Source organism: Diadema antillarum, unplaced genomic scaffold (genome assembly GCF_040938485.1).
Source record: "Diadema antillarum isolate AM-2024a unplaced genomic scaffold, OU_Dant_1.0 scf00000099, whole genome shotgun sequence".
NCBI classification, from domain to species: domain Eukaryota; kingdom Metazoa; phylum Echinodermata; class Echinoidea; order Diadematoida; family Diadematidae; genus Diadema; species Diadema antillarum.
Window position 1 is genome coordinate 2,044,584 of NW_027270988.1, and position 144,179 is coordinate 2,188,762.

The 144,179-nt window shown below is 38.3% G+C and overlaps 1 protein-coding gene across 1 annotated transcript; it reads right to left on the reverse strand.

Moving 5' to 3' along the window:
- Positions 1–15,085: 15,085 nt before the first annotated feature.
- LOC139718778 (cholesterol oxidase-like) lies at positions 15,086–77,746 on the reverse strand. Its single transcript, XM_071630242.1, has 11 exons — positions 77,620–77,746; positions 64,890–65,091; positions 62,158–62,200; positions 61,594–61,694; positions 58,335–58,551; positions 24,233–24,479; positions 20,317–20,450; positions 19,463–19,629; positions 18,663–18,837; positions 16,151–16,584; positions 15,086–15,656 (listed from the first exon to the last, which is right to left on the reverse strand). Exons 1-11 carry the CDS (start codon positions 77,744–77,746, stop codon positions 15,086–15,088), a joined length of 2,418 nt encoding a protein of 805 aa, XP_071486343.1.
- Positions 77,747–144,179: the final 66,433 nt, after the last annotated feature.

Below are 144,179 nucleotides of genomic sequence, written 5' to 3' on the forward strand. Positions count from 1 at the left end.
CAGAGGGGTAAGCGGCCAGTGAGAATGTGACGGTGTGTATAAAGTGTTAGCGCTGGTGGGACCTATTATGTCATGAAAAGGGGCAATAAAAATATTCATCCCACGCTATGCATACTGCCCAAGAATATTTCAAGTAGTAAGCATTCATCAACTGTCGCCTATGTCAGGATATAAACGATGTTGTTAGCTGATTGGCACTCGTTCAGCTTGTGCTGAAGATGGGCCTCGAAATGAGAAGCAGCTAACATAATGATCAAAGCAATAAAATACGAGTCAAACTGAACTGCCTTCAAGGACGAATATAATATTTATTACAACCGATAACAACAGAGTAAGTTTTGGATTGACACACCTATATGCAAATACGAGTTCCCCCCTTATTGTACACAGGGATCACTGCGGTTATACGTTATACAATCAATGTTGAAGAATGAATTAATACATAGACCACCTATTGCTTCGTACTATCTATTAGTTTTATGAATTTGTACATTTCGTGATGTTAAAGAATACTACGTTATAACGTTACTTAGCGAACAGTTCTTATGAAAATAAGGTCATGCAAAAGGTGGATTGTAGTAGTAATGTAATACAACAATTCGACAAAAGATCACTCAATACTAAAATAATAAATATCAGAGTCAATCGCTCTTAAATAACTTACGCAACTAAGTACAAGATACTGTGAAAATCAGAAGAACGTTGTAAGTGACTGGTAGGTTGTATCCACCGAATGGTAATTATTTTAGCTTACGTTTGAAAGGGAAAATGGATAAGAGAGAAGTATCATCTTGAAGGAAGTTCCAGTAATGTTTTATGTGCCAAGATGGCACAAGTACGGGGAAGGTGGCGTCACCTAGACCACGGGTGGATACAATGACAACGACTTAACATGCTCATCTAAACATGTAAAAACATATGGTAGTTCATTGGTGGATAGTTATACATTAAAATTCTAAGACTACAATATGATAAATTCTCGAGAATTTTTTTAGAATTCTGTTCCGATTGAAGAAAAATAAAGTTACAATGAGATAAATATCTAGCATGATTAATTATTCTTAAAACATGGTTTTGTATACGAAAAAGAGAATCCAGAGATAAATTGAATGCCTTTCCTTACGCCAGAATTCCATTAAAAAAAATGTGGAGTTATAAAGGTGAAGCATACACTCTGCAAAACATATCAAGGAACAAACTGTTTAAGTTGATTTAGAATTCCGGTATTTTTTTTTTCGGGGGGGGGGGGTTGAGGTTGTTTAAGCTTGCTTAAAAAATGATGTAGATCTGTTTAAAGATAATTCTCCGTCAATATAAGGCCCTAAAATGTCATGTTATCAAGCTGCATTAAACTTACTCGTAATCATTAATTTTAAGATCGTCTTGAAGAACATTCAAGCTCAAATTTCAAGTTTAGATTAAATTCAAATTTAAAGAATAAATGAATACGTTATTTCAGTTTTGTCTACATTCAAAAATCTTTGCATAAATCCGAGAGTGAACAGAGTGAACAGATATAAAGTCATTATTCATCCTTTCAATTTACAATTAATATCTTCGCATGAAAAATAAAAGTTTGTGTCATGAGCAAGACAAATGAATATTAAAATCTGCGATAATTTCTGAGAGCCCTATGGAACCACACACTAAATCGATTTAAGCTGTGAATCGTGGCCTTTGATGTTAACAAATTGCTTTCCGTCTGTTACGCTGTTCTTATCATTTTCCACAGATTCCAATGGTTAGATCTCTAGAATTGCCAAAGTGACTATACACTTTATTTTGCCTATTAATCCATTCCAAACATTAGTGTTTATAAATCCAAGTCTAATTTCAGTTATTAGCCGGCGTGTCTGCAATACTTTATGGAATGCAAGAGGCCCTTCCTGAAGTATAAAAATGGCCCAAGAGTGCTTTTTTTTTCTTCTCCTTATCTAAAATCATGCTCCTTTTTCATTGTAGATGGCACGTCTTGCCAGGCTTGCACAGTCCATAACAGCTCTGGCAAACAACTACGTGGCAAAGCTTAGGACTAGTCGGATACACAGAAACATCACACTAAGGTTAAACAAAAAAATCATATGCGCTCACTGGTCTTCTCCATACACCTATATGCATATAAATTGTTTACCTTCATTAATGATCTAGAAGGGATATAGGCATCTGCTGTAAAGATCTCACTACCAATGAAGACGTGCAGTACCAAGTCGAATAAGTCATCGAAATTTTCTTTCGTGTCTGCTGAACGGATGATACGAAACTCTTCATAGGATGTAAATGCCATATTACATGAAGATAGGTTATTGCAAATAATCATATATTTCAAGGACCTCACTGACTATACTTAGAGTGTATTTTATCTAACAATAAAGAGTGATTAAAATACAAAAGTACTGTCTAAACCAGATAATTATACAAGTCTAGGGAACACATAATAGCTCTGAATATCATGGCATTGTGATATTTTTTTATGTTTGCCTTGGCTTTTCCCACAGGTCAGTTTAAAAACGTTTGTTACACGTTTTCACACAATTTAATGCATTTCCAACCAATTTGTCAAAACTCTCTTCAGCGTGTGTGACCGGCAAGCATGATTTACTTTGCTGTTTTCTATGGCCTTACGTAATCTGATATTATGTAACTACACCTCAAACATGTGATATGCATAATACAAGTTATATTCAATTATATACCCAAAAGCGGATTACAATAGAGACTTGGTACTCAGGTGTAGGTCAGCCAGGAATCTCCATGCTGCAACGCGGCGCCCCTAACGCAGACAGTGTAGAGGAATTCCCAGCTTTGTCTAATGGAGTACTGTGCAGGATAAATATCCCTTGTCACTGCCATGAAAGCAAATTCTCCAGTTCGTGGGCCCGATTCGGCGTCTTGAGATGAGATAGACAATAATTAATAGTAGGAGTAGTAATAGTAGTAGTAGTAGTAATAATAATAATAATAATGATAATAACAAGTATTATTGTTATTATAATAATCATTATTATCGTTATTGTCATCATCATTATTATTATATGATGATAATGATCATAATACTGATAATGATGATAGTGGCAACTTGTATAGCGCACAGGTGCACCTTTCTGTGCTCGTGGTGCTTTAAAAAATAAAAAGATAGATTCATCATGTTCACACATGAAAACAGAGAAGAAAATGGTAAACAACCAACAAACACATACCAGATAAAGAAGTCAATTGTTCCGCACATTAAGGATTGCAGCAAAAGTCCTTAACATGAGAGGAACAGACGTTTTAAGTTTTTAATTGAATTTATCTGTAGATGACAGTTGCCTTTTAATAACTAGGTAGGTAACTCATACCACAATTTTGATGCTATAACGGAGAAAGCACGATCAACTAATTTATGTTTTATACTGGGTGCTTGGAGGAACAATGCATCTGATGATGACCGTAGACTTCGTGTTGGACAGTATTAGGGAATGAGTCACATTAATGGTTATATGGAGGGAAATAATGAATGAAAAAGAAATATTTGTAAAAGCTCAAAGCAATTTTGCATTACGTGGCTTGCGTGAACGTACAAAAAAAATATCATTACTTATCAAATGTAAATAATAAGCGTATCATCATAACACTTATAGATCTTAAAAGAATTATTTGATTTCAACATACGGTAAAAGATGATTTTGAATGCAGTGATATTCGTGCTTTCGTGCTGTCGTGACGACTGAGTGTCGTGTTCTAAAATATGCAGACTTTTCCACTTTATTCTCTACTACTTTTCATTTCTTCTGTCCTCTTTCTTCTTGTACTTCCTTGTCCTGTAAGTTACTGTTTTCTCTTCCTTGTATATATCGCGTCTTTTGTGAATGTATTCATCTGCTTTTTCGTTTGTTTTTTAATCGAGTGTGGGCAGTGCATTCGTATGTATGCATATATCCACTATTGTGAGTTTTTTTCACTTTTTTTGTAATACGTTTGGGTACACACGGCTCAAGGAATAGTGCCTTGGATATGTTTGAAATTGCATTTCTATGCACTTCAAAATTATTACTTCTTATAACGACGATACATATTCATATATCATTATTTCAGTGACCCATGAATTACAAGCCTTACTTTTTACTGGCCTACTTTTTTCCTTGCGTAATGCATTGTACTTCCTCGTTATCCTCCAAAACATGCACAGATATTCTTATAATTATTTTACTTTTATCATATATTACTATACACTTTGCGATTCACTTTGCGTTTGCGTCACATATTTCTTTTCGTATCCCTTTGATTGAAATTGATAAAACAACATGATTATCTTAACACATGTTTATTATATTTTGTTTTACTCGCATTGAAAAGAAAATTGAAACTGAACTGACTTGAAAATTTCTACTGATATAAAGTCATAGATATTGGTACCGGTAGAAATGTCAAGGGTAAACATGTCATAGATATTGACACTACGCGAATACTGCTAAAAAGGTATCAGATGGAATACAGATTAACTATAAAAAAGAAAGACAGGTTGAAAATGAGCCCAAGTGAAATAATAGGGTGTAAAACAGTGAACTATGCTCCAATATGAATCCTGCATTGCTATGCGCAAAGGTAACAGAGCATATCACATAACGGCATTCGTTCCTAAATTGTTTATACATACTTCGTCTTTCTACATTTTTTTGCTTAATCTCTCAAGGAAAAGTTTGTTACTTGCATCATTATCGTTTTGATCATATCAATGCAATGACAATACAAACACTGTTAAGGCACTTAGAATACGAGAAAGGAAATGGAAAGAAGATAATCTGGAGAGAAATCTTCAAAACTATGGCCGGATGACTAAAAGAAACAAAGCAAAACAAAGTGAAACAAAGCGGAAAGGTAACAGTGTTGACAACATTGACGTCCCCTTGCATTGTTTGTGTGTGTGTGTGTGTCTGTCTCTGTGTGTGTGTGTGTGTGTGAGTGTGTGTGTATGTGCGCGCGCGTGGATGTGCTTGTGTAAAGTCAAGTACGCGGAAAATGGAACAGAGGAAAAAAGATAGATGGAAGGATAAAGTTAACATCAACGGTGGAAGATATTGCAGTGTACAAACCAATTCCCCATAGATCAGCGAGGGAGACGCTGTAGCCAGAGGGTGGATAAAGGCACCTCCACTCTCCAGTCGTGCCTTGATCTTGTGGATCCCAATCCTGTACGTCTGATCGGATGGCCAGCAACACGAGCAATCCACCCAGTACCATGCAGACACCCCGCACTCCTCCACGACAACATCCATTATCATTGATGTGTATGCAATGGCAATCGGGAGTGGGATGTAGGCATCCAGTGCGTAGCAGTTGTCAATTGCCTCTTGGAGAGCGGTGTTACTGCAAATGACCACTGGCGACGAGCAAACGAAAAAAAAAGGATTATCAAAATAACAAACGTTTTTATTTTTCAACCCGTATGGTAACAATGTACTTTTGATGCGTCCATTACTTCAAGCGGTAGGCTTGAATAAAAGTCAAGCAAAAAATAAATAAATAAATAAACGAAAAAAAAAAACCCGAAAAAATCTTTGTCATCCCTTCGCCTAAAAGAAATATAAATCAATGGTTATAATCATGAATATTTATGGGCTCCTGTTTCAATTTCAGTAAGTTTTCAGTAAGCTTTTGCTTCTCCACTTGTACATAACAAAAAATACGTTAAACAATTTCCTGAAAATATAAACAAGATTTCACATTACAAATACTATATATGTATATATATATGTATATATATATATATATATATATATATATATATATATTATTCAAGTGGAATAGCACATGAATTTCATTACAGATCTTTAGGAGTACAGATGGGGGACCATTATCAATAGGCAAATCGCTTGATTTGGACAACGACCTCTGAACATTATCATAATATGCTTAGGTTTCGAGTTTACAGCACATTTTGGAGTTCTTAAAGTGTTTCCTTTGTTGTTTAAAACGAAAAAAGAAAACGAGCAATAACTCGGTACCAATATCGGGTTCGGGAGATGGCGTCAAGCGTAAAGTGGAGAGAACATCCAGGGTGTCAGTGGAAACTGTGGAGAGAAAGGTAACAAAAACTTTTTTATTCGACTATTCATATTCATATTTCTAAACTATCAATAGACAGAGCTTATGGGCCACAGTATTTATCGAACCAATTACGAATGATGAAAGAGATCGAAAAAAAAATCTGAGGGTGCATAACGTTTTGATCCAGCTATTAATATCAAGTGTTGGATTGGTGGGGACATTAAATCCTTACGCATTGCCGACTGCAGACGTCTACTCGGTTGTCGTCAAAGAAGCTAGACAGACACGAGTCATACAGTAAAAGAGCCAGACAGCAAGGGAAAAGGGAAGAAAAATAGGTTCGTGGGCTGGAAACTTGGAAAGTAGTTCCTTTAGCTCGGCACAAGTTAAAAAGGTTAACGATTTCGACACTATAATAATGCGCGCCTTACAATCAAGCCCTGTGCTGTATATAATGTCGAGTCCGTCTCCTTTCTTTTGTCTAGTGTATAGCTCAGATGCCTGAAATTGCATATAGTGGATTGTGCCATAGAATATGACAAACTTGGAAAGATAAAAAAAGCATGTTTAAACCAGGATGGAGAAGACGAACATTTGTAGAAGAGAGTGGCAAAAGTTGCAGAAAGCAGTTATTGATAACTATAAGGAGATTTTCGCATAAAAAATGTGCCTCGACTGCACCTAGATACATAATCTTTTCAAAGATTGATGGTCACAAAATATAACCAGACTTTCAGGATTTCAAAAAGAACAATTTCTGTTATTTGTATGTGCTTTTATTTGAATAATGTTATCTTAAAAGTCATGCGGAATTTTCTTGCTGTAAATAGATGTTAGCAATAAACATGGTGTACATAGCAATGGGATATGATTAATTTTCTAATGAAGCTGAAAGAAAAATGGCATAGAAGATAACACGTCGAAGTAGGTGTAATTGTGATACCTGTCTTAGGACGAGGTACACATTTGTAATGTCTACCAATTCCTCGAAGAATGAATGGAGGTTCGACCTCGGAGGCAACGAACTCCATTCCGTCTGGTGCGATGATTTTGCCACAGGGGTCACTCGCGAAGCACGACTGGTGAACTAGTGATGTCACAACAGGGAGTGCTGTGTGGGAAGCGGAAAGAGGAAACGTCGCTATACTCGACAGAGTTCTTCGTGATGGATTGATGAAAAAATAAAGCCAGAAGTGTCAATTATCAAAGGAAACAGGGGAAAACAAACTATTTATGACTGCACTTGAAATCTTACCTTCCTCTATCTGTCTATTATCATCTTGTATAGATAGTAGGCAGTCTCACTCTCATTATGTCTATCCGTTATAACATCTGAGTTATTATTCGTTTATGCTAACAGTATAGCCTCTCTTCCGAAAGGAGGATTGGTGTTGTCGTCACGAGTCCCAACACTTGAGACAAAGAGGATGCAGAGAACAAAGGACAGGTATCATGCAAGGAGTCCTGTTCAGATTGTCTAAACTGTAATGTTGAGGAAACAGAAAGAACTCTCAATAATCCCCTAGAACACGCGCAAAAAAAGAGCCCATAGACTTAACAACCCAGCCCATTTAGCCTTAGCTAAACATTCCCCCCAACACAAGGCACAACACTGGATGGAATTATGCCAAATACTGTAGTAGCCTTATTTTAAAAGGAGTTTTTGGTCAAGAAAGGTGAAAGAGTCCAGTTGGATGAAAAAGAAAATCAACCCACGCTCAACAGGAATTCATGCAGGCTCATTGTCTCCAATTTTCGGTTCATTGGTAGGAGGACAAGCAAAAAGCACAGAGAAGTGATGTAAATTACTTGGCTTGAAAAAGTCCACTGAGTGCATAAAAGCTTGCCCACCAAAACAACTAAAGGTTGGTAGAAGCCGTAACCTCCTGCTATTTCATCATCCATCAACCGAGGACAGTTCTCGGTATCACCAATAAGCGAATTTATTCCCCTTTATTCTCTTCTTTGAAGGATATCAAGATTGTGTACATTCATGACAGACGATATGAAACACACACTCAATGATTGTTACCTGGCAGGAAAAGTACACAGACAACGATCCATGTCAGGTTTCTCGAGTTTGTCTTTCGATGATGTTTTATCTGCAGGAGAGGATACAGTGTAACTGCTGATTGTGAGAAAATTTTGTACAGTGAATATTGTCAGTTGGCAATCCTGAAGAGAATATCCCTGGTTATCAGATACGGGGCACAAAAAGGAAGAAACTCTAACAAGGGTAAGTTATTACAAGTACATTGTGCTCAAAAAATCTTCACAAGTGACGACGTTGCAACCTTTATCACATTAAAAAAAAGAAAAAAAAGTATATATATATATATATATATATATATATATATATCCAGCGATCTCTGCCCGCAAAATTTGATCATGGCTGCAATCCCATAAAGAAGTTTGCAATCCCATGAAGAAGTTAGATTAAACAAAATGAAGTCATCACCTCTCACAGTAATAATAAAGTATTTGACATTCTTTTATTTCAGCAAAATTACTCTTTTCCAGTTAATGATGGGTACTTGTACAGGGATAAAAGAAGCTTGTCTTGTCGATAATTTTAAGCTTAGATTTTTTGTAAACATAATACGAGATGTCTAACCTATAAGGCAATGTGGTTTCTCGTAATCTCATAAGGGTATACTAGACGATTTATATAACTTGATGAAATAGATCGGTAGTGCCATCTTGTCTTGGTTGTTCGACAAATACATTTTACTGTTTCCAATAAAATGAAATGGATGATATGTTATTCTCACAGTGAAAATCAGATGAGTTTCTCTCTTTGTTTGCTTAATAGACCTCGAAATGTAAAATTCGTAACAACTAGAACCCTCATACTTTTTTATACAAAATCTCACCTTTTCAACATAATCAAACGACGAAAAAATCGCTTTCATGATATTGCACATCCTTGTACAACTTGATGTATGTGATTTACAACATAAAAAGATGAAAAATAAATGTTTACAAACTTGAAACTTGCACATGCTTTAAGATTAGATGTAAATCCTTTTCTTAATTTCTCGTTTCCACATAAAACACAACATTGGTTCATTTGTTTAGTGTTAAGCTTTGACCAAGTTGCTGTTAATGGGTATTTGTCTTTTTTTTTTTTGTCTTGCTTTGTTTTGTTTGGTTTTGTGTCTTGCAAATTGCGTAAAGCGGCTCCAAACTCTGTTCTCTGTCAAACATTGCTTATATTCGTCAAGAGAGACATTATGAAGATCAGATCAGCATATGACTACGATGATAACCATAGATACTTACGGTCAAATTATTCTTCTGCAATCCCAATCCTAGTGTAGTCTGACACCCCATCTTAATTCCTTTGCTTCCCGTTGGAAAGATCGAGGCGCTAGCGGAAATATCTGAATGGTAACTGAAAGTAAAACTCGGCACTCAAAATGTGAAAAAAATCCAGAGAATATTTGGCAGGGGGCACTTGATTATGCTTGCTGAAAGAATGTGTTTCTACCTCTATCATCTTTAGGAAAATGACATTAGACAGCACTCTCAGCATTGAAAAAGGGCAAAAAGATTTCAAGATGATTGTCAATCTTTTGTCTAGATAAGGTGAACATGCTTCTCATTAATCTAATAAGCTCATCTCATAGTGCAATAATTTCGTATCATTTTCAATGTAATACGTCAAGCGTGACTCGGAAGTGACTGTGCATGTGTCATTGATCATAGGTATGTAAATCCATTTCAAATGTTAGTTGATTATCGTGTGGAAACTTAATGAAGATGTGTTATCAAGGAAAATACTGGCATGGACACAATAATTGATTAGCCACAAGCATCGAATGCTATATCGTCACGACCATTCAAAACAAGAGGCTAGGGTGCTTAGATCGGAATTGTGTTGTTTCTTAGTTTTGTACGCACTGTTTTTTTTTTCTGTTCATGCGTCAGTGTACAGCAAAGACGGTTCCATGACATTTGCTCCCGCGACAGTTATTGTTCCCATGAAATATCTGAATGCTAAGCCAAAAATATAAATTCTATCTACAAACTAACCGTATTCCTAATTTTCAGATCAAATTAAACCTAAAATCCTATGACAACCCCAACTCTAACCATAAGACCTTTGAGAAAATAAAACCGAACCGATAACATGATATTGTCGCAGGAGTTAATGTCGTGTCACCAGCAAAGGCATAACTTTTTGTTCATTTCCCTGGCTTCACTCATCAGTAAGCTATCAGATCTGTCAGTGCAAGACTAGCTTTTTCGTTCTCTATTTATTAGTTTCTACTTAAGGGAAGTAGATGAATTATCAAGTAAAAGGCTGACATGGACACACTAATTAATTAGCCACAATCATCGAAGGCCATCACCATGACATATTGATACAAAAGGATTGTGTTCGTACATCACGAAGCAATCGTGACGATGCGTTAAGTGCAAACAAAATTTTTCCAAATTAGAAATCAATCACTTCACAATGTGAATGTCTTCTCATGATTTGCTGAAACGAGGCTTGATTTCTTTGCCTACTATCAACAAGTTGGGGGTTTTGTATATTATATATATATGTATATGAGTATGTGAATATAAGAACGACCCAAGTCCAATTTTTGGCCAAATTCAGTTTGACATGGGAAATTGTAGCTTATGCATGGACTCATCTTGTGTATAAATGATAAATCCTAATTACCCCCGGAAGTGCCTGAAATGAATAAGTTAAATCGTATATGAATGTAAAAATGAAGGACTTTTGGTCATTCTTACATTCATATAATAGCGCCCTCTCTCATCCTTCTCTCATCTCTATAGCAGAATATCATGTGTATGAATCAAAGAACGACCCAAGTCCATATGAATCAAAGAACGACCCAAGTCCACCACACAAAATGGCCTCTCCACAATTAGTGTAAATGTTAATTGTTATGATAATATATGTTCTCATTTGTATATACAATGTTGCCTTCCCATCACAGTTAAATAGAATATCATTGGACAAATAAAAAAGATATGAAGGTTTTTTTAGTTTACTCGAAATGGTCTTCCATGGACTTGGGTCGTTCTTATATTCATATACTCATATATATATATATATATATATATATATATATATATATATATGTGTGTGTGTGTGTGTGTACGTTCTGCTTCAGAAACGGATTTTTAATCTAACATCACATCGCATCCTGGTCGCTGATGAAGAATGCGATGACTAACCTGTTTGGTGTCTTGTTTCTAAAACATGCGCTTTCCTCGCCAGGATAAAGCGTTTTAATGCCATTTTAGGTTTTAATCTCATTCACTTCTGTTCGTTATTGATCAGTGACTACCAGGAAAGGATGGTTGACTATCAGGTAAAGTCTGATTGACTATCAGGAAAAGTCTGATTGACTACGGGAAAGACCGTTGACTATCAGGAAAGTCTGATACAGTATTCCATCACGGACAAGGCACAACTACTGGCTGGGATGTCTCTATGGGGGCCGGAGGTGTGAGTTTGCGTCAGTGAAAGACAAGATGAGGTGGGTCTCTGAACCGTTTATCTTCGTGATAGTAAATCGGAGCATGACGTTTGCAATGTAAGTCCATTGAAAAGCTATCAGGGATTCATATTTGTCATGTTTTTAACACACTGATTTCATCCTTTCATCTTTGGCTCTTCGTGGAGGGAACCAGTCCATGGATGCGTCGTTGCTACGCCAAACGCGCACATACACACTGCGCGGTTACCATGCACTGTGGCAGCAACTACCATACTAGACGCATTCCATCACAAGCAGGTTAGTTTTGAAATCCGTCCGACCAGGAGCAGACGTATACCCTTGTGTGTACGTTCTGCTTCAGAAACGGATTTTTAATCTAACATCACATCGCATCCTGGTCGCTGATGAAGAATGCGATGACTAACCTGTTTGGTGTCTTGTTTCTAAAACATGCGCTTTCCTCGCCAGGATAAAGCGTTTTAATGCCATTTTAGGTTTTAATCTCATATATATGATCTCAGAATTACATTTTTGGGGGGTAATCTATGAATGCGGCGATATTTCAATGAGTTAGTATATGTTTTTTGAAGAAGTCATTTCTTTTTGCTATGTTCCCTTGCTTTTAATAAATCATTGGTAAGATATTAGTAGTGTCAGTCCAACACAAGTTGATGAAGTTTGTTTATTCGTTTTATTAGTTTCTATATATGTGAAATGAATTATCAAGGAAAATAATGACATGGCAATAGTGAATCAACCACTAACACAAAAATCTTTCATCATGGGCCCATCAAAAGAAAAGTATTGCGTCCTTAGATCATGATGCTATCATGACGATGAGTTAAAGCCAAACACAACTTACTTCAGTTACAATTCATCGTAACAATGTACTGCTCTTTGCCTTTTCAATCTCAATAAAATGCCTTTCCCACAAAAATCAAGTCTTCTGACGATTTTTTTAATTTCATTTTTGTACAAAAGTATCTTTTATTACATTCCCTCATCTTATGCGTATTGCAGCAGTCAGTAATGTACGTTAAACTTTAATGAATTGCGCGAAGAACAATGTTCGAATTCTGTTTGATATTTTTTTTCATTTTACTCAACTTTTATCATTGATGAATGTTGATGAATTCACTTGATCTTAAGGTACGAAGACTGCTTAATAAGTAACGCGTCTTCGGTGGCATTGTCAATATGGGAACCGACCTTAAAACTTTCCTTGGAAATGAAAACTTTTAATATTAAACAAATAAGTGGTATTCCTTTAATAACCCTCAAATACACCGATAAGTATCATCATTGGTCTATCTCTAAAAGCTTGCAGGAAGAAACGTCTGAACATATGACAGTGTGTGTTCGAAGTACGAACATGTATTGCAGCTCTTAACACATGACAGAACAGTTCTAAAGAGCTATTTCTTCATGAGTCAAACACGAAACCAATTTTGAAAAGGTTTTACACATTAATGAATGGGAGAAGATTTTTCCTTTTTTTTATGAGTACAGGGAGGGACATGACCATAATAATTACGAGTGGTATGATTAATATTTATATTTATATATGCTATGTATTTAGCTTCGATTCTGTTCAACGTAGCCTTTATATTCATTGATAACTCTCCAAATATTAGTCAGAAGGTGAACATGCATATATTACTGGAAATCCATCAAAAATTGTTTATATTATTATCTGTTTTATTATTATTATGTTATTACGTTGCAGAATTTACCACAAAAAACACAATTACTAAACGATTTATTTCATTTCATTTCATTCATTTCTATTTCCAATGCACAATTTCAAACAATTCAAGTACACAAAGAATTTCAAGAATTCACATCAGTTCGTGAATTGTTATGTGAAAAGGCCACAAACTGCAACAAAGATGTATATCATTAATTAAAGTTTTATCATAGTAGGCAGTTGGAAATGGAGGGGACTGCTTCAAAACACAGGTTGTATAATTATTGCAATCTCCTCAGACAAAAAAAAATAAAAGAAAACAACACAAATGTAACCGACTACTAAAAAGCGCGCTCTGAAAGTGCCGCATTCGGGGAAACGCAAAATTGATCTTTTTCTTCTTCATGAAAGGCTTAGGGCCAATCAGGAAGATCCAAAATATTGTCTGAATAGAAAAAAAAAATACATGTACAGTATATGTAGGCCTTATATATTATACAAATTAATGTCAACTGGCATCAATATAATCATGTGCCTTACCTAGTACCAAACTTATTTTATATTTTGCGGCAGTGTCATTTATCAAAATAAAGCTTAGAGCTATTCATTGATTCTTAAGCTCTTGTCTGTCTGTCTGTCTGTCTGTCTGTCCATTTTCCATCTGAGAAGATGACATGATAGCCCATATTCAGCTACGCTACGATGGCGCTGGTCTTCCATGGGGTCCAGTTGGATGTATGATCCAAATTTGAACAATTCTGCTACAAGCTGGATATCGGGACGCATATTCTTCGCCTGATATGTGTATGGCATGTTTTTTTTAACAGAGTAAGTCCAGCGATGCATATCTAAATGTTTAGTCCCACATGTTGATACCGCACGTCGACTTCACCACTTGATTGTAGTTTGCAACGAGCATTGTTATGACTTCAAGAGGATTGAAAATATTCAACTGTGATCTAATTTAAAAGTCCATGTGATATGCACTCTTAATGAGTATTTCACATACCACCTTGACAAGTACTTTGCCTTAATGTGCTTTTTTGACGCCATCTTATTTTGGACTGAACACTATAGAACACAGACGAAGTTTTATTTTCTTAATTCAAAAAGATTTTCTGTTGATGCATTATGTCGAGTGTTTTTGTTAGAATAATGCACATTACATATTATATTCCACATACTCAGAATCTTGCTATAGGATTGGTCAAGAGCTGATCACGTGATAAAGCGTAGTTTTGCCCATCACATCACCTGAGAAGAAAAGTTCGTTACACTCTATGATGATAGTCATTTTGTTTCGCTGATCTCTCACACAGTCCTAACGCGTGATATAACTTACAATTTTGAGTACGCGCGAAATGAAAGTGCGTTGCACTGTGGTCTATTTTGACCTGGGTCAAGTGATAGACCACAGTGCAACGCACTTTTATTTCGGTGCCACGCGCGGGGCGCGGAGCAAATTTGTTGTTTTGTCATCTACGCGCATACGTCATAAAGTAAACTACGTAGTCTGAGCCCTGAGGATACCTAAAGACAGCTAAAACGGTTTCAGATGTGGAATAAAATGGAAATATCTAGGACCCTAGATGTGGAATATAAAGCAAATAATCAACTTTAAGTTTCAGGGAATGAGACAAACTATCACTTCCTCGGCGATCTGAATGTGTCAGCTATCTTTCCTCAGCTGCGCTTCGGAAAGATAGCTACATCCAGATCGCCTCGGAAGTGATAGTTTGTCCCATCACTTTCACCAACGTTGATCATTTGCTTACTATTTACTCTCAAAATTTTATGCCAAGTAAAGAGAGAAAGAGATAGAGAGGGAGAGAAAGAGAAAAAAAAGAAAGAAAGAGTGACAACTATAGCAAACAGGGGGGAAATTCATGTAGGGATTTGTCTCTTGCTATGGAGATGTCGTCCAGTTGTTTTCTTGAGCAAGCAACCTCATGGTTCTCTCAGCGAGGATGCCAATTGTCATCGACGGATTAACGCCAATGCACCGCGGCATCACGGCTCCGTCTACGACAAAGAGGCCCGTATGATTTTCCGCAGTATCCCCGACGAATACCTGTCCCATATGGTTGACGACCCCGCTGTCCCCACTCTCGCCCATACCGCAGCCGCCGAGTGGGTGGACAGTGATGCTTCCTTGGACGTGTCGGAAGTAGGGGATGACACCGCGCCAGAAAGGATTCGGGATCAGCTCTGCCTTCATACCCCTGCACTCTTCCTTCGCTCCGTCCATCACGATCTGGAAATAATCCTCTTTCCCGACGTCGGGGTAGTCGACGATCACCCTACCACTCTTCTCGTCGAGGACGAGACGACCACGGGAATTATCTTGACTCATGGAGAGGAAGGCGAGGGAATTGTGAAAGGCCCGTCCTGTCACGATCCGCCACAGCTTACGCCAGTAGTCCTCCTGGGGCGTGGTGTCAATGCCGGCAGTGAAGTGTCCCACAATCAATAGAAGCCTGAGGACAAAACAAGGAAGAAAGTGTTTCTGACTTTTTCGGCTGAAATCCACTTATTTTGCGGTGAACGACACATCAAAAGGCGTTTTACACTGAACGTGCAAGTCCATGTCAGTGAGGCCAATGACCAGCATAATTATCGATAACACGTGACATGACTTGTATACGCAATGTCTTCCAATTACGATTTTCAAATAACTTCACTTTTCATTATAGAATTCAGCTGGGGAAAAAAAGCAAAAAAAAAAAAAATGGCATCAATGACGTTTCAAAATCAGTCTCAGCAGGTCTCTCGACATTCTGATGACACTTTGCAGTGACAATTTGACGATATCAATTTATATTGCAGATATAAAACAAATTTTCCAAAAAAAAATAACTCAAACAAAATGTATGAAGTACGAGATTGAATAAGCCTTTTTTTTCCTTTAACCAGTCGACTTTTCAAAAGGCATTGTTTGTTTGTTTGTTTGTTTGTTTGTTTGTTTGTTTACCTGTACATTAGTTTAACGCAAGATGGCGGCGTCCCATCTTCCAGAACGTAACCTCGCCCGAGATCGATCTCCTTTCTCCGCATGTCAATTACTCCAGCGATGCAGGGGCCAGGCCCTGGATTCTTGGGTTCAGCGGCGTGTACAGGATCGACATCCTTCGGCCGCTTTCCGACACTGTTTGTGTATCGCTCGCCGTTGTAGGCAAAATTGATTGTGTCGCCGTTTGTTGAGAAGCGCTGCCCGAGTTTGGAGGAAACGCTCAGTCCCGCTGCCGCCGAGTTTAGAAGGATATTGGTTGATCCGAGAGCACCCGCACCAAGGAGGACCACACCAGCTCGGATGGTATTCGTGGTCTCTTTACTAAGGTAGTTCGCAGTGATGTGAATTACCCACTCGTCCGTATCTTTGTCTCGTATCACCGAATGCACCAGCATCTGTGGAAATCGAGATGCGCAAATTTTCGATGTGAATATGTGCAAGGTAGAGTTCAAGGACAAGTCCACCTTCATATCAATAAAGTTTGAGAGAATGCAGCAATATTAGTAGAACACATTAGGTAAAGTTTGAAGAAAATTGGACAATCCGTTCAAAAGTTACGAATATTTTAAGCATTTGCGCAGTCACTGCTAAAAGAGAAAACTACTACAGTGTATGATGTCACATGCGTACAACTATATAAAGAATATAAAAAGAGAATTTCACAAAACTTTCTTGCCTTCTGAAAGAGAGAAGTCGAATGTTCTTTTGTTATGCGAGAAAAATGGAACTATGTTGAATTTTCTTTATTCTTTCTTTGTATCGTTGTACTCATGTGACATCACAAGCTATAGCAGTCTTTTCATCCAGCCGTGACTGAGCAGAAACTTCAAAAATTCATAACTTTTTAACGGATTGTTCGATTTTGCTCAAACTCTCACTGATGTGTTCTACTAATATTGCCTCATTCACTCAACCCACATGTCTATGAAGGTGAACTTGTCCTTTAAAGCTTATGGAATTCCGACGATTGGGGTGGGGTGGGGGAGGAGCGTGTCCACCTTGGCTTTGGAGAGACCAACCTAATCCGTGGATCTTTACGGATTAAAGCGATATTATAGTATTGGTAAAGATGAGGATTGGGCTTTTAACTTTTTGCGCGATACCAAGAAACTTCTTATGAAATAGTACAGAACAAACCATTCTAACAGGAACCATTCTAACAGGAACTCAAAGTTGCTTTGATGAAAATCGGCTTTGGAATGGCGGAAACAACCCGAAACAAAGTAAGACAAAGTGATCGTAATAAACGGTGGGTCCCACCTTTTGGAGGGATTGATCTGTTTTGGGTATCTCAGCCATTTTAAAACCAATTTTCATCAAATAAATGTTGAATTCTTCTTGGAATTTCATGCTCTTTTATACGTTATGGGAAGTTTCTCATTGAAAAATATGTTTCTCATCAAAAATGTTAGAAACCTGAAAATTGGTCTCAGCCGAAACCCCTTTAATATTTCTATTTTTCTGTTTTGTTAGCATTTTTGATAGATTATTTATCTGCAAACCTGTTCAAAAGGTAGCATTTATTCATCGAAAAATTTCCGTATATTCCAACAAAAGTGTGCATCAAATCGTTGAATTCCAATTCTAAAAATATGCAAGAGCACTCACTTGTGGGAGGCACCCCTCCCTCTCCTGCCACCGCCCACCCTCTCTCTTCAGTTTACCTCCATAAACCTAGTACACAGTGAAGACCCCCAAGCGGATCAAGAGGTGACAGATAACACGATTTAACCGTTCGTAATGTACCTGGACATTCCTTTGTCTTACGTATTGTATCGTAAGATTTTCAAATACTCCCCCAAAGTGTGCACTAGATCTCTTAATCTGAATTCCAAAAATGCACAAGTTTCATTGTATTGAAAGGGGATATTCCGTTTAACACCCTCCCCTCGCTCGGTCTCTGCGCACTCGCTTAAGTGTGATTCCCCCTCCCATATTATACCTATTCTCCCCCCACCCCCCCCCAAAAAAAAAAAAAAAAAAATTATGCTTAGAATACTAGTATTCAAATACAAATATCTTCTGGCGCTAAATTTTCTCTCGCGAGGGTATGATCTTTTCGGCTTCGGTGTTTCCGCCCCCTCCCCCCATTTCCTACATAAAACCACCGCTACAAGTGCTCACTTACGATGGATCAAGTCGACTTCAGTTTCAGAATGAAAATATACTTGCCACCCAAAAATGCTAGCACATTGGCCTGTAATCTGTACATCTAATGCTGATTTATACAGGAAATATTGATTTTAAAAGATTATTTCCGTAATTTTCGGTTTGATGTCTCTAGTCTGTGCTTTGAGGCGAATTAAAAAATCGATGTGTCACGCAAGAAACTTTAAAACCACAAACAACAACAGCAAAAATAATAAAAGCCTAATCTCGATAGAAAAATCAGTGTCAAATTGAAGCAGGTCAGTGTACACCCAACCTCGTTAAGTGCACATTCAATTCACCTACTTGACTTATTGTTTTATACCTTGGTGTAAAATTCGGCTCCATGGGCTTTGGCGTCCTGAAGGTAGGTTAAGTTTAGCGTGCTCTTGGCGCCTGTGTTGCACCCACTACAGCAATTGCCGCATCCGACACAAGCTGGCTGCGGCACACCCACTTGGTTCTGCGGCATGTCATTGAAGTTCACATACAGCGGCGGTCTATGTGATAAAAAGATGTTTTTGATACTCTTTCATTGCTGGTATTACAACAAAGTGCTAACTGACATGACCAAAATACCATCCCCAATAATCGACAGATAATAATTTATTACATTAAAGTGATGGTACAGTTTTGGTTAAGATGGGGAATTCAAATTTTAACATTTTGCGAGACAATTAGAAACCACTATTCAAATTTGAAAGAGCAGACAATCTAAAGAGGAATTCAAATTTTGTCTGATGAAATTTGGGTTTGTTATGGCTGAGATATCAAAAACAAAGTAAAACAAAGTGACCCTTTTAAAGAGTGGGTCACACCTTTTGCTAAAAATGTCTTTGTTTTGAATATCCCAGCCATTTCAAAACCTATTTTTGTGAAATAAACTTTGTATTACTGTTAGAATTGTTCGCTTTTTTATATTTCATAGGAGGTTTCTCATCATCTCACAAAACCTCAAAAACCTAAAGCCCCAAACTCAACCAAACAATACTATCCTTTTAAAGGTGAACTCTGTATGAATGATTATCTTTGTAAAGACATCCCTCAATCTTAATCAAGAGCTACAACGTAACAAATACTGTCTTGGTTATATTAACTACGGAAGTCGATTACAGGGCCACCTACTTTGAAAACACATCTACGCCGTCTTGAACTGCTTCCCTCATGACGTCTAGCTTGGTCAGGGAGGGGAAGTCGTCCGGATACGACGATGGCCTCATCATCTTAAGGAATCGGGATCGATCTTGACCGTTGATGTTGTCGAGATCGTCCCTGAGCGCTTTCGGCCACACCTGATTGACAAGAAGAGGCAACAAATGTTGTCAAAACTCTACATCCAGTCGATCAACTCTAGACCCAGTCAATCAATGCGGCATAGAGGGAATGATTTTACTCGTAGCAGAATTTACATGCACCAAACAATCAGCGCACGCCGACGTGCAAACTCACGTCACAAAAAGAGAGCACAAATTGAAAGTCTCATGCTCGACCAGAAAAAGAAAGAATTGCTTTTTAATTGCGTCTGATTATTTCGTTGATAGCTTGGTCTCAAAAACTTTATTGAATCTCTATTGAGGTAAATTGTGCTTTATTTAGAAACTTCAATCAAGTATGATATTCCTTAATGGTGATGCAACCCCACGTGAGCAAAAGACAAAAAAACAAAAGTAACCCAGCATGATCTCATAATCATTTTGCAAGAGAAATGAAACCACAGGTGAAACGATGATGTGTTTAATGAAACTGTCTGTATACGAAGAGAGTGATGTAGTAATCTCAAAGAAACACATTGCGTGAAAACCGTCCATAACGGTAGGATAACAAAGACCAACATCAATGGCTCATAACGGATGTTATCAATATTGATACATGTCTCGGTTTTTTTTTTCTTTTTTTTTCCCCTGAGATGCTTTTGAGCCGTTATGCACGTGAGTGTAAATGTTTTTATTTTTTTCTCTTTCCCAGAGTTACGTACTTACCTCATCTTCGAAGACTCTGGGGTCGGCATCGAGAGCAACATTGGCATTAATCAGGGACGTCCCTCCAAGTCCGCTCCCTTGAAGAACAGTGACATCGTGTCCAACGATGAAATCGTATAGACTGGTAAAATTTCCTCATTTCAAGGAAACAGATGGTAATACGCATCACAGTTTACGACTAGCTCCATTATGGTGAATGTGTTTAATTCTTTATGCATTTATATATGTTCATGTACATGTATATATCGTGTATGCATGGATTATGTATGACACAGTTTTATAACATTTTGATATCTCTTAGAATTCCCCGACTCCGAAAGCTTTACGTAGAACGAAAGAAATACCACAAAGAGGGGGCCACCACACAAACATGCTTTTAGAAGGCAGATTTTGAAGTTCAAATGCAATGACGATTAGAGGGTGTTAAGACACCGAAAATCGTTTATTAATATTTTGTCGATTTTGTATGCATGAGCGCAAGAGAGCTTGCATGCATAATGACTTGAAACATACTCTATGAAAATTGCAAGTTGCTCTCCAGATATTGCATAACTCAACGGCAGACAATGTATTGTGATGAACAATAGGAGTTTAGAAGTATAGAAGTTTAGGAGTTTAGAAGTTTAGAAGAAATTACGTTGATCAGAAAATCAAAGTATATAGGAAATATGCCAAACTAAACAAAATGAAAAGGAGCAAAATAACATCGTTTTAAAACAGATTTTATGTCATATCCAACTAAAGCGAGTTCAGTCTAGTCTAGGCGAAGGGGGGGGGGGGGGGGGGTAATGTCATACACGCACGCAGCACCCGTCTTGTGTGGAAAGCCTGAACGCCATCTGCATCTACATAGGCCTCATACGTATCACGATCAATGGTAATATCGCACGAGTCAAAATCAAAATGGGCGGTTTAGCGTTGCTGTACTACAGTTGAATTGAATTCCTTAGAAAACTAGAAATTTCGCCATGGCGACTGGAATGCCTCCGTCATAATGCATGGTTCTCCTAATAGGTCGAGAGTGGCGTGTCTTGACAATGTGTCATGACAGTTTCACATAAATGGCAAAATACTGAAATGACAGGTTTAATTGTCACAAATGTGTTGACTGTTCACTTTTCTTGAACTATTTCTGCTATATTGTCTAAAAGTGCAGGTACGTGTATTTGGGGACTTGAGGATTTTTACTTGATTTTTGAACGTTTTATAAGTTTAGGCATTTAGCAATTTTCAAGTTATGGTGAAAAAGTGTAATTTCGTTATTAAAATAAATAGTTACATTTTAACCTGACCTGCCACCCTTACCCTTTGACGCTATGACCCTATTCCCAAGAGAATCATTGCCAGTAAGAACATTCATAAATGTACTAAATTTCATGATGATACCTTAAGTCACTTTTGGGATACGGAGGAAGAAGTGAAATTTAGCTCTTCCACTTGAGCTTTGACCTTTTGACCTTTGATCTTTAGGCAAGAAACTTCCCAGAGAATCATTATTGGGTAACACATATCTTTTTGTGATTAAAATTCAATAATAGTGCACACTTTGTTTGGAGAATATAAATTAAAAAGTATTAACAAATGAATACCGGTATCCCTAGAAAAGTCAGGGAAAACATCTTTTCGTTGGTATGTAAGTCTATTGTTGAGGATGGGGGGGGGGGAACATATCATTCCCTCCCCCCCCATAATTAATTCCTGAGATGTGTACATTTTTCTCGCTTTTTTCATAGAAAACTGTCCAAATATTTCACCAAAGTCAGACTGCTGAATTTCAATTCTGAAAATGCAAAATCTCCCTCCACCGTTCGGTCCTTTTCCCATGGACTTTCATAGATTTCCAAAATATTTCATCAAAAGTATGCACCAGATCTGTCACTTCATTTTTTTAAATCAAAAGTTCCGTCGGAATATCTCATTTCAATTAACCCTTTCTCCCTCTTGGTTTCTCTCCATAAATTTATTACACGTTCGGGATTCCCGCCTTCAAAAAAAAAAAAATGTTTTAACGAGATATTTCCTTTGAATTCTAAAAGTGTAGAAAGCTCCTTCAGATGCTGGGGCGTCGATCCTGGAGGACAAGGGAAGCAAACGCGTCATTTTGTCCCCGAAATGGGGGAAATTTTCTTACTTTTTATGATAGAAAAATGTCCAAGTTAATATTTCACCCGTTGTGCAACAGATCGTTGAATTTCAAGTATGTAAATGCAAAATTTCCCTCGCTTAGTACTTAGTACACTTGGGAGATTAACACATTTCTAAATACACGTTTGTATAGTATTTCATCAAACCTTTCCCACGCTCGGTTCCAAAGAATTAGGCCAGGCACACTTTGGGGACTGACAACTTTCCGAATATTCCACAAAAATGTGCATCAGATCATTCTACATGTATTTCAATCCTATAAATGCAAAAGCTCCGTCGTAGGTAGCCCCTCCCACACCATCCCCCTCCCCCTGTCAACATTCATGTATCACTTTAAAGGCCTACACAATGATGTCGCAAACGCGGGACAAGAGCTGAGATACCGCGATTTAGTCATTCATTATTATCTGTGGATAGGGCTATTTGTTTTTCTTACTCTTTTGATAGGAAAAAGAAATCCAAAAATGTCACCAAAAGTTTTCATCAGATCGCTGAATTTCAGGTCTACAAATGCAAAATCTCCCTCATGTGGGAGGTTAGGTACCCCCTCAGACACCCTCCCCCTCGGTAGCTCTGCTCTCTCGCACATATATTCCAACTCCAAGTTTTGCCCCCTCCCCCATCCAATCGTGAAAACGTATCGACGCCGCAGAGTAAATGCAAGGACTGGCTACAGATGTCGTGAAAATGTCATACTAGGATAACGAGAAATGCAATAAGCTAGCACAACAAGAACAAAATCTAAATTCTTCAAATGTTTCGTGAATAATTTGAAAAATCAATATCCACGTCTAAAGAAGAAGATATTTGTATATATATATATATATATATATATATATGCTTTTAGTGTCCCAACTTTCAAGAAAAAGTGTACGGCATGTTATATTTGGGATGTGATATTGCCTTGATATCCAGTTCCTTGTTTTTGAAAAACTGCATGTGTTTATTGAGTGTCTGTGAAGGCGGAATTTTGAATAGTCCCCAGAAATCAACAATGAAAAGAAAAGAGAAAGCCAAAACGCACAAATGACGGCACAACAAAATTTTTACAGTCTTTACAAAAAGGCTTGAGTTCACCGGGGAAACAACGCCATACTATAAGAAAAAGGGAACCTTTAGCCATCCATAATATTTTTCTGAATGCAGTGCACTTTTTCTAGGGGGAGGAATATACTTCTCAAATCTGTAATTTTCAAGCACTTTTATAATTATATAGGTCGATATCACACAATAAAATACAAAGCAAACATTTGTTAGCAAACTTCCAACTGGCTGATGATGGCAAGAGTGCTGCCCCTTAGGCTATCAAGCGTATAATTATGTGAATACCATCACACTCATGGTACTGCTTGGATTTCCCTAACCCCAGGCCATACCCCTTCCATATCACAATGCATGTTCAAACACTATCTTGAAATGATACCAATGTCACCAGGACAAACTCTTTCTTCTCTAGGTAGGAATTGGGCAAATAATGATAAACGTAACAGGGCCTGCTCCAGAACAAGAGGCACTTATACACACCCAGTCACACACACACACACACACACACACACACACACACGCACGCACGCACACACACACACCCACACCCACACACCCACACCCACACACTATACACACATATACACTTATGTAAACTGAAAAGAAAAAAAAATATTAAGACACATAGTGCACGCTCTTTCAAGACACACACATATACACACGCACACACACACACACACACACACACACACACACACACACATACAGACATGCAACTGCAATTTACCAATCAACTGTTGATGACCACCGGCCGTAAGCTGAATTTCCCTCAGTGACTTCAGTGTTGTTTCAGGAAAGTCCCCCGGGAGCCACTCCTTCCCCCGTTCCAGGACGCACACAGACTTGCTTGCCCGACTCGCCCGGCAGGCAGCTACAGAGCCGCCGTAGCCAGACCCGACGACCACAACATCGTACCTTGGTTTGAGTTCTCCTCCGGGAGAGGAAAGCTTGAACGAGGAGTAGTCGATCTGAGGCTGCAGAATGAGGGAGAAGGAATAGATGATGATATTCTACTCCACAAGTTATCACATTACGGAATACGTGGGAAGGCCTTGGAGTGGTTCAGGAGTTATTTAGGAAATAGAAGACAATTTGTTACAATTAAAGACAATTTTTCAGTAATAAGAGAAGTGAATTTTGGCGTTCCACAAGGAAGTTTATTAGGGCCACTATTATTTATTATTTATATCAATGATTTTTGCCAGGCATCCGATGTACTATCCTTTATCCATTTTGCTGACGATACCAGTGTATTTTTTGCCCACAATGATGTCAATTTTCTTGTTCAAAAAGTCAATACTGAATTACAAAAAGTGAATAATTGGGTAAGAGCCAATAAATTATCATTGAATACCCAAAAAACGAAATATATGATTTTTAGTAATACTGTTGACATTTTGAGTACAGCTATAGTTTTGAATGATTTTCATTTAGAACAAGTTTCACATTTTAAATTCCTTGGAATTATTGTTGACGACAAACTTTCCTGGAAGTTACATATTGATTATATATCCAACATAATCTCACGTAATATAGGTGTTATAAATAGAATGAAATTGTATATCCCACAAAAATCATTACTTATGTTATATTCGTCACTGATATTGCCATATCTTAATTATGGTGTTTTAGTTTGGGGCAACACTCACCAGAACCTACTGGATAGAGTGTTCCTTCTACAAAAGAAAGCTCTCCGTGTCATCAGTTATCCTTTCATACCCTCCCACTCAAATATATTATTTGCCGCAAATAAGCTGCTAAAAATTAAAGATTTGTATTTATTTAATTTGGGGCAATTTATGTATACGTACAGCAACAACTCACTCCCCTCCATTTTCGATTCTATGTTTCAAAGAAATCAATCATTCCATGACTATCCCACTCGACGTTCCAATGAATTTCACTTACCTCTCTTACGAACGATTCTTGCTAAGAACACACTTATTTATACTGGCCCAACATATTGGAATTTTCTGAATAATGACATAAGAAATTCACCTTCTATATTTTCATTTAAAAGGAGATTAAAGTTGTTTCTATTGCAATGTTATGTTCCTACAGAAGTGAATCAGCCTGTTGGCTCATTTTAATTTTTTCCGAAGAATTATGATAACCAATAATATACTCTCACATATTCTCTCGTCCCTGTTGTCCTGAGACTCTTACTGAGTAGATTCAATTCTACTTGTAGTACCTCCGCATCTATTTCTCTCTATTTCTCCATATTTATGTATCCCTTCCTCGCATCCCAATATTTTTTCGACATAGTTCTGTCGAGGATCGCTGGATCTGTTTTTCCTTTCTGTCCGCTGTATTGTCTTCCTATATGTCAACCTTGTCTCGTTCTGTCTCGCATTGAAGTCCCCTTTCATAAGTTTTGTCGTCTCAGTCTCGTTTAATGTTCATTCGCCTGTGTATGTGTGTCTGTCCGTTACTCTGTCTTCTTATTGGGCTTCCAGACCTTTTTTTTAATCTGACTTTATTCCCGATCTTTTTTCCCGTTTTTGCATCAGTTCATTTTCTATTGACATTCTGTACCTGAGGGGCCCACATTCTACAAGCATTGCCTTTTTAGTGGGTCCCTCCATTTTTCGATATTTTGTGTAATGTTATATCGTCTATATCACTTCAGTCAATTTTCATTACAACATTATTTGTTACTTCAAGGTTCCACAATTATGTTCTCTTTTCAATTTTACTTTGTTTTGATTATGTAACCTTATTCTCTGTTACCAATGAAAGTGAAATGTTTATGTTTTTTTCGAAAAATGAAATAAAATTTGAATTGAAAAAATGATGGAGGTGGAGATGAACATGAGAAAAGAAGGAGAAGACGAAAAGTACAAAGGACAGGGATGATAAAAAAGTGACAGTGTGAGATTCTTGGCGAGGGAGAGAAGCGACCGAGAGGGGGGGGGGGGGGGAAGTTGGAGGGGATACTCCCTCCCACAATAGGGACTTTTTGCAAAAACGGATTATACAAGTGGCGTGATTCCTGTTCAACTGAATTCAATCCGTCTGCATTTCACCCAAATTTCACTTCTCATCAACAAGACCTCCACTAACCAGCAATATCATTGGATATTGAAAACAAAATAACAAGTCAAATCAAATCTGCACATTCATTTTATAGGTATACCTATGTAATCTTGGTACATATACTTATGTAACAATTAAGGTCATAGCATTGCCATGAAACCTCGCAAGTAACTATTACTCACATCATGAAATACCATACAAAATAATGGGGGAAGCAATACAGATACATGTACATTCGTGTATATGATATACCCTTAACATACACATAATTGTATAGAGTTATCGCTATCAAATCTGCGGCAGAATAAGGCTAGAAATGTTGTGAAGCCTGGGCACGTAATACGTGAAACAAACAGGGAATGAATGCGGAGTGAAAGAACAGCTCGCCAGTAAAAGAAAAAAGAAAGATTTCCCACCACATGTACAAAACATTCGAGCAATTTCCGGTAAACTCTGATTTCTGTTGCACTGTGAACCTATTGAAATCCCTTTAAAACCATGCGACTTTAATTTTTCCACAATTTTTGACAGCTTTTCGTCAATCCCAACTCATAAACAAAAGTAATTTTTTTTCGTCTTTTTTGGCACGGGTCAGGTCCACGGAGAGAAGAAAATCAATCAAATCCATGACAACAAAAAAAGTCCGAAAATTGCTCAAACTTCATTGCTTACTTTCTCCGAAACGAAAGAGCGTTTCTCAGACATCAAATCACGTTACCATTCTTCCCCATGTCCTGTACGCACATTCTGTTTGACCTCACAATTTGTAAGTCCCTTCCTCTTTTTCGCAAAATTCTCGTTGAAGCGAGGATTTGCGAAACGAAAAAGTATGATAAACGTGAAACGTACTGCTCACTATATACCGTATACGTGCTGCGGTCTGACTAACATGACGTCTGACCTCTATAAAGCTCATGACCGAGGTGTCTGACTTCATTCCATTTCATAAATTTCTTTTCATTTCATTTCATTTTATTCTATTTTATTTTATTTCATTTCATATTATTTCGTTTCATTTCATTTATTAGGCTTTCTACATCTTTCTACAAAGACATACATCTACACATCGAAATGGCACCAATAATCTTAAAAACAGAAGTATAGAAAAACACACTTGAAATGACTCTATGGTACGCCACATTTATATGTACAGCAAGCAGATGTTTGTGTTGGTATAATGGTCCTCATAAAAGGATTCGGAACACACACTCACAACTAGCGTGTATGCATACATAAAACCAACAATCAACAGAGAGAAACGAAAGAACGAGAAAGAATAAAGAAAAGCGATATACTTCCACTCAAGACAACTATCAGCTCTCCTTGGGGAAAAAAAATCCCTGGATGATTATTGAAAATTGGCGTTGTTCCCATTTAAGTTGCGTCATCTTCGTATGATGAGAATGACCGTAGTTCAGCAATGGCATGAGCCACATTTGCCCATACGTCGTAAGAACTATACGCACAAACTGCGCAAGAATGGTTTCAGCTCCATTGGTCGGAACACATTCCGAGAAAAACTACTACGAATGTTAGACTTTTTCATGTTTTTTCGACATTCAAATCCTTCGCAAATTGCTCTATTGCTCTGTGAATTCAACCCTTTAGCAGAGATTCAAGTACCAATGTGAATACGGTATTATTCTCTACGCTTTGTTTGGAAATTGAGGAATGCGCGTTGGAGGTTTTCTTTTATCTAGAAGACTCCCTCCCTCACCTCCCTAGTCTGGCACCATGTGGCGGATTTTTCCCCCTTTTTTGGCAAAAGACAGTGTTCATTATCGTTGTTTCATTTTTATTTGTCAGTGTGAAACATGGTCTTTGTTTCCTAGCTGGGAGCAGAAAATTTTCTTTCTTGTTCATCATTCATGTTGGCGGGGGGGGGGGGGGGGTCGACAGACGAGGAGAAGAAAGCAAGCTGCTTTTTACACCAGCTACCACATTTTAAATCATTTGGTCCTTTGTCGAGCACTCAGAAACACGACAATCATTATCATTCGAGCTAAACGTCTGTGCAAACAAATCAGGACGTACCAACCCAGTCGTTCTATGATTAATGCAAAGCGAAAGAGCAAAATTTCCCAAAGTACTCAAGCAAAATGGAGGAATTACCACTAAGAGCCTACACATTTAATACAACAAACTTGAAAGAACACTAATTCACTTTAAAATGTAAATGTCGGCTATGCCTTTTAAGGTCAACATTAACATTGATTCAAACAAACGTGGGCATGCGCATATAAACTTTAATGGACATTTAACAACAGGACTCCAGCCATACAATCTCACAGAGCCTTCACCACATTCACACAACAAAGTCATGTTTATGGTCTCACGACTTACACCTAGTCTCTCAACCGGGTCTTCCTGAAGCATACCAGCGTCGAAATGCCCTACATGGCGCTGGCCTTTTCGAAAATTGCTTACGCGTGGCTTGATGGATAAAATTCCAAATGAGCAATCAACCTTGCCTGGCAAGGCCCCACTTATAGCTTGAACGTTGAATTCAACATTCTATTGAAACTGGCATTTCTGGCTGACCAGCTAAGAACGCAAGTCATAAACCATGCATACAAAAGACCATCATTGATTCTTCTTCATTGACTCTTTACGACGGGGCACTGCTAGTATTAATTTTTGCAACTATTAAACAATTTAGACTTTATCCGAAATTTTGAAACAATGCCATCTATACGAATTTATTAATCATAACGATAGGGTATCATTCTATAAAGGGAATTTAATAATTTTTCTGTAGGTATCAAAATCGTTCTGATTATCATTGCGAAAATTTTCGCAGGAACTTCTGTAAAGCGTTTTATGAAAGGGAATGTAGATCTCTGTCTGGTAGTTTTTTACAAGTTTGGCGTTTCCCAAGTTTTACGTAGTTTTTTTTCCTCACATGCTTCACTTTAACGTTTTAAGGCATGGTATAGTATTGATTGAGATAAGGATTCAGTTTTTACCTTTTTGATACTTTGAAACCACTTTATGAAATGTTAAAAAGCATACAATGCAAAAAGGAATTTATAGTTTATGTGATGAAAGTCGGCTTTGAAATGGCTGAGAATTTCAAATACAAAGTAAAACAAAACCATCTGAATAAAAGGTGGGTCCCACCTTTTATTAGGATTGCTTTGTTTGGATATCTCAGCGATTTCATAACGAATTTTCATCATATAAAACTTTTAATTCCTTAGAATTGCATGCTCTTTAACATTTCATAAAAGGTTTCTCATTATCTCAAAGAATTGTCATCAAAAGAAGTTTGAAACTTGAAGCCCCATCTCAAGCAAAGCTGTACCATCCCCTTAATTAGATCCCAAATTTTGGGCGTGTCAAACACTATGTCGCTGGCTTTTCAAGCATGTCCCAGCGATATTCGCAAACCCCTCGTGGACAACCCTACATTGTTATTGACGAATGATTTGCATTCTTTCTATCATAAATACTTGACTTATTCTGCAAAATGTGTTCAAACATATGCTTCTCCTTTTCTACCAGTTCACGGTGAGTATGGATAACCTTTCAAGGAGTAATCATTATTCCCTTTACTTGGTACATGTTTGAGCCCATACTTTCCTACGAGACACCACCGATTCTGTATGACCGTGGTTTGGGGTGCAGATTCTACTCACATTTTTGTGATATGACGACAGTGATATCACCCGAGTCGTCTTCGATGCCAGAAGAGGCCGAAGAGAGAGGCCCAACTGCCGAGCAACCGACATTTTCACGGTGACTTGATGAACTGTTCCTAGATTCTAAAGTGCAACGCAATATCTCACACACCAGCTTCACTTCAATATGTGATACGACGGTAACTACGTACAACAGTCGCATACTATACCACACGCTTGTTTTACCATGTGAAGTGTGGCCAGCGAAAATAAAGAAAACAATAATCCTCAAGAGGGAAGCGGAAATTATGCTAAAATAGCACACACACACACACACATATACGCACACACACACACACACAAAAAATCAAAACACTCTGGACCCTTTTTAGACAGTGATCAGCTCTACCCAGAACTGGATAGGTTGGCGCACGCACACCAAGGGGTTACCGATGAAGGGCGGCCGCCATCTAATGGGACTTCAAAAGCGATTTACACTATACTGAGCGGAGATGAGTTGAAATATTCTTATTATGTCGTATTGTTTGCACAATTATTTCTGAGGCCTTTCTCCTCGTCAAGAATTTGCTTATGATGATGGTCTCCTGTATTTCTGTATATCCAGAGTTGCTTAATTTGTCTTTTGGACCACTGATACACCGGATGCTTTGTTTGCATAAATATACAAAATGTATGTGCATAAAATAATGCCTACTTGTTATGTAATTACATATGACTTCAGAAATGATTGTCTAAACAATGCGACATACTAAGATTATGATATTCAAGTCACCACTCACTGAGTGGCTATAAAGAAAGAGAATGAGAGAGAGAGAGAGAGAGAGAGAGAGAAGAATAAGGAGAAAAAAAAGAAGAAAGAAGTGCAGCAGTGTATTGTGCGAAATGTGAAGCGTTTGCGTGGAAAAGATTTATGAGTATGTAATGTTCATGTTTGTTGAGTACGTTCAGTTCCGAGCCCTTACTTTCACTGTAGAAGTTAAAAAAAAAGATAAAAATAGCAACATGCTCTATTCAGGCACATATTGACTTAACATCATCTTTAAACTGTCTTTTAAATAAATGGACTGTGTGGGTTAGCCTTTGAGGGAGTGACTACATTGACGGACAGGTAGCCTTTTATAGGTTATGGACCATAACATGTTAGAGGAAATCCTAAACACAAATCTGCATCTGTCATGTGACACTCAAACTTGGAAAAGGTGCAATTTGTCATTGTTGTCTTTAAAGTTTATGTGCTCAGCCATGCGTGACATTTTGTCAGCCTACCATTGGAAACAGGAAGAGGCTTTTTTTTTTCTCACAATCAACATTGTGCTCTTCATAACATTACTGCTAATTATTAAATAATGTTCCTCCAAAGCTGGATAACATTGGGTGAAAACGTTGAACGATGTACAATTGGGCAAATCAGGGGTCAAAATTAAAAAACGTGACTCACTGATATAAATATATCTCAGTCAAATGTCATTGATATCAGCTTTCTTGCAAACCCGATTATACTGGGATATCTCCAAGGGTGTTGTTTTTATTCAAGGTTAGATAGAACTGTGACATATTGGTGAACGTCTCTGACTAAAATAAACATTGTTTTAGTGAAAATTCAAATGAAGGGTAGAAAAACATTCAAATGAATATATTTTCATCTTGTTCATGCCTTTGAAGACTGTGTTAATTTGTTCCTAAAATACTGTTTACCTCCTGTGAAGTTTACAAAAGCTAATACACACGGAATTTAAAGTAAAAGTGGAGTTTTTGTCGTTTAAGCAGAGATTTTTATATTCGTATCTTCACTTTCATCTCATTTGAACAAAACATATAGCAGGGGTCTCATTTGTTTAAATGTTAATGTTCAGTAGATACTAATAATGAATTCAGTGCATTTCCTTCGGTCAAATCCCCATAAAAGCCCTTTACAGATGCTGAAAGTAAGCCATGTTTTGATCAGAGACGTTCAGGTTTCACTCATAGACGTTCCTCAGACATAGACAATACAAATGATGTCCTTTGATCCATAATTACGAGGTTTGTGAACAAATAACATTATCATTTTATTAAACACATGTTTATCTTTTGTCAACAATTCAGAATGGTAATTTCAACTTGAATTATTTTTCATAATAATCGATTGTAACTACAAACCTCCAAATTGTAAGAGGAATTTCGATTTCTACACCAAAAATCAACAACAAACCTGTCCTTGTTATATTATTTATATCTTACAACACTTTTGAATGAGAGACAAATAAAAATTACATGAAATACTTGCAATTTCGACTACCTTACCTAAATTATTTGTTTATATCAGAGACATTTGCTTTTCCATCAGGGACGTTTCGGCTGTAAGTTTTCACTAGAATTAAACACCAAACTCCCTATTTTAAAAGATGCTCGTAACTCAACATTCCACATTCATTGAGAAATTATTTACCTAGGCATATATGTCAAGAATTGTTTTTGTTTATGATGACCACTACTTTGTATTTCACCTTCCTGTGTATACGAAGGTGTGCCCACATGCTATCAATATTGTATATGTTTTCTTTCAAATGTAGTCCAAATCTATAACAAAGGTAAGCACGAATTTACTGATACTATTTTAATTTGACCACTATACCTCAAATATGATTATATGTGTATGTCAGGCCAGTTCGGATTTTTATTAGGGACCGTACCTGGGCCACTGTTATGATGACGTCTCAGAAAGCTGTAATTAGCCTATACTCATCCTAGAAGCATCAAATTCCGCTGTCCCTTTTTTTCTGTATACTATGGGAGATATAAATTGTAAACGCCAAACTCAAAAGAATATCAACGGTGTGGTACAGCAAACGTTTGACCAAAAATGAACTGAAAACCTCTTTCAAGAGGTTGACAATAACATTACAATATCACATTTTACCTGTCACATCGGTCATAGGGGATTACCAATCCTTCTTTCTACTCGAAGGCGATACATACGTAGTGTTGTAGAGGAAACTATAAAAGTAAAGGGACATTCTTAATAGACGTTCTCTTGTTTCATCACAGATGTTAGTATTTTTCCTTTTCTCATGTATTTTGCTTACAAACCTCAAAAATATTACCACTAGAATATCTCACCTTACTTCTAAGATAAAAAGAGTCATTACAGGGGAAATTTAGCCCAAATATGAGCTAGCCGCTGATAAGAAAGAATAAAATCTTACGGGCTCAAGAAAAATAAGGAAGTTATGACGTTTTGAAGTTTCGCTATTTTTTCAGGAAACAGCTTTTGAACGGTCATAATGAATATGCAAATGGCAAATTGAGCTTGTCATTCCCTCACAACTTGCAATAAGGTTTGCACATAAACATTTTGAAATTTTCAGTTTTTCATTCAACCATAATTATGCCCGAGGCTTAAATCCGGGTATATCTAACTGATCACTATTCTAAAGGTAATCAACCAGGAATAGCATCATGTTTCAGATTTCAAAGACAGAAAAATTGAATTTTCGTTATTTTTTGTACACGATCAATGGAAAAGTGTGAGGTTATGACATGGTTAGCTCACTCATTTGCGTATTCTTAACAACTGTACGAGAACTTGTTTGCAGAAATTAGCAATACTTCAAAAAGGCAGTTAATTAAGGGTGCAATTAAGCACAATTAAGGGTGCAAGTATGCACAGCAGGTGTGCTGCTATTGTTACAAATTAGGTGCAAATTTGAACATTTATTTCTTAGCGCGTAAGCCTCCGATTTTACAGGCTCAAAAGCAAACGTAGTGATGTGCATTAAAAACAGAGTCCGCATTATAACATTGAATTGTATTTTCCCTCCACTTGGTATTCCATGTCCTCAATCAGTGCATGGTACCGACCGCGTCGCTTGCTACCTGAAACAGGGGTTGGGATAGTCATTATTTTGTAAACAGATGGCACCTCCAAGATGTCCGTCCGATCTTGCCAGTACCACGGCCGTTGTCTGGAACTTGTAGGCTACATGAACATGACTGAGCCTAAAGATCCTGAGCAGGACGAAATTCTAATATTCGGAGCATTTAAAATCCATCCGGTCTTCCCATCTTGCTGTAAGAAAAAAAAAATAAGAGTTAAAATGATATTAAAATAAATCTATCATGCACTGGAAGAACAATGTGCGCACAAATGAACGTCTCTGATCAAAATTATAAAATCAACATTGTTTTTAGATTGCGTAAATTACCTAGAACGATGTATGTATACGAGGGCCATATACTGTGGAATAATGAAAAATCTACTCCTTATTGTAGTAGTTGAAAATATGTAAAACTTTCAGTGTAACGTCTCTGACGTAAACATCTTTGCTTATCAGTACTTAATGGGTTTGATTTTTACAAGATATTGGCATTATATTTGGATTGAGGAACCTATGTGCTACAAACATAGGCACCAATTCGCCATGATGGGTCATTGATATTGGTTTGAGAGCAGATCCTATTTGTTCAGAGAACGTCTCTGACCTAAACCTGTTTTTCTCACATTTCTGCCTCTCTCACAAAAAATACGTAAACTAAAGTGACTACTACATAATAATCATAGACTATTGACCTATTACTAGTCATAAAACATAGTTTCTGTCCGGGCAATGTGTTTACACTTGCTTAATCAACAGAAAATCTTAAATTTGAAACTCTTTTACATATTTTCAACATCTTTCAGGAAGCTTCATTTTTCTTAATATTATAACACGCCCGTGTTATCTTGGTTCTACTTGTTCCTACTGTACTAACTGAGCCCATCCAGACATAAATTTACTTTAATGTTCTCATAATTTGTATAGTGGATGTCTTTATTTCATGAAACAGTAATTTTCAGAGACGTTTTTCATTTTGCTCAGAGACGTTCGGTCTTTGATCTTCGTGCAGATTCTACTGTCTATCCTTTTTCAATTTACCTCTAATCAAAAGATTAAAATACATAATTTCACAAATGATACTCATTGGCAAATCTACGAGATAAGAATTCTAATAAATTGGCATAAACACCAGGAAAGTTTTTGTTATTACTCACATTTTCAAGATTTGTGGGCATATCTGTCGTTGAACTGTGCTGACTCGATTCCAGGATGGCTCGTCAGTGCGTAAAATAAGCACGCAAATAAAGTATCATGCAGTGCGAAAGTGTCAGAAGAGGGAATATCCCTTCAGAGACTTTCAATCAGGGACATTCGTTTTGATCACAGACATTCGCCAATTCGGGTTTTCAACCAGAACTCATTTTTGTGGACAGTATGCTACTAAAGTTGCCAATCATCATAGTCGCTTGGCTCGCACTGACATACTGATAACCACTTTTTATCTCAAGCATAATCCACTTTCATCAATGACACCATTACACAACTGAACATCTCTGATGGTTATTCAGTATAATTTTCTTTTAATGAGCCACCACACGATTATTTCACACAGCTCACTCACAAATTTTGATGGAATGGTAGTATGGATAAGACACTAAATAAATATGGCCTTACATGTTTTCATAGTCATCCTGAATTTTTGGCGTCAAGGAAAAGATAATTCATTCAGAGACGTTCTTTTTCAGACATAAGTGAAGTCAACATTTCCTGATAAGATAAATAATACACACGTTCATGGCAGAAGTACTTGATTAAATAGTTGAAGTGTGTGGGCTTCCTCACAAGGAAAAACAAAGCTGTAGAATTGCATTAGATAGAAAATTAAGACGTGTGATTCTGGGATTTTTTCGCAAATATGCATTTTTGTCAATTTTTTCAGCTTCAAGACATTATTTTTTAAAGAAAATGCAGTAAGAACACTAGAAAGTATATATTTTCTGAAAGGTACAACTCTCCCCTACCAAATGATACCTAAGACCATGAAAAACACCCCCAGGTGACAATTTTACAAGGGTTTGAATATCGAAAAGCCTGAAAATGGCCAATTGTACATCGTTCAACGTTTTCACCCATTGTATTCTTTCGTTTTTTTGCTTGATAGATACTTTATTTTCTGCAAATCAATATATATACATTAAATAATCATGAACATGTGGGAAATATGCAAAGTGAATTTAAAACAGAGTTGTTTGATTTGCACAGACAACGATATAATAGGAAACGAGATATGAAACTCGTCACGCTGACGAGTTAGGTGATACGCTTGGGGTGATCAGGTGTCGGTCATCTGTGATCGACAAAGAAAAGAATGTGATATAGGCACCTTGATGTTATATTGAGCGTACATGCAAAACCGTTTCTCTAACCACTCGGCCACGGGACATCCCCGGAAATCGTAAGGCAAAAAAGAAATGTATGGATATTACAGGGGGAAAAAGTCAATGCCCACTCAACAATCGTGGCCGCGTGAACATGTATTGCATTGCTAGACGGAAATGCGGCCTTGTAACGACTGATGTCGCTATGCCATTTCTGGCAACTTGGGAAAAATACGCGCCGTAGACATAAAGCCTATAATCGGCTGGTTTTGATACCTTGCCTTTAATCACAATTTCCAGTGTGATGACGTCATCAAAGTACAAAACAATGACATGGTCTTGAAAGACAAATGTTCAAAGTACAACACCTCCGTCGTCGTCATTACATACTACGATCGGTTAGACAAAGTGAGCCTGCAAAATTTTGCAGCAGTCGAAGCAATGTGGTCTCCAACACAAAAAAGAGGGATATGGTGTGTGTCTGTGTGTCTGTGTGTCTGTGTGTGTGTATAGGTGCGTTTATATACGAACGTGATTTCTAAATGGACGAATATGTAATACAAAATTGAAGAAAAAAAGTAAAATAGCTAAGTATTTTGTTTCGTGATCTTGTGGGGTTCGAACCCGCAACCTTACGTCTCTGAGACGTCGCCTTTAACCACTCGGCCATACGTCTCGGCGAGAAAATATGAGGAACGTAAACTTATGTATGTGAAAGCTGAATCGGAAATCGTTTTGTCCACATTCCATTCTCATTTTCAGTTTTAAACTGCAAAATTGTCAACCTGATGAGGAGATTTCGAAGAAGAAAATGCATGATTATTGCAGCTTATTGTCTCAGCTACAACATACTTAAGTTTCAGAGGAAATGAAGCAGAATCAGCTGAGATAAAGGTGCTTAAACGTTGTCAAGTCAATGCATGGTTTTAAAAAAGATCCCCTCCCATAGACATAACACGTAAACTTGTCCGATTTTGCGTCTTTACCTTTAATCACAATTTAAAGTATGATGACGTCATTAAATTTCAAAACCATGACATGGACTTAAAAGGCAAATGTTCAAAGTACAACATATCTGAATTTGGGATAATATTGAGCTTAAACAACAGAGATACGAGCAAATGAATGTCAGAAACAGTACCTCAAAAAAATTAATTCCACTTTTTTGATTTCAGATGATGATATGATGACGTCATAATGTAATTATGGAAATATTAATACTTGAAACGTTATTTCCAATTCATATGTTTTTGTAATATGCAATAAAAACATAGGGTAACCAGACGTTTTAAAGAGCTATGGCGAAATAAACAAAGACATGTTTTTCGCTATATTTGCACAAAGACGCGCACACGAAATTTCAACTTTGACGCCAACGCATTCCTTTGTTATAGGTCAAAATTGATCGGAAATCAATGGATATTGTTACTTAATGTATCAGGAATCCAAATCTGTCAAAAAATGTGCATTTTCAGTTTGCTTACGCGCACTACGCGCGAAAATGTGCGGACGGACGCGAACGCGCGAAACGCTTAAAATTGTCTGAAACTTCGAGATTTCCCATTGGTAAGTTGTTTTGAGCCTTTTAAAAGTTTGACGCGCGCGTACGCGCGCGTAATAATGTCTTAGGTAATTAGCATTAAAATGTATGATAGAGCGTGACCTGAACTTAATGTCCGCCGAAAATGATACAGACATGACCTTTAGATATGAAGTTATGATCGATCATGTAACATGGTCCGAAAATCACAAAATGGCGCCTAGATGACGTCATAGATATGTTACTGTCATGAAAACCTTATTGTGGCTAGATTTTGTCATGAGACATGTTCCCTGAAAATGTCATGTTATTCCGTAATGTCATTCTTGAGATATTGATGACACAAAATTGTCCAGAAAGAAAGAAGAATAAAAAGAAACGAGATATGAAACTCGTCACACTGAAGACGAGTTAGGTGATACGCTTGGGGTCATCAGATGTCGGTCATCCTTGATCGACAAAGAAAAGAATGTAATACAGAACCTTGAAGTTCTAATGAGATACTTAGTTGAACTTTTTTGGGCCTACATTATTCAGATCACATTTGTTTTTCTGTCACACAAACTAAGTGGAAATTCTGTGCGTGTGCGACTAAGTCGATTTACGGACTTTTTGAGTACTTACAGTGCATAAACTTAGACCCTGTTTACGGTGCGGGGCTGGGCCGAGCCGCGGCCGAGCTGCAATCAAGGACAACCTCAATTGCGAGGCCGAGCCCCGCAATTTAGTCCGTTTACACTGCCGGGCTCGGCCGCGCTTTTGATTCGAACCTTTCAATATTTTGTCGTAGTGGCGCTCTACCCTTTTAAACAAACGCAATTTGGTATTGTCTGGTTTTCAGATCCTTTGCCAACTGAATTCCGTGGCGACGAAGTCGCCGTTCGGGCAAAGGCCTTTGTCGAAGGAGAAAATCCTTTGCAGGACAAAACCACCTTAAACTATACTAGTTTTCGACGTTGAAGTAGTTAATATCCTGAATAGCGAAATAGTACAGGCGAGGGTTTGGAAGCCAGACTAAAATTGGCCGCGCATTTAGCCCAGTTTGCGCTTACACTGAGAAAAAGGCCGGGCGCGACCGCGGCTCGGCCGCGGCCGAGACCACCTCCAGAGCGTGGCCTAATGCGAGGCCAATTTTGGCCCCGCATTTGGCCTTTTGCGCGTTTACACCGAACGCGGCCGAGCCTCGCACTGTAAACGGGGTCCAAGTGATCCTCGGCACGTACAAATAAAACATGACAATTAAGTGTTTATAACCATCCTGGCTTTAACAGTGGCCTTTTAAAACATGACCTTTGACCATTATTTACATAACCAATATGACTCCCTCTAATCTTGCTATCACAATGATCAGTTCAGAGAGCTCTTACAACTATATACAAGCCTGTGAGATTTACCAGCAGTAAAACCAATGAAGCCTCCGATACAAAACAGGGGATATAGAGCAAGTGAGTCTGTTTACATGAGAATGTGATTTATCCTGGACGAAAGTGATACCTCAATTAAAGAGAAAAGGGCAAAACATCACCTTTAACCATGTAACTATAGGTCTCCTCCAACTAAGAGTACACTTTGAACGTAAGCTTATACGTGAATGATAATTTATGACGATCTCACGTGATCGACACACATTCAAAGGGGACAGTTAGAAGTGGAAGGAGTGCTTAGTCGTGTCATTAATTCCTAATCAATGACACCACTACTTTAGGCATATCATAATTTCTCATCTAAAATCAATGGCCTATAGGACTCATGCACCATTACTTGTATCGTGCATAAACTTTGTTTTTTAAGCTTTGAGTGAAACGTGTCATAACATAATTCTGTAATTCCATCAGCAGTGATCGATATAATAAAGAAGAAAGATATATCACCGTATTGAACGCTTAGAACCTAACGGGGGGGGGGGGTATTATAGCATGATACTCGGTTCTTTACTGCCCAGATGCCAACAACACCCATCACCCACGGCTACGCATAGAGAAACAGCCATGGCGAAAATAAAACTTTGCTTTCTCGTAGGCAGAATGACACAGAACCCCGTCAAACACACTTTTATTGGCAGGGATGGGCATGAAAAAGTGTATTACTAATACTAAACAGCGTATGCATTCCATTCATGTGGCGCGAGATACCTCTATAGCAACATAAAGCCTGTCTTCAACTCCGTTGGTCGAACAATGGCAACCTGAAATTTCAAAGAGATGAGCGAGACGCTATATACACCTGGCCCAGAGTTAATTTATTCAGTTCTCATTCCTACTTTAAGTTGGGTTATGCTATTGTAATCATTCCCATCTGCAGTATAACAAAACCAAAGTGAGGGAAAAGGGGAGAGAAAAACGAGAGGTGGCAAAAGGAAAACTGCATGCACAACTGCAATCCATGTCATTGCGTGTGACAGGTGAAGCAAATGTATTAGTTGTTATAGCAGTGGTTTATGAGCATAAACTGGCAAATAGACAGACAATGTCAAATATAAAAACCATCAATTTAATGTCAGAGAAGATGGTAAACAAGATGCATTGAAACTGTAACTAAATCGCTGCTCTTCTACTCGATCACGGAACGTCTAACTCTATATTCAACAAAAAACAAATGTTAGGGGAAAGAAACAAATTTAGATATAACATTCTTAAATTAAAAACAAGAAAAAAAATGTCCACGTCAGGATTAAAAAAAAAAAACGCCGCACGAACATGCATTATATTCTAGATGGGAATACGGTCTTGATGCAAAGGTCCAATGATTGTCTCATTACTTTAAAAGCAATCTATGGTTCCCTTACCATCACCAGTACCACACCACAATGACGTCTCTAAAATCAATGGTAGCACATTTATCATTGCATCATGCATTAACTCCCTTTGCCTAAACTACCAGTGGAACGTGTCATATTATATTGCGTATTTCGATCAGTAGTGATTGACTTTAAAGAAGAAAGATGATGCAAAAAATTGAACGCTTACCACATTGCTTATAGGGCTATTCCAGTTTGGTACTGATCTGTTCTATTCTCCCAGATGCCAGCAACATAATATCACCTATGGCTAACTAGTGAAACAGCCATGACGAAAATAAACGACAGAGAACCCCGTCATAATCACTACACTTGGAAAGGTGTTGCCCGAAATTCCTCATTATGAAGCAATATCAAGTCACTTCCTTCCCTGCCTGTCTTTAACTCCGTTATTTGGTCAAACAATAACCTGGAATTCCAAAGAGATAAGCGAGACGCCATGCACCTGGACTAGAGTTAATTAATTCAGTTCCCATTCATGTTAGTTATGTAAACGAACACGTTCCTAAATATCCTGCTACAGTATAACAAGAACAAATGAAGAGAAAAGGAAAGAGAAAACGAATCGTGGCAAGCGGGACACTGTAACAAGGGGCAATTTACGGCTTGTGCCGAAAGGGTGGGTTGGGTGGTGGCGCGTCGCGTTAATGGGAACACCACCCTTCGTCCAAAGCCCCCCCCCCCCCCCCCCCCCGGTTTTGCCGAAAGGGTGCGTTGGGAGCGTTGGATCGCGTCGCGTTGACTGGAACCCCACCCTTCGTCCAAACCCCCCCCCCCCGGTTTTGCCGAAAGGGTGCGTTGGTACTTTTTCTCTTTTTCTCATGTAACCCTATAAAGCCCAAGCTATCTTGATGTTATTGTTTGATGTTTCATCGTCACATTCGGCACATGGGTAGAGCAACTCATAGTCTACATGACCGCATACTTGATTTTTTTTTTTCATGGTGACACATAGAGGGCGCTATTCACCAAAATATAAAGAAATACATAGGAAATATGCTAAAAACATGATTTTTCTGTATAATTTCTTTATCCCCACTATGTGTTATCATAGACCAATATTTTTCATATTTGCCACAAATGATTTGCAAGTCAAAGCTCATTATTTTTTATGGTCGAAATTTCTCAAGGTCACTACATGGGGGCGCTATTCATAACAAAATAAAGAAATACATTATGAGACCTGTGATGTATTGTTAGGAATAGGTACATGCATATAGTTATCATATTTCATATACCAATAATATCGGAATTTTAAGTTTGCAGATTGATAATGTGATAAACAAATGATATTAGAGGTATAACTTGGGTGGAGGAATCAAAATGACACAAAATAGAATGGCAATCTTTGGAAAATACTGTTATTTTCAAGTACCTCTATTATATCTACTGTTTTATGGCATTGTCACAGAAAAACAAAGGAAATAATAGGAAGAACATTTCAGGGCCATAATTACTTCACATTTTGCTCCTTCAGCAAATTTCAGCCAAGAAACGCCCATTTTATACATTATAATATGGGTAATTGGAATTGGAACAGAAAAATATGCAAAATCTGACTGACATGGTTGTCAGTTTTATTGTTGCCATGGCAACCAGCAATATCAAATATAGCTTAATCATATGTCAAAATGTTTGGAATAAGATTTTTAGAAAAGTCACCAAATTTGGTTAAAACTGAATTAAGGGCGAAGGAGTGGCGAATGAAAATCGGGTAGGGGGCACAATGTGCCCCCCCCCCCCTTGGGCTTTATAGGGTTAAAAGACGAGTTTTGAATTCATATCTAACCAACTGATATTAAACAACAAATAGCAATTAGACCAAACAGTAATTGGACGAAATGATGACTAGACCAACTGGTATATATTAGACCAACTGATATTAAACAGTCTATTAGACCAACTGGCTGTAGACCAAGTTGTAATAGAGTGTAAACCGATCCGGACGATAGCCTCTTTGAAATGGTTGTTTGAAGGTTAAATATAAATTCAATTCTTTTGATATTACGTAAGAAAAAGTACCAACGCACCCTTTCGGCAAAACCGGGGGGGGGGGGGCTTTGGACGAAGGGTGGGGTTCCAGTCAACGCGACGCGACCCAACGCTCCCAACGCACCCTTTCGGCAAAACCGGGGGGGCTTTGGACGAAGGGTGGTGTTCCCATTAACGCGACGCGCCACCACCCAACCCACCCTTTCGGCACAAGCCGCAATTTACAACATTAAGTGTGACAAAATTATTGAAGCAAACCCAATCTCCAAACTCCAATACAAAGCAAGGGAAATAGAGCAGCCGTGTTCACGGGTTACGTACACTTGATAAAATAATACGATAATGACATCGGAGTAAAGCTGAACTGCCGAAAAAAAAAGAGAGAAAAAAAAAGAAGAAAGAACGGATAAAAGTCCTGCGGGGGTCGAACCTCTCGCCTTCCGGTATGGCGTTATGAAGAACCAGCGCGCTAACAGATTATGCCACATTGCTGTCCTGAAGATCGAGTGCAAAACTTAAATGTAAATACTATTGTGACAGTGTCGACTTGTGATGGCGCTATTCAATTTCTCACAAGTGGCAGCGTGGATTCGATCAATATACAGTTGCAAAGAAAAATTGGGAATCGTTCCGTACAGATTGCATTCTCATTTTCAGTTTTAAATTGCAAAATTGTCAACCTGATGAGGAGATTTGAAAACATAAAATGCATGATTACTAAAGCTTATTGTCTAAACTACAACATATTTATGTTTCAGAGGAAATGGAGCAAAATCAGATGAGGTAAAGGTGCTTAAACGTTGTCAAGTCAATGCATGGTTTAAAAAAAAAATCACCTCCCATAGACATAACACGTAAACTTGTCTGATTTTGAGTCTTTACCTTTAATCACAATTTCTAGTGTGATGACGTCATCATATTTCAAAACCATCACATGGACTTGAAAGGCAAATGTTCAAACTGCAACATATCTGAATTTGGGATAATATTGAGCTTAAACAAGAGAGATACGAGCAAATGAATGTCAGAAACAGTACCTCAAAAAAATCAATTCCACTTTTTTCATCTAAAATGACGATATGATGACGTCATCGCGTTTTCCTGGCAATATTGATACCAGGAATGTTATTTACAATTCATATACTTTTGTAATATGCAATAGAAATATAGGGTCAACGGACGATTTAAAGAGCCATGGCGAAATAAACAAAGACATGTTTTTTCACTATATTTGCAGAAAGACGCGCACGTGGAATTTCAACTTTGACGCCAGTGCATTCCTTTGTTATAGGTCGAAATCGATCGGAAATCAATGGATATTGTTACTCAAAGTATCAGGAATCCAAATCAGTCAAAAAAATTGCATTTTCATGTTGCTTACGGGCTCTGCGCGCGGAATTGCGCGGACGGACGCGCACGCGAGAAAATGTTTGAAACGCTTAAAATTGTCTGAAACTTCGAGATTTCCCATTGGGAAGTCGTTTTGAGCCTTTTAAAATTTTGACGCGCGCTTACGCGCGCGTAATGATGACCTGTGTAACTAGCGTTAAAAAGTAAGATAGAGCGTGACCTGAACTTCATGTCCACCGAAAATGATACAGAAATGACATCTAGTTATGAAGTTATGATCGATCATGTGACAAGGTCCGAAAATCACAAAATGGCGCCTAGATGACGTCATAGATATGTTACTGTCATGAAAACCTTATTGTGGCTAGATTTTGTCATGAGACATGTTGACTGAAAATGTCATGTTATTTCGTTATGTCAGTCTTGAGATATTGACGACACAAAATTGTCCAGAAAGAAAGAAGAATAAAAAAAAATAAAGAGAGATTTTGACAATCACAATAGGTGATACGCTGATAGCGTATCACCTAATTAATGATGTAATATACAGTATGCATGTCTATGCAGCATGGATTACAATAACAATTGTAGTTGAGAAGCGATTATGCAGAGGGCCGCCATTTTAAGCATTGCTTGAAAAGATGGCCGGCCCGAGGAAAAGGAAGGGACGTACTAGATTCGTAACAATACAAATTCTGCTGCGAAGATAGAAGGGGAAAATAAACTCTGACGTGTGATGGTGGTGAGTGTGTGTGCAAGTGCTTGAAAGTACACAAGGGCAGATAGGCTGGAATTTAGAATAATAGAATTGGTTTGCTGGAAGAGGGAACGATATGCGATGTTGCTATCGGGAGACCAACATTAGTCATATAAATTATTTGTTTTTAGTTCTTATTTTAAGTATACTGTAATAAAATGTGCTTCCTTAAGTTTGCTTTGAACTTATATATATCTTTCTTCTTCCCCCTCCTTGGAATATTTTCACAGTAGTGGCATAGATTTAGTTTATCAGGCGTGACACAATATTCAGCTCGTTACCCATGGGTAAATGGTTTACTTTAAGCTTGGCTGAAATGCAAATTCGACATCCATACCCAACTTCGAGGATTACCGAATGTGTCGTTCTGATGGCGGCGTGAGTAAAGATGATCTCGTCCATATGAAGTATTTGGCAGTGATATCAACATAGAATTAAAGATAGACATATAGATTGAAGGCACTGTAAATATTTTATTGAAATCTAGAAATATCAAACAAAAGAAGTAAAGAATACAATAGCAGGTATAGAGTGCATCGTTGGCCTGAAAGAACAAACATTGATGTCTAAGAAAGTGCTGACAATATTCCAAACACAAATTGTATACATTGTCTGAAAAACAAAATAGAAGTTTACACTTTGGGAATATGTATTATAAAGTATGTATTATAAATCAATACAATACTATGTCATAAACTCTAACAGTAACTCTACAGTGAGACCACGTAGTGCAATAGCATTCGATCAATTTCAGTCAAGAACTCCACAAAAATAAAATATCAAACAATTTTAACTCGATCGATAAAGTACTTTCCAATATTTGGATATGAAAAACAAGGAATGTTCCATTTCATATATACTGTCATACGTTTAATGATAGGCTGCTCTTTTCTATCAATAGTCTATGAATCAAAACAATAAATATACTGAAATAATTCCCTAAAAAACAACAACTTTATCATATCTTCGATGGAAAGTAATTCAAATATAGCACTTGGAATATTTAGCCATTATATCATAGTATTATTAGGATTAAAAAACGAAATCTCTTTTTAGTATGAAAAGTCAAAAGTTAAAACGCTAAAGTTTAATCTCAGTACAAGTTTGTTAAGACGGCAGTGTAAGAGTTCGTGTAAGTAAAATTGTAAAGGCAATGATTGTATGAAAAAAGAATAATGTTGATTATGTCTACAATCGAGTGACAAGAAAGACATTGTTACGTAAACATTGTGGTAGCGGGAAAAGTGATTAGATAGTTTGAACCGTAGCTTTAAGTGTGTTTCTAATTTTGCTAAGGCTTCTACGATTGTAAAAGTATATTTGCACATAAAAACAACTATATTTTGCAAGAGTAAAATATATGAATCCGTCATTAGCCAGAATAGTGTCTTCACAAAGAGTTATGAAACATTCAAGGTTTGAATACTTAGGAAGTCTGTCGGTCATATTTACTTTCTCCTGTTAAACCTCTTTTTTTTTTAGCAAACACAGTAAACCTCAACTGTTCTCAAATAAATGTAAGCTTGAAAATATCTATCAGATTGCAGGGGCGTCACCAGCTTTTTTTCACTGGGGGTGCGTTTTGACCCTAATGTAATGAGATTTTTTTTTTTGGACAAACATTTGGAATATAGGAAGATCTCAATCCCTAGACTTTTACTGTTTTTGAGGGAAACCAAGCGGGGAAAGGGCACCGGCGTAGCTAGGATTTCATCTTGGGGGGGGGGGGGGTGTTAGTATGCGAGGGAGCGAGCAAGGGGGGGGGAAGGGTGTGGAAGAGCACTTTTTGCATTTTGATGTTGTAAATGGTGCAATTTGATGCAGGTATTTTACGTGTTTTATCGACTTGAAACAGTCCCACTTGTTTAAGGTATCAGTACATTTTGAAGTAAATTGTTATTGAACAATTTGTCTATAAATGGTATAATTCAAATAAACTTCTAGCAATGATTCGTACACTGATGTCATGAACGCGACCGAGCCCGAACAAGCGGAACGAGCAAGGGGGGGGGGGGGGGGAGGTTGTGGGAGGGGGTTGTCCCCCTATAAATGGATTATGGAATGACGGTGTGAAACGACAAATTACTGGCAGCAATATCGGGAGAATGGCTTAACGATTACACGCGAGCGAGCGGAGCGAGCGAGCTTTAAAATTTGGACATTTTACAGTCCCAAAACTGCTGTTTGTAGCCATATTTTTTTTTGCTTTGGAAATTAAGGGGGGGGGGCGCACCGGGTGCAGCTGCTGGCAATTACTGGCAGCAACATCAGTGGCCCGTTGCATAAAACTTACCATTGAATTTCAATGGTAACTACCGTCAAAATTAGGCGTCACAGCCAATCAGCATCAAGGATTATAAAATTTACCGCAAATTTGAAGACTTACCGCTAGAAAGGAGCGGTAAGTCCAGCGGTAAGGGGTTTATGCAACAGGGCCCAGGTGAATGGCATAATGACTAAATGCGAGTAAGCGAAGAGAGCGAGCTTGAAAATTTTGACATTTTACCGTAAAAAAACTACCATTTGGAGCTATATTTTTTCGCTCTGGAAATAAAGGGGGGAGGGCGCACCGGGCGCAACTGCCGGCAATTACTGGCAGCAACATCAGGAGAAAGGCATAACAATTAAATGCGAGCGAGCTTGAATATTTTGACATTTTACAGGAAAACAAACCTGCCGTTTGTTGCTATATTTTTTCGCTTTGGAATTTAAGGGGGGCGCATCGGGCGCAACTCCTAGCAACTACTGGCAGCAATATCAGGAAAGCATAACGATTACATGAGAGCGAGCGGAGCGAGCGAGCTTGAAATTTTTAAATTTTACAGTCCAAAAGCTGCCGTTCTTAACCATATTTTTTCGCTTTTGAAATCAAGGGAGGGGGACGCACCGGGCGGAACTGCTGGCAATTACTGGCAGCAACATCAGGTGAATTGCATAACGATTAAATGCGAGCGAGCTTGAAAATTTTAAATTTTACAGTCCAAAAACTGCCGTTCTTAGCCGTATTTTTTCGCTTTGGAAATCAAGGGGGGGGGGGGGTGGAGCGCATGCCACCAGGCGCAACTACTGGCAATTACTCGCAGCAACATCAGGTGAATTGCATAACGATTCAATGCGAGCGAGCGAAGAGAGCGAGCTTGAAAATTTTTACATTTTACAGTAGAAAAACTGCTGTTTGTAGCTATATTTTTTCGATTTGGAAATTAAGGGGGGGGGGGCGTACCGGGTGCAACTGCAGACAATTACTGGTAGTAACATCAGGGGAATTGCATAAAGATTAAATGCGAGCGAGCTTGAAAATTTTGATATTTTACAGTCCAAAAACTGCCGTTTGAAGCTATATCTTTTTTGCTTTCGAAATGAAGGGGGCGCACCGGGCGCATTACGAGAATTTAAATACGAGCGAGCGGAGCGAGCGAGCTTGAAAATTGAGACGTTTTACAGTCCAAAAACTGCCGTTTGTAGCTATATTTTTTTTTTGCAGTAAGGGGGGGGGGGCGCACCGGGTGGAACTGCCGGCAATTACCGGCAGCAACTTGAGGAGAATGGCATTACGACTAAATGCCAGCGAGCGGAGGGAGCGAGCTTGAAAATTTTGACATTTTACAGTCCAAAAACTGCCGTTTGTAGCATACTTTTTCGCTTTGGAAATTGAGAGGGGGCGGGGGGGGGGGGACGCCCGGTGCGCCCGGTGTGCCCCTCCACCTGGATACGCCACTGGTAGTCAAGGGTGTCGGTTTATGTTCATGACTGGGGGAGGTATGACCAGCTAGATGGCGTCGAAGTGACCAAGCATGGGAAGGATGTCCAAAATCTATCTAAATAGTACACACTGTGTAGAATACTCTTGTAAGATCGCGGGGCACGCGCGTATTGCATAGGGATTGTACATCGTGCCGCAAGCAGAAATACTACGTCGCATATCGCCTTTATCGGCGAAAATTGTGCCGGGTTTTGCCCTGGTAAATCATGAAAACTGCGTTGGTCAATGGTAAATTTCTTTCATGAAAACAATTGCGTTAATGAATAATCTTGTCTATGATATATGAAATGGTTGAAAATAATTTGCCTGATTTGTTTACAAGTTGGAAAAACTCTTAACAATGCTTAAACTGCCGCAAACGGGATATTTTACTCTAGTAGATATGTATAAAATCAGTGCTGCCAGAACCAGGGGTGCGAATTGTTTTTGCCCATGATTTTTTTTTTTTTTTATCTCCGATGCAAAATTTCAACAAAAAAAAAAGAGTAGATAAAAAATAATTATTATTTAGGGTCCGGCATTGAGGTCGCTCGCAGACTGAAGGGTTTTTTTTTGTTTTGTTTTGTTTTGTTTTGTTTTGTTTTGGTTTTTTTAGGGTCTGAAGGGGAGTGCGTTCGCACCCAACTCACCCCCCCCCCCCCGTGACGCCCATGGATTGTAAGTTACTGTACAAAACTGCAGAATGAACATGTCGACATTGTCGAGTCATGTTGAAAATGTGTTTTTTCAGTCAGAGCCAAAGAACCATACCTATAATCATTATCGTATTATCATAATTATTTCTCTTCTTCTTTTAACAATTTTTAATCTTTGAAAAATGCTGACGTACACCAGTACAAAGACAGTTAATAATCACAGTCTTAAACAAGATGAAAGGAAATTCAAAGTTATCTTTACTTAGGCATTCAACAATAGTGTACAGTCGTCCATGATAAAACATGTGATTTAATCACCCTCATTTTTTTTTTTACATTCGTTGGAACAACCTTTGAATTTCTACACATTTGCAGTTAACATCCGACACTTATGAAATGAAATGTTACCCTCATCCTGGGACTATTTTCAGGTTTATCAGGCGTGACACAATATTCAGCTCGTTACCCATGGGCAAATAATTTAGTAACGTGATATCTACATTTTGTTCTGTTTGCATTCCTCCCATCATCTTCCAAGTGATGTTTTCTTTTTTTCCTTTCTATCCATTAAAGAGCTAAAAGCAAATCTATCAGTTCTAACAAATTGAAAAAAAAAAACACTTTACAAATTTTCTTTCGAAACTCTTCATAGGTTGAAAACACCGTGTTACATGAAGGCAGCTAACTGCAGTTATACACATGTACGAGCTCGCTTCCTTAGAGAAAGTGAACGCTTTTGATATGTTGATTGGAGTTGAACAATACAGTCGAAGACCGGAGAATCAGGTTAGGGAAAAAACTCTTCCATGTAGTTTCTGGTGTTTTTTTTTCATTCTGTTTTGTTTTGCCTGTTTGTCTTTTTTTTTTTTTTTTTTGCTTGTTTGATTTACCTGTTTCGTTTTTCTTGTATTATTTCCTTCACATTTTGTAAAAGCGTTTGTTACTTATGTTTACACATTGAAATAAGCCTACACCATCAAAAGCGTTCAAAATCAGTAATTCTGTCAATAGTCATATTAACCATAGGCCCTACCTTCAAATGTTGTCAAAAGTGAAAACAGTTATTTTGCTTTTTTAGGCTTTTAAGGTAATCTACTCTTATTTTTCCCATACCTTAGTACATGTGCACTCAACCATTTCCTCTGAAGCAGGCAACTCCCACACAGACTTGGTATCTATATAGGTGTAGATCAGCGCCGAATCTCTATATTGCAATGCGCTGCCTTTGACGCACACTGTGTAGGCAAAGGTTGTCGTGAAAGAATACTTGTAAGAAGAAGTCCCCATATATAATGCCAAGTATCTGGTTTCTCCAGATGGGATGCTCATGGGATCTATATTGTTTTGAAAAGAGATTAAACAAATGGAAAAAACTCACAAACTCCGCATTACTAAATGTTATAATACTGTGCAGAGGCCGCCAAACAACAGGGCCGCACTCCCCACATACACAAGTGCACGCAATATTTGTGGCTTTTCTAAGACAGAAAAAAAAAACCAGGATGAAATATGATAAGCGAAAGTGTAGAAAAAAATGTAGGAAAACAAATTTTGAAGCTCTGTCAAAGGGCTTTTGACTAAATAACACGGCTAATAACCTTTTACGATTGAGACTTAGGAAAATAGCTCATGTGCCTGTGCGAACTTCTTCGCGTTTATGATTTTTCTTTGTTACTCCATTGATCGTAGTGAATCATTACCTCAATTATATGATCAAGTGAGTTATCTGTTGTTAATTTTTGTTAATTTTCTGTTGTTAAAAATTTTTGATCAATTCAACGCATTTTTTTTTTTGCAATTAAGCATACATGGACTAGAAACTCAGAAAGCACGTCATGATTTTTCCTGCTAAAAGCACTATAATTAAGAAACACACTCATACACACACACACGTGTGTGTATATATAGCTGGCTCCCATTCAATCGCTGTGTAGGCGCGAGTCCACCTCCCGCCGTATGCGAGACCATTGCGAGCCCCCCGTCCTTCGCACTTGCGTTTGCCCGGTCGCCAACCCCTCGCTGCTAAATTGAATGAAATGATTCCGAACTCGAATGCTCACGTGAGAAATTGAATTGATGATGCTTCCTCGCATTCCAACGAAATTGAATGCTCTCGACGAACATTTAATCTAAATGACTAATAGCTTGTCTTCTTATTGTGAATTTCATTTCATTTCCTTTCATTGCAACTTGAAAGACTCGATCATCAAATTAAATGATTACCTCATAAAAATGATTGCAAAAGCACTTGCGCACACAAACACAGACACAAACACACCCCAGTCAAAACAAAAGCAAGCAAACAAAAGAGAAAAGAAAAAATATATATCCTATTGTGCTTATCGCATGTTTGTGTTTGTGGAACGTCATGATTGCTGTAGATGGGGCAGAAAGAGGAAAAAATGGAGGGGAAATAAGAAAGAAGATACTGGTTAAAGATAGCGCGGTGTACGTACCGGAATCCCATAGGTTGGCGAGGGAAACGCTGTTACCGTCTATAGTCCATGGGCCAGGCCAGATATTGGTACCATCTGAGGTGGCAAAACCTTTTTGGTGTCATTTTGTTTGTCGGGCATAGATATGCTTATCAAGCTATGATAGCATTTTCAAATGAGTAGCTTAGTCATAGTAAATGAATTTTAAACCAATTTGGTCTCGTTGTTATATCCCTATACTTCTGAATCGAAACTAGCCGCTATACAAAGAAGAGCACTGTCTTCTGCATGTTCCATAGAGCTGTAAAATGCAGCTCTATGGTATGTTCACAGGTGTTCTGTTGTAAACGCGGTGCGCTTAGTCTTTATTCAAGGCAGCGAAGGGAATGTCCAAAGGTTATGATGTCCACAGCGCTTAGTCTTTATTCTAGACGGCGAAGGGAATATCCAAAGCGTATGATACAGTGAATATCCTTTTATCTAAAAACAACAACAACAGCAAAAGCAATTCCTCGTTAATTTTACCGTATCTTTCAATTATTTATCATTTTCCGGCAAAAACGCTACGGTGAAAACGCTGATACCACGCCAATGTCGCTTTATTTCCCTCCAACAATATAAGATAATGCAAAAACAATGTACCAGTACACTACGATACATTATAATGAATGATATTGTAAATGAACAGAGTGATTTTTGTTTAAAACTGATGTATTTGTTGATAGGGTAGTATAAAAACAGTATAGATAATCCCTTTTATGAGGAACTTTAGATATGATAAGGGTACATTGGTCTAGATAAAGACTACGTGCACCGCGTGACAGCTGTGGACATCATAACCCTTTGGATATTCCCTTCGCTGCCTTGAATAAAGACTAAGCGCACCGCGTTTACAACAGAACACCTGCGGACATACAGAAGGCAGTGCTCTTCTTTGTATAGCGGTTTAGTTTCGATTCAGAAGTATAGGGATATAAAAACGAGACCATATTGGTTAAAAATTCATTTATTATGACTAAGCTACTCATTTGGAAATGCTATCATAGCTTGATAAGCATATCTATGCCCGACAAACAAACTGACACCAAAAAGGTTGTGCCACCTCAGATGGTACCAACAACCCACTTTTCGGGTCTTGGCCCATGGACTACTAGTGGGTAAAGACACCGCCACTCTCCAACCGTGCCTTGATCTTCCGGAACCCAAGACGTCTGACCGGACGGCCAACAACACGAGCAATCAAACCAAAACCATTCATTTTTTCCGCACTGATCCCTGACGGCTGCTGCGAGCCCTGACGAGTAAGCTTGTGCCATGGGCACAGGCATGTAGGCGCCACGTGCTCGACAGGTGTCACGTACGTCTTGAGAAAAAGATCAGCTGCAAATGACTTCTAGCGTCGAGCAAAATTAAAAAAATATAAATTACATTTATTTCATAATTGGTATTGCAAAATAGGATTATCGAAGAGAGTGTTTATTTTTCACATGACTTCTTTTCCTAAACATCTTTTTTTTTTTTTTCAAAACGACAGACTTCTTTGTAGCTATTTTGTTCATCAGAAGAGATTAATGGAGTAATTATCGTTATCATAAGCATCTGTGTGCAAAAAGTTTCCAGTTTTGAGAGCAGTTTCGAGTTCTTAAAGTGTATGTATTTTGTGCTAGCACACAAGCACCATTCTTTTCCAGAATGTATTTGATAGGAGATGTGAAGAATAAACACTAATGCCATACAACTCTTAAATTACAGTAAAAGTCTTATTCAGTCACACATTGATGGTTACAACAACAATTTTTTCCAGAAAAAAAAATTGCAGTACGTTTGTCTGTGTTTGTGTCACTTCGTTTTATTTTGTTCTTTTTTTAATAAAGAAAGCAAGTATAATGACTCAGTACCTATGCCGGGTCGGACATGTGTTGTCAAATGTACAGTGGAAAGCATATCCGTGGAAACTGTATAGGGAAAAAAAACTGTTCCAATTTTACTGTATTCAAACGTACTGGCACACACACACACAAAAACACTAATGAATTTTGTTATTTTTCATTATGATTTGGTTTAGGGAATTGATATTTTGATTTACAGTAGACAGAAGCTATTTGATTAAACATCACAAAATGTATTAATCAGCCAATGAAAGGACAAAAATACCTTAACCCTAAAAAGACTGGCTTATTTTCATGCCTGGCAAGACTGGAGGAGGGAGCCCCCCCCCCCCCCCCCCCTCCAAGATCTTGGCGTTTAACCGCGTGGACGTTAGGAAAATTGGCACGCACGTGATTCACAAGGTAATCTACAAAACTGAAAAGGGAATTATCCGCAATTATTTCAATTTATTTTTGACAAATCAATCATGCTAGTTTATGTATAGATCCTGAAAATGCTGTACATCTGTAAATAAAGATTAAAATTTGCTTCTTTTTGGTCTATGTACTATTTTTAGGATTCTAATTGAAAATACCTTAAAAATAAGGCTGTTTCTTTTTTTCTTTTCATTTTTACAAAATTTCATACGCACTTCATTGTTAATGATATTTTGTTTTTAATCGGGTTTTTTTTTCGACGTTAGTCATCGGCGACACTATTCCGATCATAAACAAATTGATCTCAATCATTAAAGTAGAAATGATTATACATTTATGAATTTTGGCTAGAAACAGAATTTACATTGGATTTCTACATGAAGTCACGTGTGAACAATTTCGGGACTGACATGCACGTACAAAATTTGCGTAACTACAGAACCGCGTACTCGAGTGTTGCAAATTTGGTCTCAAAAGTTGGGCAAGACTTCAAAAATTAAGCCATGAAACGTCACGGTGCGAGATATTTTCGTTACGAATTTAATGTGAAAAATGTCAAGGGGCCCAAAAAAGCCCCCGCCCTCGCCCTTTCAAGATAAAAAAGGCGATCGTTTTAATCCAACAATTAATGTTAACGTTGGAAACGTGCAGATATCAAATATCTACGTATGAAATTAATAGACTGCACAATATAAGTAGTCCGTGAAATTTACAAATGCCTAAACGCCATAAGTTAATCGGTTATCAAGTAGCTCATTGTTTATTTCAAATTTGTATATAACAGGGAAATTTGATACAGTAATTGAGAAGAATAAAACATGAAAAGATGTTAGCTGCCTCCAACATAGTCGCAATAAGAACGGATCATTTTTCCCAAGTCTCTGATCGATACTTTGTATCTAATTTAGATTGTAAAGATCTTGTTTAAACTTGCAGATTTCATTGTAATGGGGAAGGGAATAACAGAAATGATATTATAATAATGTTTGCGTGTTTGTGCGTGTGTTTAAAAAGGAAAAAATAAGTGTTGACGAGAATACGGTGAGAAAATGGGAAAGCATGCCTTAACGAGGTAAAGAGCTAAGAGAGAGATAGATAGGTAGACAGATAGATATAAAGAGAGAGAGAGAGAGAGAGAGAGAGAAAGAGAAGAGGAAATTCCAGGGGACCACAGGGAAAGAAATCAAGAGTGTATTTACCAACTTCTTAGTACAAATTATGCATAGATCTTACATCACCTTCTTGATTTGTAGTAGACTGCGTCCAGTCTAATTTCGATGACGAATCAGTAGTCAAGGCTGTAATAAGTATAAACACAAATTACGCATTTTATTGTGTGGCACTCTGAGGGCGAAAGGTTTTACCACGTTCCTGTTTTTAAAGCTTTCAAGATAAGGAATGAGTAATTTCAGTTTCCTGAATGGTTGAAATTAAGCAGTGAAATTACATTGCCTTCTTGATTTAAAAAAAAAGAAAATAAAGAAAATAAAGGGGAAAAAACTCCTTTCATTTCAAAGTCGAAAACAAATCAGCAGTCAATGTTGATAGAGAATAATGTACAGATAACGCATTAAATGGTTTGGCTCTATACTTGAAATACTGACATATCAGACCTTCCCATTCGTTTGAAACTTTTCAAGAAATAAGGTGTATATAGTCAGGATGATTCTATACATGAAAATTAGCCACAGATTTCATGGGTTGCAGCATTACCCGTCTGATTAAAAGAAAACTGCGTCCATCCAGAAGTCGAAGGAGAGTCCGTAGTCAAGGCTGAAAACAATAAACACACATTTAATCTTGTAGTTACTTACCAGAAATCATGGCGCAGGCCATGTGCACGATTTTGTGAATCTTTCTTTATAATGATAATTTTAATTAAGGTGATAGAAGTAACAATAGTGATATCAATAACAAAAATGATAATAATAATGTCAACAATGATAATGATATAATTACATCTTGTATTGCCCCCAAAACCTCTCTTCATACTGCTCTAGACGCATAAATACAGAGCAAAATTAAGACAAAATAAAAAAGATTCTGATGATTTCTTTTAAAGAGTCACTTCACATCACCCCCTTATGTCATTACGAAGGCTATTACAGACTTTGGGGCGTGCGTAATAAATTATCTTTACCCCCATGATTAAAGGGACTGTACAGTACTGGTTGAGAGGAAGATAACATTCTTAAGTGAGATAACGAGAAATCTCTTATGAAATATGAAAGAGCATGTAATTTTTAGAAGAATTCAATATTTATTTGATGAGAATTGGTTTTCATATGGCCCAGATATAGAAACAAAATGATAATAATAAAAGGCGACAGGCCACGCTTTTTATAAGGATCTCTTTGTTCGACTTTTTTTTTTTTTGGATATCTCAGTCATTTTGATTAAAATACAAAGTTATAAAGCTTAAAGGTGGCTTCAGCATAAGACTATGCGTCATAACTGCACCAAGGTGGCATAATATAATTACAATGATTTCAAAGTCTATGGGCACAAGCAGACTATCGGCCTATCTAGCAGATTTTCAGGATTTGATTTTGAAATTTGATTTTAAAGAGAAATATCTATGTCGCTGGTCTATCTATTAAACAATTTTTGTTGAGAAATCAGTACTGATTTTCTTAAGGGTAAATAAATGTTTGAAATATCATTGATAAAAAATACATCAATGCACTAGAAAAATCCCGGTCAGAACTGATCCCGAAAAGGGTCCGTTCGGGTCACACTCCGTTCCGGGTCAAAAATGACTTGGAAATTGGTCATGAAGACCCGGAATGGAGTCACCCTGACCCAATTCATGACTCTGAATGGGGTCATATCTGACCCCATTCCTGGTCATATCTGACCCAGAACCGAGTGTGGCCCCAACAGACCCTTTTCCGGGTCAGACTGACCCTGATATTTTAGAGTGTGGACCATTATCTATCTCTAACACATCAATCCATCAATTATGTGCAATCTGTTTATTCATTTCATTTATTTTTCTTTCTAATTGGGACATGTTTAAGTGGTAGAAGTATTGTGCCCTGCAAATGCTGCAGTGATATCATCCTGTGAACATGATGTATTCTTGTGTTTATCAGAGTTCCAATTAAACCATGGCAACGGTATTTTCAAATACACACAAGGATGCAACGTATGCCACAGGGACAATAGAAAACATCTCTTGTTTTTTTTTTTTTTTTTTGTTTTTGTTTTTGTTTTTGTTTTTGTTTTTGTTTGTCAGTTTGCATATCATGATGCAGAGGTCTTTTCATGCATCATGTGATTTCTTGCAGTAGATCCGCTGGGCCCTACAAATGGCGTAGTGGAAAAGAACCCCAAGATCGGAGGACCCGAGTTCAAATCCCGCCCAGTGCTTAAATCCTTGTTCAAAACGTTTTACCCACCATATCCCTCTCGACCCAGGTGTATAAATGGGTGCTTGGCAACACTAGTGTTATAATAATGGCAGGGCCCTCTCAATGGTAGAGCAGTGGCGACACTGAAGAGGCTACCCAGGGTAGATAAGACCTCATTATATTGTTAACTCTAAGTGCAACATTGCAATTCGGTATGAAACTTCCCTCTTGGGGTAGTTTAATCTTTCACAAGCACACACACACACACACACACACACACATACACACACACAAACAGACATGACAGAGAGAGAGAAAAAATCACATGAATAGATGAAATCGACCTAATATACTAATGATGCACAGGATAGAGTGTGTTAGTGAAGGTGCGGCGCGCTCGAGAGTATTGACAATGGTGCGACATGCACGAGGCGCAGCCGAGTGCATGTTTGCAACCGTTGTCAATACTCGAGAGTGAGCCGCACCTTCACTAACGCCACGAAATAATCCTGTGCATCATTTGTTTTATAAAATGGGTCGAAAACTAACAGCATTATTCACGTACCTTTGTGGGTCAATACCAGTCAGCTACATGTAGCACTCGCTCAAAAGTCAAGATGTCCGAAGATGTTCGTCCCAAACATTTACGCACGTCGCACTCGGAAATCCCGCACACTGATAAGTACTGTACGTACGCATAAGAGTATACGTACGCCACGTACTGTTATGCACAAGAAAGGCCGCCGGCTGTTGTGGCAGCCCGCGGCCCGAACTAGAAGTTGTTTACAGGATTGACAGCGCGTATAGTAGCGCGTGACGCACTTGTAACAACTGATTGAGTGCGCACTGCTAGTGTAAAACATTGTGACGTACGTCAGGCCAGGGAGGTGGAAGAGAGACTCTTCTTAGTGCTTACCTGAAGAAAATAATGCACGCACACGTGACTCATTTCAGCGCTTCCAATTGGCTACATTCTTGAACCCATTTTATAATATAGACTATTACCCTACTACCCCACCCCCTCCCTATCAGCCTTCCCAGCATGCCTCACCGGATGGCCCATCTTTCTTGAGGCACTCCGCCAGTTTGCTGTACACCCCAGACAGCATGGGCATGGCATCAGAGAACAGGGCGAGGTTATGTGCATCGGTTCCTCTTGTGAAGAAGGGTGCACGGTGCTCTGGCAGGAGGTACTTCTCTGTCGCAGGGTTGATGTCGACCAAGCGGGCAACTGACATGCAGCCGAGCCATTCTTGTACGTACCTGAAGTTTGAGAAAAAATAATCAACGACTGTCATCTTGACTTGCCCACAATTCTTTTTTTTATTCAAAATACAAATTCAAATTCAACTTTTTTCTATTTCAGATGCTTTCACGAATACATTACATTTGCAAGACAAACGTAGGAAAAATATATATTATGTGTATATATATATCTATATATATATATATATATTGTAACGAAATTCGGTGGAACCGATTCGATTTTACTGTTCGATTAGTATTTTTATGATCGATAGTGTCTATAACATAGAAAGGGGCACAATATCGAAACGTTGGACAAACGTTTCAAGGTGGTAGTGCATCATTATGAGTTTAAACATTTATTATTAGATATATGGTTACTTGTTTGTCATGGGCAAGTTTGGATTATTTTAATACCAACTCCGGTTTAGACCGATGATACATGCCGAATTATAGTAACCATGTACAAGAGATACTGCTAAAATGTATAATTGTTGTACGAATTTAATAACCACGCCAACATTGTAAATAATTTGAAGTACTACTGCGAGTATTTTCCGCGTCGCTCACGGCCGTGCGGGATTGCCTCCTTACTCCGCGATAGGAGGAGAGGCATATAAAGTGGCCGTTGTGTGACATAGTCCGCAACAAGTAGCCCGTGTATGATACATTTCCAATGTGTTGTTATTGTTTGCTTCTACATGTAATAAACTGTACATGTGTTCCTGTAATGCTGACTTCACTGTGTCTTCTTGAGTGTTCTACCACGATACAACAGCTTGGAGAGTAGAGGTACATGTTCCTGAGAAGACCAACTAGCAAGTCATTGGATTTCGGGTATATTGGTAATGTGACTTGTCGCATAGTCCGTGCCCAATCCAAGTTCCAGTCGTCGTCATTGGATTTCGGGTATAATGGTAATGTGACTTGTCGCATAGTCCGTGCCCAATCCAAGTTCCAGTCGTCGCCTGAGGAAGTTGGTAACGGTGCGATACCAGCACTTTACCCCGTGCCATCAACGACACCTGTGCCACCATATGGTTGTGAAAGGTGTTCCACGTTAGCGTGACTGAGTTGGTAGCAAAAGTCGGTAGCAGAGTTGGTAACAAAACTTGGTAGCAGAACTTGGTAGCAAGAGTTGGTAGTAAAAGTTGGTAACAAACTAGACGTACCAATTTAACACCATCTACAACTGACGTTTGGAAGTGACATTATCTAAGTGATGCTGAACTTTGTATGTGTGCCGCTTGTGTTGGTGAGCTGCTTCTGACACAACATATTACATGGTAGACACAGACTGGTAGTTTTAATGATTTAAAGGGATCATTGTAAACTGCAACAAAACGAACCCCGCCTACTCGGCCATCCTGACACGGCTCGCGGAGACATTTGTACAGACAGTCAAATACACTCTCTTAATTCACGACGAGAAGGCGAGTTCGTCACACATGGTGTCAGGAGTGGGATCCCTATTTGTAACTTTTGTATGAATAAATGTAGTTAACTGTGTTTTCACTATGGCACGCGAAACGCCATTGTTGGAGTTGTCACTTTTGCTGGAGAGCAAGATCAGCGAAATCGACGACTTAATTGCTCAGGTGTCAGAGTCGGTGCGCAAACAAACTGAAGTAGCACCAACTTCGGTTTCTAACTTACGCTGCTCACCGATGACACTTGGAGGGCGCCCTAACCAGTCGTCACTGCCACCCTCACCAGTGGTGTCACCTCAGCTGTTTGGAGATGCGAATAGAGAGGTGGAGTTGTCAGCTCCGCCATCGGCAAAGCTACTACCTCAGCAGCATCAAACTCCAATTCAGCAGTCGCATTCATCTCGTACAAGTGACCAGCCTGTTACATTTGGAGGACAACCAGATGTAATGCCACACCAGTTTGGCCCGAACCAGCGACGTCGAACAGAGCTCTGGGACCAGAGACGTCATTATGATGTTCAGACCAACGGAACCAGCAAACCGGCTGTCATACCAGACAGATATGATGGCAAAGGACCTGTGCTGGACTATCTTTGTCATTTCGAAGCTTGCGCTGGAGTTAACCGCTGGACGGAAGTGGAAGCTCTTCAATATTTGGCTGCCAGCTTGAAAGGAGCTGCTGTCAAAGTACTAGCACAGCAGACGGGACGTCAGTTGACGTACCAAGAACTCGCGAACCGCCTGAAGCACCGCTTTGGACCTGTTTCGCATTCAGAAGTATTCCTGGCTGAACTGCGTACCAGGCGACGCAGACCGAAGGAAAGTTTGCAGGAGCTAGGACAGAGCATTCGCGAGCTTACCGCCATGGCATATCCTGAATTCGAGGAAGCGGGCCAAGATAAATTGGCTCGAGGTCACTTTCTCGATGCTATAGTTGACCGGGATATCCGAATCGGCCTTTTCCGGGCTCAGCCTCGTACGCTCGACGAGGCAATCCAAGCTGCTCTCAACACAGAAGCATTCCTGCGGATGGAGAGCGACCGTCGACAGTATAACCGTGTCTTGCTGTCACAGAAGGAAGATAACGTAGTGGCTGTGAAGGAAGAAGGCACTGCTGACAAATCCATGGGGGTGTGTGAAAATAACACCACTCTCATGATCGAAGCAGTCAGCGATCTCATCATGAAGAGGGAGAAGGAACAACCAGCGCCAGTGCCGAGAAACGACTTGGCATCAAAGACTGAGACACTTCCTAAAAGCGAACAGAAGGAGGACAGTCAGCCTTCTGACAACAAGGAGGACACAGCCAAGGAGGGTACGAATCCTCCAGACGACGGGTGCACACCAGCCAGAAAGGCACCCGAACCAGAGACATCTCAACCGTCACTACCTAGTTCCGCAGCTTCACTTCTGTCATCCACGTTCCAGAAAGGACTGTACGTGAATTTGAACGTGAATGGGCAGGAGGTGATGTTTCTGGTAGACAGTGGTGCATCGCAGTCATATGTCTCAGAAGGAATGTACCTGCGAATGAGACCTGAACGAAAGCCACCACTTGAACCAGTGACAAGCATCGTTCGTCAAGCAGATGGATCTCGGTTGAAAACAAAGGGACATGCAACCATGGAACTTCAGCTTGGCTCCTGCTTGTGCTATGTCGACTTGGTAGTAGCTGACATAAGAGCTGAGGGCATCCTTGGTCTGGATCTCTTGATTGGTCTGGACACCACGCTAGATTTCGAGAACATGCAGCTGCATACTCCATGGGTATCTCTCCCATGTATAAACAATGAGAGACAGATATGTGCAGCAACGACAGCACCGACGTTGGTAAAAGGGACAGCGCCAGCCAACCTTACCAGCCTTGCTGAGGACGACACAGAGACCACGCCTCTCGACGAAGGTATAACTCAGAATTGTGTGCCGCCACATCTGGTGGACTTCTGTCAATGCAGTTTGACAGAAACTCCCCCAGAAAGCAATTCATCGGCATACCAGCTTCTGAGAGACGACTCAGAGGTGTTCTCTACAGGCCGAGCAGGGACACGTGTCAGCGTCAGCGCGACAGCACCAGTGGTTGCGGGAAAGCTACCTAGTGGACATCGCCGGTGTGACGACTCTTCCTCACCTGCACGCTATTCTCGGTCACCGGGAAGGCCACCTGATTATCTACCCCGATCGAGGAGCCGCTCACCTTTGAGGCACGCCCGTTCCTCTCGTCATACATCGGCTTCATTCTGGCACACCATGCAAGGGTGAAATGTGACATTCCTCGTGTCGACCTGTCTGCTGCAAGGGAGCAGCCAAGTCAGAAAATCAAACGAAGAGACTGTTGAACTCTTAAAAGATGAGTTTGCGACGAACAATTATTAGTCTGTGACAGTTGGACAGCTTTGAACTAAAGACTGTAGTTGTCTAATAACGTTGTTATAATCTGTACGTAGTTTTGTACAGAACAAGCGTACAGAAATGTTTGCAGTACTGTAGTACATTTTTGTTGTCATTTTTTGCTCTCTATGTGTTTCGGCTCCAGGGACGAAGCCTGCATGGGGAGGGAAGCCATGTAACGAAATTCGGTGGAACCGATTCGATTTTACTGTTCGATTAGTATTTTTATGATCGATAGTGTCTATAACATAGAAAGGGGCACAATATCGAAACGTTGGACAAACGTTTCAAGGTGGTAGTGCATCATTATGAGTTTAAACATTTATTATTAGATATATGGTTACTTGTTTGTCATGGGCAAGTTTGGATTATTTTAATACCAACTCCGGTTTAGACCGATGATACATGCCGAATTATAGTAACCATGTACAAGAGATACTGCTAAAATGTATAATTGTTGTACGAATTTAATAACCACGCCAACATTGTAAATAATTTGAAGTACGACTGCGAGTATTTTCCGCGTCGCTCACGGCCGTGCGGGATTGCCTCCTTACTCCGCGATAGGAGGAGAGGCATATAAAGTGGCCGTTGTGTGACATAGTCCGCAACAAGTAGCCCGTGTATGATACATTTTCAATGTGTTGTTATTGTTTGCTTCTACATGTAATAAACTGTACATGTGTTCCTGTAATGCTGACTTCACTGTGTCTTCTTGAGTGTTCTACCACGATACAACAGCTTGGAGAGTAGAGGTACATGTTCCTGAGAAGACCAACTAGCAAGTCATTTGATTTCGGGTATATTGGTAATGTGACTTGTCGCATAGTCCGTGCCCAATCCAAGTTCCAGTCGTCGTCATTGGATTTCGGGTATAATGGTAATGTGACTTGTCGCATAGTCCGTGCCCAATCCAAGTTCCAGTCGTCGCCTGAGGAAGTTGGTAACGGTGCGATACCAGCACTTTACCCCGTGCCATCAACGACACCTGTGCCACCATATGGTTGTGAAAGGTGTTCCACGTTAGCGTGACTGAGTTGGTAGCAAAAGTCGGTAGCAGAGTTGGTAACAAAACTTGGTAGCAGAACTTGGTAGCAAGAGTTGGTAGTAAAAGTTGGTAACAAACTAGACGTACCAATTTAACACCATCTACAACTGACGTTTGGAAGTGACATTATCTAAGTGATGCTGAACTTTGTATGTGTGCCGCTTGTGTTGGTGAGCTGCTTCTGACACAACATATTACATGGTAGACACAGACTGGTAGTTTTAATGATTTAAAGGGATCATTGTAAACTGCAACAAAACGAACCCCGCCTACTCGGCCATCCTGACACGGCTCGCGGAGACATTTGTACAGACAGTCAAATACACTCTCTTAATTCACGACGAGAAGGCGAGTTCGTCACAATATATATTATGTATATATATATATATATATATATATATATATACATATACATATACAGCATGTGAGGGATCAGAAAAGGTCTATCGAGCTGGAATTCTTTACAATTAATACGATGTATGTCACAAGTTGTCATAAATGTGTACAAACGGGTAGATACAGTAAATCATGTATTGAATGGTTAAATGTGTGTCTGTGTATTTTGGATTACAGTAACCTGTGCCCATTGATTTTTATCGGAGGAGTCATTCATCGGTTCATCGAGGAGCATTCATCTGTGCATCGAACATCATCCTCGGCCAATTTCAGGGGATTACATGGACCTTGTGATTGTACATTTGGTTGTTACACACGTAAGTGATTACATTGTCATTGTATTGATGCATAAGTAATTGTGTAATAATTAAACTGATTTACAAGTCTGTGCACAAAGTATTTAATAAACTGCCTGAACATTAGCTTACTGGGTCTTTTGTGCAAGCATTCTCAGTGTGATTTGGGTCGTAACATATTGCAATAGAGAAATGCAATTACAGAGTACAAGCATAATGGTTGAGAAATATTAAGCAACAACATAGTAAGCATGATAAGTAAGCAAAATAATTTGATATGAATCAAATACTTTTAAAAGAGACTGTGTGCAGAATTATCAGTTTATCTGATAATCCTTTCCGAGTTGCTACTGCGTTGACATCCCGTTGTCGTTCCACATAATTCATTACAAAGAAGAAAAAGTGTCTTGAATAGACATTTAACTTCAAAGTCTAATTTTCTTCAAAAGTAGAACTCCAATGTTTGCTTTTCCATCATTCATTTCTAGTGGCTTAGGATCTACCAATTTGATTGGTTTATCAATTCAAAGCCAAAAATTCGGTCTTTCAGAATTCAACCCAAACTTTAAACAAAAAGAAGTTGAAAGACATCATTCTGATTGCTTTTTGACAGTTTTGTGATGCAGGGTCTAATATATGAAAAACGCCATTTAAAGTATAGATTATTTTCAACGTCACAGACATTAATGATTTCATCAAACTTTGTAGTACTTCACGCTCAGATTGAATTAGAACACATAGTGTTTGCCAGCGATGGCCAGGGTTTATTTTAAAACACAACCAATCAGATATCCATACCGCTCCTTGAGTCCTGCTGCATTGGCAATCTCCTGTGCTGTGCTCTCTTGGTCTTTCAAGTGTACCAAGGCATCAAAGATGCCAGTCTCAACCCCAAGGGACACAGCGAGTGCCACAAAGCCGTGTGTTAGAATGGTGCTGAACCTGTCTGCGAACGCCTCGCTCGTTTCTTCCTTAGCCCTTGACTCAGCCATGATGAGATCTGCTGAAGCAAGAAACAATCAAACGTACAAAGTCAATTGATCAATCAATTAACCCTTTAGCAAATGATAATCTGCAGATAATGTTATTAAGGTTCCCCGGAAGGTACAGCAATATTGCCCTCACCTACACAACTTTCTTTCAATAAGGTTAACCCGTTCAATACGGGAACCTCGTGGCCTGTGTATTAAGTGTATGGGGATTTCAGAATTTAGTATGGAATGGGTTAAAAAAACACTGCCTGTTTATGTTTGTATATTGTAAGTTATTTGAAAGCCTAATAAGACTTCACCAGGAGAGTAGTGTGTCACAGAGGTAATTCTGACATACTTTTGTTGACCCTTGAGCTTTTCCAAATTACGTTATTATGATATATCAAAACAAAAAAATAATCTGCTTTTTTTTTTAACGGAAGGGAAGTTTTGGGCATTCTAGAGAGTAAAAAAACATGCGGTTTCAGTGACTAATGGGTTATAAAGCTAGAAAGATCTGTTCTCACTGCTGTAGCAGACATCAGAGGGGCTGCCAACATTCAATTCAATTCAGTTCAATTCAGTTCAATTCAATTCAATTCAATTCAATTCAATTCAATTCAATTCAATTCAATTCAATTGAAATTAAATTCTATTTCCAATAACACCTGTTTGTTGTTTCACAAATTCAATGATAACAAAACTTACAATATATTACAAAAAATGCATGAAACTTTGATGTTAAAAAAAATGGATGAGTTAACAGCATTTGAGAAATGCAAAGGGGCTTGCAACTGGGGGAGGGGTGGTATGTTAACATGAGAGTGTGAGAAATGTGTGAGATGCATGACAGGCGGCAGGCCCGCATCAGTCCTCCTTGACAACACACTATCAGAGCATCTCTTTTCTCTGATACACTTTTCTTCCTGTACTCCAGATTAATATAGTGTTGCTTTTGTCTCACCATAATTATCATATTGTTATGAAATATGGGGCTGTACATACCTGTCAAGCTTACAGAAACTGCCTGTACATTGTATCAGCAGAAGAAAAAAAAAAACATTATCAGGATCTTATCTGGGTGACATTATAGTGCTCATGCTGATACCATATCGTGAGTTACAAGTTGTTAGATGTTAATGTGCTCTAACAATATGATAAATCTTTACAAACATAAATGGAAATTTATCTTCAAATTTCAAGCATATTATAATTTCAGAGGCACAATACAAGGTTGCATGATCTGACGCACATTTCAGGACATGAAACATTTTTCTTTCAACAAACCATCACTTACGTGGGCCCTAAGCTGTGGAATAAATTCCAAAATAGTCATAAAAACTTCGCATCATTAAGATTTTTTTCTTTTTAGTATAAAAGATACTCTAGTCACTTGTTATGTTTTATAACTCTACAATTAATTCAATCTATAGAACTTGTATTCTTGTAATTTTCCCAACACAGGACTGACTGTATCATGGAATACATCAGTCCTGAACAGCCCAAGGGGGGGGGGGGGGAGGCATATTGTGCCTCCATATAACTTTGTTATTGTTTGATGTTTTATCGTGATATTTGGCACATGGGTAGAGCATTTCACACTCTACATGAATGCACATTTGACTTTTCTCAAGGTCACCAATAGAGGGAGCTTTTACTAAAATTTAAAGAAATGCACAGGAAATATGCTAAAAACACTATTTTTCTGTATTATCTCTTTATCTCAAGTGTACGTTTAATTATGGATCAATCATTTTCATATTTGTCACAAATGAAGTGCAAGTTGAAGCTCATTATTTGTTATGATTAGAATTTCTCAAGGTCACCGCATGGGGGTGGTATTCAAAACAACATTAAGAAATACATTATGAGACCTGTAATGTATTGTTTGGGATACTAGTAGTTACATGAATAGTTATCCCGTTTCACATTTCCATAATATTAGAATTTTAAATTTGCAAATTGATAATGTGATAAAAGATATAACTTATTTGGGTGAAGGAATCAAAATGACACAAAATAGAATGGCAAGTTTTGGAAAATACTATTGTTTTCAATTATCTCTATTATGTATTGTTTTATGCCTTTGTCACATAAAAACAAAGGAAATAATTGGAAAAAACATTTCAGGGCCATAAGCCATCTACCTATCCCAAAAACCCGGTACAGCCCTTTACACCTACATTTCTATCTATCTATCTATCTATCTGTCTGTCTATCTGTCTGTCTGTTTGCCTGTCTGTCTGTCTATCTATCTACCTGCATCAAATTGTCATCTGTACAGTTTCTGTACGCGACACAAAATTCTTATCTACCTCTCCATCTATAATGATATGTCTTATATCTTTGCCATATACATTAAACACTCTCTGCACATAATACAAGATTATCATCTACCCCTACTATCTGTTCCTTCAACTAGACAGGAAAATTCGTCTCTCAGGAGTAATATTAATAGTTCTCGATAGGGGAGGGATTCCGTGAAGCCAGATGCAGTCTGCATGGAACCAAGGCAGAACATTATGTCTCCAAAGATACTCATACACATGACTGATCTTTCAGTCTAGTGGCAACCAGGCTATTGGACGGCTACTCTGGTACGGTGGTCGTTCATCCGCGCGGCTGCGCTGCATAATAAAATATATTATGCAGGACGTGCATAAGACACTACAGTGTTCACATACAACATGCATGTGATACAATAACATTTGACATATCCTTTGAGGTCTATTTTTAGACATGGTGCAGGCTATTACCATAAACTTCTGCCATATTCCTCAGCCTAAAATAAAAAAAATGGTTACCAAATTCTTCACAGACCAATGCTGAATATTCCTGGAGGTTCAGGTACGGAGACAACAATGGAGCGAGGTCAGATTGGAAAGAGCTGGAGGTGGATGCGATCTAGAGCATGAAGAGAACAGACTGCCAAGTCTAGTCATATACTGTCACATCCACTTGAACTCCGAAGGTTCTGTACCCGAGTACTATGTAGCTAGACGTGTATACAGTATACAAAGATACATCTTTAAAACACATCGTGATTTTGTCGTTCTTATACATACCACAAGTGAACTTTCGCACTGTACAGGATTGCTGTATTTTCTCTGTCCCTTCCGATCCGCCCGACGACTAGCCTTTTGTCAAGGCCATCTCGCTGTAACGGGCGAGCGAAGCTTGCCCAGCCGAGAGAACCCTACTCAGCTGGGCTGTCTTCATCTGGCAGCGAGAGGGCCTTGACAATAGGCTATACCTGACGACCTGCAGTGCCCCTTGCAAACGATGCACATACCAACTGTACAGTGCAGTGGGCGAGATTGCCTTTACAAGTATGGCAGTCACGTGAAGGTGTAGATCATAGGAGTCAAAGGGCAAGGGTTAAAGGTCAAGTGAAAGTGCTCAAATTCCCAAATACTTGCTCTCTGAAACAATGTCTTATGAAGGGTTCTAAATGAAACCTAGTTCAAAGAATGTAAACGTTCAACGCATTTGAGGTTATTTTATGTAAAATTTTCAAACGTATCATTCTTTTTTTTTAAATCATGTGAATCTGTCGGATCAGATTATCAAGACGTAGACCTACAGACCTATTGGGAGGACCATGCGATATAGCGACATTAATTTGCAGTTTTTATCTAACATAATAAGGAATGTAACTCTCACCAGTCCTGTAATTCTGTAAAAGTCACACAAAAATTTTGAGTAACTACGTGAATCAAGCGAAGAACACTACGGACGTGCAAGCGCGCCGGAACACTTGGTTTGTTTTTGTTTTGTTTTTGTTTTTGTTTGTTGTTGTTGTTGTTTTTTTTTTGGGGGGGGAGGGGCCAAATCTGGACGGGGGCACATTCATATGACAAATTTCTAGGGAATTAACAAAGTAAAAATTCACTGCGAAGGACTATGATCATAACTAATTATGAAAACCATTAATTTTACTTAATACGGGCAGAGCGAGGGAATGCTGTTTTTTTTTTTTCATTTATGAATTTGACAATTAAACACACGAAAAACTCTTTTGCCGCCCATGAACATAAACATATATAATGTATATATATATATATATATATATATATATATATATGTTAATGGGGGGGGGGCAAATGCCCCCTCTGTCCCCTCCCCCTTCCAGCGCCAATGGTTATATTGCATGAAAAGAAAAGCTCGTCTTCTCCTAGCTGCCCTGGACCGTGCATGGCACCCCCACTGTGGATTATAGTGATTGTGCATTGCGAGGACGGCTACTATTTCGTAAACTTTAAAGACTGCCAGTATCTGTTGTAGAAAGTGCAAATATTCCACCAGCTTTTCTCTTCAAATGCGCTCGAAAGAGTGATAAAAAACCTTAACGAAACAAACGCAAAGCATGAAGAAAATAAACTATAAAGAACAATTAAAAGCATCTAAAAAGTGTGTAAGGCCTACAATCACCTCACAAAATTATCCCGCTAGTCCAGCAGCAATAGACGTACTATCAGTAACTAGTAATCCTTCTGGATTAATCCTTCTCGATGCATTTACATCTGCTATGTTTTTTTCAGTACTGTATGTACCAGGTTTTCTAATTCGTAGAAAGTTATCATCTAAGAGGCAAATCATGTAGCTTGGTCGTGCAAAGCATTGTACATACCATGGCTAGCTCTTCAAATAAAACAACAACAACAAACTTACTCATCCCTATGAAATATTCCAGTACTTACAATTTATCATATGCTACAATTATTCTCATAAACGGACATGTCTTTTAGGGTCTACAGAACAATAATACAGGACACAGTACACACCAGGTAGTCATGTAAAACTCGTACAAAATGCTCGTGTAAGCAAATTGGCCGCCAGGTTAAACTATTCTTATCTATATGAGATCACATTGTTTCACAAATATTGCTTCCTGCTCATGATGCATGTGATTTGAAAATATGAAATTCAAAGCTTAAGGTGTCCAACAGCCCCTTTTTTAATCATACACCTATACTCACCACTTATCTCCATAAAACTCCGTCACAAAAAAAAACAACCCACCCCACGTCAAACCTCCCCCCCCCCCCTGCCTCCAACAAAAATCAGTTATACAAAGAGCTGATCTTATTACGATACACGTGTAGGACCTACAAACGAACACAACACAGATACACTTACATTTTGACATTCAAACGCAGTTGATTTTTTCTGTCATATCAATCAGTTTTCATTTTAATACATAAAGAGATGCAATTGTCAGTGGCACAGAAAATATGAACCATAAATATTACATTACCTCCTTTGTATGTATCAAAGACTCATGATGTGTAATATTAATTACGAGACACAAAGCACATTGCAGCGCCAAGCTTGATAACCAGCGATGGCAACAATTAACCTTTTTGGCGGTGGCTGCCGGTCACGTTTTATATTACAGAGGTTCTTCTTATTAAGCGCGGAGATAGAAAATCGTGTATTTTCAGACGTGACGTTTCCATCTAAAGGCAACAAATCTTGTCCTCTTCGTCGATAGCCGTCGGAGGGGCTCTCTTCAAAGGGCCTAAATCAGTCGCTTCTGCGGTATAAGATGTCCAAGCAGCTGTCGTTTTCTGGAAATCAGAGTAATTTTCTCTCAAGATGGATACACTTCGGGAGAATTTTGCCGTTGTTCGATCATGGAGAAGACGATTCTGGACAACTATCTGTATGATCTTATTCATCAGTAAGTATTTCGAGGCAGAATGTCTATAAGGAGTAATTATTCAGAAAGTTCCTTTAGTCTGAAAATGAAATCGGGGTTGCTATTCCGAAACGCAAATTTCTCTTACCTAGACGTTCATTGATCTGAACATTTAAACAGAATAGTATTCAGAAAATGGAAATGGGTTCTAATTCCGAAGGTTCACCGTTAACCCCATGATGGGAAGAGGGTGCTTATTAACAAAACTTGGAAATAACGAATTTGTTACCTCTTGCGGGAAGACCCCGTATATCGATACCCACGAGTCATACAGCCCACGAGTTTGACATTGAACTCATGGGCTATACTACTCGTGGGCTGTATGACTCGTTGGTGTCGTTTTCACGAAGTGCACTCGCAATAACTTCCTTTATTCCATTTTCGGATTGACGAACCTTCTGAATAACGAATTGTAACCGTTTTCACTTCAATAAATGTAGTGTATTTTTTTCTATTTACTACTTCATTGGGTCTCAACTCCTAAGCTGTGCTCTTCTTTTAGAGGTTGGCCTTGTTACATTTCCACGTTCGTGAACATAGTTTGTTTGTTTGCTTGCTTTTATTTCTGCATTCAATCAGATGCAATTTGAATACAAACTTCAAAAAATACAAAGACAAAGAATAACAAGTGCAGTGAAATAAATCGATAACAGTACATAGGCCTAAATAGATACACATAGGCGATTGCATTGAGCAATGTAGATACACAGAAACATAAAATAAGATGTATAGTATTTTTCAGTAAACAACAGAGATCATTGAATGCAGGAGACCACCATCATAAGTGATTAAGCTTGAAATGGATGGAGGCCTCATAAAATGACTATCCAACAACATAACTCTCTTGGAGGAAGGTGATCAGGTGAGTGCAGTGCAGTTGCAGGTGAGAGTGCAAGATGTAGTTGAAGGAAGAAAATAGAGATTGACAATCATTTACTATAAATATTTGTTAGCTCAATTGATTTGGAGAATATAATTGTATCAAATATCATTTTAGTGAAGCTTTCAAAGAATAGATACTTGAACAGGACTTTATATTATCCGGGAGATTATTCCAAATGTCCGGACCCGAATGTCTTATAGATTTATGTGTCACTAATAATTTGGGATTCAAAAGGTGGAAATTTCTACATATACGAGTAGGGTACGAATGGACAGAAGTATTGAAACTAAACATGTTATCAAACGATGATGGAAGTTGATCATATATATATTTAAACATAATTACTGCTACTTGAATAATATTCAAATCAAAAACCTTCAATGTTTTAAGCTCATGAAATAAAGAATCAGTATGAGCCAGAAAATGCGATCCTGTACAAATACGTATAACTTTCTTTTGTAATTTGTATTTAGAATTTATTTTGGTAGAGCCGCAAGTACCCCATACAACATTGCAATAACTTATATATGGGAGAATTAGGGAATTATATAATAGAAATAAAGTTGAACGAGGAAGAAAGAACTTCAGCTTGGAAATTATCCCTATATTTCTAGAAATACACGTTGCAACATAATGCAAATGCTCATTCCAAGTCAAACTTTCATCTATATATACTCCCAGAAATTTTGAATTCGTTTTCTTTTCTAATGGGATATCATCAATGTTAATATGTATCAGCGTATCTTCATTATGAGAATGAAGTTTGAAATAGATGAAGTGAGTCTTTTTTATTATCAAAGAAAGTTTATTAGACTTAAACCAATTTGATACTTTACTAGTTTCAATATTTAAAGTATCATTTAAAATCTTAAGATCTTTATGAGAATAAAATATATTATTATCATCAGCAAATAGAACAAAAGAGAGAATAGAGGGTGTATTAATGATATCATTGACATAAAGAAGGAATAATAGTGGGCCCAGAATTGAGCCTTGACGAACACCACATGTAATTAAAAGGGGGTCAGATTCACAACCATTAAAAGTAACATATTTTCTTCTATTAGTTAGATAATCTTTAAGCCATAAAAGTACTTGTCCTCGAATACCATAATGACTAAGTTTGGAGAGTAAAATAGAATGGTCAAGAGTATCGAATGCCTTACTCAAATCACAAAATATACCTGCAACATGTTCTTTGTTTGCAAAAGCACTCGTAATTTTATCGTAAATTTGTATTAGTGCTAAATCAGTTGAATAATTTTTTCTGAAACCATATTGATTGGGAATAAGTAAATCATACTTATTAATGAATTTAAAAAGTCTATTATAAACAATATTTCTGAAATTTTGGATATACTAGGCAACAAAGAAATAGGGTGATAATTACTAATTTCATGAGGATCATCTTTTTTATGAACAGGATTAACTTTCGCTAATTTCAGCAGATCAGGAAAAATACCTTGTGATAAAGAAAGATTAAATATATGGCTTAACGATTCTGCAAGTGGATAAACTATTTCTTTCAATAACATCATACTTATTTTATCAAAACCACAAGATTTAGAGCTATTTAAAGATTTAGTGATACTAATGATTTCACTGGGACTTGTTGGATTAAAATAAATAGACTCTTGATTTTGGTCAAAAAGATAATGTGTAAAATGAGCATAAGTATTGTTAATTTTAGTAGCAAGTTCCGGACCGATGTTAACGAAAAATGAGTTAAATGAATTAGCATACATATTGGGATCATTTATTTTAATGCCGTTTAATGTGGTATCATCCGTTGGCGGAGAATCAGGCTTTTTCCCTAGGACCTCTTTGATGATTTTCCATGTTGCATTGATATTCGAAGAAACCTTTTTCATTCTATCAAAAAAATATAATCTACGGGATAAACGAATCAATTTTCTCAATTTATTTCGATAAACTTTATACATAATCAAATTAAATTCAGTTGGGTTACGAATATGTAACTTATACAAAAAATTACGAGTGTTTATAGATTTCAAAATACCTTTTGTAATCCAAGGATTTCTTGGTTTACTTCGGTTACTTTTTATTCTACATAAAGGAATATTTTTTTTCATAATAATACAACAATTTATCATTATTTATCATTATTATTCCTTCTTTATGTTAATGATATCATAAATACATCCTCTCTTCTCTCTTTTGTTCTATTTGCTGATGATACGAATATATTTTATTCTCATAAAGATCTTAAGATTTTAAATGACACTTTAAATATTGAAATTAGTAAAGTATCAAATTGGTTTAAGTCTAATAAACTTTCTTTGAATATAAAAAAGACTCATTTTATTCATTTCAAACTTCATTCTCATAATGAAGATACGTTGATACATATTAACATTGATGATATCCCATTAGAAAAGAAAATGAATTCAAAATTTCTAGGAGTATATATAGATGAAAGTTTGACTTGGAATGAGCATTTACATTATGTTACAACGTGTATTTCTAGAAATATAGGGATAATTTCCAAGCTGAAGTTCTTTCTTCCTCGTTCAACTTTATTTCTATTATATAATTCCTTAATTCTCCCATATATAAGTTATTGCAATGTTGTATGGGGTACTTGCGGCTCTACCAAAATAAATTCTATATTTAGATTACAAAAGAAAGTTATACGTATTTGTACAGGATCGCATTTTCTGGCTCATACTGATTCTTTATTTCATGAGCTTAAAACATTGAAGGTTTTTGATTTGAATATTATTCAAGTAGCAGTAACTATGTTTAAATATATACATCATCAACTTCCATCATCGTTTGATAACATGTTTAGGTTTAATACTTCTGTCCATTCGTACCCTACTCGTATATGTAGAAATTTCCACCTTTTGAATCCCAAATTATTAGTGACACACAAATCTATAAGACATTCGGGTCCGGATATTTGGAATAATCTCCCGGATAATATAAAGTCTTGTTCAAGTATTTATTCTTTGAAAGCTTCACTTAAACGATATTTGATACAATTATATTCTCCAAACCAATTGAGCTAACAAATATTTATAGTATAGATTGTCATCTTATTGTCAATTTCAATTTTCTTCCTACAACTGCATCTTGCACTCTCACCTGCAACTGCACTGCACTCACCTGATCACCTTCCTCCAAGAGAGTTATGTCGTTGGATAGTCATTTTATGAGGCCTCCATCCATTTCAAGCTTAATCGCTTATGATGGTGGTCTCCTGCATTCAATTATCTCTGTTGTTTACTGAAAAATACTGTATATTTTATTTTATGTTTCTGTGTATCTACATTGCTCAATGCAATCACCTATGTGAATCTATTTATGTACTGTTATCGATTTATTTCACTGCACTTGTTATTCTTTGTCTTTGTACTTTTTGAAGTTTGCATTCAAATTGCATCTGATTGAATGCAGAAATAAAAGCAAACAAACAAACAAACAAAACATTTATATGCCAAATTAGCATTATTAATACTATCAATATCTGTCCATTCCTCTAAAAATAGATTTTGTTTCAATAACTCCACATTACGTTTTGACTCTTCATAATACCATATTTTATCACGTAATCTATTACGACCCAATTTCCATTCACAAATTGAAAATATTGGTAAATGATCAGAAACTTCAGAACATAATATAGTAAGACAGTGCCAAATTTATAGATTATAGGATTTACGATATTCTAGCATGTATATATGCATAATTAGTTCTCTTCATACAAGTTGCATATGTATGCCTCATGAAGTGGTTTGAGTATACTATATTGAATATTTTTATAGATATGTGTATGCCACTCTAAAAACAGATTGGTTGGAGGAACCAATCTCGTTGGTAGATATGTGTCCAGCCAATCTCTTGGTTACAGTAACCAATCTCGTTTGGTTCAAATATCAACCAATGTACATTGGTTGCACATTTAACCAACATGGATTGGTTTAATAGTTTACCCATAGATGGGCTAATCTAGTATGGGCTATATATATGATGCAACCAATCCACATTGGTTGAAGGGACCAGTGATATTGGTTGGGATTTAACCACATTTCATGAATAAAAAGATACGACTGGTGAATGTCACACGTCATATTTACGGCTATAATTCCATATCGTACTCTTTAGCTAGACTATAATGCATAACCAACGATGACGTATTGAATATAAATGACCTATCCTACACAACCTGGTACTCTAGAATGTCCTATTCCTAACTACAATTCCAATGCAACCCATGGTTTATATACCCACGAAAAATTGTAATGATTGAAGGCATGGTTACTGAACTATATTCCATTCTTATCACGCCAGCTGAAATATGAAAATATTTCCTGAAACACAAGTTGAAATTTGAATAATGAATATCACAATAAAGTATACAATTTTTCAATATGAATACCTTATATATTAATGTATTTACTTTTTGCCACTAGCTTTTCATATCAGATCATCTCTCATGAATATTCATGATCGATATAGAAGCAAAACGTATGTCTACTTTTGACGACTTTATGACGTCTTAAAGACGTCTTCATGACCAAAACACACATATTTAGACAAGCAAAATTCATGTCATATGGAAACATGAAAGTTGAAAAAATACAGGCTTTCATAATTGATGTTTAAGTTATTTTGTACATAGACTCTCTAAATAAAAATGCATGATTGATATAATAAAAAAAGACCGACAACAATCAAGCTCCAACTGGAATCACATTTTGTTATTTTGACATGGTCTCGTAATGGAGATGCATGATCGATATAAGAACCAACAGAAATTATGTTCAAACTGAAAAAAAGCCCTTTATTCCCGCACACAATTGCGCGCGCGCACACACACACACACACACACACACACATACACAAGTTCATTTTATTCATTTCATTTCATTTTCGGCCTATAATTGTATTTTGTCAATGCAATCATGCATAATATGTAACTAATGCATTGTCTCATTATCGATCTGCACTAAATTCTCGTATGAATGAATTAAGTTCCAATTATAAAGTTGATATGTTTAACCATTTTTGAATAGTAGCGTCTTATTTTCACAACTTTCTTACAATTTTCTGTAAGAAAATCGAAGTAGGTCAAGTATAAAGCATCTTTTGATATCGCGCTCGTATAGGTTATTCAGGAATGGCCGACCGCGTGGGTCCAGTGACCCACTTCCTCACTTCCCGCGAGACAAAGTGTTATACAAAACTTACTGAGATTTTTTTTTTTTTTTTACTGTGAGATGCATAAACCGGCCTTATTTGGTTAAACTATTTAAAACAAACTCTGCAAAACAACAGAAAATGTCGCTTACAACTAATAATAATAATAATAATAAAGAAATAAGATTACTGCATGACTGTGAGCGCGGCAACCAATGTGGATTGGTTGCAGGCCCTAGCTAGCCTAACCGATTACATTTGTTACTGGTTGACCAACGAATTGGTTAGTTTATAACCAATGTAATGGCTGAAACAACCAATATCGGGTTAACCAATGAGATTGGTTGATTTTTTAACCAATCTGTTTTAGTGTGTACGTTTGTGTGTGTCTGTGTGTCTGTGTGTGTTATTTATTATTCTCTTTACGCTAAAAATTTCCATTATGCTTTCATATTTGTATCCTGTTTGTGACCAAATATTGGCAATGATGTAGCAATGTAATCCCTACTTTACGTTTTAATGGCAAATAAGATTTAAAATCCATCCGATGAAATCATATTCTCTAAATCGCAAAACTTTTTGTCAGCACGAGCTTATCATCAGAATTACTTTGTGAGTCTGTGTGTTTTATGCAAAATGTTCAAATCAAAATATCAATAACAAACCAGTGTCATTTCCTTTGTTTCCCTGTCACATAATTAAGTGATAATATGATTATTTTCGTTTCCTTTGCACTTAAAAAAAAGTCACGACCTTCGCCACGCTACCGACCGAAGGTAAAAGAAGAACTTTGAAAGGTTTGAGGGTTACCTCCGACCCCCTCGATTTTGACTGCGAGAATCCTTGCCGGAACGCAGGAAGACCCAACGACAATTCCCTGTGGACCTTCCCGCACCAAATCGCTCCAGTCTTCGCCGGTCGTAGCTTTCAACGGCATGTTGTCTGTTTACCCAGATGTAAGAAAACCAATATATATATATATATATATATATATATATATATATATATATATATATATATATAGGATTAGGATTATATGTACCATATGTCCCCCCTCCCCCCGAAAAAAAAATATAATAAAATGAAATACAACGGGAACCTCCGCAATGATAATTCTAAAATTCATGAATCAATCCGAATACAATTTCAGGGTATGAAACTAAAAATCATTGGTCACATCTAACAGAAAATCCCATCCGATTTGCTTCAGTGATCACGCAGAGAAATGAGGAGTTTTGTAGATTATGTCAGGAATACCTTCCCTCGAAGTTCTGTCCATTGTGTTCACACATTAATATGCAGTTCCAAGAGCATCCAACTGCTGAACTATATAGGAAGAATCAGATCCATGACGTTTCACAACAATCCACATTTCTCTTTACATGACCACTTAAACAAATTGAACGGAGTTTTCTGCAAAATAAGACCTAACTAAGATGTTATGTCTTAAGACTCTGACATCTGGACAGTTAAATCACGTTGGCAGTTATCAATGCGAAAGTCCGTTTGTAATTTACGGGGATATACTGTATCTATCTATACATACATACATATGCATCATTATGATTACTACTACTACAAGTAATGCGACTATTGCCGTTATTATCATTATTATTATTAGTAGTAGTAGTAGTAGTAGTAGTATTATTAAAATATTTTGTTACTCTTTCGCTTCCTTCTTACATCCCTAGTATAATCCTGAATGGCTACCACCATTTTATTAGACAATGTTCGAAGGTCAGCTTTCTCTGCCAGGACCTCCTGACAGTGTGTACAATAGATTCTGTGCCAATCGGCTCTCATAGTGCTCGAAGGGTTAAAGAATAAAACGGATGTCATCTTAACAGAAGTAAACTTTATGGTGATATGACATGATGATTTTATCATGCCCTGCTCGAAAAGTGTTCTGCCCTACTTTGGCAAAAGGAAGCAAGTGACAAAAGTGACATTTCTCGTAAAAGAGCAAAACGTGTCTGTCATTTACACTGACGTCACTGGACTATTATGATGTCTTATCTAACATATCTCTTAATAGTAGGAGGAGCGTTTCTGCATGAAATTTGGCCTGGAAGAAGAGCTCATTATGTGAATTATGAAAACATCAATAACGCAAATTTGGATGGTATGTCACTTGTTTCCTTTTGCCAAAGTAGGGCAGTGTTGTCCTCAGTGTATCATCAGAAACCCTTTTCGACACTTTTGTACTTGTGTGTTTGAGCTGGTTCCATACGCACAATTTATTATCATTTTTATACTCTACTTCATTAATAACTGACAAAGGAGGCATACAGTGTACTTTTTTGTATTAGTTTGACTTTGTTATTATTTCCGTCAAATTTGATGTCATGATTAGCAGCGTAGCAACGTTACATTACTGCATCTACTCAGTAAAGCGGTTAATTGATATCTGATTTCAGAATTCTATTCAGTATTGTATTCCTACTCTGTGTAGGCATTTTTAAAGCAGCTGCTTGTAATTAATTCCGTTGGTTCCGGGGAAAAAAATATGCCTTGTTCTCCTCTCTCCCTTCTTCCATTTCATGATTTATGAGGCAGATTCTGGAATTGAATTACAGAGTTTGCTGCTCTTCGGTTCCAAACCCAATAATATTTCATGCTGTTACGATGTAAAGGCAGCAAAGGTTTCATGCCCCACGACCGACAGAAATTGATTTTCTGAGTTCGGCACAAAAAACAAATGACTTTCCGTACTGCAGGAGACAGTAGAACTGCAGCTTGATGCAATGGTTATTTCTTCTACTTGATTTTAAAATATTTTTTTAACGATTATCAGCAGTAACGGTTTGTTGTTACAGAAAAGGAAATACGCATATTCCGTTGTTATTTTTATCATTATTTTATTCTTTAATTACTTGAGTACATCATGAATAAAAGACCTTATACTGTAGTTTATAATTATATAGGCCTGTATACATGTTTTTGACCATAGTATAGTATACTGTTGATAACAAGAGAGAGAATACTTACAGTCTCTGCAATTTGAGTGAGTGTACATTACCCAAGTGGTATGCGTGACTTTGTATGAAGACAATAATGCAACCGTTCTCCATGCCCATGTATAACAACATCTCCACTGCAATTCGGCATTTTGTTATTATTTTTTTTTAATACAAAATCCATGCACCGCTTTAATGGCATGTCGTCATCTAGCGGTCCCCTTTGTACAGTGCCGCTCTATGACTTTCTGGGAAGCAAAAGCCGCATGCCGGTCCCAGGGAGGCAGCTTGCCTCTTCCCTACAACCAATCCTACATCTTCTCGCTACTCGATGCGATGGAAGACGAGTGTGGACTAAGCCCGACCAGAACGAAGATCTGGTTCGACTGCACGTGTTGTTGGCCGTCGAATCGCACGTCGTGGGTCGAGTCGGATCGTGGTCCGACGGGCGAGTGGAGATGTTCTTATCCACCAGACAGTCACAGTGTCTCTCTGGACTCTCTGTATGAAACCGGTATATAAAATTAGAAGTCCTTCTTCCACCTTTGTTATTGACTTATGTATGTATTTTTTATCATTCGTTTGCTTGTTTTCATTTTGTTTTCATTTTTGATTATTTGTTATTCTATTTTATCTTATTTTTGTTTGCTTTTTATTTTTTGCTTTTCTCGTTGTACTGCGTTAGACACCCTTATACTGACATTTATAAGATTTGGGTCCTCCAAAATGATTATGAAATTAGGTACAAATATTTGAACTGGGGGGGGGGGGAGTTATAGGACCTACATGCTTCAAATTATTTTTTTTTAAACTCATCATAACAGAATTACGTGAAAGATTAATTAGAACTGACAATGCCTATTATACACTCGCACTATGCCACTCCCTCACTTGTACACTAACCTGAACTAAAAGAATGCCGTGTCTCGCATGAGGCAAAAGTGTTTACATGTGGATATTTTATTTTAATTGCTTTCATTATATAAGGGAACTACGGTAAAGTTTTCCTGAAAAAGAAAATGACACCTATTTTTCTTTTCTGTTCTGTTTCCTCTACACCCAGCCTGGGGAAACGATAAAAATGGCGACGGCTTTTTGGCAGGATCATCCTACATTGGCACCCAGTACCCGTCTGATTACTGGTCTAACCGTTGGAGGTATAGAGGTCGCTACAAGTGGTCCAGTACCCGAAAAAGTCGCTTCTACAGAAGTACCACTGACGATGACATGCATCTATCAGTGTGCGTGTGAGACAAGTCTGCTATGACGGACATGTGAATTTGGATGCCATTGCTTTCGAACACACTAACTAATCCTGAGTGGCAAGCATAACTGTGAGATAATATTGCACAGTCATCGAGTGCCACGTAGTAGTCATGTTAGCACATGATGTAATAGATTATGTTGTAATAGATTACAATCTTGAGATGGAGAAAGCAGTAATTAACAGCGCACGCGACATGGTTGTATATAAATCACATGAGCACTCATTAGGCTACATCACTACCGAACGTTTTATAAGAAGGCACCGCCATGAGGTAACCCGAGCTCCGTCGTGTGCGCTCATCAACACCCTATCTAGTAAGTTGTCATTCACCTATTTTTTAAAACCAAGTCATGAATGCACGAATTCGCATTAATATTTGCATATTTATAACAATTAATCACAGTAGGATTTACCCTGAACGATAAAATAAATCCATCGATATACTCGTCCCCGTGTTGTTTCCTATACCACCGCGAATGGTCCTTATAAGGGTGCATTTGTACCACTGTTATGGACCAAGACAAACAAACGAAAACAAAAACATCGCTTTCCGAAAGCAGTCAATGAGGATTCTACATAGCTAATACAATGTGCACGTGTATAATAATATCGAAATAAGCTAACTTTTCACAGACAGACTTTATACAGGAAAAATGCCAGTTGAAGAATCTTGGTGTTTCTTTCCGAAAATCATTCATTGTGTTCATAGTTTATTTTATATTTTGTGAAAGTAATCTCAGTTGGATCTTTCGCTTATTTTTTTTTTTCAATTCAAGCTCTCAACTTTGACCGCACATCTCCTAACAAGCCTCCATTTCTTTTCCTATAGTTTTGGCGTTTTTAAGGGTTTTCAAAGGGAAAGCAGTGTAGAGATAGTGACCAGAGACATTGATAACCAGAAGAAAGCAATACAATGCATTATACAATGCATCCTTTTAATGAGCTTATCAGCTTTACATTATCTGTTTTGAAAATCCGTGTGTGATAAGAAACTATAGCTACACCCCTCCCCCAGGAAAAAGAACATGAAGAAACACACACACACAAACAAGCAAACAAATAAAAAACAATGGTGGACGGTTTGAAAAAGCCACTCTCCTTTAATGCCAGGAAAACATACAAAGGAAATATGTAATTTACGCAACAAAGTGGCGACGGTTTCAGGTTACATTGTACCTCCATGAATAGACAGGCATGTTGATACAAAAACATTCCTATATAGAATAGAAATTGTTAATAAGAATTATGATGTTCAGTATCTGATGCTTATCAAAGAAGCAGTCAAAATAAAATCATATCCCATAATTACGACGATACCGACAATGGTGATTTCGACTGTTTAGTCTTTCTTTACTTTTTGTTGTATTTTTTGTATGAATTCTTCATAATATGCTAATTTTCGGCTATAGTCGCTCTGTACATTATTCATATGTTTAGAAGTCTTGGGTTCTCAGTTCATTTCTTTCGTAAGTCAAAGTGATTTCGCGATCAATTGAGTTACAATGATTTTAGCCACACGCTGTTACCGTTTTGTGGTTCAATCCATTTAAAATCAGTCGAATAAGCCAACTCATGCAGAAAAAAAAATTTAAATTCAAATTTATAGAAAGCGCTCCAAATTTGCGAAGTGGAGATTCAATTTTGCGAGAGACGGAGATCTGATAACCTATCGCTTCAATCGAACACTCTACTTTGTTTAGGAGCAAGGATTTTAGAGCAATAAAAGCGTGAAATGTTCTTGTCCATCTAAAATTTTGATGTAATCAAATGTTTTTATGCTGCTGTTGAAGTGGTTTATGCACTTATCGTGTCTGTGTATTTTTGGCATGTATCTCTGCATTTAGGTAGACCTACATGCATTCATTTCTTTAGACTTCGTGAAATCGCATTGCAGCATTTTCATAAAATTATTCATAAACGATTGCAGCAAATGCTCGTTTCCTTTATACATTTTGCTTATTGAATGAGAATGGTACTTTCGTCTTTCATCGGGGGATGATTGGTATACACAATAAAACAAATATTGATTTACATTCATGACGTAAGAGAAGATCGTTTCAGCACAGTTACCCATCGGTTATGAGAGATCGAAGAGTGTCGGGAGAAATGTCGTTTATTTCTGCAAACATATTGTCTTTTCCTTGTTTTCTGAAGCGTTGTTATGATTTTAGGCCTTCAAGCTTGTGTGGCTTGTGCTTCCTTTGTAATGCATTTGCATCGATTAGTGCTCCTTCATTTTATCCCTTTACATCTCATCACTTTCCTTTCCAGCTATCCACTTCTTCATTCCCATATACAAACGTGTGGATTGAATATCATCATTGATGGTGATGATCACTTCTCCAAGATACTCTACCCATAAACATAAATATATATATATATATATATATATATATATATATATGTTTATATATATATATATATATATATATATATATATATATATATTAATATATATGAAGAGTTTGTTTGCAAAAGCCGATAAGCCCATATTTGCCAAATGGAGATATTTGCGATTAAAGGTCAAGAAAAATAAGGAGAATAATAAGAACATTTTTGCGTCTTTTGACCATAACTTCAAAAATATACCTTTATGTGTAGTGACCAATAAATCATTTAAAAGGTATTATTTTGTACTTTATGACAGAGATCGTACTTCAAAATCTTAAAAAATGGACTTATCGGTTTTGTGCAAACAAACCCTTCATATATAACCTAGAAATACATTACCAAACAAAGGTAATCTCTTTTTCCTTCTCATCGTATAGACTCCCCTCTTTCATCTGAAGAGCCCATACAAGTTCCGTCAACTGGCTTGAAGAGGACCTGTATTTTAGTTTTAGTTTTTTTTTTTACATAAAAAACAACGATACTCATTTAGGTTGGTGATGACCTTTTTGCAATATATGTCTTGTATCAATGTGTGAAATCTAATTTCACTTGATACATTGTAAACAATATCTTCACGACATTACGTTAAAGTTGTAGGCGAATCGTAAGATCGCACAGAAAAAATGGCAGCATTAAACCCTGATAATAAACTCACAAATCCACTTGGTGATCTCTTTTATGCATTCCATGCTGAAAACCTAAGTCGCATGGTCAAAATTTGTAGGCAGTCACGATGGATAATTTCAGGAAGTAGACTTCTTTATACAGACTTTTCAGTGGATGGCAGGTATCGCGCAAGCGTGGATTATGCAGTTTTAGTCGTCATAAAGCTAGAAAGATGCAAAGATTTATTTGGATATTGAACATTGAACATTCCAGGGTCTTGTCGACTTTGTGGGAATTACTGAAACAGAACCAAGAAACAAACACAAGTAGACGTTATTCTATTACGAAACTGGACTTTGATAAATTAGTACCACTAATTCTACTTCATCGCAGTTGATGGTTTGCTTAGTGTTGAAATAAAGCCACGTGTTTCTGTTACAGACACGCGAGCTTTGTACTTGGATACAAGTAGCGGGGACAAACAGGGCGTTACAGCTTTTCAAACGTTGTATTTTGTATACAATGAATAAACTTTCTACTGTTTCCAAAATTCCTTGACTAGCTATGGTAAGGAATTTTGTGAACAATATGAAGTTTCAAGCGCGCGCGGTCGAGGGTGGACTTGTTTTTACTTCTCTCCTGATTTTTACCAAATTATCACTATTTGGCTGTATTTTTACTGGGAGAATAACGATTTTTAACAACTTTAATATTAAGGGGGATTATAGATGCAGTATTTGGTGAAATTGGAGTATTTTGCAGCAAAATTGGGATATTTTAGCAAGTCTGAACTGGGCACTTCTTTCGCCACGTGAAGTATCTGGCTTTAATATCTGCACAATACGTATTTGGACATTTTCGCGCAGCGGCTGGAGTCCTCACCCGTGTCCCATCCCCCTGGATTTCACAGCGGTTTTCTCACCCCTATGCTTTTTATGTTGAAAACATTAATCTGTTCAGTGGAAGAAGATTGCTAATATTGCTTTTTGGAGATATAATGTAGGTGTTCAGATGCTGAAGGTAAACAATGATCTTGCGACGGGAGATATGGAGAAAGCAGAAATATTTGCAAAGCATTTAAGAATACTCAATATCCATAATGTTCAAATTTTTACATCGGTTGTTTCTATCTCTAACTCACATTTTAGAACTATCTTAAGGCACTAATGCTGGCTTTTCATTTCGTCTGCAATTGGTAAGTGTTTCAAGTCGATAAAACACGCAAGCATGCGTGTTCATGACATTCAGTGTAAGAATTAATACAAAAAGTTTATTTAGATGATACCATTATAGGCAAATTGTTCAATAATAATCTACATCAAAATATACTGCTACCGTCAACAAGTTGGACTGTTTCAAGTCGATAAGACACGCAAAAGCATGTATCAAATTGCACCAATTACAACATCAAATAGCAAGCAGTTCTCACTGCAGAAGGGGAAACACCTCCTCCCACCCCCCCCCCCCCCCCACCACCACCACCACGCTCGCTACGCTCGCTCGGGTTCGGTCGCGTGATCATGATATTTAGAGCAAGTATTTCTACAAGAAGCTTATTTTAGAGCCAAATTGTTTGATGATAATGAACATCAAAATATATTGCTACCATAAACAAACGGGACTATTTCAAGTCAGTTAAACGCGCAAAAACATGCATCAAATTGCACCATGTACGACATCAAAATGCAAAAAGTTTTCATCGTGGGGGGCGGGGTGGGGTGACACCCCCTTCCATCCCCCTCGCTTTCTTCGCTCACTCGGGTTCTGTCGCGTTCATGATATTCAGTATAATAATTGATACAAGAAGTTTGTTTAAATGATACAATACATAGGCAAAATTGTTCAATAATAATGGACATCAAAATGTACTGCTATATACCTTAAAAATGTGAGACTGTTTCAAGTTGATAAAACACGCGAAAGGAATGCATCAAATTGCACCTTTACAACATCAAAATGAAAAAAAAAAAAAGTTCTCATCATTGGAGGGGAACCCCCCACCAAGCCCCCCCCCCCCCCCCCCCCCAAGTCTGCACCGGTCCGGTTATGGGCTTGTAATCGTGATGATGTTGACTTTCGCCGATCATCCCCCCCCCCCCCTCACTCCTCAGTACGGATTTACGCCGTTGCTATAGATGCCATCTGACACGACTGTTGTTAGCTACCAGCTTGATCCTCTGTTTTGCTCTGTTCGCGTATGTGTACTCGCTCTCCTGCGATCCTCGCACAGAGAGTACGATCCTTGCAATTTCAGCGTACAAGTACAACGTCAGAAAGTTTGCCGTCAAAATCGTTCCGAAGAAGCCATCGTTGCATTGACCTGCATTTTCGCTGTGGCCGCCCGGAAAAGTAAGCATCAACTGTTGCCTTTTTGTCATTCAATATCATGCATATTCACTACATGATGAGGTGACGATGTCATGTCTTACGATTTTACTGTTTACGAATACAGAAAGGGCCGTATAATAAACATAATATTCTCGAATGTGCAATTGACTCCAACGTCACATAGAGTGTTGTGCATAGGGACGCTGGGAGATGAGACTTCTCACCTCTCTGGTAGGAACGAGAACGCAGTAGGCCTACAACACAAACAAGAAAATAATAATAATAATTATCCACTATAAACTCCTTTGGACACATCAATGTTTTCGATGCGTTAAGTATTTTGGACTGGAGTTTGCACTGCATTGTGATGTTATACAATTAAAGTCGCTTACAAGGCGTATCCAAATACGCTCTCTCGGGTTGTCATTTACAACTTTTATATTACAAGGTTTATATCAGGAAATATTAGTGCATTGAGTTTATAACTGTGTTAGCAGACCGGTCTTACGTCTATTCACTTCAAAGAGGATGGGAAGTCGGGTTGAGCTCCTGCCACACTTTTTACACTGGACACACTACAGAAACCTCACAAATGTTTACAGACCTAAATAGGCTACCCCGTAGGCCTGCTGTACTTCAGTAGAGTTTATTTTCTATTAGATTTTTGTATTCAGAAATGTTTACACTGGCCTATTAATAATCTGTCAATTTTAATACTTGTGTCCCATCATCTCTATGATGAGTATGTGTACACAATACTGCAGTGTGCATCGACTTCCTACGTTCATGATATTGCACATAAATTACATACTGTATATACACGCCCAATATCTATATAATACTGTATGCATACATAATCATACATGTATTATGTATGTTTGCGAGGGGGATCATGTCATATAGGGTACACTATCTTACATACATTTCCCAACATTCAAGTGAAGGTAAATCAATAAATAACATCAAAATCAAACAAAAGATTTCTGAAATATGTAGTATATGATGTAAACATAGGCCTACACTAGTCTTGAATTCCTGGATGAACGTTGATTATCTCCATTCAGAAACAATAATGAATATCCCAATTACATTAACTCCTCCGGCACAATTACAAATCCGTGTATTATTCTTGAACTTTCGATGTAAATAATGAAAAAAAAATAAAATCACAATAAACAAACAAATTAACTAATAAGTCACGTCAGATTCTTAACATTCTTTTCCATTATAAAAACCATCAGACAATGTACATCAAAAGAAAAATGTGAATGTATGATTAAGAAGCTGAAATAAAATGTATTCATTGTCATGTATTTCTGACCTGTTACTTCAAAAATTTTATGTGTTGAGTTACCAAATAGAACATCACTTAGATAATAATCATTAAAAAAAAAGATTAGAATAAGGAGTAATTTTCAACAATCTTTTAGACAAAAACTCTACAAACACGTGTTGGATTTCTAAGGCATCGGACAGACTGACGATTAGTACCGTATATCCTCTCGCCGTCCCCCCCCCCCCAAAAAAAACGTGATATTTTAATTGTGTATGTTAAATCTGAATTATCTTTCCTGATTTCACTTATGCTGAAATTTATATATATATATATATATATATATATATATATATATATATATATTTATATATACATATAAAGTCTGCATGCATGTGAACGATGGATAATGCTTATAAAGTATTTCTTATTCTCATATGACCTTTCTAAATATTTTCAATAGTCTAACTCCTTTGTCATCTCTATTTCCTCTCTCCTTCTTTTTCACTATCTATGTTCTTTTAATAAATTTTCTTTTAAATAAATTAACATGAACTTGAACTTGAACCTGAACTAAAACTTGCCTCTGTCATTTCATGACGATCACGAGCAGCTGACGATTCTATCTGTAGTAATTATGCATTCGATTTCTTTTCAATCCATGACATTCTCATCATTCTTCGATGGTACCACAGCTCAAAACTATCATACCCTGCATCTCCTTGTTTTGATAATTGTCTATGGGGTCGTTTTGTTGAAGTCATCGCATAAAGTTCTTTACATGAATCTCACAACGGCAAAAGTAAATAAAAAATCATAATTATGTAGAGCTATGAGAGACTTTCAAATCCATTCCATGAAGTCCCTCATACTGTGTCTTATGAGCGAAAATTCTCTCATGCGATTTTCATGAAACGAATCTCATTACTATCTCCGTAACATTTTATAAGTAACTACAACTGACCAGATTTAATTCCTCAGCTGTAGCCGTTTCCTATGCCATTGGATATCGAAACGGTATTTAAAGACGTACGGTTTAGAACTAGAAACGTTCATAGCATGACATTATCTAGACTTTGAGCCAACGGCCCCTTTCGCGTCATGACGTTTTCACGAGTTATCACTTTATGTACACAATAAAATTTGGGTGCATTCTAATTTCGTGATTTTTTTCGCTCCTGGAGACATTCGTAAGAATAAAAAAGAACAACAAAAGTTCTCGTTTTACAGGATAAGGAAATGTGAAATTAGTATTGTAAAGTTGACTTTTTGTGAACCCAAAGCAGTACCCTGTAATAGGGTAAGCATTGCCAGAATTGCCCATGCTTACACAACGCTACATGTGAGAATGGCGAAAACGTATTTATTTTTTTTTAATCTTTTTTTTTGAGGGGGGGGGGGTTCCTTTTGGATAGGTGTTGGACCCCTAATTGGTGATTGAAAGAACAAGAAAACACAACTTCTTCAGGAAATAAGTCGCCGATGGCATATCTGTGTCTTAAAAAGTGAGACTAGAATTTTAAAGGCACTGTTTACCTTTGGTGTTGGGAGCAGAGATTAAAGAACAAAATCACATGATGCGTTGTAGGTCAGTTATATATCACCAAATATCCTACCCTGCATCATATCCTATGAAATTTCGCAATAAAGTGTAAAATATAAGGAAATATCACTATTTTCTCAATAATAAAAAAAAACTACTGTTGACAGATAATTCTGGAAACAATTTTATCATAATTGTTGGTCACATTTCTTTTTATACATTTCTTTTAAACAATAGTCCACAAGGCGTGACATTATGTATCAAGATTATGCATACAATGCTGTGCACTATACATGACAACCTCATGGCCTAATCAAGGGTTCACAGCAGCTTAAGAGAACGATAATGACAAAAAGAAAGAAGTAGGGCCTAATAGATAATATATTGTAAAATCGGGTGCTGTTCGTTATTCCGAACGTTCGCTATTCCGAAGGTTCGTTATTCCGAAGGGTCGTTAATCCAAAACACGCAAATTCCCTATACCTACAGGTTCGTTAATCCGAAAATGAAAAAGGGTTTGTTAATCCGAAAATTTGTGGCGTTATTCCGAAGGTTCGTTTTTCCGAAGATTGGTTAATCCGAAAATGAAATTCGAAACAATGAACCTTCGGAATAACGAATCTTAGGAATAAAGAGCCTTCGGAATAACGACCCTTCGGAATAACGAGCTGTAACCGTACAATCTGCAGAAGGTGGTTATGGACGCAACTCTTGAATGACTGAGACCTTCTGTTACTAATCATGCCTACAATGTCTCCTGGTAAGCTGTTCCAGACTCTGACTGCAGTGTGTACAAAACTCCTGCCAGTTGAGTGTGTTCCTGATTTGTGTTCCACAAGAGCATGACTTGGAGTTGACATGCAAACTAGAGCGAGTTTTTCTTCTCGTTGTATAAGTTGGGGAACCAGCTTTTTCAGGTATTTAGGGCAGAGGCCCGTCTGCATTTTGTACAGGGCAACTGCAACTTGACGTCTATGGTGAAGCGAAGAAATATTGAAGTTGGAGCATGCCTCGTCCTCATTTATTCCGATTATGCGTAGGGCCTTCTTCTGTATACGACCAAGTAGTTGCAGTACTTTAGGAGATGCATTAAGCCAGCACAGAGATGCTTATTCCATGATTCTTCTTATCTGGGCCCGGTACACTGTGGCTCTCCCATATCAGGGGCATCTAGTTTAGATGCTATCCTCCTGTAGAGCACCAAATCTTTGTCCAGCTCTGGAAGAAATGTTCCTGGTATGCTTATTCCAGGTGAGCTTCTTGTCAGCCGTGATGCTCAGTATCTCCAGTTCGTCTACCTCGGTGATTTTTGTGTTTCTAAAGTACAAGTATGCCCTCAATGTTTGTCTCTTTCTTGATATTGTTAGAGACTTGAACTTAGCTGGCTCATAAGACACCCTCCATTTATCAGCCCATTGCTTCATGTTTTCAAGGTCTCTGTTTAGGCTTGTATTGACTGGCTCCGCTTCTCCTGATGATCTAATTTGACAGAGTGCAGGGTGGAGTAATCAGCATACAGATACAGGGCATTCTCACAGAGATCACCCAGGACGTCAATGAAGACTGAGAACAGCAGGGGACCTAGAACTGATCCCTGTGGTACTGAAGCATTGATGGATGTAGTTGTGGATGACTGGCCTGACAAGACAACCTTTATTGATCTATCTGACATGTAGCTTTCAATCCAGCTGAGCAGTTTTCCTCTGATACCCTTCCCTTCCAGTTTGGAACAGAGGCCGTCATGCTAGACCTTGTCAAAGGCTCCCTTAATGTCCAGCGCAATGAGTCGAACTTCATTCTCTCTGTCTAGTTAGACCATTGTTGAGCGAGGAGGGTTAGCAGATCTGCAGTACTGTGGTGAGGTCTAAAGCCAAATTGTCTGTCTGAGATAAGATGATGCTTGAATAAGTAGGTTTGAAGTTGGGATTGAACAATCGACTCAATAATCTTGCTTATATTACTTAGAAGATAGATTGGGCGGTACATTGCAGGTCAGATTTTGTGTCCCTTTTGTGGATCTGGATGGCATTGCGTCATCTTCCATTGGTGGGCAAACATTCCATTTGAGAAACGTAGCTGGAAGAGGGGGCTAAGTGGTCTTGCTAGTTCTGCACTACACTCTTTGAGAACTCGAGTTGGGACTTCATCAGGGTCAGCTGCTCTGTCTGGTTTAAGTTTCCTAAGGGTTCTCTTGACGTCTTTGGCCCTAAAGGTGATGTTGTCCAGCACATGCTGTGTGTCACCCTGAACCTCCGGTGCAAAGTCTCTGGCATTATCAAGATGACACTTCTTGGCAAAGGTTTAGCTATGCTTTCTCCTTTGCAGTAGTGTAAGCCTGGTCTTGTTCCTTCAGGATTATCTACATTGGTGTTCTTTCCAGACAGGGAATTCACTTTATTGCACTATTCCCTGCTACTGAGATTCCCATTTGTTGGATTTTTTTTTCCAGATTCTTATCATGTTGTCTCTTAGCAGTCTTTTCTTCCTTATTGTATACAGTCTTTGCTTCTTTGAATTTCTTTCTCATTTGTTTGTAGAGCCGCCTTTTTCTGTTAGCGGCTCTCCGGCAGTGATCGTCAAACCATGGTTTGTCTCCTGTCTTTCTCACAACTTGCTTGGTAGGGATGTAAATATCCATTGCTGTGTGAATGGTGTTGGTAATATTGCTGCACGCAGCCTCAGGGTCAGTACTGAGGGCCTGGTTCCAGTTTGTAGAGGAGAAGAAACCTGGCATTCCCCAGTAGTCGGCTTTGTCGTATCGCCATACCTTCCTTTTGTAAGGCTTGTCCCTGAAGACTCGTACCTTAAACTTGACAAAAACTGGGTTGTGATCTGATGTACCCAGTGTGGCTAGCGTTTCTGTAGTGACAGCTATATCAGTCAGGACAAGATTCAGGATTTGGTCTTCTCTAGTTGGCTCATGTACAGCTTGTTGTAGTCCAAGGGAGTTGGACATTTCTTGTGCACGTCTACCAGCAGTATCTGTACGATAGTGTGGCTGCCTAGCCATTCTGTGTGATGCACATTAAAGTCTCCGAGAAGGATCACAGATTGGGCATGACATTCTGTTAGTTTGAAGAAAGTGACAGAGTCGAGATAGTTGATAATGTCGCTGTTGGCTTTTGACGGTGATATTTGGCGGTTTTCAGGGACACTGTGAACCACATGAGTTCAAAGTCTGCAAGGACTTGCTCCCGGTCATGGTGGATGGCAAGTCCTCCAAGGCAGTAGACGGCAATCTCTCCGCCAAATTGTTGAGACGGTGTCTGCGGCAGCAAAGTGAGTAACCAGAGATGGTGATGCAGTCAGCTCCATCCTTTACTGTAGAATCTACGAAGGTCTCCACCACAACAATTGCAGGCTTAAGTTTGTGGCAAATGTTACTCAGTTCTTATATGTTCGTTCGTAGACATCTAATGTTGACTTCCAGTGTAGTCAGATCCGAAAGTCGTAGTCGTGGGACGGTCAGGATTCGATTCCGTTTAAATCCATCCGTTCGAGGCCTTCCTTTCTTGTGTCTAGCGAGAGGATTGAGTAAGGGAGACTGGGTTGCTGGCCCAGCACCTCCATTCAACACACTTAAACAGTGCGGCAGGGATGTCTGCTAAACATGACCTGAACTGGAAGCATCCTAGGACTCATAGCAGTTCGGGTACTATGATGGAACAAGGTACCACTTGGTCAAGGACTGGGAGATCAGCAGAAAGAAGCACATCCCCACTACCCAGCTCACAACAATTTTCTGATGATTGTACTGATTAACGTTTGTTTGTTTGTTTGTTTGTTTGTTTGTTTTTTTACATATAGGTTCATTCTATCCCCAACTCATAGTCTGGAACTTTTGTAGAGCGCTAAAGCTGGATTTTCGTCTCATCTGCTACAGATGGTAGATAATGTCTTCAATATATTTTTTTTTTCGGGGGAGGGGTGGGCGTGATGACTTGAGTGCGTAGCGTATCGGACTCCTTTCTCCTTGGAAGATTCTTTTGTATTAAGCTCACGTTGTTTTTCACCAGCAAAGCAAGTCCCGAACAGGGAGATACCTACTGACACAAATAAGTACTGCCAACAAACTGCCAGTATGTAAAAAGTGTAGTGTATGAGTGTGCCTGCGGTATGCGGAAGTTTTATTCAGTTCGACTATGACGTCACAGTCTTTCAGACTACGTCGACCAAATAAATCCTAGCAACTTGACTCTGCCACTTGAGGGAGATGTGCAGAAAGCAAAGATATTTTCCGCAGTGGGGAGGAGAAAAATCTCTTTGGCGGAAAGTCTGCGCAGCTGGTAGCAGCTTAGTAGACGCGCCTGTTGAATATGCATTATTGACGTCATAATGGGTTTATTGCACCCGCGAAATGAACTATAACAAATTAATTCATATCAATTTTGCTAGCGTGTGTTGCGGATGCCTATACCCTGTTGTTGTGGTGTAGTGCACGGACTGAGGTTCTGCCATGAATAGGGCAAATAATCATCATCATCTCGTGGCATCACACAACCATTTCCCAATGTCTAGCGCCAGGTCCCTCTCGGTACAAGGTTGTAACATTGCATTGCAGCTCAGAAGATGAGGCATAGTCTGGCTGCCCTGCCCACACTCACACTCTGCAGAGCTATCAGTGTACCCCCACTTCAGCATGTTTGCCTTGCACTTCCCCATGCGCGATCTTAATCTGTTCAAACTACGCCAGGTGATCCATGACTGTTTGGAACCTGCAGGGAGTGACTCGGTTGGATTGATTTGCATGTGATTGTCGTATCCAGATTCCCTTAATCTGTCATCCCACAGTTTCATACGTTCTGTTGATACGTTGCTTTCTAAGGGGAGACAGTGGCCAGGAAGCTTCTGCGTGATTTCAAGCGTTGTGGTATCACAGCATGGCCAAAAAGGGGATGTCTTTCGTCTTCCATCTGCCTGAGGCGTTCCTTTTTGCTTGCAACCGCCCTTCTTACATCAGGGGGGGGGGGGGGGTGATTCCGGAGAGGATGTAGATGTCGTCAGTCTTGGTAGGCTTCATGCAGCCAGTGATACAGCGACAGCTTGTGTTCAGCACTGGGTTGATCTTCTTCGCATGAGCTGAACGCTCCCACACTGCGCAAGCATACTCAGCAAATAATGACGACACATTACCAACGTGCCAAGCTAAGCTGCCCATTTTCCCCTTTCAAGTTCTAAGCAATGGTAAACTATTGTATAGCGACTGAAACACATAACGTTAACTAACATAAGTCGCGCTCGTGGAAACATAAATCGTTTGCAGTGAATGTACAAAGCATTTCAGTTACTATTTACACTAGCGAGATACTTAGAAACCACTTTATCAACATGTTAAAGAACATGCAAATTACGTGGAATTAAAGGTTTATTTGATATGTACATATCAGTTATAAAATTGACTGAGATATCTCGAAATGTTGAAAGTATATAAAACAAAGAAACTATGATGAAAGCTAGTCCCAGCTTTTTTAGGACCACTTTTTTTTTATATTCCAGCCATTTGAAAATAAATTTTCATCAAAATAAACCTTGAATTCCTGTTGGAATTATACACTCTTTTATATTTCATATGAGGTCAATTACCTTGAAAAAAAAATATCATCATCAAAAAGCATTAGAAACCAGAAGCTCCATCTAAAGAGTAAACTTTTGCTTTTTAGTTAACTGAATTATACTGAGCACGTTTTTACAATGCAGATGGCAACGTTTGTAGGTGGTAACGCTTCCACGGCTGCCTAACCCCAGGCTATGGCATCAAATCCCGTCGGCCCAGCACCCGGTCCTATGGCCGAGAACTACCAGCATGCTGTTATCGTGCAGCAGACGAACCCGAACCAGAGCTGCTCACGGTACAACGCCAAGAGAGGGCGCGCTACAGGGTGGGTCCAGCTGATGTGTTCCATCTTAGCTATCGCACTGGGCATCGCTCAACTCCTCGTGAGGTCAATAGTGAGCGTTGTTGGATACGGCATCTGGAGTGGTATTTTGGTAAGTTTTTGTTTTCTGTCAACCATTACTTTTTTTTTTCCTTGAGGGATATTATGATATTGGGGAGATGGTATTAGGCTTTTGATTTTTTTTTTCTCTTTTTTTCAAAGTTTTTTTTCGTTTGCGAGATACCAAGAAACTTCTTACAAAGATAGTACCGAGCATCCCATTCTAAAGCCCCTTTTACACTTTCACGGATTGCATCACGGATGACCAAGGATCGTCGGTCCGGGATCATCCGTACTATTTCCGGCATGACCGTGTTGACTTCGTGAAGTCATCCGACATTATCCTTGATCATCCGGCATGTAAGCTGAAAAAAAAAATGAGCTTGCTTAATTTTTCATCCCGGACATCACGGATGGAAATCAATACAAACTCTTCCTTGTCGGCACCGTCTACTCCGTGTTGCATCCGTATTCCTTCCTTGTAGGCACCGGCTACTCCGTGTTGCCTCCGTGAAGACATCGGAACGTCCATATTAGCATCGGCTCCATCTGGGATGAGAAATTCGTGTGTATTTTACCAATACAAGCTCAGAAAGTCAATGAAATTTGCTCACATCTTCACCCATCAGTACAGCCAATCGACTCCTCTAGTAGGTTTATATCGTATGAGAAGCTTCAGTGACCCACACACATCTTCTTGCTGTTTATTATTTTTTTTTTTGGTCTTTTGATTTGTCTTAGTTTGTTTTGCTTTGTTTATGTTATTATGTTCCCGCAAAATTAGATTTTGCAACAAAGAGATATGCCTTTATGCAGTGGCGTATTTAGGGAAAACGGCGCCTGGGGCAAGCGCGAAAATTGCGCCCCTAATTTCCGAAAGAGTGTTCAACCCTAACCCCATCCCGGTAGGGACTTTAAACACAGTCCACATGATGTGCTTTTTCAAGCACTTAAAAGGGGTCTTTTGAGGGTGATTTAAATGTAATGAATTTTGATAAATTTTGGCTGGCGAGCGCAGCGAGCGAGACGAAAATTTTTGTATATCAGCTTACAAAACATGGAATTCGTGTCTTTTTTTGCTTATTAAATCTTACAATTCTAATAAAGATATAGTGACGGCCTTACAGATAACGATTAATACCAACAAACTGAGGACTTAGAAAAACTACTCTAAATTAGTACGCACGAGTGAGCCGAAATTTGTATATTTCCGCGGCATCATCACGATTTGTTCTTATCTCTTTTTTTTAAATAAATTTTGGCGAGCGCAGCGAGCGAGCCGAAAATTTTTGTATTTCAGCTAACAAAACATGGCATTCTTGTCATATTTTGCTTATGAGATCTTACAATTCTAATCAAGATATAATGACGACGATAACGATTTATAACAACAAACTGAGGACTTTAAAAAATACTCTAAATTAGTACGCGCGAGTGAGCCGAAATTATATTTCCGCGTCATCATTACGTTTTGTTCTTATCTTGTTTGATTTGGGTTGTTGTTTTTTTTTGCCCCCCCCCCCCCTCCATGTTCGAAACTGTTGGCGACTTCTTTTGGCGAACGAGCGCAGCGAACGAGCCGAAAATTTTTGTAGTTCAGCTTACTTACAGAACTTGGAATTCTTGTGTGAACACAATAAACATTGTCATTTTGTCCGCGGCATCATCATGTTTTGTTTTTGTCTTGTTTGATTTGGTTTTCTGCCCCCCCCCCCTTTTCCGGGCAAGTTTTTTTTTCTTCTTCTTCTTCTTCTTCGTTTTTTCTTCTTCTTCCTCCTTTTTCTTTTCGTTTTTTGCGCCCCCGGGGAGTGGCTTCCGTACTTGTCCGTGTAGACACCCAGTTGGGACCGTTATTCACACCGGCATTGAAAGGAAAATCGATATTTTGCATGCCGGAACACCACGGATGACGATCCATGGTCATCCATGAAGCAATCCGTGAAAGTGTAAAAGGGGCTTGTGTGATGGAAATCGGTTTTGGAATGGCTGGGACAATTAAAGTTCATAATTATAAATGTATCTGTATAATCAGAGAATCAAGGGCGGATCCAGGAATTCCGTAATGGGAAGGTGGCTTTAACAAATCGAAGGGGGCGAACGTGCCCCCCCCCCCCCCATGATTTTCTTCTATCCCTTTTCTTTTAACCAAAAAAACAAAAACAAAGTGTCAGTGCAGTCATCGTTTCATGAGAAGACAACTAACCCATAAATTGTTTGTAATGTGTACAAACTCATGGTCAGAAACACAGCGGTTTCAATCTATCAGTGTTTCCACCCGGGCTGAAAATCCAAAATCTAAAGAATAACCAAGATGAAAACCAAACGTACAGATTGTGGTAGCAGCGTAATGGAAATTGAAGGTACCGAGAACTTTTAACATTCTTAATGTTTTAATATCTAACTTAAAGTATCGCTTGTGGCTTTTACTCTTTGAAAAGGGGCAATGTCAAGGGCAACCATACACGTAAATTGGACAAGGCAAGTAATTACTTCTACCTTCCCAAAAGCCCACTGTCATAAAGTCGTATTCATAGAAAGTAATGTTTACGTCGATCAAGTTACCATATTAGCAGCTCCTTTCCCCTTTAAAGCACCTTTTATCAAGGTATTTCAAGACACAAATTACAATGTATTTGATTTGAAGGACAAAATTTATGTCAATCATGTAATTTATAGTTGACGATAATTTGCGGACATTTGGACAAGTCATTTAGAAGTTAAGAACTCTAACAGTAACGTATCATTCACGCCTTCTTTTCATTGATGGTGAAGTCTACAACAAGTAGTGTCGCCATCCGTAACAGTAATATAAAGAAAAAAAAAGAGTACCACACACTTACACATTTCATGAAATGTTCACGTTCTGTCCCCACGTATATACCGACAGTAACGTTATTTTAACATGTTTAAGGGTTATTTCAGAGTAAGCCGTGTCAAACACTTATATGTATCCCCCCTGAAAAAAAAGCAAGCAAGCAAGCATGCAGGAAAACAAAGAGTAAAAACCAAACACAAACACAAGAACGACAAATAAACAAAACAAACAACAGAAAATTTTTAATTTGAAATATTGACTATGACGTCATAACCTTTTTCTGATGACAAAAGCAGAAGGATTTGTCCAAAATTTAAAGAGGAAGGAGAAGAAGAAAAAAAAAAGGAATGAGAAAAAGGAAAAAACAGGAAGAGAAAAAGATAATATTCCAACTAGCTCTCGACAGTGTCTTTGCACCAATGTTCAATGCCCCTTTTCAGGACAATGATTACTAGCGGGCTGTGTTATCAAAAAAAAAAAAAAAAAAAAAGTCGAAATCATGGGCCACGCCGGGAGAGCAGTGTGAGGGGCTAATACCTGATTGGTTGCGTATCATATACATCATACAACTCTTTCTTTCTTTCTCTCTCTCTCTCTCTCTCTCTCTCTCGCTCTCTATTTCCCTCAGTTCTTTTTGCCTACTGGGATTCTTGGAGTGGTCTCCCACAACAAGAACAAATGTGTGGTAAGTATTCTTTAAAGGTTTTTCCTTTTTATTTTGTTTCATATTCCCGTTTATTCCTGCATGAATTCTTCTCGTGGTTCGTATTGTGATTTTGTGCTATAGAATGTCGGCCGCACCTCAAGTCACTTAAAATGTAATAAAACATTAAGAAATATAGCAGAGTTGTGATAAATAGAGACATACGCACTCGGTGTACTGCACGTCACTGCTGTCAAAACTCAACCATATAGTAAGAAAAAGTATATAATTATTCAGTGCGAGTTCGTTATAATCGTGATAATAGTGGTGTGCTGATGAACGAGTTCAATGAGCTTTTACCAGACGATGAACAAAAGTATGAAAATGCATTTAGAGAACATATATGCACAGATTTCTGATTGTCAATTACAATATTACTTTGTTGAAGAAGAGAGTGCTTAAGCATGTACTACGTCGTTGCAGTTAATTGATAATCCAAGATATTTGATATACATGTATATATATATATATATATATATATATATATATATGGGTGAGAATTTTGAACGATGTACAATTGCCAATTTTCGTACCTTATGACATTCTTTCCCTTAGAACACGCCAGGATGATCTTAGAAACCAAATTTTTTCATGTCATCTCAAAGATTGGTAAATTTCCTTTCAGGAAATATATGGTTTGGTTGACTTTTGCCTGATATTTTTCATTTCACAAGGACTTAAGGCGTAAAAATACGGTAAAAACGCTATTTTCACAATAATTTTTGTTTTTCAAACTAATGATGTGCATTTTTAATGGTACATAGCATCTAAAATCTGACCATGTTCTGAATCTGACATATCATGAGTATGTACCACAAAATTATAAGAACTTTATGAGCACGTACAAAATTACAGAGAACAATTAAAATATCACAGTCCTAAACAGACGAACGTCCGTGATGCTTTTATTTCTATCGCTGCTGCAAATTCTACTTTGTTGTCCCAACTGTAACGTATATGAAAATTTGGTGTTCCACCTAATGAACATATCCTGCAAAAATTGTACGTCTGCTGGCTGTACATGGGACGTAATATTCTTTTATGCAAAATTATACTCAGTTTTCGTCACGGACGTGCTTCCGCTATTTTCTAATAAAGATCGTAGCCCATGAAACGTTATTGGCGATATTGTTCTGAGTCGTAATCAAGTAAGATCTAGCAACACGATGATATGTTTGTTTTGAGTTTCTGTCCATCCTTTGTCAAATAGGAACCGAAATTGTATTTTTAGACGAACCTCCAAGAAAAAAAGAACGTCCGTGATGATTAAAACGTTTTCGAGTGGGACACCATCTTGCTTTGATGGCGAAGGTGCATTTTACCTTTGGCTCTCTTGCCGAGGAGCTGCATGCCATTTTTGGAGCGGACTGAGGTTCGTCCGCAGTTTTTGGACCATGCAATTCACCAAAAACCAAGCAAATAATTGATATTTTCTCTGAAAATTCACCTCCTGATCCCCCTCTGAGCAATACATATGTTGTGAGGATGTCAAATTTCTTATAATTTGCATTGACAATACCTTTTCAAATTTTTGAAAGAGTTAGGAAGTCTAGGTACTCTCTGTCGATTAGTTATCCGTCCTGGAACATGACCCTAGTAGTAGAACGAACGTCCGTGATAATTCCAGTGAACGTCCGTGACGTATGCAATCCCTCCGATAGGGATAACTTGTCCCGAAAGTGTCCTGTATTCTTTAAAACTTTTGGCTCCAATAGCGACAAATAAAGTTTTACAAAGTAAACAATGAGTTTAGAGCAGTAGTTTCAGAATTTTTAAGGCGTTATGTGATCATGATGAACAAACAATTGAAAATTTACTCACAATTTTACGCTTGTTTTCCCTCTAATTACACAAAAACAGCTAAACACTGAAAACAAAGTTATGGGAAAATGGAATTTTGCGTAATCTGTAATTTCTGTGCGTTTAAATTTCTTTCTAATGAGGTTCTAGAGACAATTTGTACTGTTACAGGTTCTGAAAGTTTCGCTCACGGACGTTCTGTCCGAGAAAGGAAATTTCTGACAATTACAAATATATCACTGCACATAAGATTAATGTTAGTTGAAAATATTACCAAATCACCGAGCCGCTCATACCCGAAAGTGAATAGCGTTCAGCACTCAATTTACCTGTAATAACAAACGGAAAACGTTTTTTTCACGGATGTTCGTTGGTTGAATAAGTCAATGGATTACGTAGTAGGAGAAAGAGGATCAGTGCCACTTATTAGTGACAGGTGCTCTAAGTGTTTATCTTTTGAGTATGGTAGCTGCCGTCTCAAACAGAACACATCCAGTTTTGGTCTCCATAACGGACGTTCGCTGTAATTGTCATGATATTAAATGCCTTAATTCATTCTTATTTTTCTCTTCATGACGATTTTTCTCTTATTCCCTCAATAGCATGAACATGCTGCGACCAAACAGAAAACAAAAACAAAACAAAACAAACCAAAACAAATCCGAAAAGTGCTACGCAATCACATTCAGGATAATGACGGAAGAAGTCTGTAATGAGCATGTGTTGAATAAGAAACGGAAAAGTTTCAAAAGGACGTGAAAGCAGTTGAATGAAAATGACTGAGAAACAGAGAAGGGATCGAGCTCCAACACACAGAGAAAAGAATTGCCAGTGCACTCCCGTTATACCAAATTCCTCTGGAGAAGTTTTTGTTTGTTTGTTTATGTTTTTTATTCATCGAAATGCAGTCACAAGCGAACAAAAATCATGCAGCATACAATTATTGTCTGATGAAAACACACAAATCCTACTCTTATCATCACATGGTGTTGTTTTATACTCATCAATGAAAAGCAATTTTCATTTGTAATTTTTTCCTAGATTTTTATTTTCATTTTACATTTATAAGAGACAGAGAGATCGTCAGTTTGTTTGTGCTTTTGTGCTTACTTTGAAAACACATGTTTAAAAAAGTAATGATTAAGAATAGGTTTAAGGTTGCACTTTGATACGTTCGCTCTTCCAAAGATTCGTTACTCCGATGTCCAAAGGTTTGTTATTCCAAAATGAAAAAAAAAATTGTAGTTAATTCAGTAGGTTTGTTATTAGAAGGTTTGTTATTAGAAATGTTCTTCGAAAAATAGATATTAAGGATCATTATTTTTAGGTCCGTTCTTCTAAAAGTGGAATGGGTCTGATATTAATTCAGGTGAAAACGTTTATTATGAGGTTTTGAAATTGGAGGATTTTAGTTGTTAACTTGTTTCTCCACATTTCGATAAGCGAACATAAGTTTTCATGTTCCAAGTAATAAGCCTTTCGGTTAACCTTCCGAGATTCCTATCATTTACCGAATAAAAAAGCTTCATAATTATACAAACTCTATCAATTTTCGTATTGACAAACTGTATGAATAACGAGCCTCCGAAATGACGCGCTACAAAAGGTTTGTTATAACAAACCATATTGTATAATATCGAAGTCACAAACATCCATCCAAGATATATGGACTTATTGTGTCTTGTTATGACGAAACTTCGCAGTGTCGAACCTATTATCATTTCTGACTAATATGATAACACAATTTTTTCTCCGTAACAGTGTGTAACACAAGGAGCAAACACAGAGGGATTTCTTCCTAACCTATTCGTTTGCCCTCCCCATCTAAACTTCGTATTTCTATAACGGAGCACATTTCTGTTGTTTTTCTATATTAATTCTTTGTCATAATTTTAGCTGTGACCATGTTCGTTATATAAAAAGCAAATTTTGCATTGTACACTTTATTGAAGTTTAGGACCTGAATATTTACTTCATGATAGCGACATTCTGATAAATATATTCGTTCTCAAGGATGGACTACGTCACTGAGATTACGCGTACGTTTGTACGTTCATTTACGAGAGATGGAAAAATTGTTTTCTTTGATTCCTCAGTATGAGAAGGTAAACAAGCTTATATAATTGAGAATTGGTAAAATCTATTCAGGATTTTGCAGAGGAGTTTGTTCTCGACATGAAATTGCTGTTTGTTGTGAGTAGAATGCGTTTCCAACTCAAGAGAGCTGCATTGTTCAATATCTTGTTTGTTCCGAACGTCCGTGAGCTACATGCGAACCTCCATGATGAAAACTATGCTATGTTTGTTGGGTTATAGAGACTGCCCAGATGAGATACATCTTAAAAAGGTATATTATTATTTGGGAGTGAGGATTAAAGTATAGGATAGTGAAATAAGAGGTGAAAATATTGAGTTTCTGTAAAATGCGCGTAAAGTGGAGAAAGTGTTTAGCGGAAGAGCAATATTTTCACAGAAATGACGAATTTAGTTACATCATCAGTTATATATATATATATGGGTCAGAATTTTGAACGATGTACAATTGAGCCAAAACAAGTCAAAATTTAAAAAGTAGGAAATTCTCCAAATCATTCATCTTACCTGAAAGAGTATAACTCAAGCTTTGATATGAACCCAAATACTAGGATTTTCCCAGAGGAACAAGTTTTTATTCACTGCTGAAGTTTACCATGTCCAGAGCAGCGAACGTCCGTGAGGAATAGTACTGCACATACATTTGAATACCATTTAACATAGTTTCCAAAGATCTGATTCAGTTCAAAATCCTAACGAAATATCTTAAGGGACATGTGTACGTGATTGCAGAATATTAAGCTTGTACTCTTAACCTGTACGTAATGGTAGACAACTGATGATTTAACTAAATTCGTCATTTCTGTGGAAATATTGCTCTTCCGCTAAACACTTTCTTAACTTTACGCGCATTTTAGAGAAACTCAATATTTTCACCTATTATTTCACTATCCCATACTTTAATCCTCACTCCCAAATAAAAATATACCTTTTTAAGATGTATCTCATCTGGGCAGTCTCTATAACCCAACAAACATAGCATTGTTTTCATCACGGAGGTTCGCATGTAGCTCACGGACGTTCGGAACAAACAAGATATTGAACAATGCAGCTCTCTTGAGTTGGAAACGCATTCTACTCACAACAAACAGCAATTTCATGTCGAGAACAAACTCCTCTGCAAAATCCTGAATAGATATTACCATTTCTCAATTATATAAGCTTGTTTATCTTCTCATACTGAGGAATCAAAGAAAACAATTTTTCCATCTCTCGTAAATGAACGTACAAACGTACGTGTAACCTCAGTGACGTAGTTCATCCTTGAGAACGAATATATTTATCAAAATTTCGTTATCATGAAGTAAATATTCAGGTCCTAAACTTGTTATATAAAGTCTGCAATGCAAAATTTGCTTTTTATATAACGAACATGGTCACAGCTAAAATTATGACAAAGAATTAATATAGAAAAACAACAGAAATGTGCTCCGTTATAGAAATACGAAGTTTAGCTGGGGAGGGCAAACGAATACGTTAGGAAGAAATCCCTCTGTGTTTGCTCCTTGTGTTACACACTGTTACCGAGGAGAATTTGTGTTATTATATTAGTCAGAAATGATGATAGGTTCGATACTGCGAAGTTTCGTCATAACAAGACACAATAAGTCCATATAACTTGGATGGATGTTTGTGACTTCGATATTATACAATATGGTTTGTTATAACAAACCTTTTGTAGCGCGTCATTTCGGAGGCTCGTTATTCATACAGTTTGTCAATACGAAAATTGATAGAGTTCGTATAATTATGAAGCTTTTTTATTCGGTAAATAATAGGAATCTCCGAAGGTTAATCGAAAGGCTTATTAATTGGAACATGAAAAATTATGTTCGCTTATCCAAATGTGGAGAAACAAGTTAACAACTAAAATCCTCCAATTTCAAAACCTCATGATAACCGTTTTCACCTTAACGAATATCAGGCCCATTCCACTTTTAGAAGAACGGACCTAAAAATAATGATCCTTGATATCTATTTTTCGAAGAACATTTCTAATAACAAACCTCCTGAATTAACTACATTTTTTTTTCCATTTTGGAATAACAAACCTTTGGACATCGGAGTAACGAATCTTTGGAAGTGCGAACGTATCAAAGTGCCACCTTAAACCTATTCTTAATTATTACTTTTTTTAACATGTGTTTTCAAAGTAAGCACAAAAGCACAAACAAATTGACGATCTCTCTGTCTCTTAAATGTAAAATGAAAAAAAAAAATCTTGGAAAAAATTGCAAATGAATATTGCTTTTCACTGATGAGTATAAAACAACACCATGTGATGATAAGCGGAGGATTTGTGTGTTTTCATCAGACAATAATTGTATACTGCATGATTTTTGTTCGCTTGTGACGGCATTTCGATGAATAAAAAACGTAAACAAACAAACAAAAACTTCGCCAGAGGAATTTGGTATAACGGGAGTGCACTGGCAATTCTTTTCTCTGTGTGTTGGAGCTCGATCCCTTCTCTGTTTCTCAGTCATTTTCATTCAACTGCTTCCACGTCCTTTTGAAACTTTTCCGTTTCTTATGTTCACACATGCTCATTACAGACTTCTTCCGTCATTATCCTGAATGTGATTGCGTAGCACTTTTCGGATTTGTTTTGGTTTGTTTGTTTTGTTTTTGTTTTCTGTTTGGTCGCAGCATGTTCAGGCTATTGAGGGAATGAGAGAAAAATGGTCATGAAGAGAAAAATAAGAATGAATTAAGGCATTTAATATCATGACAATTACAGCGAACGTCCGTTATGGAGACGAAAACTGGATGTGTTCTGTTTGAGACGACAGCTACCATACTCAAATGATAAACACTTAGAGCACCTGTCACTAAAAGTGGCACTGATCTTCTTTCTCCTACTATGTAATCCATTGACTTATTCAACCAACGAACATCCGTGAAAAAAACGTTTCCGTTTGTTATTACAGGTAAATTGAGTGCTGAACGCTATTCACTTTCGGGTATGAGCGGCTCGGTGATTTGGTAATATTTTCAACTAACATTAATCTTATGTGCAGTGATATATTTGTAATTGTCAGAAATTTCCTTTCTCGGACAGAACGTCCGTGAGCGAAACTTTCAGAACCTGCAACAGTACAAATTGTCTCCAGAACCTCATTAGAAAGAAATGTAGACGCACAGAAATTACAGATTACGCAAAGTTCCATTTTCCTATAACTTTGTTTTAAGTGTTTAGCTGTTTTTGTATAATTAGAGGGAAAACAAGCGTAAAATTGTGAGTAAATTTTCAATTGTTTGTTCATCATGATCACATAACGCCTTAAAGATTCTGAAACTACTGCTCTAAACTCATTGTTTACTTTGTAAAACTTTATTTGTCGCTATTCGAGCCAAAAGTTTTAAAGAATACAGGACACTTTCGGGACAAGTTATCCCTATCGTAGGGATTGCATACGTCACGGACGTTCTCTGGAATTATCACGGACGTTCGTTCTACTACTAGGGTCATGTTCCAGGACGGATAACTAATCGGCAGAGAGAACCTAGCCTTCCTAACTCTTTCAAAAATTTGAAAAGGTATTGTCAATGCAAATTATAAGAAATTTGACATCCTTACAACATATGTATTGCTCAGAGGGGGATCAGGAGGTGAATTTTCAGAGAAAATATCAATTATTTGCTTGGTTTTTGGTGAATTGCATGGTCCAAAAACTGCGGACGAACCTCAGTCCGCTCCAAAAATGGCATGCAGCTCCTCGGCTAGAGAGCCAAAGGTAAAATGCACCTTCGCCATCAAAGCAAGATGGTGTCCCACTCGAAAACGTTTTAATCATCACGGACGTCCTTTTTTTCTTGGAGGTTCGTCTAAAAATATAATTTCGGTTCCTATTTGACAAAGGATGGACAGAAACTCAAAACAAACATATTATCGTGTTGCTAGATCTTAGTTGATTACGACTCAGAACAATATCGCCAATAACGTTTCATGGGCTACGATTTTTATTAGAAAATAGCGGAAGCACGTCCGTGACGAAAACTGAGTATAATTTTGCATAAAAGAATATTACGCCCCATGTACAGCCAGCAGACGTACAATTTTTGCAGGATATGTTCATTAGGTGGAACACCAAATTTTCATATACGTTACAGTTGGGACAACAAAGTAGAATTTGCAGCAGCGATAGAAATAAAAGCACCACGGACGTTCGTCTGTTTAGGACTTTGATATTTTAATTGTTCTCTGTAATTTTATACGTGCTCATAAAGTTCTTATGATTTTATGGTACATACCCATGATATGTCAGATCCAGAACATGGTCAGATATTAGATGCCACGTACCATTAAAAATGCACATCATTAGTTTGAAAAACAAAAATTATTGTGAAAATAGCGTTTTTACCGTACTTTTACGCTTTAAGTCCTTGTGAAATGAAAAATATCAGGCAAAAGTCAAACAAACCATACATTTCCTGAAAGGAAATTTACCAATCTTTGATATGACATGAAAAAATCCGGTTTCTTAGATCATCCTGGCGTGTTCTAAGGGAAACATTGTCATAAAGTACGAAAATTGGCAATTGTACATCGTTCAAAATTCTCACCCATATGTGTGTGTGTGTGTGTGTGTGTGTGTGTGCATATACATTTATATATATATATATATGTGTGTGTGTGTGTTTTATATTACATATATATATATATATATATATATATATACATATACATATATATAGCTTGATTCTAAAAGGCGCTAAAGGATTGAAAAATGATGGATTTAGCGCCTTTGGAAGCAAGCTCTTCATATGCACCAATTTTGATTGATTGAATCATTTCTTTATTCAAGAAAAGTTTATACATAACCAGGTCAATTATCTCTTTAGATAATTGCAGGTACACATTGAACATACAACACAAATAACATCCATGAAATTAATGTGCCAGTATCAACAATGATATTTAAAACTAACAATCATTATAACATTTGATTACTGTTTGTTTTTGCACACGTCTAGATCGTCTCCTATATGGTGATGTCCATTTTGTCTTGCCTTGCTGCTGTAACTGGTCTTGGGCTCAACCTCACCTTGCTTGTCATCAGTGTTGAGGAATGCAACTATGTAGACCTGGCCGACTGTGATTACAACATTCACGTATGTATTTCAAGGCACACAGATTCCTACATGTGATTATGATAGTGATGATAATAATAGATTTGTGTAACGCATTTGCCATAAACTGTACAGTGACACGGCATTTACTACTGCGGCAATATTGCTCCGTACAGGGACTTAGGGTCTGGGATAAGGTCGTGTTAAGGATTTAGGTATATTGAGTTTGATGTGAGGATTAATATTATGGTTAGGGTTATGATTGTGAATAGAATTTGGAGATATATCGTGAGAGCAATCGTCGCAGGAGGAAATGTCATGGGGCCTTCATATACGTGTACATACGTGTTTAAATGTGCTTTACAATGAGATTATCAATGGATAAGGGGGTTTTTATACGTGTTTATTTACTTATTTTTTTATTATTTATTTATGTATCTATTCATTTATTTATTTATTGAAGATGATGAGGGATTGTTGTTTGTTGCAGAGAGTTGGGAGATGATGGAGGTGAAAAGGAGTGATGTAAGGGTGATTAGGAATGGTATAGGTTCTCCGATAATAATGATACTATTTTTATCCTCTCTGTCTGCCATCTACATGTTACTAGTATGCTATATTACACTAGAGAAAAAAATCCCACTTTGATGCTCAATAGCTCCAAAATTCTATATCACATAAAACCGTCATTGATATGAGTAAAAGCTGAATAGTGTACAATTCAGTTGGAGGTGATTTGAATGTGAAAACCTATTCCGTTTCATGATATCCATGATTAATTTCAAAGTTAGGTTCCAGATTTTGGTCAAATTTTAACCCTCTGTACAACACTTGAACTTTACACGGGAACTATTGATATGTATGTGAGTGTGTACCAAAGGCTGCATCTCACCAACGGAGACGTCTCCGCGACGTCTCCAACTTATCAGTCGCAGCAGTCGCGGAGACGTCTCCAACATAAAAATGGCTTGCGGTCTCACCAAGGAGACATCTCTGAGACGAATGATGGCAAATGTCAAAAAGTTTCAAATATGATGGAGCTGTTGCAGGATCACCTGACTTGATCTAGGCAGGATGTCAGCACGCAAATGGGTCACGTGGCTTCTAAAGTAGGTCAACGGCGTCAAATAGAGTCGCGGAGACGTCCTCTCAAGGGGATATCTCACCGGGTTTGAAACTAAACACTAAACAAAAAGTAAGTTCCCCGTACAAAAAAAAAACCTCTGTAATTTATGAATCGGGAACCTCTGAAGAAATCTGAATACAGGATCATGTAGCTGTATTCCTCGGCTACCTTTCATGTGAAATTCAGTGGATATCACTTTGTCACGCTTGAGTGAGCATGACTTAAAGTTAAAATGGTCACTTTTTGAAGTTCACAAGCCAAATTGTGCAACTTCGATTTGGCGATATCGGAACAAATTTCAATTTTCCAGGAAAAAAGTCATGCAACGTATAATTTATGTGCTTCTTATAGTACCATGTGACTTGTGCACAAAATTTCACGGTTGAGTGAACACTGGGTGAAAATTACCAAAATGGCCGATTTGACATGTTTCTCGTGGTGATTTCTATCAATTGAGATTGAATTCGTGTGTTGAACAGTTTTTACACACAATTCACGTAATTTCACGGTTGAATGAGCACCATAAAAACAAAGAAAACTAACAATTTAAATTGTGCAGTCAGAATTGCGATCATTTTGCGTACTGAAATCAATTGTTTTAATGCTTTTTGTATTGTGTTTAATACCACTGTGCATACAGTGATCACCTGGAATTTTAGTCATGCTTCAATGAACATGCGGGGCTGGAAAACTATTTTTTACCCTATATAATAAAAAAATATCCATTCTTTTTTATGTTTTAGTTGAAATGTTGGGAAATTACTCTGATATCAATCAAAAAAATAACATTTCGATGAAAAATCACATTGTGACATGCTTCAGTGAGCACATAAGATGAGCAAAGTGTGCAGGTCAAAACCATTTCCGTGGCCGAAATTTCCATAATATTTACATTTGGTTAGTTTTGAAGACGTGCTCAGTGGTGTTAGTGGATAGAGCCTAAAAAGTGAGTGCAGATGCTCCCCAATCTGTGTTATATTGCCATAATGATCGCATAATAGTCAACCAACATTTTAAGCAACTATCATCACCATCACAATCATCAACATAACATGAACAATAAAGGCCACTCCATGTATCTCACCACAATCAATATCTGTCTCCAGACTCTCCATGCATGTGCAGCACGGGAGGATATTGATGTTGAACAAAAGTGAAATTTGGTACCATGTCAATGATTAATTTCATTTATTTTCCCTTTAAGTTAATGTATGACTTCATGACGAAATGCCAAAATTAGTATTCAGTAGCGAGAACAATGGCCCGAAGATTTAATTTGCAGAATTTCTCATCTCTGCTCCAACAAGAGGATTTCATCAGACTAATGACAGACCAATTTCCCCACGAACACTGCAATATTTAATCGAAGGTAGCCATGGATTATAAGGAGGGTTTCCGGCACCATGTACCCTTTAACGTGTAAAATCTTGAAGGAATGCCAAGGATCACTGACACATTTATATCGGTCCTAAACGCGATAATGAAATGTTTTTCAGTTGATTTTAAATGCAGAAGATCAATGCAACACCTGCTGGATGATTTAATAAGATACATCAATGTTTCATAATGTGGTCATTCAACCGTAAAATAAACCACATTGCATGCAAAAGCCATTTTTAGCTTTCAAAAGCATAAATTCCTCTCCTCCTCTTCACATGAACTTACCATATGGGGATTATGGCTAAACAGCCAATTTTTCATTATGTAGGTTGAAAAAAGGGGTTTCCAGCCTCACGTGCTTATTGAAGCGAGACTGAAATGTCAGGTGGTCACTGATACGCGTTTGGGTATTAGCACAATATAAAAAGCATCATACAGTTGATTTCAGTGCGCAAAATTATCGCAATTCTGACTGCACAATTTAAATAGTTATTGTTATTTTTCTTTGTTTTTAATGTGCTCATTCAACCGTGAAATTAAGTGAATTGTGTATAAAAACTGTTTAACACACGAATTCAATCTCAATTGATAGAAATTACCACGAGAAACATGTCAAATCGGCCATTTTGGTAATTTTCACTCCGTGTTCACTCAACCGTGAATTTTTGTGCACAAGTCACATGGTACAATAAGAAGCAAGTAAATTATACGTTGCATGCTTTTTATCCTGGAAAATTGAAATTTGTTCCGATATCGCCAAATCAAAGTTGCAAAATTGGGCTTGTGAACTTCATTTTAAAAAGTGACCATTTTGACTTTAAGTCATGCTCACTCAAGCGTGACAAAGTGATATCCACTGAATTTCACATGAAAGGTAGCCGAGAAATACAGCTACATGATCCTGTATTCAGATTTCCTCAAAGGTTCCGGATTCATAAAATATAAATGCTTGTTTTAGGGGGAACTTACTTTTTGTTCAGTGTTTAGTTCGCTACTAGTTCGCGACTCTAGATTTTGCTAGTTGCAGAAACGTCTCCGCGACGTCTCCTAGACGTCTCCTGAAAATTACAGAGTCCCCGATTAGTCCCCAGAAATTTAAACATGTCCGATTTTTCGCGGAGTCTCCCCGACGTCTCCGAGACGTCTCCATCAGTCGCGAAGACGTCACGGAGACTAATCATATCCGCGACTGCTGAGGCGTCTCAGCGATGTCTCAGAAACATCTCAGAGACGTCGCCGAGACCTGCTGGAGACCAGAAATAACTGGTGATAGGTCGCGGAGACGTCTCCGCGACTCTATTTGACGCTGTTTGATCTACTTTAGAAACCACGTGACCCATCTGCGTGCTGTCATCCTGCCTAGATCAAGTCTGGTGATCCTGTAAAGGCTCCCTCATGTTTGAAATTTTTTGACACCTGCCATAACCGTCTCAGTGACGTCTCCTTGGTGAGACCGCCAGACATTTTTTATGTTGGAGACGTCTCCGCGACTGCTGCGACTGATAAGTTGGAGACGTGGCGGAGACGTCTCCGTTGGTGAGATACTAGCTTTACCAGTTTTTTCTGGTCTCCAGCAGGTCTCGGCGACGTCTCTGAGACGTCTCGGAGACATCGCGGAGACGTCTCAGCAGTCGCGGATATAATTAGTCTCCGCGACGTCTCCGTAACTGATGGAGACGTCTCGAAGACGTCGCGGAGACTTCGCAAAAAATCGAACATGTTTAAATTTTTTGCGACTCTTCGAAGACCCTGTAATTTTCAGGAGACGTCTCTGAAACTAGCAAAATCTGGAGTCGCGGAACTAGTCGCGAACTAGTTTCAAGCCCGGTGAGATACCCTTTATGACCCTAACCAATGGACCTGGATACCACCTGTCCAGACCTCTGCTCCAAAGCACATGAATGCTTTATCAATTATTTATAATGAATTCTCTTTGGCACTGCTAGTCTGAATTCTAGCAAAGGGTGAAATGCATGCACATGGAAAAAAGTAAAGTTTCCATATGCTTGCAAAAACCACATTTCAAAATGAATAAAGACTAGCTGTGATAGTGTAATTCCTCATGAATAAATGATGGACCACTCAGATCTTGGTCATTGTCCAGGACCATTGTCTGGGTCTCAACTACACACTCCCGTACTCACCAATAATTGATTTCTGTGCAAATTTAAAGGCCGTGTCACACCTCCCGGGCAAGCCTTGCGTGCGACTTGCAAAGAATAATTTTTATTACCCGGAGGTCCCCGGAATGAGCCGCACATGACAGTAACTAGCACGTATCTCACCCGTAGTCACCAGAAGGTGTGCACGCAAATCGTTTTACCCGCAACCATGTTAAGCCCTGTCACACCTTTCCGGGCAAGCTATGCATTCTGTTGCGTGTAGGGATTTTCCAGCATACCGGGAATTTCTGAGAGCGAACAAGGATATGGGCCAGTCACTGCATGTGTCTTACTTGCTGGACGCGTTATACTTAAATTTTACTTGCGGGTATAATGTGTGACCTTTGTACCAGTTACGTGGGGCTGACAACTCAGCGAAGGAATTCCTCTGAAGCAATGACGCAAGTCCCACGGAATGTCATTATCTTGGCTGCACGGGGACTGCGAAGTACCGGCGTGGGAGTTGCCAGCGAAGTGCTGCCGCTAAGGGCCTCCTACTGGCGTTCTGCGTGGACCTCTCCGGGCATCCCCGCGACTCACCCGAAAAAGTTTTGGTCGTGCTCAAAACTTGGCTGATTTTAAATCGGACTTGCGTGAGCACCTCCGGGCAACTACAGGCAGTACTGACAGGAGAGATTCGCGTTAGGTACTGTTAGGTGCGGACCAACTGTGGCGAGCTCCGCGTAGCAAATTTGTTTCCCCGCGAGTCAAGCCGCAAAATTTCCCCAGATACGGTATAACAAGGCCTTGAGCATGCTCAAAACTTGCTCCGAGTGAGTCGTGGGGGTTCGGTCGCAGTGGTACACGCAGAACACCAGCAGGAGACCGTTACAGGCAGCACCTCGCAGGGGATCCCCCACGCAGGCAACTCCAACGCAGGTACTTCTCAGGACCCATAAGTCGCTTGTAACAGAAAAGGGATCAGTTTCAAAGCTCTCACGCAGCTCACACGAATGGCACTCAAGTAGAAGCTAAGTAGCACGCGTCTAGTAGGTAAGAAAAACAAGTGCGAAAATTGCAAACATTCTTGTTCGCCCGCGGAAAATCTTTTACGTGCTGGAAACTACCTCCTCGCCACAAGCCCGCGTAGCTTGCCCGGAAAGGTATGACACGGCCATAAAGTTTTGTACAGAGAGTTGAACATAGCGCATAATCTGAAACCTAACTGAAAAATTAATGTTTAATTTAATGAAAGTGAATCCATGTTGTCATTTTTAAATTACCTCCAACAAAATTGTTCAATATTCAGCTATTGCTCATTTCATTGTCAATGTTATCTGATGAATAGTTTTTGAACTATTAAGGATAAAACGTGTGAAATGTTTTTTGTAACATCGAGTACATGTGTGACGTGTTTGCTTAAAAACGGATTAACCGCATTATTTAAAACAATTTAAAGTAATTTCGTAATTAGATAGAGCAATATAAAACCCTTTTTTATGATTATACCCCTCACCTGCTGCATTACTTGGAATCTTCCGGTTTCTTCCGGAAGTTAGCAGGGCTATAATCGTAAATATCTCAAGCTGGCAAGAGTTGAGTGATTTCGGGGTTTTTTTCTATGCAACCCTACATAATCATTATTGAAGAAAACAAGCTTGATATGAATTTTCACTTGCATTATATTTACTAGGGATAATCCACCCTTCTTAGTTTAACTGATTTAGGCATACATGATATTTCCCACAGATGTGGTTTTCTTATTATACATTTTCATTTACGTGCACTTAATACCAGCGCGTTGAAACTTTATAATTGAAAGACACAGATGTGTATGCCATTATTTGTAGCTCTCGAAGGAATTTTCACAGATGATCGATGACTCTTGGTGAAAGGAAAATTCAGTGAAAAAAAAAGAAAAGCATCCGTTTTTTCCTGAGAGCAAATGGCCAAAAAATGCTTTACGAATTCGAAGATTGTTTTTGAAAATACGTTGGCATCCATTGCGAAAAATTACCGGTAAGTTAATACATGGAATCGGTGTCCTATCGGCACTCAAATTGAGAAAGTGTTACCCAGTCGCTTCTTGTGCTAATGTCAACAGGCTGTCTTACAGACACAAACTTTTCTGTATTAATGTCTTTCTTTTCTCTTTCTTTCTCTTTCTGTGTGATTACTTTTATATCGCTCTCTTTCGGGATCATAGCAAGCTATGATTGCCGTGGATGCCTCTATCACAATCGTCAGCTTTGTCGAGTTCATCACGGCCATAGTCGCGGCGTCGTTTTGCTGTGCAGGTGTATGCTGCGGGAGTCGCCAGCCAAACAATGTGGTAAGGTGCAGTGAATGTGGAAGACCGTAGATTATTACTTACCACATATTTCATTGACCGATAAATTATTTATACTCCTTATTTATACCCCCCCCCCCCTCCTTCAATTATGCTATGTTTTCATAAACATGAAGGATTTGTGATGGCACTCCGGCATCAGTTCGAAGATTTTCATTTTTATAGTAAAAATAATCTAATCTGTATTCAGTTATATCTCATTTGCAAAACTAAAAAATGGGGGAAAAAGAAAAAATGGATATGTATTTCCAGACTTTCCTGACATTATTTCCACACGAACTCAAGTCATCATTAAAATCAATCACAAGCTATTTGTCTGTAGTAATAACAATCAGTGCACTGGGTTCACCGTTTTCCCATAACAGTTATCAATGCACTGATGATTCTTGCGATTAAAAGAAAACAATAATAGTAATGATAATGACACTGATAATAATTAATAATACTAATAACAATAATAATAATGATAATAATAATATTAACAATTATTATCATTTTCATCATCATCATCATCATTATCATCACTATCAAATCAGATGATTGAAAAGACCCCCCAAAGAAGGTAATTTCAATGTTTTGACTGTTATGCAAATGGAGTTCAACCAATTTTTACCCTACTTTGTAGATGACAACAAAACACGTTAAATCAATACCGAGGCATAATCAGTCCATCATTCGCTTATCGAAAAAAAAAGAAGAAGACAGAAATATTGTCTTCTTGAAGGTTTGCATGGTGGTGAGAATACATGAGGAGAGAGTTTTGCCTTAAACCAAGGGGAAATTTGTGAAAAGACGACAGTTAAGAGAAGAAATTGGGAAAGTGGAAGGAAAGATTGAAAGGGGAGGGGGTTGGAGTACGTTTTTCGTCAAATGTTCTAAATCTGTGCGATGGAAGAGTCCACGAGTCCAAAGTCAACCCCCCCCCCCCCTTCCGCGACCCCTGCAGTGAGGACCAACACCACTCGTAAGCCAAGTCCATCAAGCCGTGATCACTCTGTAACATTTTCTTCATTCGAAGGTGATGCAGTATTCTAACAACCCTGTCCCTGTGGTTGTGATGTCACCGACAGGTTACACACAGCAGCAAATGGGTAAGAGCATAGCAAGAAATCGGTGTTAGATTTAGCACCATTCAGGGCCGGCGCAGCCGTGGGGGCCGTGGGTGCTCGGGCCCCCACACTTTTTGTGCACCATATAAAGGAATACATAAGGTGTCATCACTTTGGGCCCCCCCCCCCCCCCACTTTTTTCAACCCGGAAGTACGTAAGTGGCACTCAAATAGAAATAGATAGAGATGTTGAAGTATGGCGGCGGTAAGGTTTCTGTGTTTTCTCTGAAGACCTGTTTTTTATAACACCCGGAAATGGGAGGGGAGAGAATGAGCTGAGGACCTTTTTCTTTTTTTTTTTTGCTTGTCAGCTGAAGAAACCCGGAAGTGGACGGGGAGAGATGATCTGAGGACCTTTTTTTTTTTTTTTTTTTTTTTTGCTTGCTTGCTAGCTCATAAAACCCGGAAGTGGGCCCCCACACTATTGAAAACACTGCGCCGGCCCTGCCATCGGTGTTAAATCTAACACCGATCAAGTGTTAATAGAGGACCACACTGACAGGTGTAGAAATTACTGGTAGATTGGAATGGTTCTGAAAAGAGTTCATCTGGCACTTCGCATGGCCAGCTTAACGGGAGGGGGGGGGGGGGGTGTTTGCCCCCCCCCCCCCCCCACACACACACATACCTTCTTTACACCGTATAAAGGAATACTAAGGTGTCATCACTTTTGGCCCCCACTTTTTATTTTACCCCGGAAGTGCTTAAGTGGCACCAGAAGAAATAGAAACCTTGAAGTGTGAGCGCGGTAAGGTAATGTTTTTGCGCTGAAAACTTTTTTGTTTTTGTTTTTGTTTTTTGCTTGTCAGCTGAAGGAACCCGGAAGTGGCATGAAAAAGATGAGCTGAAGACTTTTTTTTGGGGGGGGGGGGGGTTGCTTTTCACCTGAACAAACCCGGAAGAGGAGGGAGAATGATGAGGTGAAGGCCTTTTGCTTTTCTTTTTTTTTTGCTTGTCAGCTGAAAAACCCCGGAAGTAGCACCAGAAGTTGCGCGCTGAAGGCCTTTTTTTTTTTTTGAAACCCGGAAGTGTCCCCCCCCCCCCCCACCCAAACGCACACTTTTCAAAGTTTACGCTCCGCCGGCCCTGCTTCGTGGTGTTGACTTGACACTGCCCTGATGTTAATTCAACACCACAAATCATGCACTTTATCGGAAAGTTTTTGATCGTCTTGTTGAAGCTCGAAATCCACAATAGAATACGAACCAAGTAACTATTCAGAAAACAGTTTTATATTCTAATGTGACACACGGGGGTGTTAATCTAAGACCACTAAAAGCACCGAAAATTAAAAACCAGTTCACTGTTTCATATCTAACATCGGACTTTTGGAATGTAAGTGAATACACTGCCTCTCTCAGGTCGCGGTGTTTCTTTTCACTCGTGGATAAGAGTTCATGCAGATAACTTATACTCGTAAAAATGAATAAGAAAGAGAAAATAGATATAAGTTGTCCCATTCACACTCATATTAACTCGTATGGATGCAATTGAGTTTGAAAGTCAACCATCTCATTTTTCTTTTCCGATTTAGCTCCATCGTTCGCTCAGCCGACCGCGTATGTTCCCCATCAGTTCCTCCAGTCAGGTATGACGCAACTGACTTATCCCCAGTACACTCCGAGTACCGGATTCCCTGACAACACATACGACAAACAAAGACTAAAATTGGAGCTTCGTGCCTGGATCCAACAGCATAGCAAGGGAGGTGAAGAAAACGAATCGACAGGTAACTAAAATATCAGTGGACACTATACGTACCCTGATTAGCCTCCGACTGACTCCAAGTAGAAAAAAGAAAGGAACCGAGAATTATTGAAACGATCGTCTAAAAAGGTAGCTTTATTTCGAGTAAATTGCCTGCTCGTACTCTGACTTCAAGAGATGCCTGGTTACTCTTTGCTGAAATGGAGCATAATATAGTATTATGTGTGGTGCTTAGAATGAAAGATTCGTCTCGGGATGTCTTCCTTATTAGTCATCCAATATTGATTGGGTATTCACCTAAACTTTTTTTTCTTGCCGATTCTGTAGTATTTTTTTTTCAGTATAGATCACATGATCTCATTGTGTTTATATTTAGAAGTCACAGTATATGTGCACTTTGAAAATACAAAAGTCTTTCGTTCCGTTTTATTCGGAAAGGAGGCTTTCTTATGCAGGTCACAAGGTTGAGTGTAGTTTACAAACATCCCCCCCCTCTTTTTTTTTAAATTGACCTTGTAACACTGCATTGGTAGGAGTTGTCAGGGCCATTGTGTAATCATTTCGTCTCTGGCGAAATAATTGTGTCATGTTTACTGTTTGGGTGTATTCGGCGTGTTTGTCGATTCAGTTTTCAGTTCTGGTTTCTGTAAGTTTTATTTCTCCACTTGAACATAACGGAAGATAAGTATAACAATATCGATATTATTTACATTTACAAGTCATGAGAATATAAACAAAATATCGCATTACAAATATTCAATCATGTGAAATAATACATAGATATCATTTCAGATCTTCAAGTGTACAGGAGGATTAGACCGTTATCAAAAAGCAAAACGCTTGACTTGGACAACGGCCTCGATTCGCTGTCGGACAGGTCGTAAAAGAAACACTTGCTTAAATGGGCTGTCATTTAATCATGAGTCAGTCTAAGTTTGTTTTGCTTGCGCTGCTGATCAGTCTAAATATCATACCTGTATGTCTATGAAATTCTTATGATGAATGCTTATTATGTAAATATAGAGTTATAATCTGCTGAATATAATGCTATAATATATATCTATCCATCTATCTGCAGTATATATATATATATATATATAACATATATATATATATTATAGAGAGAGAAAAAGAGAGAGATTTAGAGGAATAGAGAGGGAGAGAGGGAGAGAGAGAGAGAAGAACTAGGAGCTTTTATATGGGAAAATATATCATGCCTATATCTTTATCCTTTTTTGTTCTGCTTTTTTTTAAGCGCAGTGTCATTGACGTGTTATGATCGCAGCATTTTTAACCGTTTCAATATGACTGTGCCCAGCCTGCCGTATTTGATGTCTGAACACATGCGCGCCGCTTCAGCTTTGAATTTGCTACTTCGTCGGTGTTTTCACGAACCGACGCTATTTCGATTTTGGTCAAAATTTTCAAAATCGAGATATTGGTACCAAATGAAAGTGCTTTCAAAACTCTACCAAATCCCAAAATTTTAGATCACAAAATTAATTATTCTTAATTTTATCAAAGAAAGTGTAGCGGCAGTATTGATTTATTCAAGAAATATTTGATTGGAACAATTTAGACTGTTACACCCCCTTTAAGGTGCAGATCGTTACCTTGGATACACCGTCAAGTGCGCATTCCTTCGGTTGCTTGCGCACTGATTTTGCTTTACGTACTAGTATGCTGCATGCGTACTGACATGATAGCTAGCCACGCAAAAAAAAAGACATGGGCCAAGATGTAAGACACGATCAAAACAGAATGAGTTTGGATCTGTGATTGATTTACTTTAGCATGGGCGTCACCAGGGGGGGTGCGTTGGGTGCGAACGCACCCCCCTTCAGATCCTAAAAAAAAAAAAAAAAAAAAAAAAAAAAAAAAAAAAAAAAACAGTCTGCGAGTGACCTCAACGCCGGACGCTAAATAATTATTCTTTTCTATTTTTTTTTTTATATTTTGCACCAGGGACACAAACACACACACACACACACACAAGAAAATCGTCGGCAAAAACAATTCGCACCCCTGGTTCTGGCAGCACTGATTTTATACATACAGTGTATCTATTAGTATTCTACAGTGTTTAAGTCGACCGTACTGTACATCGGTACGATACGGACCACTTCACGTTTGCATGTACGTGTGCTACTTACAAGTATGTAGGGTCTATGTACGTTGCTCCTGACCAATCCATATTGCCAGCCCAAGAGCGAACCTTAGCCTCATTTTAAAAAAAAGAAAAAAAATGGAGGGGCAAGCATATTTTAGTTCCCCCCCCCCATAATTAATAATTCCCGAAATGAGAAGATTTTCTTGCTTTTGAAAGAACACAAAAATGTTGCCCTCATAAAAATATTGGAAGGCAAGCGCACCATTTGCTCCACCCCACATAATCATAATTCCCGCGATGAAAGGATTTTCTTACTTTTTTGTTAGAATTCAAGAAATCTGTCCAATTATTTCACCCAAAAGCAGTGGCGTAACTACGGGGGGGGGGGGGGGGTGCGCCCCACTCCCAATCCGCTGGTAAAAAAAAAAAAAAAAAAAAAAAAAGATTTACCGAAATAGTAGTTCAAGTGTTAGTAAACTGCTTTTGAATGAAAGGGTGATCCAGAAATAGGATATTTTTCTATGATTTCTTTTAACCATGATTAAATAGGTATATAGTGTGAAACATTGTTCAAAAAGCCCGGACCCGACAAAAGATTGTGATTCCTGGATGGCATTCTGCATATACAAGCAGGATGTGCGCAGTGTACATCCGAACGAAGAGTCGCTACAATGTTGCGCAATGTGATGTAGAGTGTACACCTTTGTACCTTACGCTTCGTTATATCAAAGCTAGATCATTGCATTTTGCAGTGTTTCTTTACATACTAGTCTATATAAAGATGTCTTGCATTGCCAATAAAAAGACTTGACCTGGGCTAATTCCTAACTTTTCCATGTATATGATACACACACACAAACAAACACGCACAATTAGTTTAGGGGATGCTCTAAAGTGCAGATTTTGGACATCCTTTCCCCGCTTGGTCACTTCGACGCCACCTCGCTGGTCATACCTCCCCCAGTCATGAACATAAACCCACACCCTGGACTACCAGTGGCGGATCCAGGGGGAGGGGCGCACCGGGCGCCCCCCCCCCCCCCATTTGATTTCCAAAGCGAAAAAAAAAATAATAAAATAGCTGCAAACGGCAGTTTTGGGACAGTAAAATGTCAATTTTTTTCAAGCTCGCTCACTCCTCTCGCTCGCATTTATTCGTAATGCCATTCTCCTGAAGTTGCTGCCAGTAATTGCCGGCAGTTGCGCTTGGTGCGCCCCCCTTAATTTCCAAAGCGAAAAAAATATAGCTATACAAACGGCAGTTTGGGGACTGTAAAATGTCAAAATTTTCAAGCTCGCTCGCTCCGTTCGCTCGCATTTAATTTTTATGCCATTCTTCTGATGTTGCTGCCAGTAATTGCCTGCAGTTGCGCCCGGTGCGCCCCCCTAAATTTCCAAAGCGAAAAAATATGGCTAAGAACGGCAGTTTTTTGACTGTAAAATGTAAAATTTTCAAGCTCGCTCTCTTCGCTCGCTCGCATTAGTCGTTATGCAATTCACCTGATGTTGCTGCCAGTAATTGCCAGCAGTTCCTTCCGGTGCCCCTCCCCCTTAATTTCCAAAGCGAAAAAATGTGGCTAAGAACGGCAGTTTTTGGACTGCAAAATGTAAAATTTTCAAGCTCGCTCGTTCCGCTCGCTCGAATGCAATCATTATGCTCTCCTGATATTGCTGCCAGTATTTGCCAGCAGTTGCGCCCGATGCGCCCCCTTAGATTCTAAAGCGAAGAAATATAGCTATACAAACGGCAGTTTGTTTGTTTTTTACTGTAAAATGTCAAAATTTTCAAGCTCGCTCGCTCGCTCGCTCGCATTTAATTGTTATGCCATTCACCTGATGTTGCTGCCAGTCATTGCCAGCAGTTGCGCCCGATACGCCCCCCCCCCTCCTTCCTCCTTTATTTCCAAAGCGAAAAAACATGGCTCCAAATGGCAGTTTTTGGACTGTAAAATGTCAAAATTTTCAAGCTCGCTCTCTTCGCTCGCTCGCATTTAATTGTTATGCCATTCACCTGATGTTGCTGCCAGTAAGTGCCAGCAGTTGCGCCCGGTGCGCCCCCTTAATTTCCAAAGCAAAAAAAAATATGGCTACAAATGGCAGTTTTTGGACTGTAAAATGTCAAAATTTTCAAGCTCGCTCGCTCGTTCGCTAGAATGTAATCATTATGCTCTCCTGATATTGCTGCCAGTATTTGCCAGCAGTTGCGCCCGATGCGCCCCCTTAGATTCTAAAGCGAAGAAATATAGCTATACAAACGGCAGTTTGTTTGTTTTTTACTGTAAGATGTCAAAATTTTCAAACTCGCTCGCTCGCTCGCTCGCATTTAATTGTTATGCAATTCTCCTGATGTTGCTGCTAGTAAGTACCGGCAAAGCGAAAAAATATGGCACCAAATGGCAGTTGTTGGACTGTAAAATATCAAAATTTTCAAGCTCGCTCTCTTCGCTTACTCGCATTTATACATATAATTGCTATGCCATTCACCTGATGTTGCTGCCAGTAATTCCCAGCAGTTGGGCCCGGTGTGCCCCCCTTAATTTCCAAAGCAAATAAATATGGCTACAAACGGCAGTTTTTGGACTGTAAAATGTCAAAATTTTCAAGCTCGCTCGCTCGCTCGCTCGCTCGCATTCAATTGTTATGCAATTCTCCTGATGTTGCTACCAGTAGTTACCGGCAGTTGCGCCCGTTGCGCCCCCACCCCTCCTTTATTTCCAAAGCGAAAAAGTATGACTCCAAAGGGCATTTTGGGGACTGTAAGATGTCAAATTTTTCAAGCTCGCTCTCTTCGCTCGCTCGCATTTAATTATTATGCCATTCACCTGATGTTGCTGCCAGTAATTGCCAGCAGTTGCGCCCGGTGCCCCCCTCCCTTAATTTACAAAGCACTAAAATATGGCTATATAACGGCAGTTTTTGGACTGTAAAATGTCAAAATTTTCAAGCTCGCTCGCATTTAATTGTTATGCAATTCTCCTGATGTTGCTACCAGTAATTACCGGCAGTTGCGCCCGTTGCCCCCCCCCCCCACCCCTCCTTTATTTCCAAAGCGAAAAAGTATGGCTCCAAATGGCATTTTGGGGACTGTAAAATGTCAAATGTTTCAAGCTCGCTCTCTTCGCTCGCTCGCATTTAATTATTATGCCATTCACCTGATGTTGCTGCCAGTAATTGCCAGGAGTTGCGCCCGGTGCGCCCCCCCCCCCCTTAATTTACAAAGCACTAAAATATGGCTATATAAGGGCAGTTTTTGGACTGTAAAATGTCAAAATTTTCAAGCTCGCTCGCTCCCCTCGCTCGCATGTAGTCGTTATGCCATTCTCCTGATATCGCTGCCAGTAATTTGGTCGTTTCACACCGTCATTCCATAATCCATTTACAGGGGGTACAACCCCCCCCCCCGGCACTTCCACACGCTCCCCCCACCCTTGCTCGCTCCCTCGCATACTACCCCCCCCCCCCCCCCAAAAAAAAAAAGAGAGAGAGAAAAAAAAAGAATGAAATCCTAGCTACGCCGGTGCCCCTTCCCCGCTTGGTTTCCCTCAAAAAACAGTAAAAGTCTAGGGATTGAGAGCTTCCTATATTCCAAATGTCTGTCAAAAAAATCTCGTAAACATTTAGTGTCAAAACGCACCCCCCTTGAAAAAAAGCTGGTGACGCCCCTGCTTTAGGAACCTAAACAGTTTGGTAAGAGAAATTATGATGAAAACAGATGAATATTTGATTGCTGTAGCTTTGTTTAATCATTTATGTAGTGATATGTGTTGTGTTGTTAGCTCGTAATTGAGTTCAGAATTTAGGTTGACATAACGATTTGAAACGGTGTTCGTATAGAAAGTGATTACACGTAGAACAGTACGGTACGCTGTAGGTATTGATTATCGTACATGATTCCTGCTTAGCAGGCAGGGAAGAGAAATGTTGGAAGTGTGAGTGTATGATTGAAGCTTACAATACTGTGTATGTTTTATTTAGGAATAATGTAAGACTCCATATTCAGAAGAATATTGTGTCATGGTCATATAGGAATGAGAATCAGATAAAGGGATTCAATTTTGTCACTTTCACAGAGCTGTATACTGTTAGATTTACACACGTATATGTACGTATACCATACGGTCAATACAATCCCATACATTACTGCAGTTAGAGGGCTAACTTATTCAATGTTTGTGAAGGGTTAGTTTCTTTTTTGGTGTATCATATGGATGTTGAGGCGTCAAAAGGAAAGACATTCAAGGGTTTAAAGGAAAAGATGACTTTGGATTTATTTTATTGTAAGAAAGGCAGGCTGCATTTTATGATAGTGTTGTAGGGATGCAATTGCATCATTTGAATTATGTGAGTGATAGAGATAAAGGTCACTTCATAATGTACGCTTTGTTTGAATGATCAAAGTAAACAAGTGTGATAAAGTCGGGTCATTTAGAACAATATTATTATTTCATGGTGCAGTGTATTTGGACACTGAGAAATGCAGTACCATACATCAAGATATTGAGTTAGAATATGTCTTTACAAGACATTGATGTGGTAATGTTTATCACCGAACATTTGCATATTTAGTGCACTGCATGTGGTTGCTGTATATGATTGCATGCATTTGGGTTAACAGTGTAAAGTTGTTATTGTTGTTTATGTGAGTTGCACAAATCGAAAGGTGTTTCGATTATTACAAGTATTAAGTATATTTGGAAGACACAGAAATAATGATACTTGACAAGCTGCTCAAGGTAGTGATAACTAAGCATTTATTATTTCTTTTCTCTTTTTATAGCGAACCACAAGTTCGGGTTCGACACCAGTATGCAAGCACACAAGTACACAAGTTGGTGTGTTCCACAAGTTTTGGTTCAACACAAGTTTGTGTTTGTTACAAGTACACGAGTCCAGCTGGTATTGATGTCTTCAATAAATGAACGAACCTGTGCGTTCCAACTGTGACTGACTGAAGTAAACTTTCACCTTTATGTAGTACGTGTCTACATACAGAAAAAAACGACGGTACTCGAAATATCGAGAAATTGAGAAAAAGGGGTTTCACGAACCGACGCAGTAAAGATACGCCGGTTCGTGAAACCCGAATTGCTAGGGTGAAGAGCAATGCGGGTTTTACGAACCGTCGCAGTTGCATTATTTTGAGCTTTGTTCAACTTACTGGCCTAGAATTAGGTTTTGGCCCTAATCCAGATCTCAGAGTGAGAACCAAACCATCTGAAAGATGAATGACGACCTAAGCCAGCCCACTGTCCACGAGTGAAGTGAATGGTAAGCTATAATCCTATTAAAATCATGCTCAAAATAACAGTTTCAGTTGGACTACCATAACCATTAATTGCGGTAGAGTGTAGTCCCATGTATTCAATCGCGTGATGCTTATGAAGCCTAGTCTGTAAACGCCATCCAATTTCAAATTAGATTCCAAATCATATCATTTATAGTTTCTTTTCAACTTATGTCGTTACTTCTGAGACTACTGAGTACTGTAGTCGTAACGTCTGTGTGCAAGACATGCAAGATGTCAAAGTCTCGAAGACACTCATGGATATGCCTTGACTTGAGTTGAAAATGAAATCATGAGATTGACAAAGTAGGCCTAGACAAAACATAAACTTAAAAAAAGTAAAAAGTCTAAAAGTAAAACTCAAAGGAAGAGTAAAGAATAAAGTTAGACATGTTAGACTTTAACTTTCAAGTTTAACTATTAAGTCTAAGTTAAGACTTTACTTGTAATGCCAGTTACTAAAACTAAGATCAGCTGAAGTCTAAGACCAAGTCAAAGAGAGTCTATAGTCTAGCTCTAGATCTACATCTAGACTAGTGGTAATAGTAGGTAGAGTCCACCCATTTTTCCCCCCAAGTTTTACTGGTCCATTCCTGAAAAAGTTACTGGTCAGTGTCCAACAGTGATTTTTCCTGGTCAGGGACCGTCGGACCAGTGCCAGTGTGCAGCGTTGGTGTAGATGTCATCTATGACAGTATGTGGTCTAGTGATACTACCAGTACCTAAACACTACGAGTAGTACTCTACAGGTTAGGTGGCTTTCCTGTACAGTGCAGTGTTATAGTATACTTGTGAATTCAGCCCTAGTACCGTACTGTGTGTAGATATGTGACATTATGTCTAACGTTAGTTCGAGTGGAGTACCTTTGAAGCACAGCGGTAGGGCTTTTTTTCCCTAAAACTTGTGAATGCGGCCCAACCAAATGGCGTTTACATATTCACGCGTGATTGATAGTGATACAGTAGCGCTGTCGATTTCCACAGCAGCCATACATAATCTTTTGTCCTTTCTTCTTTCCTTTTTTCCCTTTGTTCTTTCACCCTTTTTATTCTTGGAATCGAAGGACTTCTAAGAAATGTCCCTCGACTGATTTAACCAGGACTCTTGAGTCCTGGTAAACCTAACCTAACCGAGTAACCGTTAACATTTGTTAGGCCTAACGTAACAGTAACACTGACTTAGTCCTGTATTGACTTTGTCTTTGGCCGACTTACTGAGATGGCGAGTCTAACTCTTTAACGTTAGTCTAAACGTAGTCGTTAGATCTGCCAGTGTCAGTGTCACCGGTTATTGTATCAATGGTGCCATCTCTAACGTACGTTAACAAGTTGATGTTAGTTATCTATGTCAACTTACTGATTCAGTAATAGTGGTACTGTCATCCTGTTGGATATCGCCGCAATATCATCCGTGACGTGTTAATTTCGTGTCACAAAGACAAAAGTTGCCAAGATCTAAGGCCAAGTAAAAAAAGAAACCAGTTTCTCGTCCTCGCGCGCATCGATTTTGGCCGCCGCGTCGATTTTTTTACTATTTACTATTTTCAAAATGGCGCTGAAAATACCAAGAAATTCATAATTCTCGTCCCAGCCCGCTCCCCGCCCGCATCGATTTTCAGTTGCCGCATCGACTTTTTTTGATATTTACTATTTTTCGGCCGCCGAAAATAAAATCGACAGTTCATCTACCAGTACCAATCGTGATGTCTCCGATTTCTATACGCCTTGCGTCCTCTACTTAGCTGTAGTATAGCTGTAGCTTCCGTAGTGCGTATGTAATAACGCATGCATTTCATACTGCGAGCTCGGCAAGAAGGAATGACCCACAACAAGCAAAGCAGTCGAACTGTAGTTGAAAGGGCGCGGGCGGGCGCGGGCCTCGCCTGGGCTGTGATGGATACAGCGCACTCGGTACGTCGTGAACGCGATAGCGGCAACATTTTTTCGAACAATCGCTGATATTCCACGCATATTTCGCGCATTGTTCGTATTTTCCCCGTTTCTCATATTTTAAGCGGATGAATTGTACTGTACAAATGCTTCTGAGGATTGTATCGAGTTTGTATACATTTTCATGTCATTGTGACTAATGTGCATGTGTGTGCAGTGTCGAGGTACGGTGCCAGTGCACCGTGGCCGTGCCGGCCGGGTATGCGTGTTTGCACTGTCTGTAGGTGTCAGGGTCCCCATCCTCTGGCCTGTCAGCTGTCTGCACGCACGCATGAACACATTCGAATGTGTAGAGGCCCGTACACTCTGCTCTGTAACGTTGCATCTGACGGCGATGACGGATTTGTTCTATTTTGAAGAGAAAATGAATGCGCTTTTCCAGCAAATGTAGAATTATTAAATGGGTGTATCTACAAAATAAATAACTTTTCCACGGATTCTGGTTTGTCTCGTATTTCTGCGGGATACATGTACTTTTCTTTACGATGTAAATTCACGGACACGGCCGTGAGTCGTATCCCCTGTACTGTGTGGTATACAATCATTCATCATCCAAATGATGAGTGATTATCAAATGTCTAGAACATGAAGAAACATCTTTAAAGGTTTAATGCTATGATGCCATATCAGTATCATTTTGACATCCATCTGCAATTGTACAAGCCAGTTTCCATTTGAATGTGCTACAATATATTTGTACTGTGAAGAGATGCAGATATATACATACCAGCTGTGTGGACACAAAAAGTCACAAATACCAATGATAAATAAATCAGTGTTTTGAATATCATGGAATTTATTTCAGTCGTACATTAGTATTTTGTTGAAAGACATGTTTTATACCTGTTTCAATTAATAGCACAATACATCAGAATTGCAAGCTTACACTAGTACCGGGTATCAGAAATGCCATTACAACACTAGGCCTAAATACCAGTATTAAGATGGTCATTTTCCCTTGACATCTGTAGTGGAAAGAAAAAGCAAATGTATTTCTGCATGCATGAAGTTTCATTTCAAGTATGGTACATATATCTATTTGTTTGAAAATGCAAAGAGTGCAGGCAAGACATACACTTGGGACCTGGTCTCTCATAACACAGCTACCAGAGTGATATTTCATTTCATAAATTGGATATATAATAATAATGATAATAATAAGGTCTTATTTACCCAGGGTAGCCTCTTCAGTGTTGCCACTGCTCTACCAGAGGGCCCTGCTATTTATTATTACCCTAGCGTTGCCAGGTACCCATTTGTACACCTGGGTCGAGAGGGACATTGTGGGTAAAAACATCTTGTCCAAGGATGTAAGCACTGGGCGGGATTCGAACTCGCGGTCCTCCGTTCGGGAGTCGGGAGTCTTATCCACTATGCCACAGAAAATAGTAAAGCCCTCTCTCATTACCTTTCTCAAATTTACCGGACGAGAAACACATATTACCTCCATTTTGACAATCCTCGAAAAAATAGTAAGATATCAAATAGTAAGGACCTCCCTCATCGCCTTGCTCAAAAAACCCGGACGAGAAACTGCTTTCTTTTTTTACTTGGCCTAATAGTATTAGATGTCTAGATCTAGATGTAGTCTAGATCTATAATATAAATTTTGTGAACCACTGGTGACTTAAAAGTGAAAGGTCTAGACTTCACTTAGTCTATAATTAGACCAGACATTCATGAGGCAAAGGCCTATTTAGTAGATCTATTCTTATTCTATTTTAACGTCAATTCCTACTAACTCGCCACGTGTTATTCCTAAGGCCAAGGACTTCCGGGTTAGTGATTTTTTTTTTCATAAATACCAAACAGCAGACGTGTTTCATTTGCATTCTTGTGCAGACTTCATGAAAATATGTGCAGTATCAAAGAAATATGATGCACATGACAATGCCAGTGTTTTATAGGTGAATGGTTAATACCTTTAAAAGCTGAATGATAATTTAGAGTCTAGGTCTAATTAAGATGTTACAGTCTCTGATAAGAAACAGGTTTGATTGTCATAGACTGTTTCCCAAATGCAGGTACATGTAGTAATATTCAGCTATTTCAATGCAATGCCTTGTTTACAAATACATGTAGATTTATATTCATGTGAATGATAATTCAATTTCTACATGAGACATACAAAGTGCTAAACATAATATCTTGCATCAGTAAAATGTGTAAATGAAGAGACAATTTGAATATGCATCAAATACGAACAGCAGCATTTTTTGACATTCTTTGATCCTGCATAGGCCTACCATCTTGTTTTATGTTTAATATAAATAGAGCAAAATAATTTCAACTTCAGTTTTGTTGGCTGATTTTTTTTTCTTCTCAAAATTAAAGTTGTATCTTGTGCCATGATGTTTGATTTTAATCAAAAGTTCTTAATTTCTTTCTTTTCTTTCAGATGACTGGTGCCATGTAGTAGCGAAGAACTGGACTGTCTCAGAAAAGAAAAGGAAAAGTACAGGGTCGTGTACATCACCAACGGATGTGAATACAATGGTAATGTAGAGTCTAGGTCTAATTAAGATGTTAAAGTCTCTGATAATAAACAAGTTTGATTGTCGTAGACTCTTTCCCAAATGCAATTAGTAATATTCAGCTTTTTCAAAGCAATGCCTTGTTTACAAGGACATGCAGATTTATTCATGTGAATAATAATTTAAATTCTACATGAGACTAAGTGCAAGACATACGATCTTGCATCATTAAAATATGTAAAAGGCGAGACAATTTGAATATGCATCAAAAACAGCAGTATTTTTTGGACATTCTTTGATCCTGTATACCGTTTTGTTTTATGTTTAATATAAATAGAGCAAAATAATTTCAACTACAGTTTAGTTGGCTGATTTCTTTTTCTCAAAATGAAAGTTGTATCTTGTATCATGATGTTTGATTTTAATCGAAAGTTCTTAATTTCTGTCTTTTCTTTCAGATGACTGATGCCATGCAGTAGCGAAGAGCTGGACTGTTTCAGACAAGAAGAAAAAAGTACAGCATCGTGCTGATCATCAAGGAATGTGAATACAATGGCTTAGGAAAGAAGACAATCTACAGATAGGATGGAAGGGAGAAATTGGGATGAAGGGCGACAACATAAGGACGGTATATCTACAGTGAAATGTGATTGTAAAGTGGAAACATGAAAGGAGATCCTAAGATTGAAGGTGAAAACAATGCATTCCATTCTGTGATGTCGTAATTACAATTTTGCTACACTTTAACAACACTACAGAGAGACATTTATATCAAGGAAAGCTTCATGTGGATATGGAATGTTAGATTTTTTAAAGTGTTCATTGGTATGTATTTCATGATAATAAATCTTGAAGGTTTTGTGTGGTAATCAGAACCTTGTGATAAATCTTGATAGATTTCTAAGTGCACGTTGGCAATATTTAGATGATGCTCTAATCAGATTAAGTTCTATTCTCCTTTATTCTTTTATTTATTATTTTGTTGTCTTCAACCCACTTTGAATGTGTCACGTATGATTCTTATAAACATGGGAACATGCACTCCATGTAACTGATAGGACTTATAACAAATTGACATAATTATTCAACCATCACTAGACAGTTCTGTTATAAGATGTTCTTTATCTAACTAAAATTGTAAATTATGATACGTGTATGTTCCCATGCAAACTCACAACAAAATACAGAAATTTGATTTCTTTTAATAATAATTCATTATGTCTCTAAATTTACAATTAAAGAAAGTGATTGCAATAAGGATGTCAAACATTGTATATTAAAATAATAGATTATTCATTTGTCTCCATCCGTAGTAACGCACGCAACTGCAGTGTGCAGTTTGCAGGCTGCTGTGAAAAAAAAAAACAAATCACAGGCAGCCCAAGCAGGATTCGAACCCACGACCTCTGGATTACTAGACCAGCGTCATAACCACTAGACCACCGGAGTGCCCTGGCGCTACCTTTACACATGAATAATTAAGTATAGAAGGGCTTGGGGGCGCTTCGAAGTTTACTGCTCTTATTAAATATGTACATGTCATTTGCAACTCAACTAAAGATGATTAAACACACTGAAATTCTTACTTTAAATGATATTCATAATCTGTTTTTTTTTTTTCTTTAATAGCTTGGGATGTACACTTTATACACTGTATCGGTCTACATTTCGCCTACAATATGGAATTCTTTACTTCGAGACGTTTGTTTTTAACAAACAAAAAATTAAGAGTCCTTTAAAGGTGCTGTAAAACAGTGGTGTTTTTTTTTTGGGGGGGGGGGGGAGGGGGTAGGGAGTGGAGTCAAATTAGCCTTGGCCCCTCTCCGCCGTCTTTTTTTTTTCCCTTTAGCTGCATTTCTTTTAGTCATCACATGAAAATTCGTCTGCATCCACCCCGTAATTTTGCTGATGACCTTTATTTTTAATTATTTTAGCCACACACAATTTTGGCTGAATTTCCCCACCCCTCTTGTGAATTTGCTAGTACATGTACTAAAACACATTCTCAGAATGTGTTTATAGTACTGGTGGATTAAGGATTCACAGGGGGGGGGGGGGTCGGCCAAAATTTCTCTTTTCTCATATGTAACAAGCCTTCGGGGCGAAAGGCTGATATAATGGGCTTTCTACACACATTTTTAAATGCTAATTATTGGTTAACATGAGCATGATCATTTATGTTGTGATTAATTTGTTTCCTTATGTATGTATGACTTCTATTAGAGACTTAATTGGCTTGGCACTCCTTACATCGACCTATTTTAGACACCCATTTCCCCCTCTCTCTCTCGTGCTTTTTCTCTACTGTCCTGTGAATAGTGTAACTACATGTACATGCAGTACCTCTTCTCTTTTGTATGATATACATCAAGTTTTTATCTGAGCATATGGGTGTTGCAGCACTCTCAAGCTTCATGCATATGCAGCAACATCTTTGTGTGGTCATATACATAGTTATGCTTGATATATTAATTTGAGAATGTTATTCTTTCTCTTGTATATATTCCGTCCGCACTCTATAGATGTAAATGTACGATGTAAGATTTGGTGTGCATGTTCGAACTGTGTTCCTCTTTTTGTGAACACACAAGAACTGATATAATAATGAACTTGAATTACACATATTCTTGAATCTTGATTCCATCTCCATTTGCCATTAGATATGTATTGATTTATGGAGCTCTTCCACAATTGTTATCCTTCCCATTGTCATTACTCATCTCTGAATAATTCAAATTTGATATTTTATTGAGGACCTATGTTTCTTCGATTACATAATGTGCCTCTTCAATATATTGCTGCAAAGGGCATAATAAAACATGACCATTATTATATATCTAAAATGAAGCTTGAAATTCTGATAGTGTTGATATTTATGTATTTTTAGGAGTTTATCAGTTTCGAAGAGTGCATGCAGGATGAGTTTTATGTTTTTATATGATCAGGTGCAGCTATCATAGAATCTGTTGAGCAGGAAAGAGAAAGATGGAAAATGAGGAATTATGAGTGAATTCGCATGCGAGCCAAATGACGATAATGACACTGATAAAAATTGTGACAAAGTAAATGTCACAAATATGTGGAATAATAAGAAATAAAGAAATTAATATATTATTTCAGAGAAAGAAATAACAGAGTGCATGCATGAGTATGAAAGATGAGTAAATACAAGTAATTATTACTGACTGGCACTTCTTTTTCCCAAGATTTAGCGGTATCCTTCATCTTAGAACAAACATTCATAATTATTATGAAAGAAGTGAACTGAATTTGAATTAAAAATAATGTGAAAAAATGAAAAAGTAAGTTAATTAAGTAAAAAAAAAAACAGTAAAAAGTAAAAAATATGAAACACAGTATACCGAGTACATGTATTACCAAATGATAGATGTCCAAATGCAAAAGTGTTGAATAATAATATATCCACAAAAAAAGGGGGGGCAAAGAAATCTTTGGAACGATCAACCACAGCTATATATGAATGACGGGAGCTTTATATATATTGGCTCCTATTACAGACCACCGACTGATAGGAAAGATTTGGATAACCTTAGTGAAAGTTTGAATAAAATTCAACAGGAAACTAAAACGCCCTATATGTTATTGGGAGGGGACTTCAACATCCCAAATATGTCATGGTCTTCATCTACAACCACCACTCCAACCCAACGGGAAATTTTAGGAATTGCTGACGAGCACAGCCTACAACAACTCGTTAATTTCCCAACCCGTCGTGACTCAAGTGGAACTGAAAACATACTAGATCTGTTCTTCACTACCCACCCATCTTTAGTGAAGAGCATCCATCCCCACCCAGGTTTCTCTGACCACAGCATTGTTATGGTGGAAATCAATACTAGAGCACCCTTACCCGCCAGACCCCCAAGACAGATTCATCAGTGGAATAAGATGGATGAAGACAAGCTTAAAGCAGATGCACAAATATTTTGTGAAAATTTTCTGAGTTCAAACCCCATCAGTAAAACAGTTGAAGAAAATTGGTGTAACTTCAGAGATAAGATGCATGACCTGGGCCCCGTTGCTAGAAACTCTGCGTTTAAACGCAACTTGCAACTGATTGTCACTGGCCAATCAAAATCATTGTTGCATGCATGTCTTCTTAATAGGACAGACCCTGAGCAAATCAGAATGGTTGTTTCAAAATTAGCAATTATTTGCAATTGATTGCAACTTTCTTGCAACGGGGCCCTGATCAACCAGCATGTACCTTCAAAAGTCACGTCCGGTAAACCACATGTTCCTTGGCTTACATTTAAGCTTAAGAGACTGTGTCGTAAAAAGGAGAAATGTTATTTAAAGGCAAAAAATTTTGGAGGGCAAGATAGATGGGACAAATACAAGCAGATGAAGAGGATAGTCAATAAGAAACTCAGAAACGCACAACGGGCATACATATCCAAGCTCTCTGAGGCAGGTAGTAAGCAGTTTTGGAAGTATATTAAAACTAGACGGAAGGATAACATAGGAATCCGAAGTCTTAGATCTGGAAACCGCACTGTTACTGATGATCAAGGGAAAGCAGACATACTGGCCGAACAATTCCAAAGTGTCTTCACTAAGGACAGTAAAGAAGTACCCAATCTTTCACCAAGTAATGTACCAGAGATGCCTGAAGTTGATATTACCGTCAGTGGTATTATCAAGTTGATGAATAAATTGGATGTTTCAAAAGCAGCAGGCCCGGATAATATCCCAAATCGTATTTTGAAACTTACAGCCGAACAAGTAGCCCCAGTCCTCCAGTTTATATTCAAACAATCCTATGATCAAGGACAACTACCCGAAGACTGGCGTAAAGCCAATATTGCTGCTATCTACAAGAAGGGTGACAAGAACGAACCAGTTAACTACCGTCCTATATCTTTAACTAGTGTATGTTGTAAACTGATGGAACATATACTGGACAGCCAACTAATGAAACACCTTTCTACAAACTCAATCATCACTGATTACCAACATGCCTACAGATCAAGTAGGTCATGTGAAACCCAACTGGTAGCTACTATCCATGATCTTGCCTCAAACTACAACAATAAAGATACATGTGACATTGCCGTCCTTGACTTCAGTAAAGCTTTTGACGTCGTTCCACATCAGAAACTACTACAGAAGCTTCACATGTACGGTATCCGCAACAAGAACCTTGCCTGGATGAAATCCTTCCTGACATGCCGTCACCAAAGGACAGTCGTCAACGGTAAATCATCTGACTGGAAGCCAGTACTGAGTGGTATACCACAAGGCACTGTGCTCGGCCCCCACTTGTTCATCTTATATGTCAACGACCTCCCAGAAGCAGCCAACAGCACAGTGAGGTTGTTTGCAGATGACTGCATAGTCTACCGTACAATATCTAACCCCTCAGACGAAAAATCCTTGCAAGAAGATCTCGACAATCTAGTCACATGGGCAAACACATGGGGAATGAAATTCAATGCAACGAAATGCTCCATCATGAGAATCTCCAGAAAACGCAACCCAGGGCATACCAAGTATACTCTCCTTGGCGAACACCTCCAAGAAGTCGACAATCACCAGTACCTAGGGATCTACATAGAAAATAATCTGAAATGGGATAAACAGACCCGACACTCCGTCAATAAGGGTACAAGGGCTTTAAACTTCATAAGAAGGAATTTCCATCACTGCTCCAAAGCAGTTAAAGAACGACTTTATCACACCTTAGTAAGACCCCATCTTGAGTACGCATCCATAGCATGGCACCCCGGCACCGCCAAGAACACCAAATCACTTGAAATGGTACAGAGGCGTGCAGCCCGTTTCATAACCGGAACCTACTCCAGAGAGTCTAGTGTCACTAACATGGTGACCACACTCGGCTGGATCCCCCTGGAAGACAGAAGACAACATCTACGCCTCATCAGCTTTTACAAGCTCATCCATGGTGAACTTGACCTAGATCTCCACAAATACGCCTCAAAGAAAGTAACCAGGCTACGGCGGACACACGACAAGCAGTATGACCCCGTATCGACCTTCATTTCTACAAGCCAGCTAGCACACTCATTCTTCCCAGATGTAATTTCCCTTTGGAATAACCTCCCAAAAGAAATAATATTATCCAAGAGCACAGAAGTCTTCAAAACCAAACTAAAAAAGTCAAAGCTTTTATAAAACAAAAGAAACTTGTGTTACCACTCTCGTCAGCCCTGAGTTACCCTAATTCCTAGTGGAGGTCTTCGGGGATAACAACTACAAGGTACAAGGTACAAGGTATAATAACAATACATGCGTGTACTAAATGAAGATGAAAACAATGACAACACTCTTTTTAGAACAATTAAGAGAAACTGGCTTGTATTATCATCTTAATTATCACTAAATGTATTGTAATCATCACAACAATCATTACATGACAATTAATTTCAATTAATAAGGTTATTGTTGATAAGCAGGTATAGCCCTAATAGTATTTGTATGTAAACACATACGAAAATGAAATAGCGACGGTTCGTAAATACACGCGTATTGCACGTTACCTATTGTAGAGGCCCTACAGCGCGGGTCTCACGAACCGGCGTAATACAACTTACGTCGGTTCGTGAGACCCGCGCTTAAGTACATAACCTATGGTGCGCGCAAGAAACGATGGATTTACGAACCGACGCAGTGAGTTTGAAGACAGAAATATCGTAAATTTTTTGAATTCACACTAAAATTACACTATGGATAGGAAGAACAACTTCCACTCTCATCACCCTGTCAAAATTTTCACACACAAGACAGGAAAATCATTGAAAACGTTGTCTAAAACTCGTGAGATCTTTAAACGCGATTTTCTCAGAACTGCATTTTCGCTCAAAAACGAAATAGCGTCGGTTCGTGAAAACGCCGACGACTTACATTGGTAAGCTGTTTGTTCGTTAATACATGTGTTTTGTGTATCCTGATGTGTTGTAGAAGTGCCAACCTCCATGCGATGTGGGCGTCATTAGATAACCATGAATTTTATTTGTTTCATCTGTACAATATGATGCGTATTAATAGATATACAAAAAAAGTTATATAATATAGTTAAGTATAAAACAGATTTATCATTAATTGTAAATGTTTAATTCATTGGTTATTAAAATGCTCTTGAAAAGAAAAGAAAAGTGACTGTTCGCATGATTCTTCGTCAGTTTCACGTGTAAGCCTTATTTATCGTTTATCTATCATGTTGCAGATATATACCGTATGCAGCTGCTATACGCTGTATGAAGGAAACTTAGCAGAAAACATTTTGTGGAACTCCTTTATACATGAAGCTGTTTGTAAATCAACATCAATATTACTGTTTTTTTTTCAACATTTCTTTTTTTTGTCAAGAAACAGAATGTTACAATATACATACATACATACATGATACATATACATAATTATGTATTGTCAGCAAAACTTGCACAGAGAGATGGATGATGTTGGGTAGCACACCTTTAATTAAGCCTTCGTTCAACTTGCCCTTCTTCAGAATCTACGATGACAATAACAACGTGCAACCAACCCCGGTGTTAAATTATACATACTGTACAAGTAATGGATATACATTGTATATAATGTATGTGTGTGTGTGTGTGTGTGTGTGTCTGTGTGTGTGTGTTAAATCATACATACTGTATATATGGATATACATTGTATACATATATATATATATATATATATATATATATATGTGTGTGTGTGTGTGTGTGTGTGTGCGTGTGTGTCTGTGTGTGTGTGTGAAAACGTATATTTTTCAAAAGTCAGCTATGCACATGTAATTTAAGTAAGTTGTATATTGCGCTGAAGTCGTAGGCTCAGCTTCATCGTATTCGCGAATATTCGCCATAGATTCGCTCTAAGATCTACTTTGTACAATGTTTTGATTTATGTCAGTATTGACTGGGGCGAATTCATTGTTTAATATGTCCCTGTTAACATGTATGAAATACGTAAGTTGTCGATATTAATTACTTGAGTCTTGACATGTTAACACACGTTTTTAGTGGAAAGTGTATTTTTTGCCCCAATGTAGAACTGACTTACAGTCGCGGGCCTACTTTGTTAAAACGTCTGGAAAAAAAAAGATATAGGACACAAATATTGACACTTCATATTCCAGTCGTTCGTAAAATTCATGCGTAACTTTACGAACGGATTTCTGAAACACGACCCTGATTCCATTATGCAGCATTGTGTGAGGACGATTTTTTTTTTTTTAATTTCAGCTTCAGTTTTAACTTGTGGGATTATGAGATCATCCCTACATTGCGTTTCGTGTATTATATGAGTGTGTGTGTAGGGTGTGTGTGTGTGTGTGAGAGAGAGAGAGAGAGAAGGAGAGAGGTTTTACTAAAGATGCAAAACTCAATTTCTGTTCCAAATGCTTAGAAGTGTTTTCCTACACCTAGCTTACGTCACATGTATGAAGAGTATAGTAGGACGGTCCTCATAAGGTGATAAATGAAACTTATGTGACTCAGAAATTTTTGTACTTCCTTTGATATACTCTGAAGTCAGAATGCAATCAACCATTCACAAGGATTTATGAACCGATCAAGCTTTATTCAACACCTTTTTGTCCGTTTTCTGACAAGATTTCAATATTTTGAGGAGCTTAAATGGTAAACATGAATTATATAAATATCATATTCCTATAAAACAAAGATTCCAGTTTAGTAAAAAAAAAAATCTATAACACTTCTTTGAAAGGACATTTAAATAGGATAAGGGGGAAAACACACGTGGCTCTAACATTCTTCAGCCATTTCCATTTTTGTGTGTCTGTGTGTCTGTGGGTGGGGACAGTAGGAGAGTGGGAGGTGAGGGACATGGCTAGTTTGTTAATGATACTATATAGCATCACCGCCATCATCTGCAGTGCGATGATTTCTACAGAAAATCCACCCCCCCCCCCCCCCCGCCACCACTACCACCACCATTCTTTTTCCTGGAATGAAATTTTTGCTTTACTTTACATTGCTGCCTTTGCTCCAGGGGCGGATCTAGCTTTTTATAAAAGGGGGGTTGGGGCGGTATGCGAGGGAGCGTAGCGACCGAGCCCGAGCGAGCGGAGCGAGTGAGGGGGGGGGGGGGTTCCCCCTCCCACAGTAGGGAGAATTTTTGAAAATCTGTGTGTGAAAGTGGCGTTTTCTTGCATCTAAAACACCACTATTTTTGGTATACAGGTCATTGCCATGTGCAATACATAAATAGAAAAAAATAAAATTACAAGTTTAAAAAAAAAGATAAGATCTAAAAAAAAATGGTCCCCGGATTTTTTTTTTTTTTTTTTTTTTTGGGGGGGGGGGGGGTTGCAACCCCCACCCACCCCCCCCCCCCCCAGATCCGCTTCTGACCACTGAAACAGCTCAAAACACATCAAGTTAATCTTTTTGATAAATAAAAGTGTTTTAAGTACTTTGCAGGCAATGAGGTGATGACACCCCCTCAATCAAGGATAACTGTCTGCATCTATGTATTCATCTGATGAAAAACTAATCAAAACTGCAAGATTTATTTTTGAAAAAAAAACTCCAAAGGGCATCATTTTCAAAAGTGTCTCTTTGAAAAGCTTTAAAACCCTTGAATGTGCAGTTTCCCATATTATGATGTAGGCCTAAGGGCAAATATCATCAAAAACACATTTATGATGTTAAAAAGTGAAATAGGGTGACATCCACTGTAGGGCTCACATCTGTAAATAAAATGGAATGTCCCAGACCTCTTCACAAATTCGTACCAAAGATACTAAAATAGATGAAGAAAAATATTAATAAAAAACCATTAATGCAGTTTGGCATATTGCAGTTTGGCATAAAACTGAATAGCTGCAGATGTTGAGTATGAATTCCTATAGGCCTACAAACTGTACTTTGGTTTGAAGAGAAAAGTTTTTCTCATAGTATTTGAACACACTATATTTCATTGTGTGCCTGATACGGAAAATAGGTGATTTTTTATTTTTTTTTTATTTTTTTTTTTATTTTTTAGGAAAAAGAACTCGTATGTGTAGTCTGGCTTTGCGGACCTTTGGACAGAGTATGAGTAGAAAAACCCGCCTTGGAAATTTGATGGATGAAAGGGTATATGTCACTTATACAGGTATAGGTGAAGATAAATACCTCATTTCTCCCAGCTATTTTACATAATTTTTTGAATTTTGAATTTTAACATACTTCTCTATGGGGATCAATACCCGTGTAAGCCCTATAGAGTATGCATGAAATACACACAAGTCAATGGGAAGTCATACATCCCTACAAACTCTGCTGGTTTATGTTGATCTACTGTACGTCTGTCAAATCCCTCCCTCGATTCCCCCCCCCCCCCCCCCCCCCCCCCCCCCCCCCCGCTGGAGTCCCCGCGGCACCCCTGGCCCTACCCCACCTCTAACTCTGCTTGACTACAATTTGTTTTCTTGTTATGTTCTTGTGGTAGAGTAGTCATCAGTAACACACAACTTTGAATGGTTGTGGAATTTTGCTGTATTTCTTTGTTTGGGCCCACCACTGAAATAGCTCATATACATAAAGTGTATTAAATCAAAGTCTTTACAGTACTTTGCAGGGCCGGCGGAGCATTATCAAAAGTGGGACCCACACTTCCGGGTTTGATGAGCTAACAGGTAAATAAATAAATAAATATATAAATAAAAGACCTCAGCTCATCTCTCCCTTCAATTTCCACTTCAGGGTTTCTTCAGGATCTCTATCTATTTTAGAGCCACTTACGTACTTCCGGGTTTTTAAAAAAAATGTGTGTGTGTGTGTGGGGGGGGGGGGGCAAAGTGATAACACCTTAAATTTAGTATTCTTTTGTATGGTGCACAAAAAGTGTGGGGCCCCGAGCCCCCATGCCCCCCCCCCCCATACAGTTCTGCCGGCAGTGCTTTGTAGGCAATAGCTGCCTGCATCTATGTATTCATCTTCTGAAGAACTACTGAGTAATCAACACTGCAAGATTTATTTTTGAAAAAATAACAACAAGAAACCAAAAAAACAAAGGCCATCATCTCCAAAAGTGTTCCTTTGAGAAACTGTACAACCCTTCATTGTGCAGTAGGGCCTATATATCAATAATAACACAATAATATTGTGTTATTATTGATGATATTATCATCAACTAAAAATGTCGCTATATGGCGACTGGTATGCCTCCGCCATAATGAATGATTCTCCTAATAGGTCTAGATAGTATAGGTGGACAATGTGTGATTACATCTTCACAAAACTGGCAAAATATTGAAATGACAAGTTTGTCACAAATGTGTTGAATGTTCAACTTCCTTGACCTTGGTTTAACTGGATGAATAGGAGAGCATGTATTTGGGGATTTAAGGACTTTATTGACTTTGACCCATTCATACATTTATGCATTGAGTAATTTTCATGGTACGGGTGTGGAGAAAAAGTGCAATTTCTGTACTGAATAAATTGTTACCATGTTCATCTGGCCTTTGACCCTAAAATTCATAAGATAATCACTTTCAAGTAGAACATGCATAAATATGCAGTAAGTTTTACGATAAATTGAGCCACTTCCGAGATGTGGAGGAAAAAGTTAGTTCAGCACTTTCACTTGATCTTTGACCTTTTGACCTTTGAGGTAAAAAAAAAGAAAAAAAAGAACTCTCCAGAGAATTTCTATTAGGTTACACATGCATACACCAAGTGTAAAAAAAAAATCCTGCTGGCATTGCATGAACATGAGGGAAATAGTAAAGTTTTGAAGTGTTGCACTTGACCTTTGACCCCTGACCTTTGACCCATGAACCCTACATTCTCTAGATAATCACTGCCAGTCAGTACATGTATATACTATGTTCCATGAAGATACCTTGAACAATTTTCCAATTTACAGAGAAAAAAAGAAGTTTTAATACTTTTACTCGACCTTTTGACCTTTGACCTCATGACCTAAACTTTCACCAGAGAATCTAAATTGGGTAATACATGTATACACTAAGTTTCAAGAAAATGTCTTCAGGCATTGCATAGATATGGTGGAAATAGTGAAATTGTATGTATTTGACCTTGACCTTTTGACCTTTGACCTTGAGCACGTGCACCCAAAAGTTGATAGGCACAACTTAATTCACCCCCTAATACACATACAAGCCAAGTTTCATTAGGATACCTCAACAGGTTTTGATAGTTACCCTGTCCACAAAATTCATTACGGACGGACGGAAAGACGGACGGACGGACGGACAACCCGAAAACATAATGCCTCCGGCACCACTTCGTGGCGGAGGCATAAAAACACATTTATGATGTTAACAAAACTACATCAAGAAATATACTGTACAACCATTGCCATTGGAACTCCGTCTCTTCGTCAATTTCCTCAGCGTTGTTTCACCATGGAGCTATGATCCAAGAGACGGTAATATTATTGTGGTATCAGTCAGTGACCACAATCAACTGATTATAGCCAAATTGTCCCACCTCATAATTAGAAATCATTGGGGAAAAAATGGATCTTTAATATTATTGCCTAACAGTAACACTGAACGAGCCCGAAGATACCTTGTCGTCTGTTCACCATCAAGTCTACCGAAAGACGGAAAAGTACCTCTATGACATTTAACAGCACGTTACTCTTTAAAAAGGTAAGGGAGACGGGGTCATTTTTTTTTACCGACTTTGATACTAGTATACAAACAGTACGTTTAGGTTGCAAAATCCAAACACGTAAAAACTTCATTCAATTTCTTCGCCCGCGCCCGCAGTATGGTGCAGTGCAGTCTCTGCAGTCCCACTAATAGATTGTGTTGTCATGTTGTTCCTTGTCATTTTCACTCGGATTAGGCTCTGGTTCTGGTTCTGGTTGTATACTGCACACAACGCCCTGGTGGGCTATCACGGTACAGTGGTCGAGGTCATTTGCAGCAGCAACAATTAAATCTTGAAGTGTGCTTTTTGGGTTATGCTAAACACATCTATATTTAATAGATCTGCTTTAAACTTGTCAAGGTTGTGGGCCGTTTTCACACTATCTGGTAGTAGGTTCCACTCTGGAATAGTGCGAGCGTAGAGGGAATACTTAAGACAATCCTTACTGAATTTAGGCCTCTCATAGGAAAATTCTCCATGAAGTCGACGAGTATGATAGTTTCCTTTGTGGGTGAATTTCTCTACATTGTTTGGGATCAGTCCATGGGTCCTAGATTCTAGACTAAAGTTTATACTATAGGTAGACTGTATGATCTAGCCGTCACAGTCAGGTGATATGATTTCAAAATTAAACTCGATGGGTTCGTTTGCATTTCCAAAGCTTGTCCAGACCAACAATGCAAATATTATTAGACAACCCTATGATGTCTATGGTTATGAATATTACCATTATTATTATCATTATTATTATTATTTGGGTCTATCAAAATAGATGAGCACTGTCTGTGTCTGTGAGTGTGAGTGTGATAACTCACGTGTGATTCATGAATAGACTTGGTCTTTGAACTACAGAGTCTCCTTTGATAGACATTAATTAATCAAATTTAATTTATCATCGTCGGCAAAGTAATTTAAAAAAAAAAATTCTAGACTAACAGAAAGGTACAGACTGGGTATGAGTTTGAGTAAACAGTGGGTGTTAATAGTGTGTAATTCAGGCCGGGTCTAGACACCCTGGGCTGGGCCTAGTAAATTCCTAGTAAAAATGTTACTTGTTTTAGATTGGATGTCATTGCATTGGCACATAAATTTAACTTACACACCACAATAGGCCTAATGTTACTGTTAGGCCTATGCTTAGCCCGACCATACGCCTGTCGCGGACTTACACTTGTGTACAGCGACAGGGCTGTGTAGAAACTTCAGTTAGGCCTAACGTTAGCCTTTTATCGCCTTATCTTTATGGGTATCAATAAATTTATGCTAGGCCTATGGCTATGTTACAGGATGTAAAATTTACAGGGTTCCCTAAAAATTATTCGTATTGCCATGGGCATTGGCCATTAATAATAAGAAAAGAAAGAAAAAAAAAGCAGGAGGCAAAACTCCATAGGGACCGAGGGGGATCGGGAGGGGATAGGGCCAGGGACCGTAGGCATAGCATGCATGTTAGCAACCATCGAAGTTTTCAGAGCTGAAGTTGTTTTCACTCAATATGCACAATATGCTCAATAGGTACATTTTACTCATGACTTCTTAAGGATAACCAGGTAGAACTGCGACCAGCCCCGAACATGAAGTGTTCAAACTCAAACGTGTTTCATGTTCTGACTGGTTGCAGTTAGCAAAAGACCTCCTCATGTCCCCCCACCCATGTCCCACACTCACACACTACATAATTTTTTGCATACTGTAGGAACACTAGGATGTAACACTATCTCTACACTATGCTAATCTTGTCAGCTTTTACACACAGATGTGCGCTCTTGCTGTCCCACACACATTGACATGTGGTGAGGTATATGAGTGGGGAGGGGGGGGGGGGACATCAGAAGAAGATCTTCTTCTTCTTCCGACCGATAAGTACATCACTCTCAAAGAGTATTGTTGTACTGGGTGCTATAGGTGTGACTACAAGAACAAACATCATATCTGATGCAAGAAGATAAACTTAATGGTGCAAGTAATTGTACCTCCTTAGTATGAGGGTTATTGGAGTGTAAGTGGTTTCAAACTGCTCCAAAAGGACGGAGCTGAAACCACAGCTGTGGGAAGGCCGTTCCAGATGCAAACAACACGTTGGGAAGAAACTGTGTTGATAAGAGCTCTAGGATTCTGCAGTGATGTTGACGGAGTTGGATGTGGTGGCCTCTGGTCAGATCTGATGAATGATATAGATATTGTGGGACAGCGGGGATAGCAATAAGGCCGTTACCAGGTACTCATTTATACTTCTGGGTAGAGAGCAGCAATGTAGACAAAACGCCTTGCTGAAGGGCAATTTTGCTTAATTCACAGGGCTTAAACTTACGAACCCAAAACATGTTCATGTGATTCAGAGATGAGCACTCTTATCCACTCTGGCATGACACCTC

Coding starts and splice junctions, on each gene's coding strand:
- LOC139718778 (XM_071630242.1), bottom strand. CDS start 77,746: ATGCCGTTGAAAGCTACGACCGGCGAAGACTGGAGCGATTTGGTGCGG. Junction 62,201..64,889: donor GCAGCAGGACTCAAGGAGCG/GTATGGATATCT, acceptor ATGGTGTGCCAG/AATGAAGCCGATGTATGACG. Junction 58,552..61,593: donor CAAGCAGGAGCCAAGCTGAA/GTTCCATGGTTG, acceptor CTCAAACTTCAG/GTACGTACAAGAATGGCTCG.